General features: G+C 31.8%; 2 protein-coding genes across 6 annotated transcripts; one reads left to right on the forward strand and one right to left on the reverse strand.

The window, feature by feature from the left end:
* The first annotated feature begins 907 nt into the window (after positions 1-907).
* Rab3 lies at positions 908-9,688 on the forward strand. Of its 3 annotated transcripts, XM_964199.4 has the most exons (6): positions 2,027-2,107; positions 2,165-2,235; positions 2,316-2,537; positions 2,595-2,713; positions 7,962-8,133; positions 8,190-9,688. In XM_964199.4, the coding sequence occupies exons 1-6, from the start codon at positions 2,095-2,097 to the stop codon at positions 8,334-8,336; spliced, it is 744 nt and encodes a 247-aa protein (XP_969292.2). In that variant the 5' UTR covers positions 2,027-2,094; the 3' UTR covers positions 8,337-9,688. The 3 variants fall into 3 exon arrangements, with proteins under 3 accessions (XP_008199638.1, XP_008199639.3, XP_969292.2); XM_008201416.3 differs by lacking the exons at positions 2,027-2,107; positions 2,165-2,235 and adding an exon at positions 908-1,100; XM_008201417.3 differs by lacking the exons at positions 2,027-2,107; positions 2,165-2,235 and adding an exon at positions 1,838-1,967.
* Positions 9,689-11,629: 1,941 nt separating this feature from the next.
* On the reverse strand, positions 11,630-117,033 carry LOC657839 (uncharacterized). 3 transcript variants are annotated; one of them, XM_015983367.2, is made up of 14 exons: positions 116,654-117,032; positions 104,017-104,825; positions 78,886-79,112; positions 64,440-65,048; positions 34,398-34,564; positions 34,092-34,301; positions 29,408-30,288; positions 25,082-25,363; positions 21,535-21,828; positions 21,346-21,465; positions 17,290-17,357; positions 16,954-17,239; positions 13,080-13,723; positions 11,630-12,942 (listed from the first exon to the last, which is right to left on the reverse strand). In XM_015983367.2, the coding sequence occupies exons 2-14, from the start codon at positions 104,497-104,499 to the stop codon at positions 12,693-12,695; spliced, it is 4,521 nt and encodes a 1,506-aa protein (XP_015838853.2). In that variant the 5' UTR covers positions 104,500-104,825; positions 116,654-117,032; the 3' UTR covers positions 11,630-12,692. The 3 variants fall into 3 exon arrangements, with proteins under 3 accessions (XP_015838853.2, XP_008199644.2, XP_015838854.2); XM_008201422.3 differs by having other exon boundaries at positions 17,290-17,360; positions 116,654-117,031; XM_015983368.2 differs by having other exon boundaries at positions 12,884-13,018; positions 17,290-17,360; positions 116,654-117,033.
* Between the last annotated feature and the right edge of the window lie 27,146 nt (positions 117,034-144,179).

Raw genomic sequence — 144,179 nt, forward strand, 5'->3', positions numbered from 1 at the left:
GATCATGCAGAATAGAATTTAATACTTAATTATTAATTTATTTTTGATTATACAAGATAATAAAGAGATTGTTTATCTGCGAGTGAAATGTTAATTTCAACAGTGACGAAGTCACAAATGAACTTATTTCACGGGTAGATAAACAATCTTTATCGTCGTGTATAAATACAACTTTTTTTTATATAGCAGGACTTCAAATTTAAGAGGAAAAAAAACTTATTGTTAACCCTATCTCAGCTTACGGTGAAAGTGCTATTTTATGTACCCAGAAAAGTTGATAATAAAATAGTTTAAAATCTGCTACAGACAAGGACAGTTTTATTATAAGCAAAATACAGCATTATGAAGTATGTTTCAGTTTCTCTATTTTTTTCCATTATTCAGTACTTGCTTTTTCTCGTATCTTTATATACTGAAAGGAAAAAACCTTCACTTAATATCAATGATCTTGCTTGTTGTATCTATTATTTTAATTTTGGAGACGCCATAATTGGAAATAAATTATTTAAAACAATTTCCTGCACAGTTTCCTGCTTATGAAAGCCATCTCTTCCGCGAGATGTCCTCAACAGTGGCGTCTGCTTTTGACGCCCATTATCGACGCTGTTTGACGTCATGCGCTCTTTTCAATACAGTCCCTTTCAAAACAAAACCGCAAGCAAATCGTGACATACTGATAACAAACTGTCACAACCAATCGCCGCAGGAATCCAATTTGAACCCGGCAATTTACCCAGACCGTTCCCTTCGACCGGAATTTAATTACTGTCGCTCTTTTTAAAAGCCTTTTTCCGGTCGACTTAAAGCTCTCCTGAAAAATTACACCGATCATAGAGATGCCGCGTGCGGCGAGCTTCCACCAGATATCGATTTTGAAAATTTCAGGAGTGCTTTGTTGACTCCGGGGAGTGTACTTCCAGCTGATCGATTCCCGGTTGAGGCAGTCGAAAGCTCAACCACCACAGCCTACAGTAACACAAACACACTAAATTATTTTCGAATTAAAACGGGTTGTAAATTAGTGTGTGCACGTCTTCAATATAAACTACCAGTGTTGTAGTGGACTGAGCTTTTAGTGCTTTGATTGAAAGCTCATCGAGGTGAGTACGTTTTTGTCTTGATCGCTTCAATCGAGCTGTTTTGTTCAAAATCTTCACTTGTTTACTAAAATTTCCAGGACGATTTCTAGGATGTCCTTCGAAATGGGGTCGGAAAAAGAGATCAACTGCGTAATTGGTTTTTATTATGCAATTTTAATTTGTACACGAATTAAGAATATTTCGCGATCGATTTAACATTAATTGGCCACTTGTCGAAGCTTAATCAGCCTGGATAAACGAGTTTCAAAATAGATTGATGAGGGTTGGAACACTTTTGATAATTTGTTGTAACTTTACGACAGATGATCTCGATCCTACGTCATGATTGAGTTTTTTTGGAAGTTTCCACATAAACCTAATAAACGAGTTTGTTAATTTGTAGCTGGCACGTGAAAAAATCTCATTGCGGCGTGACCGTGTCATTCAATGCAACATTAAATTTTGCATAAAGGCTTTATAGAGCTTTTGTGAGCTTTTTACTGTTATGTATTATACAAATTACCATACAAATTTATTGCTCGTTGCTCCTTTATGGCTTTATTGAACTCGACTGACGATTCGAAGGTTTAATTTTTTACATTTTCAATGATTTGTGTTAGATTTATCACATTCCCCTGTTATAAGAACAAAGAGGCTGAAGTCAATCGATAAAAGCAAGCTTTTAAATTAAAAACCAGCTGAACTCGAAGCTGGCCTTCACATGTGTGATATTTACTGTTGTTTTATCACACCAGGTAACACGTATTATTTTTGTTTTCAAATTAATTGCCTGGAACAATCGACTTGCTGGTATCAAGTGTCTAGTAGTATAGCTTTTTCAGTTTTATTACGCCGTCAATGCACTCATCAGTGAATCGAAACTTTTCGGTTAGTATTTCGTTTTGTGAAAGGAAGTAGGTTAACAAAGTCCGATAACTTTATCAAGCGGTAACTTTATCGCAAAACGTTTTAATTTTGATGTCAGTGACTGAAGCCTCGTCGCCGAACCACCACAATGCCGAAAGCGGGTAAATAAAACTTCTTGTAAGATCTTGGACGCGTGAAGATTCCGAACTTTCTGTTAGGTGACCATTCTTTCGAGCTTCGCAAACGGCAGTCGAGGCTTCTTTCTTGGGTGGAAATACCCTTAGGTTATGTAAGTGGGGGCAACAGACAACTCTCATCGGATATTGCCATTTCATCATTTTCTTTTATTGTATTTTTTTTTCTCTTCAGATGGCTGGAGCCGACCCGAAATGGCAGAAGGACGCCGCCGATCAGAATTTCGATTACATGTTCAAACTGCTTATCATCGGCAACAGTTCTGTAGGGAAGACATCGTTCTTGTTTCGATACGCTGATGACAGCTTCACGTCGGCTTTCGTCAGTACTGTTGGAATTGATTTTAAGGTCAAAACGGTTTTTAGACATGACAAACGTGTCAAGCTACAGATATGGGTGAGTGTTCTCTTGATTGCTGGTCGTTTTTGGTCTAAATGAGTTTGTTTTTGGAAGGATACTGCCGGACAGGAGAGATACAGGACCATCACGACAGCTTATTACAGAGGCGCCATGGGTTTCATCCTCATGTATGATATCACGAACGAAGAGTCCTTTAACAGCGTGCAGGACTGGTAAGTAATTGTTCAGCACCTGTTAGATACTAAACTTCAAGTGATAAATATTTAAACTCGATTCTATTGTCATTGAAACAGTACGTTTTAATTTAATGTATTCGGAACATTAAAGACGCGATAAAATGAATACAAATGCGTCGTTTGCATTTAGGCATTACCTATTTGCAATGTACACACATACAATAGTATTTTGAATCATTTAGTGACTTTTGTTATTATACTCGTCGAAGGATTTTTGAATAAAAGCAGAAATCGCAAAAGCGAATTGCGATTCCCTTTTGTGTAGTTTCCTTTCTGTCTTTTGTAGAAGATCTTTACATTTAATTAATTATAATCTGTTTCTTTTTTTGTTCTTCGTAAGTCAATTTAAATGATGTTTGAGTTTAAGGCTATGCTGTTCATGCCGTTCTTGTGACTAATTGGCGAGTTTTCTTATAGCAACTACCTCAAATAACATTCTCTAATTGCTTGATGTCTTAAACAACCATTTTTTTCTCTACTACCCACACGCACAATTTCCTCATACAAAAGGTTTTATAAAGAAAAAAGGTTTTGATTGTTTTTTTTTCTGAGAGGAAATTGTATAAGAAGATTCTAAAATTAATACAGCCAATACTCCCACGAAACTGACATTTAAGTTTTGTTTTAGAGAAGTAATGAACGTAATTTATCTAATTAAATTAATTTTGATTTCTTGATTTTCCGGTTAGGAGATTAGTAAATTCCTGTTTTCATTATGTATTCAGGTTGATCTACGAGTTACTACTCACAAAACATCTTTATGGAATCATTATCATATACAGGGTGTCTCAGCTAAGACTGTCGAACTTAATATCTCAGACATTTGTCAACGGATTGTTAGGAAATTTAGAATGTACATATTTTAGGAGGTGGTTTTCCAATTAGGGGCAAAAAGTGACCTTAAGTTAAAAAATGTAAATTTTGAAACACATTTCTTTTATTTAAAGTTAAGCTAAATTACCATTGGGTCATTACTCATTAAACCCCGAAAAATAGATTACCAAACAAAAACCAAATTATTATTATTATTATTATATATTATTATTACCAAATTGCTTAGCTGATGCAAGGAAAAAATTAAATTTTGATGTTAAAAACTTAATCAAATTTTGAAAGTATTTGAAAGTGACCTTTTGAAACAATTGATGATAACCATTGCCAAGCAGCATTTTGGGATTTTCAGTACCACTAGGATGCCACTGATAAAAACTGTCAAAAGTGTGCACGGTGGCAGAAATGTCTGTGTTGTTGAAAAAGTAAACAATATTCTCCTAATGCAAAGTGTCGTTGGACTTCTTGTGAAATGTTATTCAAATAAAGCCTTCATAAAAGACAGAATCGTCAATAATTTGAAGGCACAGGAATCGTACGTAAACTAAATCGAGTGAGAACAAAACACGTCACTAGAAACCAAAAAATAGTTGGGGCTGTAATGCAAGCTTTTGAAAAGAATCCAATCAGCAGTTTACGTAACATTTCCAAACTCCTGAACGTTCAAGTGTCTAGAATTTTTCAGTTGTTGGTCAGTCCTTTAGAACTTTTTGAAAAAATTAAAGTATACAGTACAACAAGTAAGTCAAAACTATTGTTTTTTAACTTTGTAAGGGTGAGAGATAAACGTGAAATGTCACTTGCGTGACACGTTCGTGGGAGTAGGAGTATCCAAAATTCAGTGGTCGTGCGCATCTATTTCGTAGGGACCTACGCTTTTGCATCAGTATCCACGTTTAAGTTTGTTTCACATTTTTCTTGCAAAATAGACGTCTTTCACGAACGAGTTTTTTTACAGCATTTTTTATTGACGATTACTTTTTTAATATAAGTCTTAAAAGGCTCAACATTTTAAAAAGGCATGTAAAAATTACGTTTTTAAGAATTGAGTTGTTACATTAATTGGATTTTAATCTTTACCTTCTGAAATATCTGCATTTTATAATTCATAAAAATCCATTGACAAATATCTGAGATATTAGACTCGAAAGCCTTAGGTGAGACACCCTGTACAGTGTTTTATTTCGAACGAAGCCAGCGTCAATACTTTCCGATATTTTGTAAAAATCTTTTTTTGTCGATTCGTTTTTGAATTATGTTTTTTTAATTTTTGAATATTTCAGTCCTAGTAGCCTTTAATTTTAGGTGAATTTAGTTTAAACAATAGTATATTAAGTATCAACTACGGTAAGGACAGCTTACAGTAGCGACGACTCCAATTATTGTCTGAGATCGGCAATCCTTAACGTGATGGTTATGGCGTTTTTTGCACGATTCTTAGTTTTTTTTTTAATTTATTAAATAATGTAAAAATAATTATAAAAACAGCAGGTTATGGTTACTGGTTGCTACATCCAAGGCGTCGACAAAATTACTTACCGATGCCTAATTTACTTACTGAAGCCATTGGACGTAGCAACTAGTGAACATCACATACTGTCCTAGAAACAAGTGTAGTAAACAATCAAATAGAGCTGAATCGTGCAAAAAAATATGTCAATTTGGGTTGGTAAATGAGAGCTCAATCAAAACCAGTATTAAATACGTTTTAGATTTCATCCACGAGTCGTTAGTCACCTTTACCTAAAAATTTTATATTGCGTCCCTACTTCTTGCAATATTTTGGAAAGTTGAAAAAAACCTTATTTATTTGAGGTAAAATAATCTGTCAATTTATTTTCTAATTAGGGATTAAGATCCGAGTAGTCTTTGATTTTGGTCTAATTTAATTTAAACAAAGAAAAGGTTGATTGGGGTCATGAGGTGGAAACTCAAAACTAATATTACTTACATTTTAGATTTCTGATCTTTTTGCCAGATATTTTTAATCGATATGCTTTTTTGTTTTGAAATTGGCTTAAAACCATTTTTTTTTCGGTCAAAATCAAACCCATGCACCTATCGATATAATTTACTTATTTAACCACGGAGCGGTCAGGCTGAGGTGATCCTAATTTCAAAATAAATCCCAAAATTATAAGTAACTGTTTCCAGAATTTTTGTCTCTATGTCTGTAAGTTTGGCTCAACGAATACAATGAAACTTTTGGGGATTAAAACAGAAATCTTAGGTTTAAAATTTCGATATTTTTCATGATTGTTATAAATAAGTTACTTTAAATAAGTTTATTTAAAGAGCACGTATTTTTCATTCTTTTTTAATTTTTACGTTCTTATGACAATCGATTGTTTCCGACATAGTCTTATTTTAAAAGATTTGTCTATCCCCTCAAAACATTTATCATTCAAATCCTGGAGTACGTGCTATAGTAGACGCCTCATAAACACTCATATTTGGAACGCTTTCTTAGCATGTCTTAAAGCAGATCAAATTGTTCAAAACGAAAGCCAAAGATAATACACGTACAGCTTAGTTAAAATTTTCTTGAGATTACATACCATTTCTACTATGTATTTTAGAGCATTTCAAAATGCACTTAAGCTATGAGCTACCAGGAATACACTTTTGATACCTAAGTTTTGTAACAACTCAATAATTTGCATTTATGATAAATTTGGTAGAAGCTAGAAACAACAGATCGACCTTGGCTAAAATAATGACAACCTTTGTATTACATATTTATAATTAAAACATTTAGTAGTGTTTTAATTATAAAACGTTTATTAGCACTTTTTTACAATAAACGAAATCCATTTGTAATTTTAAATTTCAAGTTTTTTTTGAAGTTATAAGGAGCTATACCGGACATACAGTAGTTTTGCACAAGAATTAAAAATTATATAGAAAACATGTACCCGAAAAATGTTTATTTTTTAATTTTTAATTCTTGTGTAAAACGACCTTCTCCCTCGTATATCTCCGTTTAGAACTTGTTAACACTATTATTTATTACTTATTTATTATTTAAAAAATCATTCCTTAAGATTATGCATACAAGGTGATTTCAAATGTGCCGGATAATCTCTCGCGTATTGATAAAGGACATGAAACTGAATTAAAAGTTTCTATGAGAAGGACCTGTTTGTGCTTTAGATCATATTTTTTTGACTTTAGTTAGTGGAGACGACTACTTTTGCAACATTTAATAGATACCCGTTGAAAAAATCACTAATTAATGTCTTATCATGTACAAAGCATTTTAAAAAACTTGCAAATATTGAGACTTTTTTGTGCTCGGGTTGTAAAAAATTGGCCTATTTGGTCTAAATTAGTCTGCAGTGCCTCCACATTAACCTAATTGAAGAGTTGTTTTAATCATAGTTCTCTTATCAGTCTATGTAGTGTAAATGCAGTTTGAATAGTTCAGAATAGATGAACCTACCAGTTCTTAAAATACATCAGTTATAATATTTTTAGAGAACAGTGTATTATTTGACGTACAACTCCATAAGACTGTTAAACTGTTGTTAACTGGAAGCTTACTTCATTAGTATTCTTTAAAATTTACATCCATTGTTGCCAACAGACTCAGTATTTCTGGATCAGTCTGTTTAAAACTTTTAACACATCTTAATTGATTTAAAAAATAGTGAGCAATAGAAGCGAGGAAGTACCTACTACGTCGAAGATATTGATTGAACAATAAATAAGCTGTTCTTTAACCCTTTTAATAAAGCGCACATTAGAAGTATTATGAGTTATGATAATGATAATTTTCGGAAGATTTGTATAAAAGCATCAACATAATTCATAAAGTTTTGCCCAATGTAAATAGATTCAGTGTTTTGAAACTTCGTGTTATATCGGAAGTGAACATCAACTTCATTATTTTACCTTCCAAACTATATTTTTGCATGATTGAGCTCTATGTATTTGATTGTTACTACGCCTGTTTCCAAAATAGTACGTGGTGTTTACTATGTGGTTGCTACGTCCAAGCAGTAGTAAATAATTGTCAAGAAAAATCGAATTTGGTTGCAATGTTACAAATTACGAGCACAAATACTTTCAAATGTGTTGCCAACAGACTCAGTATTTCTGGATCAGTCTGTACTATTTCTATTGCGCTGTAATTATTTGAATTATTCTAAAAGATATGTTTTTACATGATTTAGAATTATATCAAAGTTTCTTTTCAAAAATCGATAACTTTTAATTTATTTAATTAAATTAATAATTTAATATTAATCATTAATAATTATTAGTTTTTAATTATTAATTAATTTAATAAAAAAATATGAATTTTGTTTCAAAAAATTTTCAGATAAATACTGTTGTAATGTGTCGTTTAGACGGAGATGACAGTAGTGTAACAAAATTTTTGCTTTTGCAGGGTGACTCAAATAAAAACATATTCTTGGGACAATGCCCAGGTGATTCTCGTGGGAAACAAATGCGACATGGAAGACGAAAGAGTAATAAGTTTTGAGCGAGGCAAGCAGTTAGCCGAACAACTTGGTGTTGAATTTTTCGAAACTAGTGCAAAAGAGAACATTAACGTTAAGGTAAGTTTTGGTGTAACTTACATTCCGCAGTCTCTTGACACCTGGTAATGTTTCAGGCTGTCTTCGAGCGACTGGTGGATATTATCTGCGACAAAATGTCGGATAGTTTAGATACAGATCCAACTTTAATGAGTGGAGGTGCGAAGGGACAACGTCTAACCGACGCGCCCCAAGGGCCTCAAGCTGCTAACTGCAACTGCTAATAATCTGAACGTTTCAGAATTAAAAATAACACAGGATAGCTTTATGGACAAAATCACTTACCTGTTGATACTAACTTCGACCAGGACGAAATTTACAACTTATTTAAATAGTAATTTAATTTAACTGAGACTGACAATACGCATGCGTATGTATACTGCAGAAATATGTTGCTATACTTGGGTGTTGCATGCGTGTGTATAACATTTACATTAACAGTTCGGGACAGAGACAGAATTTTTACGAAATTTTGCCCTTGTCCCAAGGTTTTGCATTTTTAACAATATTCGAAAACGTCTCTATGCATTTTATAATTTATAAAATTACTCAAAATAATGTCAATATTAGCAAAAACTAGATTAGATTATACAGGAAGGGTACGTTAGAAGGAATTATTAATAAGTTCCGTTTACAAAATTATTTTTCTCATTACATTAGCATTGAAAAAGGGTTTTTCAAAATTTGTTCTGGATATTTTAGGTGCAGAGTATCAAGATTTTAGAGTAGAACTTGACCACTCTGTAGTAAAAAACAGGGTTATGCGATTGTGCCATATGTGCAATGTGTAAGTAAATTACGCTTTATCACATGTTGCCAACTGTAACTGAAGGGCGTATTTTGCGATCAGACGCAACAACCCTGAGTGTGTTATATTTATGTAATTCTGTAAGAAACGTATCATATCTTTGGCCTAAAATGGCAATTTGTTTTAGACTATGTGTTGTGTTATTCTAGGACTGGGAGGTAGAGAAAGCTTAACAAATACAAAAATGCGTATGTAGTTACCTACGTTAATAAGTAATTAAAGACAACAGAATAAATGTGAATTTGTAAATATAGGAATTGTATGTTCGCTGTTACGTTTAGAGAATTGATTTTTTTATTTTATTAAATTGTTAAAACGAAGAGAATTTGTTAATAGTCGCTTTCATCTAGCATAAGTTTTTTTTGAAGGTCGTAATGAAAAAGTTTGACGGGACCTCCCCTCACAGGTCGCCGATTCCAGATCAGTGTTAAAAAATAATCACGTTGACTACATTTATAAATTATTTGTTTTGGTCAATGTTTCCATCTACTAAAATGCTTCAGCTGGAATTTCCTTCATTCAATCAGTGTAGATGTTATTAATGTTTTGCCATGACATCCAGCTGAAGTCGTCTCTATAAATCTGTGCCTCACTTAAAACATGACCGCCAGGAAGGAAGAGGATCGCACATTTTCTAGACCTCCTTCACACTTCTGGAGTTGCACTACTTCAGGAGAAGAAGACGGCCGCTCATTGTTATGTTAAATGGATTGTACAATATTAAATATTATTTTGTGAATTAGTGTATAATAAAATAGTGTATATGCCTGGGAGCGTTATTATTTCAGCGGTTTTGTTGCAGCCTCCATTAGCGGTCTAAACACTAATTCATGTGGGCGGAAACTTCAAACATAATTAAGCCCACATTAAGCCTTATCTATACAATACAGCCCGGGTTTGGCAGTCGGAAATTAAAATTATGCCCCGCTGCATTATATGAACTTGATTTGTACGGGTTTTGATGGAAAGATTAATTTTCAAACTATTCATTACTTATTTCTACTATACTATTCCATTTTTTAATTTTTCATGATAACTTTAATTTTGACGTCATGATCCAGGTATCTTTCGGTCTTTAACCATTTACTCGTAAATTAAAAGAAATAAATGTGTGAAATGCTCACAGCAATAGAAGATTTTTAAAATTTGGTTTCGCACCAACTCACAGACATGCTGTTGGTAAGATTTAAATATATACTTACTAATGATAAATAAAATATGAAATACCTACCATTGATATTTGTGATTAGCAAAAAAAATGTTTTAGATGAAATGCATAAAATAAGATACAAAGTCGTTTATTATCAATCGTTTCTGAGAAGAAAACATTTCTTATAAAATACTTTGGTAAATTAGTTTGTTCTACAAAAAAGAGCTTTCAAAATATAACATAAAATAACAAAAATAAATATTTTTTTACTTATATGGGTACAATTACCCCAACAGTTATTAACCCTTGAAAGTCCCGCTGTGGAATCCTAGAAAAGAAAAGAAAAGGGTGCAAATCTAAAGCATCCGTTGATAATACTAAATTTTTGGGTATTTACAAGTCTGAGAAACTCTCCTGTTTAAAGCACCAACGAGCGATAATGAGTGAGTGCCTTTAGTAGTCTATTAATCGTCCATTAACAAGCCAGTTTATTACAGCGTGTTCTTTTGACAAAATTTGGAATTAATACAAAATTAGAACCATTTGCATCTTTAACTTTAATTTCAATTTTGACACAATTATAGCATTAAAATTTGCTGTAATTTAAATGCAAAAAAAAATTGGAATTTATTCAGATGTAGGTCATTCAAAAGTCAAGTTTAATTTTTGCATTTTTTTAAGTGCCGGTTTGATGGTGTTTCCTGTAAATTGTGTCCAAAAACTTTCCGCCTGGAACCACCTCAAGGGACGGTTTAGAGTGCTTGGAGTCTTGGAAGAGGTAGATGATAAATTGTAAAATGTTGTCCAAGATTTAGAAGACCCATAACTCCGTAATTAAATTTTCAAACGTATCTTTCGTTAAGTAAAATAATGTATTACCAAACGGTCAAAGATAAGGTAATTTAATAGATACATGCCACATTACTGGGAAAAGTAATTGATCAAATGCTTTATTCGTTTTTCGTTTGAAAAGTTTTTATGAAAGCTGATTCAACTATTTGTCGAATGCGATGAAATTCTAAGTTTGATAAATTTGAAAAATGCATTAAGCGGAGAAGTTATTGAAACGCCAATCTCGAAAATAAATTACGACTCAAATTGCTGGATGCATCAAGGGAAAAACGTTGGAGAAGCGTCAACTCCCTTAGAGACCGTAAATGTTCTCGGCGGTTTTTATCTTCGTCGTTTTCTTTGTGTTTTGTATTCGCAAAGATTGTATCGTTTCGCTCAAGCAGCCGGAAAACTACCAAACAAAGAAATAATCATGGAAGCAAGCATGTAATAACTCGCGTTCTTCCTGTTTGCTTGTCGTCGACAATTTATTCATGTATTTATTCCACTGAATATAATTTTCTGTCAACTTCATAAAGATGAAATTTTTGCTTCGTTGTCTCGTACAAAAATTAAAGTAAATTGCCAGAGAGGTACCAAATTAAATTTTAAATCTTTTCTCGTGTTTATGCCAAAAAGTTTGTCTCGAGGTATCCGGCTCGAAGGATCAGGTTTCGACGTGTTAACTGAGTTATTCAAAAGGGGGAGGTTTAAGGAATAAAAGCCAGTTTTATTCTAAGTCATATATTTGTCAACAATAAAGTGTTTTTAAATTAGCTATAATTTACAAATTTGTGACCATAACTTAAGTAGCTATGTACAATATGTACAACAAAATTTTGTTTAAAATATTTTCTGGAATATGTCATTCAAGTTTAGATAAGATTTATATCATATAGACATTTAGAGAGCTCAACTACCGTCACATTTTAAAAGTGTGATTTAATGTTAATGTGTTTAAGATTTACGAAAATATTTCAAACAAATGGTATCTATAAACATCACAAGTCATATGGTTTGTTTTAATATACATATCTTTGAAATTATATTATTCAATTCCAATAAACTTTAAAATATCAACAATAGGATAGAGAAATACTTATACCTAATGAGTAGACGGAGAGAAATCTTTAAAATTGACTCAAAAACTTGGACAGCGTCACGTTAACCAAAGTTAAGATAAAATTTGAATTCCTTAAAGCTAGACGTTTCGACTCGATTTTATGATAAATGGTTTGAATGTGATGCTGCCCGCGTTTAAACAACAACACTATAATATGTTTTTGTATCTATGCTATCGCCAACGTTGGCTCTTATAACCTTTGTTTCATTTTGCATAAGACTTTAATATCACCAATCTACTTAAAAAATTCTAATATAATTGGCAGTATATATTATTCAAATTTATGAAACTCAGTTTGATTATACGTTAAATATATCTCCAATAATACATGACAGCAATCAAAGTGAAACCGAATCAGTGACGATAACCAATTGTTAAAATCCCTACAAAGAGAACCAGTCCTAGTTAAAAGGCGTTGAGGTCTGAGCGACCTCTAAAGATAAAGGCTTCTAATAACACTTAGTGGTCGTTTCTTATCACTCTACAAATCTAAGGCCGTTTCTTCATTTCATAGGCACAACTCCGATCCGATCGTGCCTAAACCTGAATCAACGACTTGCGCAAAAGTCTACGAAATAATCGAGATGAGATAATGGTCGATGATGATCATTTACTATAAATTTAAGTTTTAAATACCATCAGGTGCCCGGTACTCCACTGCCGCGTGTTCAAGGCGGCTCCACCGGTTCCTCTTTATCCCTGATGGCCTTCAACAGATGGCTTCGCAACTCCGACTCGGAGCTCCTCCACAGCAGCACCAGCTCATCCTTGGAGAGCCTCTCCAGCGGCGACCTTCCGTTGGAGTTCCGCGGCGAGCAGTTGGGGGGCGGCGGCGCCGGAGGCAGATCCCCCTCCCGTCTCTTCTTCGACTTGGTGGGGTTTCCGTCAAGCGACTTCGACTGCTCGGACAACTTGTTCCTTTATAAACAATAATAAAAATAATTATTATCATTATTTTCTCATTAGCACCCACATCACACTATTACGGCATTAACTGAAACCCAGAAAATAACAAAAATAATAAAAGCACATGAAAAGAGAAAATGTGCACCTACCTTTTGGCTGGTTCCGGTGCTTGCACCGAGTCCCCCAGGCTCTGGTGGCGTGTCTTCATCCGACGGGTCCTCACCGGTTCGGTCCTCGTCGTGTCCTCTACTTGTATCCTAATCTGTGGGTTGGTGTTTTGCGTTTTGGCGTTATTGTCTGGCGGTCGTTTCTTGCTCAATTGCGCTTGGAGCTGCTCTATGGTCAATTTATTCCGACGGGCTATCTCCTCGTCCGATAAATTGCCACTGACTTCTGACACGTTATTAAAACTTTTCGCTGAAGATACTTGGTTCAATTGTGTTTTGTCTGATTTCATGAGAGTTTCGTCGCTCTTGCCCAAGGTTAGGCTGTATTGGGGTTGCAAGCGATGGCGTTCAATCGGTTCGCGATATTTCGGAAGAGTTGCCAGCTTCCGCCCTATGCTCTCCGAATCCGACAGTTTTCGCAACGGTTCGTTGGATCGCGAGCTGGAGTCTGAAACGTTTTCTATGGAGAGAACCGGACTTTTGCCGGATAATTTATTCCCGGAGCTTATGATGTCCAAATAGCTGGATCTACGGCTGTTTATGTCGGGCGGACTGCTCGTCAGGAAACTCGAAGCGTCTTTGCTCAAACGCCGCCCCACTGCGGTGCTGTGGTCGATTTTCATGGTCTGCGACGTGAAAAGAGTTGTAATGAACTAACAATGTACCCGGTTTTTTAATTATGTGCGTGGGGATCAACAATAAAACGAAGTAAAAAACGTTAAATTAAAAAAAATCGACCCATGAAGGAATTACGAGAATTACATAAAAAGGTTTTTCAAAATTATTCAAAATTTTCGATTTTATTGATCTAAATGTTATTATTTGACTCTTTAGCTTGATAATCAGAATAAAAGACAGGAGGTCGTTTCTCGATTTGAAATTGCCTTCATTATGAAAAAGATGTTTTTGTGAAAAACTTTTAAATTCTAGTTAAATGATTACAAGGTTGTGGCACAAAAACGAATTATTTCGATACCCTTAACTCAGAAGCGAAGCTTACTAACTGCACACTTTTTATAAATTAGCTGCCCTAGCAATATAGCTGAAGGCCCTACATTCAAATAAATTAATCCGTTTTGATTGTGGGCCCATCGAAAAATCAAAAAGTATCGAAAAACCATGTTTGCCCAGTTTTTTCTAAGCGCAAAATTTATTAATACTCTCTAAGCTCGCCTTTCACTGTGGACATGATCTAATGGTAATAACTGCACCACTTGAAGGAACAAAGTATGGTAGTATCGGTTGGGATGCATTCTACCGGCAAATAGAACGCAAAGCAAAAAGCGGATCACATCAACTTTTTGGAATTAAGTACCGACTTTTACCATCATGTTCAATATTACATTATTAGAATAGGCGGTTATTGTGTAACAACACAAAGTTAGCAAACCTAGTAGGCAAATATGTGGAGTGGGCTAAAAAGCCCATGTTATGTTTTTCTTAGTATTGACTTTTAGTCAGTAATGTAAGGTGGCCAAATGGAAGGGTTATTGCTTATAAGAATCAGGATAATTTCATTCTGCGAATGGAGCTTGCTTGCAATGGTATTCCTGAGATACGATTTGCAATCGTATTCCAGTAAGTGTATTTTTCAGACTCCACATGGAGCAAATTATTTTTGTTATAAAACTTTATGGTTGTCATTATAACCAACCGGGAGATAAGACTAAAACTTGATCATCTTTTGGTGGTGAGAAATGTACGCTACGCGACTAAGCTGGGGGTAACAATGGCGCCTAATGGGTGATCACCTGACCTAACATATAAAAGGAGCCGCAGACACGAGATTCAGTAAGATTCAATAGTCAGTTGCTTTATTCGGTACTACCAAGTAGTACCTTCTTGCTGTGACAATAAAGCAATAATATCATGTTTATTTGGTCTCTAGCATGACATCCAGAACTCCTGCAAATGATTTTAATTTTGCTTTTACTATTGTGCTGTTTTAAATAATTTACTTAAAGTCTTAACTAGAGTGTTGTTTTAACCAAAATTTGTCGGAGGTTGATTAAATATTGTAAAACTTCTTGCCTAAATCTATTTAGGATTTTTGCGCAAAATGACGAATTATGTTCAAATTGATTCTTGTTATGAATTGTACAAAAACCCCTGCTATTTAAAAGCAGCTGAATTGTTTCGCTCTGTCTTTCGAGACCATTATTGTATTTCCACAGATTTCATTTTGTTTGTAAACCGTTGCATATTGTTGATAACAACTCAGTTTCCGACTATCATTTCATTTAATATATTAATTTTAAAGTTATTCGAGTATTATTTGGACAGCATGTGTCTCTCCCTAGAAATTGATTGATCCCACAAATTTTGGCTGAGTTTCCTACGCACAAACAAAGTTAATCGATCTGTTAGCGAACCACCGCTCGACCAAAAAGAACTTAAATCTAAATAACTTATAATGTGAAACTAAAAACTCAAAAACCCGCCACATATGGCAGTGATGCCAAAGCAGGAATCTTTATGTTCATGCCTGTTATATTCCTTCTAAAGACAACACACCCGTAGATAAGGAATCGCAAACTCTTTGAACGAAGTTGTCTACTACGGTTTTCTCCGTCACAAAAGCTGGGCGTTCCAGACACAGACTTGTTTGCTTTATACTTCAATAAGAAATGCAAGGAATACTATGTAGATATTTAGGAAACAAAAGTCCAATTCGGCCGCAAAGCACCGTTTCTCAATTACCTGGAAAAACCAAAATTTTTGTGCATTCCCGCTTTTCGCACTGATATACGAACTTTAAAAAACTAAAACACTTTTGTATTTCGTCAACCTGTCATCCATATGTGAAAATTCTTATTTTGTTGAAAACAGCTCATATTGATACTGACACAATGTGTGGTGGACTAAAAAGCCCATTCTCTTTACACAATTACACAATACTGACACTTCCAATATTCGGCGACAGACTAAACATTTTGGCGAACCTAACCTGACCTGCTTCCTTTCCGTGAGAATACAATTTATTTGTCTAAATTCTTAAAACGAGTGGCAGAAATGTGCAACAGAATGGAAAGCAAGGGATATAAATAGGAGCTTCAAAATCTACAGTTGCCAGTTAGTGAGAAGACAAATTCTTGAGCTCAGTTTTAACAGCACCTTGCTACCTGGCCATTTTATTTGTTATCGTTTATTGTTCCAGCTCATTATGACCACCCACCCAAAAGATACGGTAAAGTTCGAAAAAATTTGTCAATAAACGCATTATGCCGAATAACATTGCATGTTATTTTCACAAAGTCGTTTAACAAAAGAAAGAGTATCGAGACAATGAATGTATTTACGCTCCTCTGTCTCAACTATCTCCCTCTATCAAAATATTACTTTAAGTTTAAGCTTGTTGACACAGCGTAAGAGAAATTATTTGTTAAGGCATGCAGTGGTTTTGTTTTAGCTATCAACCATACTCCAAATTATTTGTGTTTCCTAAATTTATGTTTTCACTTTTATATTTAGTTTTGTTTTTATATTTACGTTTTCATATTGTAAATTACTTATTATTACAATAATCTAATTTAAGAATTATCGTTTATAAGGACTTCATCCATTCCCTAAATTGGATGACTTCACAACATAGTCGAGGATCCTACGTTCAAATAAATATTTTTTCGTTCTGTTGGTGGGCCCCGCTCGAGCCTTTTTATGGTTTTTGTCAAAAGTATTTAAACACACCCGCCACAATTTAATTGGGAAACTCGACTGTTCTTTTGCAGTACTCTTTGCAGGAAAAATGTGACTACATGTTCTTATTTATTCTAGCGAGATTCCTAATGAATAGTAATTATCGAACTTCAGGTAACTGCGTTTGATCAATCAATAAAATGATGTAAAAAAATCGTACCGAATTGAAAACACTGTCGGTGCTGAATCGGCGCACATTCAAGGCCGTTGAACTTCTCGCTTTGTTCTTGGATCTCGGACTGAACAACGGCTTGTTGAAGATCAGTGTCGGGGATTTAATTTTCTGACTCTCTGCCTTGGGACTGGAGCGCATGAACGTTCTCCGTAATATACTGGGACTTAACTTGGATTTTTTCTCGTCGGGAGACATCTGATATTCCGAGTCGACTTCCGTTACCGGTTCGAGAGGCGGCTCTCGCTCCTCCTGCTGCTGCCTGCGAATCGTGCTTTTTTTAAAGTTGATTTACGAACTGCATCCCATCACCTTAATACCTACCTCCTAATTTCCTGGATCATTTCGATAAACTGCGCTTTGCTTTTCCTTCTCCTACGCTGTTCGTCTTCCTTCTGAAACAATAATCATCAAGGAATCGCACATCCCAAATGACGACCATCTAACAACGGAACGGATGAATCTGACACCTAATACATACACGATATTTTCGGATAAGGTTGCACTGCTCTATAGAAATGCATAAGTAATTTGGTTAAAAATTCTTTCTGGCAACTTATACTCGATTCTCAAAAATATAACTTTAGCAACAGTGATAAAAAAACAATCACAATACTTGTACATTTGTTACCGAATGTTTTTCGGTGATCAAGCGATGTGTTTGCCTTGCCACCGCCGAAAAAAATTATTGCACACCAGTTGAAACCACCCGCCGCGGAATATAAATGTGGTTATGGAGGAAACAATAACCGTGAGAACAAAGGCCTAACGTACACACGGTAATGAAACTGAGTTAATTTGTATTAACAGAAACAGTATATTAGACACGTAAAGCAGAATACGCAAAGGGTGGAAAATTTACTAACTTGGAGAAAGAACCTGCACTGGATGGAGAGACTAATAACTGACGCAAAATTTACAAAGCTACAAAGGAAAATTAATGGATGACCTCATCTCTACTTGTAATTTTTGATACAACATAAAGTAAAATGTGGGACTGAAGTTGGAAAATTTTCTGCAAAACTGTTTAAGCACAAATTTTAGTTTAATATACCATAGTTACCTAATAATACAGTTGTTTTAAAAATGCTCATGTAATACAGCGTGTTCCGGCGTGTTGGTGAAGTAAATGAGTTATAAAGCACCCATTATTTTATTGCATTTTGTACACTATAAAGTTTTACAACAGTAAAACTGTTTATAATAATCAACCCTCACAATAAGATGTTTTGACAAGGGTGACCCAAAGATATTTACGAACCGATCGATTCGTCTGAAAGACTACAGAGTGTCTGCTATAAATCGCACAATAAGCTAGCTTGAAGGATCCTCGCGGCTTGGGGTAATCTCAATAAAATTTAATTTAATTGAAATGGTGTACAAGCAAACTGTTAAAACAATACGTAATGATTTTTTGTAAAGTTATGAACTTCTAGTTAAAGAATTGACAAAATATGAGGTACAAAGTTTTTCTAAACTGTTACTCCTACTAAGCAATGCATAATAATATACAGAGTGTTTCGTTTTTATTGTTACAATTTTAAACGGGTGATAGAACATTCAATTTTAAAACAAAAATTTCCTATAAACATGTATCGAAACATACTTCGTAAGGGAGCTACGCCCATTGAAAGGAGTGATTCTCAATATTTTTCTCAATATTTCAGAGACTATTCTAGATAAAATTACAAAATTGGGTACAGACAATAATCTTTATACGCCTAATCGAATTCGTGGAAAAAATGTAGAAATTTCTAATCAGAGGCGTTTCAAACTGGGGGGGGGTGTAGGGTAAAAACTACCTAAACTATTTTGGCTTTAGTTTTCTGACAATTTCAGCGACAAAATCATACATTCCATGTTTTTCTACACAAAAATGGTGTCTTGCGTTGTTTCGATACAACTTACTATTTTTGAGTAAAATTAATTTAAACGTTGTCTAACAGACCATAAACAGCATGAAAATCAGAGTTGAACAGAGACTTTCGCGGTCAGAACCTGTTCTCAAGATGACCTTTACAAAAACTGGCGAAGCATCGACATTTTCGTACAAATTGATGCGGTCTAACGCCAAAAGTCCCAGATTTCAATTTGGTTCTGGTCATATTTCCTGATTTTCATGCGGTTTATGGTCTGTAACATAAATTTTAAATCGATTTTACTCAAAAACGATGAGTTGTATGGAAACAACACAAGAGATCATTTTTTGTAAAAAACTATAAAATTTACGATTGTGTTGCCGAAAGTGTCAAAAAACTAAAGCCAAAATTGTTAAGGTATTTTTTATCCTACTCCTCTCCTGATTGAAAATTTCTACATTTAATCCTCGAATTCGATTAGGCGTATAAAAGTTATTAACTGTTCCAAATTTTGTAATTTTGTTTGTAATGGTTTCTGAAATATTCAGAAGAACTCACTAAAAAAGCACCCCTTTCAGGAGATGTAGCTCCCTTTAAGAGTATTTTTCGATAACTGTTTATAAGAAACTTTTGCCTTAAAATTGAATGTTCTATCAGCTGTTTAAATTTGTAACAATAAAAACGGAACAGCCTGTATATTTAAAGGAATGTTTTATACAGCGTGATTCTTAAATAGACCGACAAACTTTTACCCATGATAGTATCAATTGAGTATATGCTGGGAAAAAAAGTAGAAAAATTCTTAGAATCACCATTTTCGAAATAAAAATATTTAAATTTATGTTGGAGATCAAACGTACGCCACTGATATGCTTCTAAGTAGTATTAGCACAGTTAGTACAGCATGATATTCATTTGATGACAATGTTCTTGATGCAACAATGATCACTGTGTATTACCATTACATAACAAGCACATTTTGTTCTAATACAACTAATTTAAACTTATAAGCGTTGTAAGTGGCACGGATTAAGGAGATTTCTACTTCTTGAAATAAAAGCGTAAATGTGCTGCAGATCGTCTCCACTTATCCTTGGAAAGCTGTGATAAAATTGTGAAGGTCTATTTAAGAATCACTCTGTATAGAAATTTAATTGTTTTTTTTAATTCTGAAATCAGATTTGACATTTGAAACTTTTTTCGTGAAGATTCAAATACGAATTTTAGCAACTTCATCCATTTTTTTGTTATTATTTTGAATTAAAAAAAAATAGCCTAAAGTACTAGTACCTATAGGAGATACAGTCGTGAATGCAAAATTTCAGCTTGTTCGGATAACTCTGCTTTATATTTTGTCTCACAAAACATAAGGCAGAGAATAAAGCAAGTTTAATAATAAACAATTGACCTGATTCATTGTTTAATACTGTAGTCACCAACTTACAAATAATGAAGTGTTTCCTTTGATGTACACCATGTTGTTTAACTTGGTTCAAGTAAACAGGTCTTTTTGAGATCTGTTATAGTTCTAAAATGTAAAGGGTTTTTTACACAACTTTACTAGTCCTTCACTTACTGTACGCACCCAAATATACAAAAGTTGGAAAATACTAGATACAAAAAATATACACTTAATTATTTATGTTTTGAAAATCCATGACACTAGTTGTCAAACTAATCAGTGTCTCTTTAATAGTCATAAATTGCTGATTTTCAGAAACAATTTTTTGTGATCTATCACGAAGCGGAATGAATATGACTCTTATGAATCTAAATTAATCTCTAACTAACTAAGAATGTTGCATTTTTTAAAGGGGTGAATAAACTAGAGAAAACTGTCTAATTTTTAAAAATTTGTAATCGAGTTTGTTTTAGAACATATGTTGTTGATTGCATTTTACAGGCACGAGTTTTGTAAGATTCCGTGAAACACCCTGCATTTTAATTATTTTATTCACGTTTATAGCTCTCACTTGATAGTTTTCAAATGTAATTAAAAAAATTGAAACAAATAAGAAATAAAAAATTGCATACCCTTCCTTTGGCTTAATTAATTCTGAGTACTTACCTTTTCCTTATTCTATAACAGAAAAAATGTTATTCATAAACCCGTCCAATTATAAATTGAATTTCAAAAAAATATTTAATACATGAGTTTCCTTTACTTCAAGAAGACATGCGACCAAATTAGTAAATAAATCTTTAAAAATAAATTAAAATATGTCAGTTTTCGAGTTAAAGAATGTTTGAATTTTATAATGGTCTGCTTTATGGCGTCTTTGTGAGTAATTGAGTAATTTGCTCTTTGCAACTTTTAGACTTTTATCTATCACTATTGATATATTTTGAAAACAAAAAGCATAGTTTGTTTTGTCACGGATGGTCAACTAGGTCGCTCGCTTTTCTGTGCTGTTTATCCCGAAATCCGAAATATATTGAATTCGCTTCCGAATTCATCCGTTCGTTCAGACAACATAAATTAACATCCACTAGAGCACCACCCACTCAAACTTATACAAACCCTTTTGATGCTTTTTTGGAACAAACTGGTAATCTGTCCTTGTCGTAGAGTGTGAACTAGTTCTCGGGCCGCATGATGAGGCGACACCAATTCGACGCAATTGATAAACCGATAAAGTTTCTGCAAACAAACATAAAAGCGCGACATTATTGTATTGAGTTTCTCGAAAAAAAACCACTCGGCTCTGACCTGGCTGAAAAACATGATATTCCTGCTCCGCCAGATGGAGCCCTTGGGCTTATTTCGAAGGATGGGTAAAGTATAGCGGAAAAATAAATGTTCGACCAGCAAGATTAGGACGCCGAGTGCGATGCCAACTCCCAGGAGGATGAATACCCCGGTGACGGCAGCGACGCCGAGAGGTCTAGGTTGGGCAATATCTGTCGCGAGCTTGAAGCACGGCAGGCCTCCGTACCACTTCTCCTGCAGGATGTCCATGTAGCCGTTGCTGGAATACTTTGCTATCACGGCTGAAATGCTATCCTGGGGAAGAATTAATGATTTATAGGACGCGAAACGAGCAGCGCAGGAGCTTGTGAAGTTGTTTAATACTAATATTTCCAGTCAGCTAACGAGGATAGGATTGGTCAGTGAGTGATTTTAGGCAAAACCCGAAAAATATGTTCACATTATTCAAATGTTTGCTAAACTTAGGATTTGTTAGAAGTTGTTAAATGAGATAGGATTTTTGGAAGATAAAATCATTATTTAGATGTCCAACAAGTTGCAACACAGACATTAGATATTAAAATCTGGTAATGTAGGATATATCCGGTGCCTAAAAACCGGTGCACCAACTCAATGGTGCGTGATAGAAAATTGCTTACATATAAAGGTAAAAGTAATAAAAAAATCATCTGTTTTTAAGTTAGTGATATATAACGAATTTATGATAGATGATATGTGAAAACGTCTGACAATCATGTTCGCAAAACAATTTGATCAACAATAAAATTAAATTATTTTTGAAACGGTTTCCTAGGAAACAATATGTGTTGACACATCTATAAATTGTAATTGTTTTTTCCATTTTTTTAAACTGAAAAAACTGCTATAGTCTATTAGAAAATTTAAAAATAATTTTTTGTACTCATAGCTCTTAGACAACTATTTTAGACGGACTATCCCGCAATGCGGTGTTTTTTATTTTGCAACAATGGCTAAAGACATTTGATAGGTTAGTATCGCTACCGTTGAGATGGAAACGATATTTTTTTATGAAATGTGACAGTTCTGAGCAATTTCATGATTGTTTGACCTATTATCAACCCATTAGCAAAAAAAACTAAATTATCAAAAAAAATTTTTTTTGAGATATTAGTTACAAAAATTTTTGTACCTAACTTGTTTGTAGAGCAATGTCCCACATTCGCACTTCATGCACCACTCACTGCGCTCGTGCAGCAAACAAAGTGATCATGTGGGAAATTGCACTTTCCAAACTCGTTAGGTAAATAACTAATTTATCGTTTTGTTAGGAAAACATAACATAAAAACATTAAAAAGTAATGAAAACTGAAGTAGTTAACAAAACAAGTTTGTAGCTCTAGTTTTTTTAAAATATGACGAATTTTTTCAAGATTTTTCCTGTAATCTACACATGCTTCTTAACAACGTACCACTAAGTTGGTGTGCCAGTGTTTGAGCACTCTGTATTGTTTTTAATTACTACAACAGGAAAAACAAAACATGATTTTTTAATTTTATTACAAAAATAAACAAAACGAAATACGTGTACCTAAATATTTTTTAAAATTTGCTGTTGCAAAATTAGTTCATTTTTCTGTAGAAATTTTTCTAAATAAAAAATTTTAAAACGGACGTTTTAAGTAAGTAACATTTTTACACGATTGAGCTCTATTTGATTGTTTACCACGCCTGTTTCCAAGACAGTACTTGGTGTTTACTAGTAGCTACGTCGGTAACGCCTTGACCGTAGCAACCGGTAAAGATAACGTCTAGTCTTGACAATTATTTAGAAATTATTTAATAGATCTTTAAAAAAATGTTAGGATCGTGCAAAAAACGTCATAGCATCACGAATTACGAATTACCGATCTCAAACAATAATTTATTGAACAACTGTTTTCGATCGGTAAAATATCCTTAATATACTTAATATACGGACTCTTTATAAGAGATTTTAGGATCTCAGGTGGTTCTTGAATTTGAATCTAATTACATTATTTCGAAGAAATTTCTGAAAAGTACCAATTTTTATCCACTCAGGCATCCAACAAATCCAAATTTTTTATATACAAAAGTCATTCGTTTTTTCTGGAAAAAAGCGGCAATACCTACTAAGGTCCTACATTCATTATAGACAGATTATACTATAACGTTGAGAAATTAATGAGCTCTGAATCACAAAAAACTAAAAAATTGTGTAATAGTAATTTTGACGAACTAAGGCCCCGTTTTTGGAAACAATTAATGGAAAGATAAATTTAAATCTTAGTTAAAACATAGCAACGCCAATCAGATACAAACTACCATAGCAATTATAATTGATATAAAATTTAACTGAAGTTTAATCGTACCAGAAATCAGATCTAAGTGACTGAAAAACTTAAAAACCAAAAACATATTATTCAGATTAAACCAAAAGTAATGCACAAAATTCATATTTTTGTTATGAGTCATTTAAAAAAAATCGACTTTATGTTTTTTAATTCTATATTTTGAGACCCTAATGACATTTTTGACGTCATTCGTTTTAAGTATTGACTTCATTGTTATTTTTTTGAATCACGACTGCCATTTTTGATTAGTGTCTTAAATAAATTAAAGTTCCTAGTATAAAAAAAAACAAAATATAAAAGTGAGTGTTAAGATATTTACCTTTTCGTTGTTACTTTATTTTATAAGAGGTGATTGTTTTTTGTTTATTTTTTCTTTAAGCGACATATTAAGCGCTTTCATACTGGTGATCAAAAAATTATAACTAACAATTTTCACTTAAAAATAAGTCAAGAACAAAAATCTAAACAGCATTATGTTTAATTGTCAATATGTTTTCATTTTATGTTCTTTTATTTGCTTTTTAAGTTTTAAATTCATTTTTTTTGTTCTTTTCCAAAAAGATAGAGATGTGTGTTATCTAAAGCAGTGAACAAAAATGTAGGTTATCATTTAAAAAATTAATAACGTTATTAGAACTCAATAACGAATGACATAAATGTCACTATAGTGTAAAAAGGTAGCATTTAAAAAAATAAAATTAACCTGTTCGAAGTTTTAAATGACTTATAATAATATGAATTTTGTGCGTTACTTTTGGACACTGCTGAAATACAAAAAACTAAAAAACAGTGAGATTGAAATTCTGTTGAATCAAGTGACTCAAAGAGTGGAAAATTAAAATTATAAGATAGTAGAACCACGAAAAACTGAAAAACTTAGGAAATGAATGTAAAATATGGAAGAACTAATAAACTAAAAAGCCAAAATGCTGTGAAACTAAAAATCTCTCTGATTGAAACACTGAGGAACTATGAGAGTGAAAGACGGGAAGCCTAAGCAACAAAAAATTTCTAGACCTAAGATTAAACTGTGATGTATTGTATTTTTAAACTACATATTACTAAAAAAAATCCAATTTAAATTAGGATGGTTAAATACAATATTATGATGTAAATCAGTTTTCTAAGATTTGGTGTCTAGTTATTATTGGTATCATCAATTAAATAATAAAAAAATTCGCTAGCTCCTGCACTGGGGTGAATAAATGGCGAACCTTCAAAGGGAAACCTTTGGTCATTCCTATTGCGTAAGTGTCTTCGTTTAGCGTATCTCCGAATTTCTGGAGCTTGCAGCCGTGATCGGTGGCGCGATAATAGTCCAAAATTGGAGTGTCTGCGATGAGAATATCCAAAGAACCGTTACGCAATTTATCGATGCCTTCTTCGATGTTTTCCAGCGAATATTTTTTTATATGGTCGTAAAGTTCATAATCCGCTCTTTTGACGTAATATTCGGCTGCTGTATATCGGGGAGCGCCCACTCTTTGATCCAACAACTAGAGAAGCAAATTTATACTTTATCAAAAAGCATGCAAAAACGATATTTTTATGTTAGATTTTATTTTGTAAAAAAATACATTAAAATATTGTGAAAGTGGATGTGTGCAATTTTAAATGATAACATTTAATTAGATTTTTTTGTAAGTTGCTGCCCTTTTAATGCTTTACTAGACATATTAGCTGTTTCAAAACTATAAAAATGCCCACGTCCCATTTAAATAAATTATTTTTTTAAATAATATTGACAAAATTATTTTAAAATATTAGCTGTTTTAAAACGATAAAAACGCCAACGTCGCATTTTCTCTCAAAATTAGCTGTTAAATTATTCACGCACTTCAAGGAAATAATAGCCGATGTAATTTATAGTTTCAATGAAAGATCTAATTAGTAATAAATATTTTACAATTATATCAATCTTATTTAAGAAAATAATTTGGTAAAATGCGACGTTGGTGTTTTTATAGTTTTGAAACAGCTAGTATACTATTTTATTCACAATCACATTATTTTTAATCCGATATTTGAATAAAATACAATTCTAATAAGTTGAGGCACAAACATGATAGGCTATGCAAAATAATTTGAGTTTAACTTTTTAACAATTTAAAAAAAAATCTGATATTTTTGCAGTCTTGACGTTGGCCATCTCGCATATTTCACGCCGAAGGGTTGAACGATGGTTATTACTAACCTTGGGATTTAATGACCTGTTTCACAACCTTTGAAAGGTTAGTAACGGGTATATTACATTAGTGATTGTGAATAAAAATTGTTATTGTAAACTACTAATTTGTTTTACAATGAAATGGTTTTAACTTTTTTTACAAAATAATATACTAACTATTTTTTCCTAAAGTATAAATTTAAACGGGAAGCGTTGGTTTCGACTTTTTATCCACTATGCTTGTAGAAATTGATTTATTTTTATTATATTTATTATGAAAAATAATATAAAACTTTCGGGTTGATTATTGCGAGAAATAAATCGTTTCGTTGACAAAAACATAATTTTTTATTTACTAATTAAACACGTAGCCTTGTTTTTTTAAGCACTGTCCTCAGGTGCTTATCAATCAGCGATCCACATTAAAGAGCGACTAAAATTTTCATTTTATTTCTGTTAAATTCAATCTTGCGACAAAATCTTTATGAGTCACTTCTCAAAAGGTCGGACTTGGCAGATTTAGACGACTTTTGATCTGATTACTTTATTTCAGTGTTCTTTGAACTCTAATATGATTTACTTTATCTTCGACTCGACTTTTGTAAGTATCTCACTTAAAATAATAGCCGGCTCGCAATTGGAGGAGTAATATTTAACACAAAGTGTTAAGTAAATTCGCCTCATATTACAACTGTCAAAACAAACAGCGCCATCCGACATGAACTGTATGCAACTGTATATATCGTTGTAACAATATAACCATGTTGGATTTATTTTATTTTCGCACTGTTGTTCTGAATAATTTAAATGCTATTTCAAGGGAAAACATCTCATCTAAGTTGTTTGCAAGTAGATTTACTTGACTTGGTCTATTTTTAATGTCGCGGTTGGAACTGTACTCTTGAGATCGATTAAGTGAAATACTACCAACTGCAAATTTCATTAGATGATAGCATAAAACAAATTGTTTTTAATATTTATTTGCAATTTCTTGTTGCTTATTATGTGATTACAGCGAACATAAATTTAAAATTTAAAATAAAATTCAATTTGTTCTCGGTGATCATCAACTTTTTAAACTCAAATTATTTCAAACCGATTATCTATAAATTTATTTACAATTATGCACATTTATTGTTAAATGTTTTGAATTATTATATTTTATGCCCGATATTTTTTTTATAATTCGTCCACAGAGATGTATTTAGAATTGAGTAAGAAAGCCGTAATTTACATGTCCCAAATTAAAATAACCGCCAATCATTTGGCCTAAATTTCAATAACTGTCTAATAATAATTTATTTTAATGTAAAAATTAAAATAAAAATTTAGCAAGTGAACTGCTAATCTCCACTACACAAAAATGAGTTTTCCCGGCGCCTCCGCCATTATTACATGAAACTTAAGTCTAAGCCATTGGCTTTGTATTTTCTTCAGTTATTCTCCAAAACCTGCACTATATGAAATGTAGATTCATTAGTTCCGCCAGTTGTTCCTCTAAAGTCACTCAGGTGACATCAAAAACGTGACCAAGTAAAACTTAAAATTTTAAGGCTGCTACTGTGATACGTTATACCGACTGTCTTTTAAAGATTGAGGCAAAAAAATCTATTGGCAACAATGTGTTGTTGGCCTCCCTGCTAGCTTACGATTATGATGAGGCGTTTCACGTGACTGCCATGCGAGCCATCGTCAGTCGAAGCGAATGATAATTATTGAGTATAAAATGTTGACATTTAAATTTGATACTCAAAGTTGCCAAATTAAGATTTCAAATTTGTTGCCAACCTGATAAATAGAATCACAATCTTTAAAAGTCTCTCGGTACAATTATTTGTATCAAAAATATTACTGGGTGACACATAACACAGTTCCAAAGTTAGACAACATGGTATTAGCTGTTTCAAAACTATAAAAACTCCAACGTCGCATTTTCTTTCAAAATTAGCTGTACTTTCAATAAGAGATCTAATCACTAGTAACTATTTTACAATCTTATTAATCTTATTAAAAAAATAATTCGTTAAAATGGGATGTTGGCGTTTTTATAGTTTTGAAACAGCAATGCATTAGCTATTATTTAAAGTGCGTGAATAATTAATTTATAATACTTAACTTTAAGATAAATTGCAACGTTAGCATTTATATAAATATTTTAAACAGCCAATATGACAAAGAAATGAATTCTGTGGGTTATTCCACTCCGTATTGTAATATATTTCAGCGTGAGTCTTGACACTTCAACACTTTTATCGACCAGACCACTTTTTACATCTTTAATACCTGAGTGACTCGATTACAGAAATTAGAGCCTAAACTAATCAGTTTTCTTTTTATAACCAGGTCTGGGAGAATAATTTGAACAAAACATAAAACTTGATATGACAGCGTAAGTCTGCTGGCCACTGACTCTTAGACAGGGTGTCCTAGCGAGTTGGTAAACTAGGTACATTATACACATTTTACATTAAAAACATAACAATATTAGAAAACAGTGGAAAATATAAAAAATCGATTTTGCTTTGTTTTCAACAGTAAGTAATATTATTATCAGGACACTATTAGAACTTAAAATACTCTCGTATGAGTTTTCTTGAAATTTGCTTCGATTTTGAATGCTTTAGAAGATATATTAACGAACTAAAAAGGTGTAAGGTGTTTCTTTAAGAGAATCTTAAGTTTGTATTGTATTTCAGTTTTGAACAGTTTGTATACTTGACAATAATTTTAGGTCAAGCAAGGAATTTGTATCTATAAATTTTGTGTCAAAATGTTTAAATACTTCAACATTTAAGGCTCAATAATAGACTTATTAATTGATTGATCAATTAAAGTAAGTGTAGAGGCGGAAAAAATTAGGTATAAAGTTATGTTGACAAAGCAACGATTTAATTATTCCTATTAGCACGCTAGAATGTTAGCGTCAAAAATGAATTACAAAAGGAATTAATAATTACTTTACGGTTTTAATTAAATTCAAACAGTAATTACCGTTTTAATAGTAAATATTTTTCAAAAAAGTATTTTTAACAAAAATAATTTAAGTATACTAAATGAGTTTGAAAGTTTCCCGGCGCCTCCGCCATTATTTGATCAAACTGCATACTTTCCCCGTATTTGGTAAAACGATTGTCACTCACGTAACTGAAACTCCGTCAACATTTCACCGTGTCATTATATACAAAATACTAATATTACCATATCCCCACATTTGCTTGCTCGTTAGCGTCGCAATCACCTAATAGCAATTACTCTTTAACAAAGCGCTCTCAAGCTGGAACCGCTTTAAATTTCTCTCATTTGCAGATTTATTCCACAGCTTTAAGCCGCCGCCAAAACGTCTCACTTAAAACAATAAAAACGGAAAACTTACGATCCGGTCCCTGTAATTGCTGACGGTATTGTGGAAGAAGAGGCCGGCAATCAACGCCGCAATGTTGGCTGTGTAACTTGCGACAAAGATAACCGAAAATCCGCCCCAGACGTTGATGAGAAACTTATTAGGCCAACTTTTCGGAGCCTTGAAAGCCACCAGGTGCCCGCACAGCAGCCCCCACATGACCCAAAGCGCCGAACTCATGCTGAAGTTCTTGGAGCGCTGCCGCCCCCAGGGGTTGAGCCCGAACGGCGACAGCCATTCGTAGATCGCGACCGCGATTGCCGTGATATTGAGACTCGTAAAAATAGCAATCCACAACTCGGGCGAAAACGGTAACAGAAAGGCCATCAACGGTATTTCAGAGGTCTGTTGAGGGGCGGCGAGCAACGACACCCCGCTGAAGAAATACGGAACACTGAAGTCTATAACTTCACTGCGTGCACTGGAGACGCTCAAGGCCGCGAAGGACATGTGCGCCGCCCCCGACACCAGGTCCCCCACGACGCCGTTCCACTTGGCGTCAATTTCGGGGGGCCCCCGGTCGCTGTCTTTGTACCGGAATTTTTTGCCACCGTAATTAGGCAACTTAGAGCCGAAGAAACCGTCCGCGACAATGTACAAGCGAAAATCGAACTCGAGTTCTTGGGCGATGTTCTCGAGGAGGTCCATTGAAAGGCCGTAACAGCAATTTGTGCGATATTTGAATTTTTGGAACGGAAAAAATCGCTCATTTTCTTCGTAATCGTTGGCAAATTGTTTGTACTCTGGGTTTAGTTCTTCCTCCTCGTCTTCTTCCTCTTCAAGACGCTGCATCTCGTTAAAAACCAACGTCAAGTTGTCTTTGTCCGATGTCAGCACTCGATGACACGGAAGACCTGAAACGTGAGATTAATGAACAGTTGTGCCGGAAAATTATATTAGAACATTACGGTGACTATCGTTGTTAATTATCTGGCGCTAAAAGCATTTCTGCTCAAGATTAATTACCTTTTGTCTAGCGTGGCCTCAGTTCAAAGCGCAAAATTAATTTAAATGCATGATTTCTAATGTATGGCGTGCGTTAACAGATTGTCAACTAATTGGTTGTTTTTGCTGGTAAATTTATTCAACGTTGTCTTAATAAACCACTTGAGATAAACTAACGTGTTCTCTACACCTAATGAAACGGGCAAATTTTTACATATCGTCGAGTCTAAAATAACTGTGCTTGAAAAAGTTTTATTCGGTAGCACGTATATCTAAGAGTACATTATGTAACGGCATAAAAATTACAGTAGGTCAATGTCATCATATAAAAAATTGGAAAAAACCTTAGAAAATGTACACAAAACGAATAAGTTTCGTGAAATACAAAACCGTGCGACTTTCGATAAAATTTAAACTAGCGTCGTTACAAAATTCACAACATAGTAAAATATAAAGACTGTTTAAAAATGACTGTACTAGTCGATTATGGAAATCAAATTCAATGTGCCGCTACGTTCAAAAAATAACCTATTGTAGTTTCGAATCCTGTCACTTCTGTCAAATCTTTTAATTACAACGATTTCGTTTTTTTCTCACTTTTTGCACTGTTTGGCAGAGTATTTTTTTGTGTTGTTGTATGTTTAGTCATTTTACCACCTGAGAAGCCCTTTGCATTATTTAACGGAATTATCACTTATGACAGTACTCACAGTACTGTCACTTTTGTAATATTAAACAAAATCGCATCAACTTGAAAATGTTGGCATTGTAAGTTGCGTCTAGGGTTGCGTCATTTAGCACGAATTCAGGATTTCAAAAATACGTTACGTTATATGTCAGTGTCAAATTGTTCAATACTTTAAGTAGAAATCCTGCAAAATACCTTAAGTCACTTAAGTTTTCTGCATGTAAGTCACATTGCTTAGTCATTTTACCGATATCTGAGTACATTATTTGCACTTTCAGCCGCTAAAAAGGAACATTCAGACAATCACAAAACTGCTTCACTTAAGCTTATTTACAGTCAAAACGTTACCAAAACTTTCAAATATAACAAATTTTAATAAGAAACCTAAATAAATTAATGGACAACTAATCAAATAAATCAAATAAACTTGTAAACTGAAAATATGAACAGACAGAAAAGGAGACCCGTAAAACCTACCTTACACTTTCTTTTAGACAAATAATTAGTTATTTTTCGTCCGGAATTGGCAAAAACCTTTGCGAGAAGTAAGTAAAGAATACTTTTCGGCGTGTTTTATGTTGTTTTGTGGGGCGCTGATTGATTTAAACTCTCTCGTCATAATATTGAAAAGAACTTTTGTCAGTGATTGCTGAGTGTCTTGGCGGGCTCCCATGCCAATTCGATGGGGTTACACAAACAGCAGTAGGGGGCTAGTTCGTTGCTGCTCGCTTAATTATTTTAAATTCGTTAATTTCGACAATACCAAAAACAAACTTCAAATTTTCAAGAGCATTGCCAACTGTCAAATTTAGTAACAAAACTTGGTCCGAATATAACAGAATAAAAATCTCTAATATGCCAATATTACAAAAGTGATCCGACTTTATAAACTAAGCGGCACACCCTGTTTCAGTTTTATATTAGCTGTTTAAAAACTATGTAAACGCCAACTTCGCATTTTGTCTAAAGTTATTCATGCACTTCAAAAAAATAATAGCTAATGTAATTTATACTTTCAAATGAAAAATCTAATCATTAATAACTATTTTACAATTTTGTCAATCATATTAAAAAAATAATTCTGTAAAATGCGACGTTGGCGTTTTTATAGTTTTGAAACAGCTAATAGGTTGACATGAACAATGTATATTAGCTGTTTCAAAATTGTGTAAACGCCAACGTCACATTTTATCGCAAAATTAGTTGTTATAATTTATTTATACACTTCAAAATTTTACCCTAGAAAAAATATGTCAAAAACTAAAAAAAACACAAAATTGTTTTTTAATGTCTCACTGCAGCGGTAGCGTAAATAATTTCCTATCTTTTAGACTATTAATTATTTTTTTACTCGACAATAAATATTTATATTGGCCTCGGATATAAAACTAGCAACACCCTGTATATTAATAAAAAACAGCACTATATTTCTTTTATGATATTTTGCAAAAGTTTTCTATTTTTTGAATAACAAATAACTTTGATAAAGCTCGCTGCACAAACATTGATTAAATGTAACTTGCAGTTAAGCTAATTTAAAGGAATTAACAGCAAATTAAGTTCAAGTGGAATAGTGTAAACGATTTCAGCATTTCCGTATTACGGCAAAGTATAAACGACAGAAAAGTACAAACTAACAAGTTAAAATAAAATGTAATTTTTTACAAGATCTTCATAACTCACAAGCCATAATTTCAAAATCATAAAGCCATTATTAGTGTTAAATCAGCTTTTAAAATATTTCTCATTTTCCATTTCTTTGAGGACCAGTGTTGAAATTTATTCAAAAAAAGAAAACTTTCTCATAACGACAAACACTGGTTTCCCCTAGATCATGGATTTTAAAAGTTACGCTAGAAATGCGACATATCCCCTATTTCAAATTCAAGCACAGATAATACTTTTTATTCTTTAACACTGTAAAAATTTACGATTTTTCTCCTGTGTAAGGAAATTTTGACAACTGTTTGGCATTTTTCAATACGAAACGTTGAATATTTTTTCCATCAGGCAATTGTTTCAATTAATTCAGTTACCTTCCACTTACTTCTCTATGCATTTGTGGATGACTAGTTCATCAGTAAGATATTTTAAGCCTAATCAAAAACACGACTATTTTAAATGTAAAAATTAATGAGTGCAGAGGTTAAATTGAAAAAATCCAAACAATTATTATTCAAATTATTTATTTGAATACACAATGCGAGATTTTTTTGTTTTTCGTTTTGGTTTTATTTTTTGATTTCCAATTTTTTTAATTTATTATGGATGCAGATAGAACATCATTAACAAGAGGGCAATGTAATTTTTTTCTTGTATCTAACAAACCCAGTAAATTAAAACCAAAAACAAAGTGGATGTGAAAATATTGTTCAACAGCCCTTACTTCATTAAAGCTGTCTTGAAGTTTTTAATGTTCATATCCATTACTGACTTACACAAATTTTCACATTTTTCTACTTTTGTAAGAACAAACTGATTGTACTTCTAGTATTTTAAAATATTTTTTTAGGCAACTCATTCGCGCTACATTCCTTTGCACATTAGATTTGATAAAAACTTTCATCCGTTAAGCAGATGGGCAAAGGACTACCTTAATTCGTATCCTCTACTAATAGAAAATTAGGTGACTATTTGAATTATGAATTAAACTTATTCATTAATTTATTAATTAAACATTAAACTAAACTGACTCAAAAATGTTAATTTCTGTATACGTATATATAATTTTCACTGTGCATATGTAAATTTAACTTGCAATTAAAAATTTTAAATATTTTTGTTGTTGAATCCGCATTATCTATGTTGATTCCAAACTGAATATGAGAATTTATGTGCGTATAAAATACGTGCAAATTAATAAATGAAAAAATATGTATAGCAAAACTGAATTAGATAGGTGCGGTAACGTCCAAAGTATGCAGGCGTACACAAATTAAAATTTGTTACTCCTTGTTTACGTTTTGCGTTTTTTAAACAAAAGTAGGTGAACCGTTATTTTCACCTTGTTTTATTAGAAAATACCTCTCAGGCACTGTCCATCCTCGTCCAACTCGCTTTCCATGACGAAGGGTGGCGCCAAGGCCGTAACCACTCTGAAAACAGTTCTGGCCCTTGACGACACTGCCGCCACCGAGAGGTCACCTCCAGGCCAGATGATCGTGTCCAAACGAACCGATCTGCCGGAGACCAAGCCAACTCTTTTCCACTTGACGCTCGAAGTACTCGGCTCGACTATAGCAGTAATTTAAAAGTTTGTAATGAGATTCAGCAGAGTTAGTTGTCCAACCGAAATCATAATTAATTATCCGAAAACTTTAGAGCACTCACCGTTCTCGCTTCTATTGCTAAATAAGTCGCCGTCTTTGGTGCTACGTTCAGGAACTAAGTTTAATATTTCGAAATTTGCAACTAATGATTTGTCCACTTTGTCAACGCCAATTTCTTGTGAAAATTTTTTGCCGGCGAGGGCGTCCTTGCAGGCCGTCTTCAGTTCCCTGAAACAAACACAATGCCTGAATAATCAATCTAGTTGACGTGGTAGGTCATGATTATTATGGGGATTTACTGCCGGATATGAGCCATCAATCGGTGATCTGTCAGATTAGAGAGCGAATAATTTGATTTGAATTGAAATAAAAAATTAGTCGTTTTGCGAGATCTTCAATAATCAGGAAACGAACTGACTGCAGGAAATTGGCTTCACCGGGAAAAGTTTAATTGAATGCAAATGATTTTTTGCTAAATTTTCATACCAATGTTGTGAAAAATCTAAATTTGCTTCACATAACAACAATTTTCCAGCACAAAATAAATAATTTCTAAATATTTTATGAGTTTTTAGTTACTTTGTTACAATATATTTATTTCATGTTTTAAAAACATATTCGTTATGGTAGTAATTAAGACTGGACACCGACAAAATACTAACAGTAGTTTTTTTTGTTTTTCTTTTGTTATCAAGACCAGTACTCGAGACAAAACAGCTTAAGTATACTGTGGACTAAAGGTATGGAAATAAAGGATGGAAAGAACTTTTATTCAAATAAATGTACAGGTTTGTTAAAGTTTTTATTTCTTTTTATTATTCATGAAATTAATTTTTGGAAACTAGTGACGTAAGAAAAGTACTAAAGAGATTAAATTCTACTTCCTCCAATAGTTTTCAAGTTTAATTTATTTTATAGATTAAACATAAAAGTGTTAAAAAAATTGTAAATTTCTAATATTTTTCACGTATTGAACAATTCTTCAGTTTGTTGTTTTTCACACAACTAAATTAACATACTACACATTTCTAAATAATTGACACTACCAACTACAAAAATATTTATTTTGAAATGTATAAACATGCTTATACATGCTATGATTGCAATTAATTGAAACTGGTTGGAAATTCTAAACTGTGTTCACACTCACAGTAATTAGAATTTACATTTTGCTTTATATTTATATAGCAAGTTGTTTTCCATTTAATCTAGATTTTATAAACTAATTAACTAGGCGAGATTATTTGGCATTTGCAATAATAATGTTTTCACATGTTTATGATTAATAGAATGGTCCAAAGAGTGCCCAGTTTCAAACTAAAAAAACATTATAATTTATTTACAACCCAAGAAAAAACAATGAAACAAGAAAAAATTTGGTGAAAAATAAAAACCTAACACTGAACAACATTTTTTTTTAGATTTTTAGTATTTTAGATTACAGTTTAACCATTTGTTTAAAAAGGCAATCCATATTTTTTCGAAGACGATTACTTGTAATATTTAAATGAATGTGATTTTTGCAATGTCTAGATTGCAATAAAAAGTAACAAACTTCGCAGGAAGTCACAACAAAAACGTTTAAAATTTTTTATTTTGAAAACGATTACATTTTTGTAATAGCTTACTGGTTTCACAATTTTTCCTTACCTTGTGTGTTCTAGGTTGCGTGTTAACCAAGAAAAGCAAAAAATTCCAAAATTTTTAACAAAATCAAATTACAAATCAATAGAAAAAATATATACAGAGTGTATCAGAAATATGTATGTTAATTTTACCATGTAATAAAACTCATCAAGTACAACAACTTTTCTATATAATATTATTATCTTGACTGTTTTCCTCCTTTCTTTGTGCAAACGCACCGGTCAGTGTTTAAAATGAGTTTGTATTCAAAGCAACAATTTTCAAAGTTGTTTTAAATTGTTCAAATTGTCCGCTTTTATCACAATGAAAATAGTTCGGTAGTTTTATTTTTGTATCCACCTTTTGAATACACGTTTCAATATGTTAACTTTTTAAAATTTTAAATAAATTGGCAAAACTTTTATTAAAAAATTACAAATAAAAATATGTTGTATTGCTGAGCTCTGTTACCTGTTAATATTAACACACATATTTCTGATACACCTTGTATATTACAAAACAACTCCTTTCATTGGTGGTCGCTAAAATTTTTGTGTAAAATTTTGTTAAAAAATAAACAAAATGTGGAAGAGAGTTTTTTGTTTAAGTTATTCAATTTACGAAATACATATTTAGTACATCATCAAATCCGTTAAAAATGGGCTAATTTTTGGAGAATACAATTTTTTTAAATTATTTGCAAAATTTTATGTGTATTTTTTTTAAATAGCAACCTACTGTGACGATTTTTTTTAATATGTACCAGAGTTACGGTCCGGACTCACCATAAAGACCGAAGAGGTTATTTTATGCAGTGATAATGGCTGCTGTGACAGAACAAAATATGTTAAATGAAGTAATGGAAATAAATTCATGGTTTGGGAGTCAGTTTACAGAAAGCGAATTTAAATTAAGTTGCCACTTATTTTACATTGCAGAACAAACGATCAACTTCTTCGATCAGGTTCTGAATATCTTCGTACGTTTGAGGTCGAAAAGCAACTTTAATAATTAATTAAAAAAACACTGCTTTAAAAGCAATATTCTTGAATTAGAAGTCATTTTTAGATCATAATCTTTAATCAAGCATATTGTCATAGGAAGGTCCCATTTGAAAAAGAAAATAAAATTTTTCATAAATCGAAAACTAAAAGGAATTTCGGAAAGCATTTACAAAAACACTTTGTTCCATAGTATCCTAACATTATACAGGCTGTCACAGCTAAGACTTTCGAGCCTGATATCTCAAATATTTGTCAACGAATTTTTATGAAATTTAAAATGCAGATATTTTAGAAGATAAAGTTTAAAATCCAATTAATGCAAGAACTCAAGTCTTAAAAACGTAATTTTTACATGCCTTTTAAAAATATTAAGCCCTTTAAGACTTATATTAAAAAAATTATCGTCAGTAAAAAATGCTGTCAGAAAAAACTCGTTCGTGAAAGACGTCTGTTTCGCGAGAAAAATGAGAAACAAACTGTTAAACGTGGGTACAGATGCAAAAGCGTAAATTTCTATGAGACAAATGATCACTACCATTGAATTTTGGTCAATTCTACTCGCAGAAACGTAACTGTCACGCAAGGGATATTTCACAATTATCTCTCACCCATACAAAGTTAAAAAACAATATTTTTGACTTACTTTTGGTACTGGATGTTTTCATTCTTTCAAAAAGGACTAAAAGACTAAACAACTGAAAAATTGAAAATAGACACTTGAACATTCAGGACTTTGGAAATGTTTCGTACACTGCTGATTGGATTCTCTACAAAAGTTTGAATTACAGCCCCAACTATTGCTTCGTTTCCAGTGACATGTTTTGTCTTCACTCGATTTAGTTCAGGTACGCTTCCTGTGTCTTCAAATTATTGACGATTCTTTGAACTTTAAGTTTCATAAATAACATTTTACAAAAAGTCCAACGACACTTTCCATAGGCGAATATTGATTCCTTTTTCAACAACACAGAAATTTCAGCCACTGTTGTTGGCTTTTAAAGTAATTTCACCAAATTAAAACAATTTTACTTCTCTGACAGCGCGCACACTTTTGCCACTTTTTTCAGTGGTACACAATGCCGCTTAGAAGTGCTTCATCAATTGTTTCAAAAGGCAACTGCCCAAATTACTATCAAAATTTGAATAAAGTTTTTAACAACAAAATTTAATTTTTTTCTTGGATCAGCCGAGCGATTTGGTTAATTTTTTGTGTGACCATTTATTTTTCGAGGTTCAATGATTCAGTGGTAATTTGGCTTCATTTTAAATAAAAGAAATGTGTTTTAAAATTTCATTTTTTAACTTGAGGTCATTTTTGCCCCTAATTGAAAGACCACCTCCTAAAATTTGTGCAATCTAAATTTCATAACAATCCGTTAACAAGTAACTGGGATATTAAGCTCGAAAGCTGAGACACCCTGTATATTTAAGTTATTGTTGTATATTTCCAAATCTAACAGCAAACAAAAATGATATAGTACAAGTAAATTATTACAGTTAGTTGTTCAAATACACGAATTACGACAGAGGTAGTAGTTATTTGAAGACAAAATTTCCCTAAAAATAACACTCAAATTAGATTCGTTTGTCGCAATACTATAGTACTTTCATTATGTACAATACTTTTTATTAAAAATCTCTTGTTCATTCGCTTGAAAAAATTGACATGCCAATTCTTTAGTTTTTGTGGTATGATTTGTAACATAACGAATGTCATGTGCAGAAATGCAGTTGTATAAGTTTTCTTGTATTACCCACCAACATTATTTTATTTTTAAATCTCACATCAATCAATTTTGGCTGTTAACAAATAGAAACTACGTCGTTGCCACACCCGGCGCATCCACCGTTTATGCAAGGTGTCCGTTTTTCGAGCTCCACCTTTGAGATCTCAGTTATTATAAGAGACACAAGGTCGGTTAAATTAGAGCAAAATTAAACAATTATTTGAAAAATAATTAATGCATCAGTATTATTTTTTAATTGTTGGAAAAACAAATATTGTTATTTCTACTTTTTCAAGCGAAAACCAAAAAAACTAACTGTTTTTTAACTAGGACGTTCTTCAGGCACTTTTTTACAAGAAATCAAAATCTGACATTGTATTTTCCAAAACGTTCTTAATGTCAGAGTTACAACACCCAACTTTGGTTTTTTTAAAAATGTTTTTCTTCTTGGTTACAACAATATACATATTGCGTGGTATGATCCAATTTTATATGCTGATCAAAATAAAGAAAAAAGCATTTTTTAGTAGAATGCTTTGGGAAAAAGGCTAACAATTGTATTTTCAAACACACTAGATTTTATAAGGTGAATTGAATTTGGATCTGAAAGGTTTATATTTTCGCCAACTTTATTTATTTAAAAACTAAAGACATAATAAGCTAGAAGTTTATTCTTCGGAAAACAATACAAGAGGAAATAAAAAATCTGCTCGCATGTTTAATAGAACTGTCAAAATTTAGTGTGTTAAATAAAATTTTTGGTGTTTTCTTCCAAAGCACTCTTTGCAAAACTGATTTTTCCTAATTTTAATCTGCATGTAAGATTCGATCGTATCATGTGATACATTGTTGTAATCAAGAACAAAAATACAAGTATCAAATATGGCGTTCATAAGCAAAACCAAAGTTGAACGTTGCCGCTCTGACATCAAAAACGCCTTAGATAAGTCAATGACAAGTTTAGATTTCTTGTAAAAAAGTACCTGAAAAATGTGGTATTTAAAAATGATTAGTTTAATGGTTTTCACTTCAGAAAATTAAAAAAAAATACATTTTTTATATTTTCCTCAATAATTCAAAAAATAGAAATGACACATTAGGTTTTCTTTCAGATAATTGTTCAGCACAAAAAAATTAACCAACCCTGTATCTCTTATAATAACTGAGATCTCCATGGTGGAGCTTGAAAAACGAACATCCTGTATTTCGCTCGCTAAATAATATTTGTAAAATTTATTTCTGCTTTCGCACAAAATTATTCCGAGTTGCAAAGTTTGTTATTTAAATGGTTCTCTCGCTCCTTTTGATTAGTATTCCTTAGTATAAACTTTTTTCAAGTTTAATCAAAAGAATCGCCACTCTGAATTCCACTCGCACTCCATTCTGCAACAATCCGCCACTTTCATCGCTTAGCTGACGCAGATAAATGTTTCGTGGCACTTCTGGCTGCAGTGAGAAATTAACCATCGAATACGCTAATTGGTGGCAATTGGGGTCGAGATCGCGTCCTTGCCATGCTTTCAGGAGTTCCGTATCTGGTTAAAATCATAAATCATGGCGGATACTTAGTAACAGGATATTGATGAGGCAAGCCTTGTTAGAAGTTGTTTACTTGGCATCGCTCTTAACGAGAATGAAGAGAAACGAATCGGCATCGGAATGAGACCTGCACTAAAGTTGACGGTGACGACATTACACACGGCTCCGGGATATAACAAAGAGGAAATCATAGGAGATCCAGATAAGCACCTGGCTTTACGTCACTTTTCCTCGAGAGAGCAAAATCGAATATATCGCATAAGATTGGGTCGTTTCGTTGACGCCGACCTTAATCAATGCGTCCCGACAAAAACCTTGCGGTTTGATTGATGCGAACGAACAAAAACCAAAATTCTAACGAATTGGACCGTCTTTACGAGAGGAATCGCCTGTAATAGCCAATCGGAAGCCGTTTGAGGAATTCTATATGTCTGCAGTGCGGACTGATGGGCCAAAAGTTTTTCAATTTTGTAACTTTTGTAGGGTTATTTATTATTTTTTATGAAATAATGATATAAGAAATAAGGGTATACAATAATCGACAAAAAATTAAATACTTTTTGAGGAAGAAGATAAAAACAAAACAAATTTTCACAAACATAGAGAATGTTTTTATAATAAACGATTTAAAAATAACCTGAAGCCAGAAGAAAAATTAATATATGCAATGTTATACGTCTGTGGGAACTATACGAATGAATGAAATACATATAAGCTGTTTCAAAACTATAAAAACGCCAACGTCATTTTACCAAATTATTTTTTTAAATAAGATTGACGAAATTTTAAAATAATTATTAATGATTAAATCTCTTAATGAAAATATAAATTACAATAGCCACTATTTTTTTGAAATACATGAATAATTTATAACAGCTAATTTTGAGAGTAAATGCGACGTTAGCGTTTTTATAGTTAAAAAGCAAGTACCTATTCTTAAAACAGTGACAGATAGTATAGAAGTTATTTTTGCTGCATGAGATTGAAATGTACTCAATGGACTCGTTCCGCAAATTGTAGATTTTGTTAATTTTATATCTAACGAACCTTCGAAGAAAAGCAACACAATTTCTACGAGATCTATGCCCAAAAATTTGCAAGAATGCCTAAAAAATGAATTTAAGTCATCATGACGTCAAGGCAGTAGCTTTTTGATTGGTTCACTAACCTGACGTAACAAAATAACGCGTATCCTAGATGTAAGCGCAAAGACAAGCGTTTTTAATAGTATGTGTAAGCAATTATCTGATGACAATAAGCAAACACAGCATAAACAAAATAAGAAATACAAATACGGGCCCATTACAGCAAACCTTGAAACGTTATTTAAGCTACATTTTATGCTGTGTCAAACCAGCATAAGACAACACAACTTCAAAAAAATTTCGATTTCATGGTATTACTTTAAATAAAAGAAAATACGTTCTACGTTCTCATTGGTGAAATTTACTTCATAAGGCTAGCGAAATAGGAAACTCTTTAGCTCGTCACACTTTGAGATGGCGTCTTTAGATTAAACAATAAATTGGCAATAATTATTTTTGCCAAAATACAAACAACTTTTTTAAAACAAAAAAGTATGACAAATTTTCACTTAACTAGGAAACATTCATTTTTATATAGAGTATAGAGTAGAGAGTCTTACAAGGTTTAATTAATTAACATGTATGCAATACAACATTTCATCCACAACGTGACCTGACGGTACACAGAATGATACAAAAGTCTCAAACTATCTCTTGCGCACAGTTAGAAGACATCCAATCGAGTTAAATGTAAAATTGTTTGAGCCTTGTTTCATCAGATAGACCTCTCCAAAATTAGATTTCTAGACTAAATGTTTAGCTTTTTAGATTATGGATTCTTGAATTCTTGAAATAGCAGACTTTGCAACATTAAACAAATACCTATTGAAAGCTATACCAAAATTTCTAAAAATTGTCAAAACTACCATACACAGGAGAAAAACTGAAAATTTAGAGAGTCGATGAATAAATTACATTTTATTTCGATTTCTGCATTCTCGCGTCCTCTAATGAAATAAGAGATAATTAGTTATTGCCATGGCAACTAATTAGTTCCAGTTATGGCAACCTGAGTCGCCCCCTTAAGAGCTTATAATACTTTCTTTTAACTTCTTGCAACATCTTTGCCCTTTTATAGATAGTAAAAGCTTAGGATCGGTCGTTGGGTTCTTTCCCTTGAAGCAGTTGTAATGACCAATATTTTATGATGTAATCAGTAATTAGCGCTGCTGAGCACCGGATAATGCGCGAGTAAATCTGGGATTATCCTTTTTCCTTTTCCACTCTTAGAAGTTTCATAAGTTTTGTAATGGGACGCCGCTGGCCATCGTGGCAGAGTGTCACGTCCGTTTTGCAATCAATGAGCTGAAAGGGCTAATTTGCGAAGCCGCTTCTGGAAAATTGCTAGAGAAGCGAGAAACGCCACCGTCTCTTATTAGTGCAAGCCGCATTGGCGGTATGCCATTGTGATTATTGCGATCGAAGAGAAGAGGGTCAATTTATGACGTCAGTGAGTTCAGTGGCGCGCCTGAATGTAGCTTAATTACTGAAGGATCTGACGAACATCGGCTTACGTAAATTTACCAACACAATTGAGGGAAGTCTCTCTGGATAGTTTAGCGTGGATAAATATTTGGAAGACGCAATTATCATTCGGTTCCATTCTTACGAAGAGAATTAAGGTAATTGTTTACGGGATTTCATTTACACAAACGCTGTCTTAGCGAACAAAGCGATTCCGACAAGGAAATTTATACTTCAAAAGACTTCCAAGTGAAGTGCATTTTAGACGTGGATAGATACAGCTGCAAGTTCGCATGTAGAGATTTCGCACCAAGGATAAATATTTTATTTCATTTATGCGATGTTTAAATCCTCGGTGCGTGCTAATGCTGACAACTAATTTAATGAATACAAAGAGATTTAATTAAATTATAATTAAAACTAGCTTATTCACGGTGATATTCATTTTAACAAAAGAAGAAGATATTATGTGAAGTTTGTAAACAGTGGAATGCATTCTTTGCAGCGTAAGTCCCTTCAATTAATAAAAATGTAAAGTAAAAGAGACAAAGTAATCCTCTTTAAAAAATTACAAAAGGTGTATTCTTTGTGGGTTGAGTAAAAGCGTTTTTAACACACATTTATCAATCTTGAATAGCTTTAAGGGATAATAAACGTCTCGTACATTCCACGAAACATAAATTACGCAAAATTGTTGAATCTGTGTGACAAATTATTTATTTTTTTATCTAGCAATTTATTGAAATTGCGCTAGATACTGAAAAGTTAAACACTTTAAATATGTACAAAAGAGTACTTACAAACTACTTTTTATGGAATCAAATAGTAGGATTAATGTTATTGTCATTAACCATTTGCGGGAAGACTATTTATAAACCTAACAGGGTAAGCCTGGGACAGTTCAGTTCCTCCAATGGAAGAGTCCGTCTAGGGTGAATATTTTAACTTACAGCCATTAGAGTCTTGCGTATAAAATAAACGACAACCATTATGGTTGGCTAGTAATGGCACTTACTGCATATAAGATTCAAACAAACTTTTATCCAGTATATAACTAAAGCTGAACTGAAAAGTGTTTTGGTAATCCTCAAACTACAACCTCTTGTTGGATTTTCTTGGCGTAGAAAATAACTAAAACAAAGTTTAAAAACCCGACACACCAAACGTTTATTTAAAACACCACGCGTTTCAACCACGAAGTGGTCATCCTCAGGTGAGAATATAAACTGCGCACGCTAAACCTGTTTTTTCAATGGCAATCACAAGAACATCATTCTGTATGCAGACTTTTATTAACATCTTCTATATGTATCTCTTACTATTTTTGAAATAATCGTAAAAACTGAATTTTATCTCATTATTTTTATTTTCATTCAAGTAGGTAAGCTTTCGAAAAATACGTTAAAATTATGCTATTAATTAAAAGAAATATTTGAAATGTTCATTATCTTTATTCAAGAAGTTTAAAATTCGATGCCAGACTGAATGAGTCATTTTACATAAAATACTAACTATAATTCAGTAAATAAGAAACCATAAAAAAATATTATTGTTTTAATGCTTATTCGATAATGAACCAGCTAAAAACTAAAAAAGGTGTTGAAATTTGACAACACTGTTTACCATTTTGCAAGGTCTACGTGATTAACTATGAAAATTACGAAGTAAAATCAGTTTTTTGTGATTAAAAAAATCTGTAAGACATTGGTGTGGAACGTATTGATAAAATCACTGTAAATGTCGAAGTTCTTTCGCTTGCTGTTAAGAAAATAGAGTCGTTCTATTTAAAAAACTGAATTATAGCAGTTTTGATAACCCTTTTGAAAGAATCATACGAACTATGAATTTTGACAGTTGACAATTTTGAAAATTCTAAAAGATTCTTAGAACCTCCGGTTATCAAAGACAAGAAAAATATTCACTTATCGCAAAGAGTTCGAGGGCTGTAAAATCTTAGATAAACCCTTGCAAATAGAAAATTTTAACTAAAACATTGACATATGTCAAAAATATGATAGATAAGTACCAACAACTTAAGTAAATTTTTTTCAACTTGTTGAATTCAAATATGCAATAAGAATGTGAGGTAACTACTTCAAAATTCAAACTTGGCGCCCATTTTTTGTAGTTCCGGAAGCTCAGCCATTTTGGAAATAATTTAGTTGAACTCAGAATGGTCGATTGGATCGTATACAAATTTTTTAAGGCTTTGACTATATTATACATTTAAAAGTTTTTAATTTAGGTCTTAAAGGAATTGCCTCGTACACAAGGTGAGTCTCGTAAAAGTATGTACAGTAATGTCCGGACAATCCAAATCCCTATAATCCGGACGCCCCAACTGTGTAAAATGCTATCCAAACCTGAACGTCTAAATTCCGTAATCCAAACTACCTACCACATAGTTATTTAATTCTTGAACATTTTGTAGAAAGAAGCTAAAGCAGTAGCTGTCTGAAATATATTCTTTTAATTCTGTGTTTTTTATTTTGAAATACATAATAGTATAATATGATACGAGTTTTATAATACGCATTTTGTCGCACGCACGAATTTAGGGCACACCGAGCGCAGAGAGGAGTGCCATAATAGAGTAAGTGCGACAAAATGCCTTATAAACGAGATATCATACAGTATTTTTTCTACTTTGTAAAATTAATTTCGAAAAGGGAATTTTGTGGTAGTTGACAGCGTTTGCGCGCAAGTCGTGATATGAAATTAATAACTTGGACCGTCATTAGTTTATTCAATTTCAATGTATCCCTTAACAAATACTGGGTTTTGTGGAAAATACGTAGAATTTGAAATTTGACCGAAGGATAATGAGATCTCAAATTACTTACTTGCACTGGCTTTTGAAATTATGTTTGGACATTACTCGAAAGGTGTTCGAAGAGGCTACATGTAAGGGATGGTACAAGACCCTCTAAAGTTTCGTATTTGATTAATTTGATTAAATTATATACTTGAAAGAGGTGCCGATTTACACTGACAGTTTTCTCGGATAACTGTCAAAAACTAGGTTGTCAACATTATCCAACTAAATTACCTTGGTTTTTAGTGTGATTATAATAGCACTCTGTTGGATATTACGATACGCTATTTGCTATCGTAATGACCCCAGTACGAAACCGAAGTAGAAAAAGGTTTTTATAGCCACTCAGCATATTTTTTGTGGTGAGAATATGTATTTGCATGATTAAGGATTGATGTAAGGTATCTACGAACCGAACGTGTATTGAAGTCTATAATCCGAACTTTTTCATAATCCGAACGGGGTCAGCAAACTTTCTGTACGGATTATCCAAACATTACTGTATGTAAGTATATTTTTGTGTATCTTGAAAACTAATAATCAGACAGAAAATCAAAAATCGTTTTGACGCAGGTTCATGTGCAGATTAAGGAGTTGACCTGACCTGACCATGTCAGTTGTAATTGCACCTTTTTTATCTCAAAAAACATAAACATTTAAAAAAGATGTGTTGAAATAAATTATGTTGACTTCTTTACTCTCACCTCTTCCTGTTCAACTATTTAAATAGGTATGCATTTTGTATTCTAAAAATATTTTGAGAAAACAAAAAAATTCGGTCCCAACTAGTGACTGTGAATTTAATTTGTTTTATTGTCGAACGTTTTTCAACCAATTTTTTTTGCTAAAATGAAGTAAATCCTTCACGAAATGGCCGGGATGACACATGAGAAAAAAAATAAATCTGTATTATTGTGAAGATATTTTGAGAAAACAAAAATCGTGGTGGCCGTAAGTAGTAACTGTCGCTTTGTCATTTTGTTATTGTCGTAGATCATATCTAACAAACAAATTTTTACTTATAGCATTCTCAATAAGTTATATTTGTTGGTTGACATTTACATAACAATTTTGACCACTTGCAGCAGTATCGTCAAACCAGAAACAGATCTGTTTCAAAAGATCCTTTGAGTTGTTTACGCTTTGTGTTTTTGAAAAGTAAAACTAATTATGCGTAAAAAATAGACACCCGGAGGTGGTTAAAGTAAACATGCAGCACAAAATTCATGGTTTTATACATAATATATTTTTATTGAAAATTTAATATGAATATTTGCTGATTCTCGGATATCAACCAAAAAATTAAGCAACTAATAAAAAGTCTAAAAATCCAAAATTGTTTCACGAAATCAGGCAAGAACCTTAAGAACTGGGAAAAAATCCCGTTTCAGTTTTTTAGATATACTAAAAACCTAGAGAATCACTTTAAAAAGTAAGAGTTATCTTGTGGTTTTCTTACATAATTAGACCCAAATAACCTGCCATATAAAACACATCATGTTCGTATTTTTAAACAGATGCTGTTTTTGCATTTTAAATATTACAAGATAAAATGTATTATCTACCGTTGTTTTCACATGCATATTTATAACAGCAAGGTTGAAAATGTACGTGATTTCGCTTCCATTTTGAAAACAAAAATACAAACAAGAAACATTAAATTCACAAATTGTACGTTTGTTTGGAATATTTTTAGTTTCGAAGCCCTTCGACAAACAAAGAGTGCAAATACAAACTTCCGTTAAGAAATCTTTTCCTTTAATGAAACGGTAAATAACACAAATCTTATCTGTACACTTTTCTTCCGTACTTCCGGTTCCGGAAGACTAAAACCGCGAAAAATCCGGTCGAAACCAAACTGATTTTCGCGTGTTGGCACTTTATTCCGGTGTCTTCTCATGTGTAACTTTTTAATCAAATTCCGGGAGAGTGAAAACAGCGGTCAGCAAGGTAAAATTGTCTCGTCCGGAATCTTTTCAGTCCGTTTTCGTTGTGTTCGCGACACCGCCATTTATTACATGGAACAAGGGGAACACGTATTTCAGCAGCTTTATAAGAATTTATTAGACAGTCGCTAAAATATGAAATCGAGGATGTTGCCATGTTCTAGCACCATTTTTTCTGCACTCTACTTTGTGTGGTTAAAAATTAATGAAGTGAGCTAAGTGATGTGTAATATTTTCCGGAAGTAAGCCTCTTAAAGTAATTTGTGTCGACGAAACAAACTAAGCACTTTAATATTTATCAGTGAATTTTACGAACCGGAGAGGTTTAAGATTTTAACTCGTAAAGTTGGATTTTACGTCTTCCGAGACAACAAAATAATAAAACTCTTCTAATACAATGTATTATCAAGGAGGTTGCAGACTGACGGATGAGAAGTGTTCAGCTGATGTCTCAACTGTGTTTTTCTTTCACAAAAAATTCAATTTCAGCTAGAAAAGTTTCTTTCACCGTCACGCGGAGCTTTAATAAAGCGGGTAATTAAGAAACCGAATTTCAAGTTAACTGAACACTGAATCTTTCACTGCTCTTTGGTGAATTATTTAAAGGCGACAGATAAATATGTATAACTGGAATCTTGACTTGTTCATTTAAAAAATATACATAAATAAAACAACGCTTTAAAACTTTTAAACTTTCCCTGATTTACCAAAAACAGAGCTGAAAAAAATATAGTTTTTTGGCACTAGTTTGTTTTGATTAAAATAGGTTTAGGTGAATCATCCATAAAAGTTTCCAGATTTTGGCTTTGATAAATTTTGTGGTTTTCTCAAAATATTTTGGCATTGGCTCGCTGATAGAGGAATCACTTTTAGGCGAGTCATCCGTAAAATAATTCTAATTATTGCTGAAAACAAACCAACAAACTTTATCGAAAAAGCCGTCGACTTAAGGCGATATTTTGACAAAGACTGGTTTTTGAGTGAAATATTTTTGGGCGAAAGATTCGTAAAATTTTCGTGATTTTTGCTGTATTTTATTCAAAGCGTTTTCGCTTTGTATAAGTATAATGATAAAGTTTTTGATTCTGAACCGAGAACTACGGCTCGTTTTTGGACGAATGATTTTTAGGCGAATCATCCCTAAAATTTTTACCAAAAACAAAGTTTATTTAAATTGTGTTCGAATTCAAGAAAATAGTAAACCGAAAATGCTCGCTTAGGACTTTTTTTGATTTTCTCAAAATATTTTGGTATTGGTTAGTTTTTAAGCAAGTTACTAATAGAATTTGCTTTAATTTTACTAAAAGTAAAAGGGTGTTCAGTTGTAAAAAATATTTAACCAAGAATAAAAATAAAAAAATAAAAATGCACCGAAATCGAGGAATCTCCTGAAAAATTCTAATGAGACGCATTAATAGCTGCTACAGATAGTTTTCAAGAGTTATTAAACTATTTAAAATAAAGTTTGTTTAGTGCTCGTATTTTGGAAATAAAGAATCGGCTTTTAATATTCCTAGAATCGCCCGGAACACTCCGGAATTAGCAAAATTCTGAGTAGAATAAATCGTTTGAGAAATCCAAATATCTAAAGAGTGTTTATCTAAAACTGATAAATGTTTTGGGTAATATTTTTTTTAATAGAAAAAAATTTTGAATCTACAGACGAATCTGTAACTCCAGCTATTTACTTGGATTTTTCCACTAGACTTTAAATGCAGATTTGGTATTTCTAGTTTAGTTTTGGACGTCATAGTTCCAAAAAATTTCTCCCAAACTCATTCGTTTGGTTATGGTGAGCTCGGAGGCAGACAAAACGCACTGAAATCGACGAAAAATCATCTTGATTGAAAATTTCTAATCTACTATACTGTTACTTACAGCTGACAGTTTTCAGCCTATTAACCTAATACAAAAAATGGTTTATCTATTTCAATAAAAAAATTTAAAATGATGAATCAGCTTTTGTGAGCCCACCGGATCACTATCATTTGCTTTCTTTATTAGGAAATGTTACATTAACCATTGCACACGTTCTGCCCAAAACCGCTAATTTATATGAAATTATAATCGGCCAAATTTTCTCGCCTACCTTTAAAGTTCTTTTTGGTAGTAACACTTAACTATTTGTGAATATCGTCATAAGTAGAAACTTATTTCTTTATGATTTTTAAGCATAATGCTAATACTACATAAGTATTACAAAAGTATAAGTATTACATAAGTAATACCAACTGTTTATAAAAGAGTGTAGGATCTCAGGTGATCCTGAAATTTGAATTTGCCGCATTTAATTGTTTTATTTCTATGAAATTTCTGAAAAGTACCAATTTTTATCTACTCGGGTCGGGTAACCAGTACAACTAAATTTTTCATATATGTATTAACATTGTGCATTTTTTCTTGAAAGAACGGCAAACTTTTAATACCTACTACAATCCTACATTTATTTATAGACAGATTGTACATGAGTATTAGCATCTGCTTATTACTACGAAAGTATATACTTAAAAAATTAAGCATGTTCTATTTTTTATAAATGCCATCCACTGTCTATTACGTATGTGCTGCTTGAAATTACGTAACACGATAAAATTATTCGAATAAAAATGCCATTACTTAAAAATTCGCGCTCAACCAATAAATGACTTACGACAGCGATGACATCCCGTAACTACAATATGTTGGAATGCGGGAACCGGAGCTTGATTATGTTAGAAGACTTTCGAAAAACCAGAACTTTATTTAAACAAGTATTAATACAATAAACACAAATCATTGTTTCCCAAAATTATAATTAATTGTGCAGTTGTGGCAAGTCATAAAGAATGTTGCACCCGATGTGTTAGTTAGAGCTGTAGTTGGTAAATTGATAATTGTGTTATGAGAATACTAGTTTCATTGGTTAGGTGGAACTCTCAGTGCTGAAGATAAGGTGCCACAAAAGATGAAGATATAGGAGACGCAATAATTGGCAACTTCATAGCTAGTCGTAGAAAAAATAGTATATACACCACGATGGCGAAGAGATTTATAGACCTCGCACCTTGCGGCTCGGTCATTAAAAATAGTCTTCATCACCGTGGTGTACAATATACTATTTTGATTTCTACAAAACAATTTGGTTTTAGCTTTTTCTTCTTTAGACGGATCACACATAAAATTTTCCTTAATTTTGCTGAAAGCAAAACTTACCGAAAAGGCATGTGACTCTAAAAAAGTAAAACAACAACCACTTATTCTTACACTTTTATAGAAAATATATTAGACATTACCGAAATATATTCTATTTGTGTATTAAGAGCGCAAAGTAGTACATTGTCGATTGAGAGAATGTTGACGCGCTCTCAACACACAGAAGACTTTTTCTCAATCGCAAGTATTAGGAATATACCATAACATTCAAGACAAAACCATGAAATAATTTATGAAAATCAGAAATTATTATTTATTTTTTGCACGATTATTTGATTGTTATTACGCCTGTTTCCAAGACAGTATGTGATGTTTACAAGTTGCAACGTCCAAAGGCGTCAGTAAGTAAATTAGGCGTTGATAAGTAATTTTGTCGACGCCTTGGACGTAGCAACCGGTAATCATAACTTGCTGTTTTGACAACTTTGCGTTGCTAACTCGAAGCGCAAATATTTATTTTGGATAGCGATTGTAGAGAAAAATTATTAAATTGCTGTAATGTTAGTAACTAGCGTTTAATTCATTCCCGTTTAAAAATCAATACTCAATTATTAATAGCCTTACTTTAACACATAATAAATTAGGTTTTCGTTTAATAATTTAAAACGCATCATTTTATAGTCTCGGGTAGTAATCGAGTCATTTTAAGCTTTTTGTGAAATAAGATTGTCAGAGTGAACTTAATGTAAATCCCTGTTAAATTATTTATAGGCCTTGAGTTGTTTTAAACTTCGAAACTTTCCAAAGAACTAAAATAATAAAATAAGTAATTCCAATCGCAAGTGACTCTTTCTGTCGTTACAACGCACGGCTGTTATTAAATCACGTCTTCCAATGACAATAACATAAAAACAACCCTTCGCTCACGATAAAACGTCGCATCCGGGGATGAATCATTTGAAAAGATCAGATGTCTAGTTACATATCAACGTGATTACGGGATATAATTTGGGCGAAGCAGCAAAAACCACCTTTGATAAGGGTCGCCGAAAACAAACCTTTACATGTGTCATCTCAAGCTGGGGACTTTTCACATATAATCTTTCGAAATCTGGGTTAAGAGCTTAGACGATCGCAATCCAGATGGACGAAAGTTTAGGGTCGTTCAGAGGGATTTAGAAAAACTCCAAGTTAGTTGATTAAGATGAATTACGAAGTTGATGGTCGAAATGCAAGTTGTTTCATGAAAACCCAAATTGTATGAGAAAATGGCTCAGTTCAAACAAACAAAATCGAAGCTTTTTCTACGTAAACAACAACTTGAGATAATACATCTTGTTTCAGATCGAACTGTTTTGAACCAAAGTTTCGCCGAAAGTTTGCTGGCAGTTTTCTATAATTGTGTTTTAAATTTTTTGAGCTAATTACCAAAAAGAGCAACTCTTTGACCAAGTTTTAGAAGTCTCGTGTTTATTTCCTTAATTTATAGCGCACTCCCTTGTTAATGAAATTTTGAGAACCGCAAACCGGAAAAAGCATGATGAAATATGAGCTTGGCTGAAGTTTCTACGAGGTTTGTTTTACCGCCATTTTGGGTGAAAAAAGCAGATGTGACGTTTTTCAAGTGTTGCTTACGACAAAATAATTTAGACTGGCGCTCCAGAACTCATACATCAGCTGCCAAACTTAAAAAACTCTTAATTAACGTAGAGCTTAAAGTTAAATAGAGAGAAATAAATGATGACAGAGGATGCTACAGCCCAATGGACCGGTTGCCAAGCCAGAGGTGTACGAAACGTGAAAGGGGAAACCTCAAGAGACATTTATGTGAATGTGAATAAATAACACTGACACTTGAGATTCCGCAGATCGAAGAGATGACAACTACATTCATCAAGGGCCTTGTCAATATTCTTGGAGCCATTTTCGACGACAATGAAATACGAAGGAAACAATAATCTTACTGCTCGAATCTGTCTCGTGCCTTATTGAACAGTACCTAATAGAATAACAATAGTCTGCCAAAACAGAATGTGAGTATTTAATATGCCCTACAATAATAAAACGAGCATATATTGAACAAATCCTACCTTCTATTCCATCTGTAATAATTTAAAAGAAGTAATTTTGTATGTGTAAATTGATTACCAATAAAAACTTAGTTTAACTTAAAATCTAAATTTAAATATAATTTAGCTTATTTTAAAGAAATGTAGCTAACAGTGTTTCTGGTTGAAAAAACGATCGAGAACCCTCAAAAAAGGCAAAAATAATCGAATTACCAACCCAATATCGTGTTTTTTTGTGATTTAGTAATTCAGTTCAAATAAAACTTGCTTAAAAATTTGAAAAACCTTAAAGGAGAAACTTTTTTTTGACATATTTTTAACAAAATTTCGACCAATAATCAGCCGAAGTGAAACGAAGGAACTAGTTCTGGCGTATTTTGACGAATTCTCACAAAATTAATGAATCATCGGTTCCAACACGAACTAAATGGAGTGAAACATGCTACAATGACATCAAAGTCGATATACTAATTCGTAATTTGGTAATTTTTCCATTGCTGCTTATCAAAAATTTTCAAAATTTTTTAAAAACGTGCTTAAACCCTAGAAAATTAAAAATTACAATAATTTCGGATTTATATTATAGTAAGTTACAGTAATAGCAACTGTAGGTGAAAAAAAACTATAACTCTAAAAAAATTCGTGAATCACGCTAAATAACATCACACTGCATATAATTTAGTGACTTTTTAGTCAATTATTTTTCAAAATTTTGGAAAAAAACTTAAACACTAAAAGGCAAATTAACTTTTATCTCTGTTCCAAAATAAATGTCCAATTTTAGTTTAAAAATATATCCAAATCGAAGACTTATTTTAGAAAGAAGGTAGTAAAATATTTGTCCCATTTGTGGCAATCCACTACTTATTTAAAAAAAAATGCAAAATAATAATTTCTGGTTGACATACAGGATGTATCAGAAATACGTGTCCTAATTTTAACAGGTAATAGAGCACAACTAATAAAACATCTTTTCTATTTGCAATTTTTCAATAAAAAATTCGCAAATTTACTTAAAATTTAGAAAAAGATAACATACTGAAACGTGTACCCGCTTATGGCTAGAAAAATAAGAGAGCCCAACTATTTTCGTTGTGATGGAAACGGACAATTTAAACAATTTAAAACAACAATAAAAATTGTTGCTATGAATACAAACTAATTATTAAACACTGACCGACTCGTTTCCACAAAAGAAGGGAGGAAAACAGTGAAAATTATAAATAAGAATTTTGCAAAATATTACACAGAAAACTTGTTGTATTTGATAAGTTTTATTACGTGCTAAAAATAACACACCTAGTTCTGATTTCCCTGTATGCTAAAACATTCGAAAAAAGACAAAAACAATGTTCTCGTAATTATCGACTTCATTTGGTGATTTTTTATCTACTTCCTGACTACATAGACAACATAAACTTTGGTATTTTTTAATTTAATGTACAGGATCACAACTAAAGTCGTTCTGGACCGCTCTGCTTATCAGATAAAACTTATTTTTCTCAAACATAATATCCAAGGGAATGTATTGCGAATGGGTTGCCTAAGAAATATGTTCTAACTATGACTAAGAGGACTAAAAAGAGTCGAATTTTGACATTTTCCGCAGTATTTTACAATCGTTTTAAGTAACATTTTTGAAACTTATTACTGAAAAAAAAAGTTCTCCATGAAATATATTTCCCATCAACAGTAAGTGTAAAAGGGAAAATAAAATACTTTTGGCTTAAATACTTATTTTTTTACTTAAAATTCAATTATGCCAAAAAATATAGGGTGTTTCATTTAAAAAAACATAATTTGGTTCTCCACCCTGAAGACCTTACGTATAATAACAGTGTTTAATGTACCAAGGGCGCAAGGGCATAATAGAGATGTCTATATTCGAGGCCAACAGTTAAAGTCGAGAGCCTCCGGTCCGAGATTTTAAGTTACCCGGGATTTGTAAAATCAAGTTATGCCCGTGGTGCATATAACGTTTTATTTTCCACTTGGAATTTAATTTATTTTTGTCAGCATTAGGCGTAATCATTATGCCCGCTTATTATGGCCTTGTTTAGTACGAATTATCGGGCGTAATCATTATGCCCGCCTATCATGGCCTTAGGGCATAATAAACAGATTTATATAACGCGTATCATCGACGAAAAAATCAATAATATACAAATGAAAAATAAAAATATTTTTAGTTTGTGGACTTTAAGTCGATCTATCGGATAATGAAAACGACATGGCAATGTTTCAAATAGCAAAAAGTTATGGACCGATTACGCCACCCCTGGCTCACGCTGAAATACGACTATTTGGTGTGTAAACCAGTGCTTATTTTAATTTAATTTAGTAATCTAAAGGTTTAAAGAAGTGTCATTAATCTAACGCTAGATTAACTGATAATGTGATGAAATTAATTCAATTAATTTTTGTCTCAAAAAGTCTGATATTAGTATGAAAAAATTTAATTATAAACACGAATGGTAAATGTCAGTAATTAGTGTAAAAAATCGCAGATTGTAACTAATTCTCTCCCTTCAGACTAACGGAAAATTTTATGGACTAATAAGTAATAAAGAAATTATAGCTAATGGGAAAATGGAGATAACAAGCTTCGAGTAAAGTAATTTAGAGAAGCTTGGAGCTATCAAGTTTGACGTAATTCGTTACCCGTTGAAAACGGACCACAAAATTGTGATAATTTCTTTTGTTTTTTATCATCACTACCACCACAACCTATCCTTTCACCTTATTCATGTAAAAACTTACAACTTTATTGATCCCATAAACATAAATTCAATTAATTAAATTAAATTTAATATCACCATTTAAGTGGCCTATGATTTTGAAATTAAGTTGGCAACACGCAGTAATGTAAAAATTTAATTTTGCCTTTGTTTTTACAAGCCAATCAGATGTCACGAAGAGTATCAGGCAATTTGAGGGACTATTTTTTTATTAAGAAACATTTCAATCACTTGCTTGGCATTTCTCAAGCCGAGATTTTTAAAAGTTTATTTTTAATTAAATCATTGGTGATATGATGAAACAGTTTGAAACGTAACTCAAAAAAGGCTGTAAGGTTGTACTTTTCAAGACTTACATGATTGTCATTAATTAAAATGTGTTGTACCTATGTGTTTGTAATAGAAAAATGCAACTCCCAATGCCTTCGTTTGGCAGAAAAATGTTCTTCGCAGTAAAATAAGGTAAACAATCTCATTTTTGCTGGCATGTAATTATTTGGCTCGTATAGCTAATAGAATCGTTATTATATTGTTTGTTTTCTGTTTAATTTATATTTTCCGCCGCTGTGAATATTGTACAAATAGCAGAATCTTTGTAGAAAATGAATTGTAGCATTCAGAAGAGCGTATTTTGCAGCTGATACAATGTTTATAATGGTTTAAACCTAATTTCTCTCAGAGTCTAATTGTTATCCAAACAAGTGGCTGCGGCCTTATTTCGAATTGCCTAAAGGCGGATTCCGACCGCAAGTTCCATCCAAAGCTTCGTCTCGCTCTCTAATTTTGCAAATTTATAGCACCAGTAAAATTCTGCGCTTCGCTCGTAAATCTTAAATAAAAAAAAAATATTACGAATTTATAACGCACCTTTCGCAAAAATGTATTCCGGCGCGTCGTCGTTACTCAATGCAAATGAATTTTTTTCTTTCGTCCGGTGTTAATATTCCTGCCGCGATTTCCAAACAAATACACTCTGCGCCAAAATTGTCACATAAGAATACAAAGTTGAGCAAGGATTCAAGTGTCTTTTACCCTAATTACTCACGTTACGAAAACAAACAATTAGTACCTTACTAAATTTGTTAAAAATGTAATCATTTCCTATTTATGAAATTTTTGTTCCTTATGGCAACCTACTATACAGCGTGCTCAAAAACTGGCGCACCAACTCAATGGTGTGTGGTAGAGAAGTGGTTACATATAATGGTAAAAATAGTAAAAAAATTCTTTGTATTAAAGTTATTGATAAATAACTAATTTTAGGTAAATGATATGTGGCAACGTTGTCTAACAGTCATGATCGCAATAGAATTTGAGCAACAATAAAAATAAGTTATTTTTGAAACGGTTTCCTAGGAAATAATTCCCAGTGTTGGCACATCTACACATTGTGATTTTTTAGATAAATTTTAATTTTTTTAAATTAAAAAAACTGCTAAAATCTGATAGTAAATTTAAAAATAATTATTCATCGTTTTGTTACGGAACGATTAGCAGGAATGAAACATAAAAACATAAAAAAATAATGAAAACTAAAGAAGTTAACACAATAAGTTTGTAGCTCCAGGTTTTTTAAAATATAACTTTAGGAATTTTTTCAACATTTTTTCCGTAATCTGCACTTGCTTCTCAATAACGTACCACTGAGTGGGTGCGCCAGTTTTTGAGCACCCTGTATATTTTTTTAAGTACAACCCTCTCCTTAAATTAGCTATTTTCGCAACATATCCGAGGATTCCACGTTCAAATAAATATTTTTTTTCTTCTATTGTTATGCCCCGCTCAGACCATTTTATGTTTATTAAAAAAAATCTCGAAACACTCGCCATACACCACACCATATTCTTCAAAATATTCCAAATGTGGAAAAAATACAAGAAAAATGTAGAAGAGAAAGTTCTAGAAAATATTTTTTACGAAAGTCATATTTCCAACTTTACCGGTTTAAGACCGAAAGACGTTCATATCTGCTCAAGCGACGGATTAGTTTCATTTTCGCCAGTGGTTAGGAGCCAGAGTAAATTAAAGAAAAATGCGTTGAGGGTAGAGAAATCTTTTAGAAAAAAATTCACTAAAACTTTGTCTTTTACACTTTTTTTGAATCTGCAACAATATAAAATAGGTTTTTAAATGATTCTCATTTAGTCGTCTGTAAATTTCCCATGTAAAATCAGAAATGCCGTTTTATAGAATTAATGACAAGCATTTAGACACCGAACATTACCATTCTCTATTTATTAAGACTCCAATTCGGAAATAAGCTTCGGCAGTAAAAGTTTTTCTTGCACAGTGTAACAATTTAGTTGCATTTTAACGAAATTTTTAAAATTAATTCATTGACAATTTGTGAACTGACAGTTTTGACATTTATTGACAGAGAATTCAATTGAGCAGAGCGGCAAAAATTTTTTACATGTAAACCTATTTAAAAGTTAACTAGATGAGAATCACTTAAAAACACATTGTATAGAGCAAATTGGTAAGAGATTTGAATTTTGTTAATATGGTTCTTGTACTCATAGCTTTTAGATAGTTATTCACTTAACGAGTTTGGAAAGTGCAATTTTCCACATGAGCAACTTATTTGCTACACGAGCGCAGCGAGTGTTGCATGAAGTGGGAATGTAGGAAATTCTTTACAAACATGTAGGGTACTATTTTTCTTGTAACGAATATCTCAAAAAAAATTAAAAATATTTTTTTGCTAATTTAGTTTTCTTTGCTGATGGGTTGGTAACAGGTCAAACAATTATCATATTGACATGAACTGTCACTTATCATAAAAAAACTATCGTTTCCATCTCAACGGTAGCGATCCCAACCTATTAAATGTCCCTAGCTATTGTTGCAAAGCAAAAAACACCGCAATGCGGCAAAGTCCGTTTCCCTCCATACTTTTTTTATGATAAGTAACCGTTCCTGTCAATTTGATAATTGTTTAACCTGTTAGTAACCCATCAGCAAAAAAAACTAAGTTATCAAAAAAAAGTTATTCGTTACAAAAAATATTGTACCTAACTTGTTTGTAAAGCAATTTCCCACATTCGCACTTCATTCAGCCCTCGCTGCGCTGCGTAATTTTGTCCACGCCTTAGACGTAAAAACCGGTAAACATAACCTGCTCTGTTGACAATTATTTTGACATTATTTAATAAATCTTTAAAAACATTTTAAGGATCGTGCAGAAAACGCCATAAGCATCACGAACGTTAAGGATTATCGATCTCAAACAATGAGAAAGTTTCCATTTTTTTGAAATTAATACTATTAATAGTCTTCATAATTGTAAAACTAATGGTACTTTTCAAGTTATGAGACCTTAAAGTTCGAAATTTGACAGATCGCGCGCTTTACTGGTCTCGCTAGATGTGACGTCACGCGGCACAACTGACTCAGCTGCCCACTGCCGCGTGTGGAAAATTCGATTCTTTGAGGGGCTGTATCTGGTTAAAATTAACATGTTTCCAAAATTACTTCGCTGTTCCTCAAATTTTTTCCATTTAGCTATTGCACTCCTATATCTTTTATGAATGTTTAGTGAACCATTACCCTAAAGAAAATAAATAAAATTTAAATATGTCACGTTATAAAACCGTTTGATATCAAAAAATGAAAACATTCCAACTTTAAAAAACAAGAAAATCGTAATTTCATATCTTTGTAAACTCTAGGTTTATAATTATAATCTTCATCTACTTATTCATCGAACGTGTCTTCAAAAGCATTGTCAAAATAAAGAAAAATTGTATTTCTGTTTATGCAAGAGTCGATATCTTTACTAAATAAGAAGTCGTTTGTAGAACACTTATTTTTTTACATATTTTTCGTAAAAAACATTTTGAAAGCATTGCTTGTTCTAGATATCATAAAAATTTCCATTAGTCAATTTTTTTAAATTTTATTTTAATTATATTTTTTAATATTTTATTAATATAAATATTTCTTATTAATTAATATTTATTATTTATAAGAAATTGAAGAAAAAATCTAAAAAAATTCGAGGGCCTACAGAAAGAAATAAAGCAATAAAAAAATTGCAAACACTGATTTTTGTGTGATTATTAATATGAATTATTATTAGTTATTACTGTTATTAGTGATTTATTACAGTATCTACTTAAACAAATTACTGCAATCATCACAAATAACACTTTCTTTTACTATTTATTTCTTTTAAGTCAAAAAAATATCCAGAGATCTCAATATAATGCCGACGTGTGTAAATCGCCGCTACCTTGTGAACACTTTATGCCGCGTGACGTCATCAGGCTCAAAGCGGGACCGCTGTCAAACCGGCAGACAAAAAAGCTTATATTTTTATTATTTATAAAACTATCGAATTATTTTTTTTCCATTCAATTTCTTGATTTGAGTACTATTATGTTGATAATAAATAATAACATTTGAAAATTGAAAACTTCCTCATTGACTTCGATCGGTAAAATTTCCTTACCGTTCTTGATACCTACTATTCTATTTCGTTATTTTTTTCTTACTTTCTTGTTCTACTATTGAGAATTTGGAGGAACGTAGATTTTCACATTTAGGTCTGAAATCTGGATCTTTTAAGTTATACCTCGGTAATTTCTAGACTTTGCGAAAGCGCCTTTTCTCAAAAATTTACGCAAATGCGAGAATTCTGGAGCGGTGTGTATAACAATAATTCCGTAACATCAGTGCGAGATTCCCATGAAATAAACTCCTCACGTTTCGGGAAACTTGTAGGAGATACAGTGTGTAAATCATGCGGACACACGCACCACTGACACCCTCCTTGTGCATTCCGGGCAGTACCGACGTCGTTAGTTAAGACGATAACGGAGGTTCAGCTGACGTTTAACTAAACGCCATGCTCCGGAGTTCTTTGTTTGGAATGCCACGCTTCGACGCGTGTTTATAATGAAATTTCCAAAAAACCATCCAAGGCTTTAAAATTCTTCGTCTCATCGCAGCACGTCGACTTACAAGATAAATTATTTCTTGTTGTTGGAACGCGAAGAGAGATTTGAATAAATCGCTAGGTAGTTTGACGACGTACATTTTAATTTTGAAGCTGATCGCTGAAATTCGATGAGTCCGCGGAATGGAATTAATTGTAAGTGAGGCGCATTACCGGAAATACGCTCCAGATTCCGGGCGCACGTTTCTGAGACTAATTTTCGATTACTAACTTTAAAGCTAAATGCTAAAATATCCATCAAAGTAATTTGGCCATTAAACCAATAACTTCCCAGCGTTCTCTTTTTTAAGCTAATATAATATACGAAGGATGTAATTTAATAAGAAACACATTAAAAATACTAAACAAAGATAATTGGTGCTTGAACACGTGTTCTAAATTGGATATTTTTTATTAAAACATATTGTGAAAGTTTGCTGTTGCTATTTTAATATAAAAACACACATTGCGTTGATGCGATGAGATACAATCTCATCTAATGGTTGTGATGCTGACACATTTTCGTCTCTCGTAACAAAATTTCCACATAATCGTGGCTCAATTCCTCCCGTGTTGAGTTGAATTGAGCTCTTAAGCTCAGAAAAGCTTGTAGATACGGATACGAAACACTTTGAATCCACAGAGAAAGAACTGTTCCTCAATTACCAATGAAAATCATGAAGAAATAACATTAATTTAACCCAAATCGTACATTCTACATATCATGTGTAAATCAGAATTTAACCACTAACTAGAGAAACTCCCTCCTTGTTAATGAGAAGTTTTTTAATGAGAAAAAAATCATAATGAGAGACTAGTTACGTTTTTACGCTTCATAACAGTAGAAAAAAACGACATTCATTATTTCTTGGCAAATACGAACATACAACTTTTCTTACTCTGCACATATTTTTTTCTTTTGGAAACATTTTGGGAGTTGAAAAAGGAAAGGGATGAATAATCATGAATAATAATCAAATAGGCAGTTATTAGCACATTAAATTAATTGATTTAAATTAAATTAAATTAATTCGTTTAAAATTGATTATGTTGTATTCTGGGTTTGATTCGCAAAGTTTTGAATTTTTCGACATTTTTGAAAAAACTGAACTCTTGATCCAATAAATAATTCAATAATTAAGCACTTCAAATAAACTAAAATGATGTAAGAACGAGTAGACAAACGAATAACTAAATAAAAAATATTTATACACTGAAGATTTTATTTTACTGTACATCACATAATACACATTATGCTATTAATCTCCTGTTCAATGTTGAAAAAAGTCATATCAGTGCATTACTAGAATTCATAGACCTGTTCTATGGTGAAGAGTTTATTTCGCTAATATTACATTACACATATAAGCATATAACACAATTATTTATTGTGGTATCCTGTGTTCAGTTTTACAAAATCCATGTCAGCATTTTCTGCAAAATTAAATCTTCACTGTATATTTTTTCGCTTTATTAGAAGACCACAAGTAGATCAGCTTTTATTTTTTTTTTGTACTAATAATTGCTTTTCTGCCTGTGACATATACTGAGGTAAATAAATTCACTTGTTTGGAAATCTAAAACTCTCGTGACACATTAAACACAACTGCAGTACGGGAATTGTTACTGGTCCTAATCACCAATTTGGTTGTACAAATCGATTTCTGCATATATGTAGAGATATAAAGTGATATAAACCTTTTTCTAAACGTGCCATCAAATTGATTAAAAAATGTTTTTCTGTCTAACTTACATCTTTCTCTGGCAATTCTTAAAGCTTCTTTTTGATGTTTTCTTATTAAAATATATGATATCCTATACCAAACGTACTGTCGAGGATTTGTTTTATTACATCTACCAAAAGGTTCTAAATTTAGACAAATTTAGTTTTGTTTTTGAAAATTCAAGTCTTCAAAATATTTTGTGCAGATTTAGTATTTAGATTATTTAGACTGAGTTGTCATTGTTTGGAACAATGTCCATCTGTTTGTCATTGATTCTAGCTTCTGGGCTAAGAATGCTAATATGCTCAATAATGTGTTTATTCTTTTTGTTTTGCAGGCTGTACTCCTAAATGTACTTCTAATCAATGTTTTTTATTTTGTATTTATGCTTTCCAAGTGTTTGCTGTTGCATTCTGAAATTTCAACGTTTAAAAGTTTTTATGTTGACTTGACAGAAATGTTCCATAAATGGAACGAACCGGAATAATATCTTCAAATTCCATTAGTTATTTGATCTATAAACATCGTATTTTATGTCCGAAGAGTATATTATTGCATTTACAAAGAACATCAATACAAAATAAAATCACGACTCATGCGTTACTTAGTTCTAACATTGAGAATTTTTATACAGAGTGAGTTTTAAAGTAAAGCCTAAAATTCGTAATTCTTGTATTTTCCAAAAATAAAAAAATGCAAAAACAGGTAACTTAGGATTTTATCTGAGCTCAAATTTGATGTAACTATATCAATCATGGCGGCCAATATGGCGGCGCCATGACATCATCGTACAAGTGTGCTACTTATTTTGAATTTGGGTGAACCGAACGCAGAATTTTTTTATTTTTCATAATTCAATATTTTTGTTATTTTTCTAATATAAATAAAAAATGCACTAACAAGTATAACTTAGCATTTTAAGGGAGCTCAATTCTGACATAACTGGATCAGTCGTAGCGGCTAATTCGTATTAATTTTACACCTTACTTATAATAATTTAGTATAGATATTTAGTTTTCAAGAGTTTCATTGATAATGCGTGGAATATACGTACGATCGATTTAATCATAATTTGTTCTTTATTTATTATTTTTGTTACCGTTACTAACTGACACAAATATCCCTAGACAACAACAAAAACTTTTTAATTAAAATAAGAAAAAAGTATAAAAAATAGCATAACATACTCGTTTTATAAGGGTTTTGGCAAACTCAACCCATAGAAAACTCGCCATGACTGATCCAGTTACGTCATATTTGAGCTCAATTAAAAAGCTAAGTTGCTTTTGAATTTTTTTATTTTTGAAAAATTAAAGAAATATAAATTTGTAACGTTACATTATAATGATGATTTGAAAAAAAATTACGTGTTTGGTTCATCCATATTCAAAATAAGTAGCACGGTTGTAAAGGCCTATTAGTAGGGCTTCTAGTTATACAAGAGAAATGATATCGTTCCATTTACAAAAATCTGTGATGACGTCGTGGCGCCGTCATATTGGCCGCTATGACTAATCCGGTCAGGAAAAAGCTCATCCCACACGTAAACCGTCCTGAACTGACCCATACATATTACTAGCAAATTTTTAACATATTCTTAAATTACTATCTATTTAAAATAAAATGTTATTTAAGCTCTAAGGTATATTAAATACAAAATAAAATTAAATGACTTGTTTATATAGGGTTTTGGCGCACCAACTCGGTAGTACGTTGTTGAGAAGCATGTGTAGATTACGGGAAGAATCTTAAAAAAAAATCCTAAAATCACTTTAAAAAATCTGAAGCTACAAAGTTACTTTGTTAAGTTCTTCAATTGTTTTTTAATGTTTTTATGTTTCGGTGTAAGTAATCGTTCCCTAACAAAGCGATGAATAACTATTTTCACATTTACTATAAGACTTTATAAATTTTATAAATTCAAGAAAATTAAATTCATCAGTAAAATCTCAATTTGTAAACACTGAGAATTATTTATGTTGTGTAAACAGTTCTCTACAAACATACACCACAGAGTTGGTGTTCCGGTTTTTGAGCACCGATAAAGTACATATGAAACTTTTTTCATTTTTGTTTTATAGTTATTAAAAAATCTTTGTCTAAGTTACACTTTTGGTGAAGCAGTTTTAGTTGGTCCGTCAGATTTTATGCTCAGATACTAAACGTTACCAAAAAATCACTATTTTTATGTTCTTCTGCACATTAGAGAAGGATCTGGCAGTTATGAATATAGTTCAAAGAGTAAATACTTATTTAAATAGGGAATATGTAATTGAGATAAATTTGAAAGTTTACCTTCCAAAGTTGTCGGAGAACTTGAATTCCCTGGCACCTAGCGTTTTCCAACAGCTGGTGGTGAGCTGTCCTTTGGCGATGCTTTGCAACATCCACAAAGGCGACCTTTGGAGGACCAATTTGAGAGTGGCGAGGAGCAACCGCACGGTGCCCTTGACCAGGTGTCTGTCCACCCTGACCGGAAGGGGTTTCAGACGCAACAGACCGGCCGGAAGTTCTCCTTTAAACTCACCATCCACAACACTAAATAAACGTTGAGATCTATCGTTACGATCTTTGAATTTAGAACTTTCAACGCCATAATTACGATTGAACAAAAGGAACTGATCGTTTTTTAATAAATAATTCACATGCATATCACTGATATCACTTTTAACTACACTACGTTTGTATCGATCCTCGCTCGCTGCTGCTGGTGGTGGTTTATCTTTATCGGCGCCACCGTCGTCGCTGATGCTGATGTTCGCAGCCGTGTCGACCCATAACCAGACGAAATGGCCGTCCATCATGTTCAGCCGCTTGGCGTCCTCCAGGATACGCACCGCTGCAGGACGATCGCTCAGCAGCACCACCACGCCCCGCGTCGACCTCGAAATGTCCGCCAGCTTCCTGCGGAACGCAACGGGTTTATACAGTGTACAAGAGCATTTTTTTTGAACGAACACCGTGCACATCTTAGAAAATAAGTTGGCAAAATGGGTCCCAATATCAATAAAAAAGACATGTATAAAATCAATGTTTTCTTTAAGTAGTAGATTATATAACTGAGAGTAAAAGAGAGTCTTTTTGTAGTAAGCTCAGAGATTGAAGGCCGAGGCTTGCCAAAATAATTTTGTTCTTTTGCTTCTTTTAACGTTTTTTTTTTAATGGGAATCTTTTAATAATCAACTAATTCGTTTAACTATTTATAAATTGGTTGTGATTTACCGTGTGAAACGCCAATGGACACTTCAAGTCCTAGGACATAATGTCACAGTTTGACGTCATCCTGCTCCTGTTACAAACACAAGTCCTTCAACCGTTGCTATAGATGTAAAAAAGCTTTTTTCTATCAGGAAAAATATTGTTGCTTTCACTTAAGGTTTTGAAAAAGTGTTGGAAGCAGTTAACTAAGCTAATTGTGTAATACTCGTGGTATTATGACTACTCTCAACGCTTTTATTTTCTAAAATCTTTAGCTGAAAGCAGAAATCTTTTTAGCCTTCTAACATGTAAATTGCAAAGCATCGCCAAATTAACGTTCTATTGTCAACTATCGAAACAATGAGTGATTTGTATTTATAAAAATAGAATACACTTGTATAAGTATGTACTTTAGTACTTCGTATAGTACTTATAGTACAATTTTTTAAGTACATATGTTTCCACCGGTATTCATAAATTTTGAATACAGTTGAACCTCGATAAATCGAACCTTTAGTTCTTAAAATTTACTAATAGAAATTTGTGTAGTTTTCGCTCGATATTCGAACCTCTTTAAGACGATCTGATTTCAGGTTTCCCTCAGCTGTAAACCTTCATAAATCATTTGTTTGTATAGTCCATGTGTAATTTTTGCAGTATGCATGTCTGTTTCCGTTATAAGCTCATAGTATGTGCAATAAAAGTTTGGCGATGATAAATATTTAGACATGCGTGTGTTAATTTTAACAAGTAACAGAGCTCAACAAATGAATCAAATATTTTTTTATTTGTAATTTTTTAATAAAAGTTTCGACATTTAGTTTAAAATTTGAAAAAGATACAAAACATATCAAAACGTGTACCCGACTAGGGGTAAAAAAGTACTTAACTCTTTTCGTTGTGACAGAAATGGACAACTTGAACACTTTAAAACAACAATGAAAATTGTCTCTGTGAATACAAACTAATTATTAAACACTGACCGGCTCATTTATACAAAAGAAAGGAGAAAAACAGTGAAAATAATATATAAAAATTTTGCAAAATGTGATATAGAAAAGTTGTTATACTTGATGAGTTTTCTTACGTGCTAAAATTAACGCACGCACGTATTTCTGATACACCCGGTATAGTAAACGACACCTTTGACCAAAAAAATTGGAAATTCTAAAAGCTGCAATTAACTAGTCCTGAGAAATATAGAGAGTTTTAATATAAAAACGTATGGGATAATGTTTTTAATAAAAGATTGTTTTCTGTCACAAGTCAAAATCTATGTCAACAATTTAAAATTTCTGTTGTACTGAATGAGTAGGTACAGGGTATTCGCGAAATTCAGGTATTCCTTTTAAGAGGTACTAGCATTGTTCTTAAGAGTTTTAGCCTAAAACACCTTAGTAAAATGTTGAAGATAACGGAGATACAATAACTTCTCTTTTTTGAAATCTTGGAAGCCAACCCTGTACAAATCAAAAAATCAAAGGACCATTGGCGTAATCAACAAAAACTGTTACAATTTTCATCTAATTAGTCGGACAGGTTTACTATTTTTAACTAATATCAATCTTACAGATTTCATGCAATGCTATCAGGATACAGCTGTGGTAGTTAAAGTGTACTTAGAGTACACTAAGTAGGACTCAAGCGCCGATGATGTGCTGTTTGCATCATTTTACATTTTTGCATTTTATTCGAAAACCGTTAATTTTAAGAAAAAAAGTTTTTGAAAAGTTTTTGAATTGAATGATAATAATGATAATAACGTCTTTCTTGGGGTCTATTTTTAAAGAGCAAGAATTCGAAAACATTTTTTTTAAACCTATTAATTGATTTTCAATTGTTAACAATTTATGGTTAAAATATTTGCACTTGTTTTTGGAACATCCAGTATTGATGTTGTTTATAACATTTGTTAATTGTATATAAATGATTAGTGATTAATGTTCAGGAGTTTTCGTGGGCATCAAAATTTCAGCTTATTTGAAGAGCCCTCTCAAATTTAACTCGCAAAACTTGAAACGCATAACAAGGCAAGTTAAATAACAGTTTGTAAAAAGTAATCTAATTGTTCCTTAATTTTCTGAGATATCCAAGGTGACGCATTTCGAAAAAATCACCTTGTATATCTGTCAACGTCAGCAAGCGTAACCCTTTCGCCAGATAAATTACCAACGACGCGATTTCTGACAGGATAATTTCACTCCCGTTTCTATTTAAAATCAAACCGGAGCTCAAACCAAATTAAGAGACTCATCGATTCCAAATTGAACGTGTGTTCAAATAAGAGCACTGAAAAATCCGACAACTAAAATGCCGCCTAATAGGGATATGGGCCAATTTATTGAAAGATAAGTGGATTCTGCTTTTTTTCGGTAGCGGGATTCATGACTGACTTTCCCTATTATACGACCTAACACAGAAACGTAATTGAAATTTTCATTTCTTGTTACGAAAAAACGTAATTCAAGTCGGTATGCTCACGACTTTGTTTCATAAAATAAACAAATCCTAATTAAAACTTCGGTCATTATACACAGCTAATTAAATACAATGTTGTCAACTCATTATAAGTTCACAGTTTGTACATGATTATAGATAGATAGTTTTAATAAATAACACAGAATCATCGATTTAATTGTAAAATTATGAAAAGCAAACAAAATATTTGACCATGAATGCCGTTATTTTCTAGTTTAAAACAATAGCAGTATATAGGTTTTAGGTGAACACTAAAAAACTGTAATTTTTTATTATACAGTTTGTTCCGTCTTAACCCCACATTAGAAGTATTGAAAGTTCTAACAAAGACATTTTTTTGAAAGTTTGTACTCAGCCATAATCCGTTGAGTTCTGCTCAATGAAAATATTTTTAAAATGGCGGCACTTTCGGTTACACCGGAAGTCGCTATCAACTTTCTTATTTTAAATAAAAAGCTATGTTTTTCACAGCATTTTTGGATTAATTGAGTTATTAGTTTGAGTTAGAAGGGTAATTTAAGGCCGTTTTATCAGCATTTCCTATACCTGAATTTAACCGTTTTCAAGATATTTAAGATTTTTTGGTTTAATAAATTTTAATTTTTCACATTTTTTCTCTCGTCTCCATGGCAACCTATGAGAAATGGCCCATTGCTAATGTATTTCTTCAATCCCAACAAAACGTTATTGTAACATAAGTATAGGGAACATTAATACAGATCGATGCAGAATTAAATTCTCTACGATTTATTGATATAAAACTTTTGGCATTTCATTTAAAAAATATGGGTTATGGGTGCTTAAAGTTCTGCAAACTTAACTTTAAAAATTTAGAGTTAGTTATTCTTTTTTAGAAACTTGAAAACTCCAAACGAAAGATCTATGCTTTCTCTTCCAAATGAGCTAAAAAATTATTGAAACGTTTTAAAAAATTACAGAGTTATTCATTTTTGAACTGGAAGGTGCAAATTCAAGAAATTGAAAAACGATAAAAATATTTCGTAAACGGCTAAATTTAGGTATAGGAAAAACTTATGAAAAATTATCTTAAAATAACTCTAGTAATTCAAAAACGTATTAAAAAATATAGCTTTCGATTTAAAATTAAAAAGTGTCACCATCTTCAAAATATTTTCATTGTGCAGGAGATTATAGTTGTACACAAAATGATTACCATTATTATAACCACCAAATCTTTTAATGTAGGGTTTAGATGAAACACCCTATTAAAATAGCCAACACATTAGCCGTAACATATCGGGTAATTTTGAACTGGTGTCCGTAACTCGAACACGTCTCATAGGGGCGTCAAATGCTATTAATTAAGCCAAAAATGTCTTGTCCAAAAATGCACAGTTTTTGAGATAAATAAAGTTGAAATTTTAGTTAAAACCGTTTTAGAACCCCAGGATTGGCGATTGCACACTAAGCGCACAAGCTGAGATAAGTTTTTGCAACATAAATTGCTTTTTTGCCCCATTAGATAACGACGTGCAGCGCTCAGTTGCTACGACTTTTTACGATTGTTTACAACTTTTTACCGTTCATTATTTCAGAGACAATCAACACGGTTGTCAAATTTTATCGATGTTTGAAATTGCTTATCAAAATAGCCCTACAGTGTGTTCTATACTCTCGAAAATTAAGGTTTAAGTTACGGACACCAGTTCAAAATCACTCTGTATATATTATACAGTGTATTTCAAAAGCATCGGACAATCTCGCGGGTGCTCATAAAGGACATCAAACTAAATTAAAAGTTCCTAAGACAAAAAATTGTTTGAGCCTTTCGTCACGAGCTCTTCAAATTTAAGTTTGTAAGTTAAGTTTTTAGTGCTTCAGATCATATTTTTTTGGTCGTGGTCGAATTGGTTCCCGATAATCTCAATAAGTATAATTCTGTAAAAGGTGATGGTCGAATAGGTTGCCGGGTGATGGTTTAAAGGATTAAGCCACATATATGTTAATATTTTAGATTTAAAGCTGGTAGAAATGTTCAAATAATTATTTTCTTGGCACAAAATCCAACAATAAATTTCATTTATTCATGGCTAACTGGACATTTAAAAAAAAAGAATGTTATTTTTTAAACCCAATTTCGTAAAATGTTTCGTCAAACAATGACTACTAAGACATCACACATGATGACGTTGCGTTCGTTAATATGTCTATTAATACTATTAAAACATCAAAATGAAGACAAATTACAAATAACATTTTAACATTTTTCGACATAGTACCCATTAAGTTCTATGCGCCTTCTCCACCGTTTTGGAAGTGCTTGAAGACTCGAAGAAATATTTATCCACAGCCTTTAAACGTTAAAATACGATTTGTTTTTGAACGTTTTGGAATTTGTGAATTTATTCATACACTTACAAATGCCATTACTGTTATCATAGTACTTTAATCTGGTTATCTGAACTATATGACTGACGAAAACCAATTCGACCATCCCCGGGAACCAATTCGACTATAATTAGAGAGGATTACTGAATTTGGGAACCAATTCGACTCGTCTCATTTTTTTGACTTTAGCGGAAACGACAGCTTTTGAAACATTAAACAAATATCTTTAGAAAAATATCAATAATTGTCTTGTGGTCTATAAAACAATAAAAAAAGTTGCAAATTCGACAATAAATTAAATTCGATGTCATAGGAAACAAAAGAGCAAAAATCGATACCGTTGCTAAGAAAAACAATTTAAAAAATATGTAAAAGCTAAGTTGTTTGAAAAAAATCTGACTTCATTTTTGTACTTAACTGAACGTGTTTTATCACCATACGAAAGTTTGTCCGTCACTTTTGAATCACCCTGTATATTATTATATTATATAATACGCATTTCTTAATTATCTCTCATTCCCTCTCAGAACTCAGATAACTAAGTTAAGTTTAAAACCTTAAGAACAATAATTGCATTTGAGAAAATTTATTTCATAAGGAAGTTTGACTTTGAGGAGAGCAATCGGCTTTTAGAGCAAAAAAATTTAGTTATATTTTAACAGATAGTTGTAAAATTGTGGAGGACGGCTAATAAAGCTAATAAAGCGGCTAATAAAGCAGAATCTGTGAGTGTCCCGATTTTACTACACATACGTTAAAACAAACACTTTCATGGCAAATCTGTTAATTGCGCAAAGTGTTATCAAATTTATTAGTTGAAATTCCGATAATTCAAATACTGTTCGAAATATTATTAACATTAGTTTATGTTTATTATACAGGGTGACTCGCATAGCACGACAAAAAATATTGATAAATCATTATACTATTGTAAAAGAAGTTACTAAATATAATTAACAGTTTGCTATCGGAAATCCTTCGAGTTGAACTTGCGTCACACTACAAAACTTCGACAACTTGATGACACCTAATAATAAGTTGTCCTGTTTGTTTGGTTGTATAGTTTGTTTCTGAACGCTTGACAGATGTACACAAGCGTTAATGGACATAGACTTAAATTTATTTCTCTTACCACAAGTTTGAAAATACTTTTTTGCCGAAAAGACAATTTTCTGTAGACATTTAATTAATTTGTTGTCGTGCTTATTTAATTCTAATTAAAAATAAAACTTACATAAACTTTTTAAATAAATAATATGTTCAATAAATATTTCTTATGTCTGCATAACTTTAAACTTGAAAATTGCACCTATAGCCGCAAATATGGCTGAAACTGATGCCAGCGGTATCGAAAATATAATTAATATCAAATATAGTAAACTAGAGGTAAAAAAATTTTCAAAGATCATTCATATAAAGCAGCAATAGCTAGATACTCGTATGTCCATTTTTTGCAAATGCCACTTTTGTGAAACGTTATAGTGGATTGCAAACAAGTGAGGAGAATAATAAGAAACTTGTGATACTTGTACTCATTTTTTATTAAAACTGTAAGGTACACCTACACGACAATTTGAATTTACAAACTTGTAAAGTATTGTCTTGTTTCAAAACAATGTTCGGAATAATTCAGACCCAGTTTCTACGTTTATACTCCTGCTAGAATATCTATCAAGTTGATCAATTCGCTTCGTACAAATACCAATTTTATTCTACTAAAGTACCAAGGGCTTATGGTAAGTTATATCAAAGCAAAATGGAAAATGTACTAAAAACAAAATATTTCCTGCAAACCATTAAAAAAACTTGAGAATAAACAACAAACTGAATGATTAATATATAATAATACGGAATAAAATTAGATAAATAAACTTTTTCAAAGTTTAAGACCTAGACCCATTCGAAATTGATTTCATAAAGTAACCATGTTCTTTTCCCATAAGTAATAGAACCATAATGAGTTTTTCTTATTCAAAAAATATCGAACTATAAATACATAGGTAAGTATGTGTAACCAAAAAAGCGACAAAATTTGCATTTCAGTTAAAATAGTTTTATTTTTTAACACATTTAGAGCTGGTTTACAGAACATTTTAACTGAAAGCAAATTTTAGTCGCGATTAACTTGACATTTATCAAGTCAAATTTTAGATGGTAACTTAATTCGAATTAGTTTAATTCGGAATTAAATCTTAATTTGGCTTTCAGTAAACTAGCCCTTAAGTTTACTATTTCCCTTTAATATGACATTAAACCTAATTAAATACCACCAAACAAAAATTGAATTTAAGCAAATCTTTTTCAGAAACAAACTCAATTTAACAATGAACAATCATAAATTGAAACACAAAACTCAAGTTAATGTTAATGTTAGTTTGACAGTTGCAAAATGTTTGAAAACAAACACTAAAGTTAAATTAGTTTAATAAAATTATTTCATTCAGCGCAGAGCTTATAATTGCCCCAAGTTTTATTTATTTTTGGAAATTCCAGCAATTATTCAAATAGTGATGGAGTATTATTAATTTTGGATTTTATTAAATATAATAGGGCGACTCGCCTAACACCACAACCTGTTCCAACGTGATCTTATGTGAACTGGGTATTTTTTTGATTCCTCTACAGGATGTCTTAAAATTGACGAATTCTAAGTTCAGAGCATTGTAGGGATTTACTTCAGCAGTCCAAACATTGAAAAAACTAATGAATCGGAGCTTCCCCACAAAGCAATGTACATTAATTTGAAGATCTCTTTTTGAACTGCGTTTTCTTCAAATAAATGCTTCAGTGTTTATTCTTCTTTACAGTGAGGATGATTGTGGAGAATAATAATTAAAACAATTTAATAAAAAAGCTTTATTTTGGGGTAAAAATATCTAACTACAATTCTTGTAATTTGCCGTTTCGGTTTTACGAAAAATAAAAAAAAAATAAGATTTTTTTACTACAAAATAAAGCTTATCTTTTAAGAAATCATTTTACATTGTTATTTTACGACAATCATCTACATCATAAATAACAATAAACACTGAAATTTTTAAGCTGCATGTGAAGAAAACGCAATTCAAAGAGCACTTTCAAACCAATGTACCTTTGTGGGAAAGCCTTAAATCTTCATTTTGTTTCTACTTTTGGACTAATGAAATGATTCGCTGCAACGCTCTGAACTCGAAATTCGCCAGTTTTGGGACAGCCTGCATACTATCAGCGACAAAATGTTAAACTCTGTTTCAATTGGAATATTGTGTAGTAACCAAAAAACTGTTCACTCAAAAGTTCAATATTTTTATTGAGTCGTGTCGTAGAAGCACCATATCTTTGGTTCACTGCATTTAACACTGTAGTCGACAGGAAAAATTCGCTTCCACTTTAAAGCAATGATATTATTTCAATTCAGACAAATGTGGGGTTAAATCATAATTCTGAAACGTTTCTCTCGCTACAAAGTCTTTCAAATATAATTCAAAAGTCCATAGAGTAGCTTTAAAAGTTCTTTTATGAATTAAGTTTACAACAATGTCGATTTGCATTTGCATAATTACCTCCAATATCGATCTGCACTTGCATTTTAGTTGCAACGTGCTAATTTACATTTTCATAAACTCTGACAAATCATTGCAAAATTAAAAGCAAAATTAATGGAAGATAACAGGACAAACTTAATTGGATGGAGTGTCGATTTATTAAGTACACGCCCTTAGGTAAATATTAATTTTAATTAATTTTATAAACAACTTCATTGCTCATTAAAGGCAGCATCACAAAAATAAATATACAAATTTAAAGATATTTCATTGATTGCTTTTCTTTTTTAAATTTTGTAAAGATTTCTTACATTTTATAATTTAGCTTTTATTAATCCGCTTACAACCAGTAATTGTATCTATTGAATTTGCGTGGTGTACATAGTGCAAAATTAATTTGCAATTGCGGAGCCTAATGAAAAGTGCAAATTTTTATCGTATTTCACGCAGTCTGATAAATTAAAATTTTCCAATGTAACTCGGTGTAATTGAGAGAAAACTGAAATAAACAATATTGATAAAAATACCCCCGCCCAAATCCAATACTCTCTCTATGAAAAACCACCAAAAACCGTTTATGTTTTCATCAAATAACGAGCAATGGAAACCTACATTAACATTTTGTGCGCAAATTTGCATTTTCGTTCAACGCCTCCATTGACAGAACAAAATTCTGCTCGCCAATTACACGATTACCTCGGATAGAGTCAATGGCGAATAGCCTGATTGTGGAATTTCAAAGGATAAACATCGACAATGTATGTTATGTACACCTCGTGGTCATAAGCGGAGAATGCAATTATTTCGACGCTGGCTCTTTTACAGTTTGCGCAAAGTGTGACAGAGAGACCGCAAAAAATTGCAACGTTAACCACACAACAGAGGAACTTTTTTACTGCTCGGCTTTAGGACAAGGATAATAAGAGGTCCGTCACTGATCCTTCCCGGCCAAGATCGGGCCCTCAATGTCCTTGGTGATGCCATAGCAACGCCCGCGAAAACATCCTGTAAAAGATGTTTATGGAGACGAAGTTACGTTGTTTTATCGACATGGGCGCAGGTTCTAGGAGGTCAGCAAATCAGAACTTGAACGAAATTGCTTGCGTACTTTCGGCGTAAACAAGAAATAATGAAAAATACTTGATAAAAATTGTATTCTTAATTTTTTCCATACATACGTCAGTCTAATAACCACAAAACAACTGGTTAAAGAAACAAGCTTTCCTAACTAATAAGTGCAAAAATGGTGGATGCGCCGGAATTAAAATTTTTAAAACATATACAGTTTTTGATGAACACGTTATTAGAATAAAATTTTTAAATTCTACTTCTACAATGTGTTAAAAAATGGTTGTTCAAGCCATTCATTAAATTTAGTCGTAATGTGCTGCTTAATTTAAATTCTGAATCCCGAAGTGACAGATCCGTCAAAATATTGCAAAAAGGCTTCGAATCCAGAAACAAAAGAAAAATCCAAAATACTACAAAAATCACGAAAATATATATAAAAAAGACAGATCAAGACAAACCCTACAAATAAAACAACTTTGCCGAAAAATGCAAAAAATCCTTGGAAAAAGCGATGGCAGATTTAAATTTCTTGTAAAAAATTGTCTGAAAAATGTTTTTCTTAAAAATGACTGGTTCTTTTGATTTTGACTTAAAAATACAACGAAAAATTACAAATTTTTGATTTTTCTCAATAATTCAATTACTAAAAATAATACATCAATGTTTCTTTCAGATAATTGTTCAACATAAAAATGCGCAAATTTGCCCTAATTTAACCGACCTCGTATCTAACATCTAATATCTAATAACTAAGATCTCGATAATGGAGCTCAAAAACTGACACCCTGTACGTATTTGTAACAAAAAATAATAAAAATTATCAAAAAACTGTAAAAAATCTGTTTTCAAGATACGAATACATATGCATCTATACACCAACTTTTTGTCTTCATATTAATTATGAAGACAAAAGTAATTTCGTTAATAACGTTGCAAAATATAAAAAAAATAATTTACATACTTTATTGGATTTTTATAAGCGTTGACTGAATCTGTGTGATTAGGCGGCAATTTAAAGAATTAAACCTCTTTAATTATTCAATTTAATTTAATTAGATCTTCTTGTTTTAGACTTGTATAGATCATAGGGGTACACTTACCTGGATACTGTTAACTAACAATGGTGTAAAAATTGCATATTAAACTAGTGTAAATACTTTTCTCAATAAAAAAAATAAGTAAAAAAATTTGTCATCACAAATGTATATATGGGTGTGTAAAGCTTGTGTGGCACAAGAAGAAAAGTCGTAAATTTCCTATAAATTTTCAATCAATTCCGGACAACACTTGATTTACGACTTTTGAACTTTTATATCTTTTCACATCTTTTAAGTGTCAAGGCCTAATACACTCAAATTCGCTTACAACAATATCCAAGAGACAAAGAAATTAACAATACTGACAACGCTTAAGGCAACTTTAAACAAAAGTTTTGTAATTAAAGATTTACACACCATGTTAATACGACATTATACGTGTGGTAGTTATATTTGTACAGCGTAAAGTTTTTATATTGAAGCTCACAGTAAAGTTGAGAACTTTAATACAACTGAACGCTGTAAACTTTTTGACCAAAAACCGTTCTCCAATTAATCTAAATTTTGATTTGTCAACACATGATGGATCTATGCATTTACATTTTGCACCACTAGATGGCGCTGAGATAATTGCTTGTGAAAGACTGCACCAATATCTTGTAAAAATCCAGATACAGTTCAAAATGTTTAAAAATGTCAATTACTGTTGTCGTATTTAGCACTTAGCTTGACATTTTCGTCTGAATTTGTTCTTAATGTAAATACAGATCCAGAAATGCTGTGTCTGTTGGTAATACTGAATTTAAATTTTAAAGGATACCAATGGAGTACTCTTCCAGTTAATTTTGTGAAGTACGACAAATAAATATCAAAGAAAACCGAATCCGGTTGCAGTGTTGGAAATTATAAACAAACATACTCAAATCTGTTTCCAACAGACTCAGTATTTTTGGATCAGTCTGTATTTATTTGAGCTCCAAGTGGAAGTAAGTGATTTTTTTTATCCAAGGTGGCAGTTTGTAATCCGACCACCGAGGATAAAAAAGAAACTTACTTGTTAGTTTGTTGTCACTACCACAAAAAGAGATTAACTAATAATGCTAATAATAATTAAGCAAAATTTTAATATTGTTTTTAATAATAGTGTTGTTACTCAATAGTGCTTGAAAGACGAACCGCAACGGACGCCTATTTTTTTAATTTTTGCAATGAGTGATCACAAAAAATGTAAGATGTTTCTGAAATTGAAGGCAGAGCCTATACAGCTCAAGCATCCCTTCCTGCAACATAAAAATCGAGAATTTGGTATGAGCAAACTTATGGTAGTTTCAAAGAGTGGCGTAGTACCACACACGGAAAGTGACCTGCCGCGGAATAGTATATACAAGTTTTATAAGATGTTTTATTGAGGCAGGAATGGTTTTGAAACACCACAAAGAAGTATTCCAATAGAATGAGTGCCACAATTAAGTCTTATAAAACGAGTATAATGTACTATTTTTTTTACTTTCTAACTTTGTTGTTTGTTTTTGTCTAGTTTAAGTTTTCAAAATCTGTTCAAATTATTTCCTCTTCATTTTGTTAATTATTCGAGCTCTGTATAGATTTATCAACCTAAAAAGATTGACTAAAATAATGAATCATTGAATAATGCTGTTGCGGACAAATGATTAGCCTGCAGTAAAATGCAAAACAGGGTTTTGTCTTACTTTTCAAAACAGATGTTGTTGGAATACGCCGGTACTAAATAAAACCCTAATCTACATTTTACTGCAGATTGATTATCTTCTATCCTAAGCTGCATTGTTGTACGAGTATATGATAAATTACTTTAGTCAATCTTCACTATTTAGCTTGGAAGACTATACCATTAGAATTAGAATCAGTTATATCATGAGATCGAAAATGTACACAATTAGAGCAAGCCTCGAAAGTGAAGTGTAACATTAGCCACATCATATGTTGTGTAAAATCAATATAAGTCAACTCAAAAGTGCAACCGTAAGTAACACTAATAAATTGTTGCTTAAGTTTCGCAGGCACAGCTTGCTCTAATTCAGAACAATTTAATGGTAGAAACTAATTTGAAAATACTGAAATTACTCAAATTTCTGTTGATTAATTTAGAATTATTATAACTTGTTGAAGTTCTTAATATTGTGAAATACTTTGGTTTGAAAGTCAGCAAAAAACAATTTACACTATCTGAAAAACAATTACTGGTATCCCTAAAACCATCGTACAAAACAAAAAATTACATTTTGTACATATTCTTTAATTAGCTATCCCGACGCCCCCACCAGTTTTCCACAGTTATTAATATACTTTTTTTTCTAATTTCTCAATTTTACCTTTTTATTTTTTATTTAATTTAGAGTTTAGATTTATATGTATAAGGTCAAGCAAAAATAATGTGATAATGTGATTGAGTCATAATTTTTGCAGATGTTGTTAAGTATCATTGTGCCTTGAAACTTATGTGGTTAACAGAATTGGAAACCTCTTGTTTGACCAATTTCATGTCCCGTTTTAACGATATGATCTAGATGATCAGATCGTTATATCTGACAACACCAGTCTTCTTTCGTTGGTCTTTTTATAATCTACCGTTTATGACAACAAAATACAAAACTTGCAAGTCTTGAAAGGCAACATTGAATAAGAAATCCTCAATTTTGAGCCATATATTTTACCAGCAAAATTCCAAAATTCCGTAAAACGAGCATAAATGTGCATGAACTCACTGATGTCAGTTTTTTAACTTAAAATCATCAATTTTACAACTTCAAATATTATTCAGAAAAAACAGAGCACTTTTTTTCATTTCTGACAAAATGGCAAACAGTTCACACTATGACATTACATTTGCCGAACCCTGTATATAGAAGAATAGTCCGTTAGTCATTGATTAAATATCTTTACTTGAAAATAAATGAGAAGGAAGTAATCCTTAGAACATCGTTTAAGCGAACAGAAAGACTGTTTTCGTTTCAAAATTACGTCGCTACAACCGATGTTTTCGTGTTATTGTATTGAACTAAATTACTGCACAATGGATAGGAAACCCTGTGTTTATTTACTTACCTAAAGAGTGACTGGGCCCTCAATGGCGACGACAGAGTGATCAGAGTTGGATGTAGCGGCTGTGCAGTCAGTGTTGTCCATAGCTCCGGTCGCCTCAAGGCCGTCGACGAAGCAGGATCGACCAGCAGGGTGAAAGTATGCCAGTGGGCTTGCAGCAGGAGCCCTCTCAAGGCCTGCACTAATTCACGACCGGTCGGCGCCAGCTGGACCTCCAAAGGACTAGACTCCTGCAACACAATAAAGCGAGGAATGAGAAATCGCATTCTCGGGCCTGGAGCCTGGATATTTCCTCCACTTTACGAACATTGATCAAGAATGTCCTAAATTTTTCACTGAGTTGCTCAACAAGTTCGATAATGATATGGGTGCTCATCAATTAAATGAGATAATTGTACAGTCGTTAAAACTTCCATATTTCATACAAGAGCCATTAAGGCTTTATTGATGGTTCTTACACTTGCTCAATCATTAAAATTTTATAATATGAGCCGGTCATGAAAGTTTATGGCTCGGACAAGTGCCCAAACATATAAACGATGTGACAGAAATAACTTGCTTCTTTTTAATTAAAAAAAGCTTTGTTTTAACCTCATACAAAAAGCTTAAGCGATAGGAAGCGCTGAAACGCTGAAAGAAATCCATTTAGAGAGTATAAAAAAAACAATAAGATTACAGAAATATAAGAACGAAGTAAAAGAAAGGGTCAGTAAGTAAGAGAATTTAATTAATATGACGAAGCTAATGTCTAGCTTGTCACAAAAATAAATTCGCTTCAATAACGATTTTCTTTTATCATAGTGTATAAAAACTACCGAAAAAATATGTGGTTTATTGGCATTTGAGTATTTATGTTATGTATGCCGGAGTTCGAATTTAAACATATTAAGACTCTTAGGAGCTTATAACTAATAATAATAATAATAAAACAGTGTGATTAATGTAGTAATGTTTCCATAGCCTGTCAGCAAGTACGTAGGTAAGCTTGTTAGTCACACGCTATAACACAATTATTAAAATTTTAATAAAGATTTGTGCAGTTACATTTTTTTATTAAGTTAGCTTATAGCATACCTTACATCTAAAAAAGTCTCCGAGAAAACCGTATTTTAAATTACTGAAAAAAAAACGATTTTGCTATACAGAATGTTCACAAATTGGCGCACCAATTCAGTAGAATGTGGTAGAGAAATAATACACTAACTTTTTTTCATGTTACAACATACGTTTTGCAGTAAAATAAAAATAAGAATATTGATGAAAATGTAAAGAAAATTTAGGAAATATATCTAATTCAGTGTGAGTGATGGAAATTTATGTAGAAAATCCTTATGTTAAGTTAGATTGCTGGAAATAAAGTGCATTTTGTAAAAAATGGTCTAACTTAGATATAGATAAAGAGAAACAAAAAAAATATCAGACCAGTAAATAAACATAAAAAATGTAACTTATGGATGTTTTTTTTGCAACTACGGGTATATCTGTGACACCTTTTCTATTCAACATTCAATGAACTCCGTTACAATAAATATTTGTTAAATTTATTTTAACATTTCGTTTTCTTCATTATAATATAGAATTAAATGTGTTAAGTAAGATATTTCAAATAAAATTGTTCTAGTTAGTATTTCGTTACTTTAGAGAATTTTAAACTACATTGTAAACTATTAGACGTTTAAAACAGAAAGATAAGTAAAAGAAAGTAGTTTTGTGAAAAAAGATCTGTCAGTTTTTTAGTGGTTAAGAGGGTTCAGTCATAAAAGGATTCTGTGATGAAAGATGGTTGTGACGTAACGATTTCTTTATGATTTCTTTACGATTGTTTACCTAATTTTTCATAGCAGAAAATTTTGAAAAGAATTACTGGTATGAAACAAATGATATTTTCAATTTCCGCTAAAACCTGAAATAGGTAAAATAAGTTGGTTATGCCTTTAAGAATCTTTGACACAAATTATACTGAGTTTTCAATTAAATTTTTGATCCAATTAACATGTAGTTTTCTAATTATATTTGCAATACTGAATATAATACGAGTAGGTATAATAGAGACAATATCTGCATTGTTCTGAAGCAGTTTTAAACATTTTTGTGAGTACCTACAATAGTTCAGAAACCGTCTTTTCTTTCAATTATTGTTTGCAATTCACTTAAGAAAAATTATCAAAAAAATGTGTGCGTTATTTTTGGTTTGGTACACAGGGTGACTTTCGAGCTTAATATCTTATTCATTTGTCAACGGATTGTTATGAAATTTAGAATGCACATATTTTAGGAGGTGATCTTTCAATTAGGGACAACAAATCACCCCAAGCTAAAAATGTAATTTTAAAACACATTTCTTTTAACTAAAATAAAACTAAATTACCATTGGATTATTAAACCCCGAAAAATAGATGGCCACACAAAAATTAACCAAATCGCTTGGCTGATCCAAGGAAAAAAATTGTATTTGTTATTAAAAACTTAAACCAAATTTTGAAAGTATTTGAGCAGTCACCTTGAGATACAATTGATAAAGCATTGCTATGAGGCATTTTGTGAACCACTGAAGAAACTGTCAAAAATGTACGCGCTGTCAAAAAATAAAATTGTTTTAATTTGGTGAAATTACTTTAAAACAAACAACAGTGGCAGACATTTCTAGGTTGTTGAAAAAGGAAACAATATGCGTCTATGGAAAGTGTCGTTGGACTTCTGGTGAAATGTTATTCAAATGAAGTCCTCATGAAATTTGAAGTTCAATCGTCAATAATTTGAAGACACAGGAAGAGTACGTGAACTAAATCGAGTGAGGACAAAACACGTTATTGGAAACGAAGAAATAGTTGGGGCTGTTCAAACTTTTTCAATATTTTGAAGAGAATTCAATTAGCAGTGTACGATAAACAGTTCCAAACTCATGAACGTTCAAGTGTCTAGAATTTTTCAGTTGTTGTTTAGTCTTTTAGTCCTTTTTAAAAGAATTAGAGCATCCAGTACAAGTAAGTCAAAAATATTGTTTTTTAACTTTGTAAGGGTGAGAGATAAATATGCAATGACCCTTGCACTTACTTTTGTGCGAGTAGGAGTAACCAAAATTCAGTGGTAGTGCGCATCTGTTTCATAGAGACCTACGCTTTTGCATCTGTATTCACATTTAACACTTTGTTTCTCATTTTTCTTAAAAAACAGACGTCTTTCACGAACGAGTTTTTTCTTACAGCATTTTTTGTTGACGATTATTTTTTTAAAAAGACTTAACATTTCAAAGAGGCATGTAAAAATTACGTTTTCAAGACATGAGTTTTTGCATTAATTGGATTAAAATCTTTAACTTCTAAAATATCTGCATTTTAAATTTCATAAAAATTCGTTGACAAATGTCTGAGATGTCAGGCTCGAAATTCTTAACTGAGACACCCTGTATAATACTATATCACCGCAGCATTTTTGTGACAACACTTACTTTTTATCACTGTTAAAATCAAATACAGATAAAGTATTTTATAAAAAACTGGTTGAAACAAAAAATGATTATTAAAAAAATGATATTTTTTCGGATTTTGCTAGAACGAATCTTTCTCTGCCTCTTTCACAATATCTAATTAATGGTTTGGAAATATAGAAATACATCTTGTTACCCCAATGTTTTATTCTTAAACCCTTAGTGGCTTGTGACAAATAATAACCGAAATCCTCCGTGGCTGAAATATAAAATATAAGCCATAAGGTCACAACGTTATCTCGTAATCGCCCAAAAGACAATCCGGACCATTACGTATTATTTTAAGCCCGTTATTTTTATTGTGGTGACAGTAACGATCTTCTGCAACGTTTATATTTCACGAAGTTGTGCATGCTTAGTTGAACTTGAGCAATCAGCTAATTGTCTCCCAAGATGCATCCGCTGCGAGGAATTAAGACTAACGACTTATTTTGTTCAAGATTTATACGCGAGGACGAAGTTAGCAACGTCGTTTGAAGTGTTCATTCAAACAATAAAGTAATTAGCCCCTTTTAACAAGGACTTTGCCCCAAATAAGACAATTTATCATCCCTGCCGTGTCAAAACAGCGGCCGTTCCTCTTTTTTTGCAGTTTGTGCCGAGATACAAGAAGCCACTTTTTGCAAGAAAAATAATTAGCACACCGTAGACAAAGACATATTTTTCAAGTTTTTGGGGTAAATTGCTTGGAACTGGAACTTTAAAATTTTTTTCAAATTATTGCCGAATTGAATAGAAAAATAAGCTATTGAAGCTCTAAAGTTTAATTGTAATTCGTGGCGTGAAAACCATTAAGACCAAAGTAATCTGAGATGCGTCAGGAAACGAAGATATAATTTCGTTCGGTTAAATTCGGACAAAGTTTCATTTAAGAGGACAGCCAATTCGGCGCATTTCCCAAGAGTAAAAATGAGAAACGAACACAAACATAAAAGGCGAAGAACGTCGCGATGTGAAAATAAACGACAATTTGGCTCTAGTCAACCAGCATAAATGCTTTAGTAGGCTTCAAGTGGAAACAGAAGGTGGAATATTGCGCTAAAACCTCGCTGAATAACTGCTGAACACTTCATAATCCCTCTATTTATGTTTCTTGTTTAATTTAAAGCTTCCTTCACTAAATAATCTCGCAGTCACTAAGTCAGGTACCAACTGTCGAAGCAAAAATCTATCAGAAAAACGGATAAACTGGCAGCACTCAAGCTTTGAATAATGAAAAAGCACTTAGTCCATTTGAATTTAAAATTTCTAATGGTCTGAGCCCTCTATTACCAAGTTCAGTGCATTACAATGACGAACTGTACACTAACAGCAATAAAACTTTGAGATGGAAGGCCAGATAACATCCGGTTGGAGATGTAGGCCCTAAGGCCGTGACCACAAATTACCTCGAGGCTATAAAGTGTAAAAAGTCCTTTGAAATACCACCAAATAAATGACAAGACATAAATTGCGAGCCGCCAGATAAATGATATTACAACAATAATTTAGAAATGATGACTCAAATATTTTTTAAGCTTTTATAAATCTTAAACTTTGTAAATAAAATTATGCCATTTTTACATTATTCAAACCAGTTTTAAAAACTAAAAAAAGATGTAGACAATACAAGAGTTTTCAAAAATCTGATATTGTTTTATTTTAAAGAATTTTTAACTTTTAATTCGCTTTTTTATATAAGTTAAAACAAAGTTTTTATTAAAATATAAAAAAATACATTTTATTTGTTAAATATCTAACAAAATATAAACAATATTCGTGGTAAATTGAACGGAACAAGCCAAGAATAACGTTACGATTTCTGTTCTTAATTGTAAAAATTAAGAACAATTTAAGAAATTCAAAGAAAAATCTTTATTCTCCACTGTTGATGATAATAATAAGTAACAACATTTTTGGTTTCTTCAAAGATAGATCAGAGACATTAACAGGCTTATTTTGTAACTCATAACGATATCGCTATTTAACGAGAATCGAAATAATAACGATTTTTGTTATAAAAGCTATTTTGTATCTGATTATCGATCGAATAATAACGAGAACGTTATTACTTCAATCATTAAAATAACGTTAGGCTGTCAACGAGTAGATATCATAACGATCTGTGACCATCTGTCGTAGAACTTTAAAATTTGCCATCAAATTCAACACTCTGTTACTCCTGGAGCTATATCACAATAAAAAATATTAGCACAAAGAGTTTTACTTCAAGAAAAAGGCTCGGTTGTTTAATCGTATCTCGAAACACATTGTTTATTAAAAATTAAATGATAAATATAATAATAGCACACACTTTTACTGGGAGGTATGTACATCTATTCACGTAAATTCACGTTCTTCCTCTAAACATACCACTCCCAATTTACGAACACCAGATAGCCTTAAGACAACTATACGTTCCTAGTAAGTTGTAGAAGTTTTTCTTCTAAAATGTTAAGGGGTTTCCCAGCTTCGCCATCTCCTATTTGGTTCATATTGTGTTGAATTTGATACTTAACCTTTCTTTTGCATCAAACATTTCCAATCTGTGAAATCTGTTCGGGTAGGACCACCAGAAATATTTAACTTTTGACATAATTATTTGGGTCGCATTTGTTTGTGCGAGGTATTTCATGTTGGTCCATTAATAAAAAAAGATAAATACCAAACTGTGCTCTCGTGGTTTTTCCGTCGCGTTTCTTTGACGAATTGAGCATTTTGACGGCACATTGGCGAGTTTGTAATTTTTGTAAAAAATAAATATTGTTACTAGGGAAATTATTTAAAAATGTACTATCCATTTTAAATTTTTTTGACTGTGTGGTTATTTTTTAGATCGTTATGGAAAAATATCGATAACAGTTACTAAATTACCTTTTTCTCAAAAATCGTTATCTGATCGATATTCTCACATAACGGTTCTCGTTAAATAACGATCTCGATAGAATAACGATAAAGTAACAAAATAAGCCCGTAAATGTTATTAAATATTAGAATTAACAAGAATAAAAAGAATAAATAGCTTTGCGTAATTTTATGTTAGAGCCAATTCCTACAAGTGACACTAACATATCAAAAATTGTATATTTGAGGTATTTATATAGAACGCAAATTAATATGTAATAAAATGAAAATAAACTAACTGAATTTGTTAATGCCAATAACGATCTTTGAAATTGAATTGAAAATTTTATAAGTCGGCGCCCAGACCGTATATACTCGAGGCTTTTTATTTTTACGACAAGCATTCTTACTTCCATACTCACCAGAATGGGTTTTTATACAGTGTCTAACCACTGCATTGAAATCCTGTATTGATCTGAGCTTTGTAATAAAAGTTTTAGTTTTATCCTTCCTAGAGCTTACCCAAATTAAAAAAAAAAACAGAAAACGTTATCCTCTCTCAGGAGTTACCCATTTTATGCATAAATAAATTTAAAAATAATTGTTAAAAGTACATTTACTTCCTTTTATCAAAATCAAAGAAATTGATCGAAAAAATCTCAATTTGGACAACTTATATTAACGTTTGGAAGCCAGATTTCCTCATCGGGTTAGGTAAGATTTAATATTTTTGATGGCAAGACAAATCGAAATCTATTTACACTCAAAGTTGCTTACACCAAGACAAATGAGTCTGCTTGAAACCGACTGATACAAATTAAGCGTCTGCCTAAACCGACGTGAAAAATTTCCAGGTCTGACCTCAATGATCGGATATTTATCGACCACTGTAAGACAAAAAAAAACTTATTATCGTCGCCGAGACGCGTAATGTGACAAAACCAACATATCACTTCTTGTCTCTTGAGAATGCGAGTGACGAGCCAAAGTTGTCGAACTGTCACAGTCATAACCGCCAAATTAGTTTAAATTAGGGCAACAATGCAACGGAAGCCTCATTTACAAGATAAAGCATCACCTCCTCACCCTGAGATTCCGGAACAATTCTACAAATCCAGATTAATTCCGGGACTTTCGGAATTGATAGCAATCTAGGAGGATTAGGCGCGAGCCGCAGCATATTTCAGATCGTTATAGCGATAAGAATTTATCGTGATTATAAAAACTCGTGGAAATATTGGACCACCAACACTGGTCCCCAGAGAAATCTATAACTTTATTCCCGTTACATACAAAAGGATTAAAGAGAACAAATGAACAAATATTGCAAAGTTCTGTTCGTGGAGAGTTATTGCTGGCGAGATATTAGAATAAAGGAAGTTTTCCTTTTAGGTAGCAGATAAAGCGTTGAAAATAAATATTCAAAAGGATATAAGTGTTAAAATACTAGCTACTTAAAATACCTTACACTTTAGGGTGTTTAGTAAAATTGTCAAGAGAGGAGCGGAGTGCATTAAATTATTTCTTGTCTCGTAACCTCGCGTGGGGTACCCCTGAGAGATCATAAATGCGCAAAGCTGTATATTATAAAGTATTTATTACAGTGTGCACTGTGTAAAACCGTTGCGGATTTTTACACAAGAATTAGAAGCAACGTTGATGAAAATTCAGACAATTCCATGTGAATCTGATTAAAGTCTTCCAGACTCATCCAATTAGTTTGTACAGTCTCATCAAGTTTTATAATAAAACCGCGTCAAAGTCTTCATCAGCACACACATCGTTTCACCTAACAGTACACATTTTTTCTTTAAATTTTTTAAATCATTTCGATAGACACAAACCAATTTCCTGTTCCGATATTATTGTTATTTTGTTGACACTTCATGACGAATATATGTAAATTAATGTGAATATTTATGATAACCAGATGATTTATATTACTATTCAGTTTCAAATGCATATAAAGAAAATAATTGTGTTTCATCTACAACAATTTACACATTACAACAATTGTAGGTATGTTGATTATTTAATTTTGTAAATAGATCACAACAAAACATTTACCTCTGCATTATGCAAAACTTTGGTTAGTTCCAGTTCCGGGAGTAGCTGAGACTCCATTTCGAAGGCAAACAGCGAAATAGCTCTTTCAGCACCTTTGACGCCTCTTCTGGTTGCAGAAGTTGCAAGCCAAATTGCTTTTAGACTAAGGGTTACTTACTAGCTTTCCTAAATAAATAGAAATCTGGTTAATCCATAGATAAGAGTCCCTCTGAACCTAAACCTTTTCTTGAAGTAACTAGTCTGTCTGATGTTTCAATTTCAATTTCAATTTAATCTTTTTACCAGTAAAGCAGGCGTCTGCAGAAATCTGTCAACGTAGTTTTACTTCATCCAGTTCATTAACAAACACGTTATTGCGAGTAGATAGTTACAGCACTTATTTTTATGAAAATTGTGAAATACTTGAGCAGGGTAGGATATACTGTGATTTTTGTAATAAAATGAAAACCAAAGCGAGAAGCAACACAAAAAAGCTTCACAAATGCTGGGTTAATTACTTATTATTTCAGAAGACTGATGACGATGTTATGAAAAAACGTATAATGTACTCACCTAATGTTTGGTTTTATAAAATACACGTATTTAGTGGCATAACGTAAACGTACAAGAGCAATTACTAATGTCGTAGAATGTGAACACTGGTGAAGTAACGCAGGTGATTTTAAACGTAGAATTATTTGATATTCTAATCTCGTTGATCGTATAAATTGTTAATAAAAATGTAAAATTTCGTGTGTTGTTTTGTGGTGTTAATTCACAATTGTTTCATTGCGATGACTTCGTACAAGTTTTTGTTATTTTAAAGTTTGAAGCTGTTGTGGACGTTGTGGACACAAAGTAAGCCAAACAGCATACTACAACGAGTATATTCAAATTTTATGTTATGCAGATTTAATCTAGAGGCATTTATAAACACTTTGTGTTTTACAATAACACCCTATCCAGTAGATACTACCTACTGTACTACCAATCCTAGATTTAATCAATGCGACAAAATAAACTTTTAATTGCACAATATACTCGTAAAGTAATTACGTTTTAAATTAATTTTACGTGTAAACAAATAATATAAAATCCACTACCTAACAGTTCTGCAATACATATTGATTCGTTGATTATTGTTTAATGGCTGAATTATTATTTCATTTTAGATTGTATTATGAATTACTTGCTTTTTTTCATGATATAAAAGTAACATAATTAAATAATACACATACATAACACACTTAATACATCATATTTATTAGATTTAAAAACAAATAAAATTAAGGACATACCTATACCACACGTATTCTATTCGATTTTGGCAGCTGCTAAAGATTTGATACAGAGAAAGGTAATAGAAAATAAAAAATTATTGTAATGAAGGATATGAAACAATGTACAAATAAAACGTTCTCCTGTCTTCGTTAGTTTTGTTAATGTCGCCAGAGAACGCAGTTGTTCCATTACCGTCTAAGTTTTCAGATCAACGAACTTAAAAAATGGTTGTATGTTATACCAGTTAGCACACAAGGCAAACAAAAAAAATAGGTAAACACAAATAGATACCGCATTAAATTCTCAATAAAAAGAAGTAAAGGTCTGTTCGTGGAAAGTTATTGATGCAAAGTATTAGAATAAAGGAAGTTTTCCTTTTAGGTAGCAGATAAAGCGTTGAAAATAAATATTCAGAAAGATATAAGTGTTAAAATACTAGCTACTTAAAATACCTTATACTTTAGGGTGTTTAGTAAAATTGTCTAGAGAGAAGCGGAGTGCATTAAATTATTTCTATATGTTATACCAGTTAGCACACAAGCCAAACAAAAAAATAGGTAAACACAGGTAGATACATCATTAAATTCTCAATAGGAAGAAGTAAACATGATGCCAAAAATTTATCTTAAAGTATGTTTCAAAAAAGTTTAAACGTTTCTTAATTTACAAGAAAAATGTTAAGAGAAGTGTTCTAGAAAATTAAATTTCCTACAAAAGAGTCCAGGAAACCATATTCCAATCTTCAACCACTTAGTTCAACTGTATTCGCTCCGTTTGCAAAAATATCAGGTGGAACGCAAATTAATAATTATTCATAGCGATATATTTTTTTTTGTACCGTCACATTTTTATCAATTATATTCATTAGTGAAGTATAGTACATTAAAGGCCGGTTTATAGAAAGCTTTGTTATAATTTAATGCCTTGTTAAATATTAACAACGCGAATAGACCAATAAAATTTGTTTAATTTGGTCACGTGATCAGTTAATCTCGCATTTAATTGCGAATTAAATTAATGATGCTTCTGTAAACCAGTTCTTAACGTTAGAACAATTAATAAAATCTCTACTAATAATATCCTTAATTTTAAAAGATACCACAAGTGGGGTCATGTCACAAAAAAAATTAATAAGTTGTTTATAATATTTCAAAAAGGGTTGATGCTACAATTTTTAAAAGTCCACCAAAAAGTATTTTCTTATCAATAAAAATTGACCTCGGTCGGTGATTTTTATTTTATTTGAGATTTCTGAACGAAATGTGCTTTTTTAAGTTTTTTTTAAATAGGTCAGACGCATTACCAGTAATAACAAGGTGATGTAGAAATCTAGTATATTAAAAAAAATCTGACATGCAAAAATCTTATTACAACAAAAAAAAAGTTGATATACAGGGTGAGTCGTTGAAATGGGCGTGCTCGATTGCACCTACACTGTGAAAATTATCGAAATGAATCAAATGGTAGTGCAAATGAGAAGTCAAAGTGCATGTTCTAAAATTATTTTGTCATGTAGGTATACACTGAATCGCTAGTGAGTTATTTCTAAATTTCTATAAATATGCAACCAATAATACAGATTCCACGTGACCAGATCGGTAATCGTTAAAAAAATAAATTTAATCCAAGATTACAAGTTTTTCTTTACAGTTTTGCTAAAATTTCATTATGGATTACTATTATTTAAAAAATAAAAAACTAGTGATGATTTAATTAATGTTTTTAAAAATCAAACAAAGTTCTAAGAGGTAAGCGAAATTAGTATTTTTGGTTGCATCTTAGGACTTGTGTAACCCACTATTGACTCACCCTGTACAGGGTGTTTCATTTTTATAGTGCAGCTCTTAACATGGTTAATTTTTTAAATAGCACCCCTGTATATCTGTACATATATAATCAGAGTTTTTGCAATTTACTTTAACCGTTCAGAAGAAGCGCAGAGCACTTTGTTTTTGGAATATCAAGTTAGGACTTTGTCTGTGGGTAAACAAAGGTTTGAGGTATCTTTTGGTGACAAGACCATACATGTGGATTGTAGCATCACCTTGCTGTGACAGACACATTTATTTTGGTAAACATTAGAAGACTATAACTTGATTTTTTTAAATAGTTTCCCCTGTATTATTCAGCGTCCCAATTTACGTCTTTTTTACCTCTTAAGTTTTTTTCCAAAAGGTGATAGTTAAAGAGATAATTAGGTTTTTCTAAAAAATGCACATAAAATCTCTTGAATAAACACCCAGTATAGGGCAATTTGGAACGTGCACTTTGACTTCCCATTTGCAGTGCCCTTTGTTTTATTTAGATATCTTTGACAGTGTATGTGCAACCAAGCACGCCTCTATCAATGACTTACTCTGTATAACTTATAATAATTTAATTACGAGTCGCCACTGTTTAAAATATTTTTCAGAAATATTCAAAAGAAAAAATAACTAAGTAGTTTCTCTGTTGCTACTGCTTTGGAATACTTATCTGTTTTCGTTTTAATCGAAAATCCTTTTTTTTATAAGTTTCAAAATTTTTAAAAGTTTTTTGAAATACAAACTGTTCTACACAATTTTACAAGTCCCGAATCAAACACTGGATACATCCAACCACATTTAATTTAATTTATCATCGCACTTGAATATTTATTCTTGATTGCAATTATAGTCACCGTAAAATCATGTGAAACACCCTACTGCATGTCACAATACTTAATTATAAAACTAAAAATGTTAGTACATAAAACCTAAAGACTCTATAGAACCAGGAAATAACACCATCTTGAACCTCACGGACCACAAAACGATGCATCCTTCCAAAATTATTGTGTACGAAAATGTGAATCAACAAGCAAGCGAAACGTATGTTAATTTAATTTAGGTAAATGTACACAGTAATGCATTGGAATATCATAATTGTGTTTGATATAAACCAACTACGTAAATATACCTATTAATAGCTAGTCTCCTTCTCCACTACCGCTTTCAACTTCTCCTTTGTGTGGCCACTGCTCATTTTCCCACTCAAATAGCTTCTCGAACACGATTTCTGCCATAAATTTTAACAAAATTTTCTGTTTTAACCTTCGGCATGATACACGTTAACAAATACATAGTAATATTGCCATCCATTTGGTTTATTGATATCAAAATGGAACATAAATGCCTAGTTCTGAATTCAGCTTAATTACTTGTGTAACATATCGCATATCAGCTCTGTGACCCATTTGATAATTTCAAACACTCTCATTAGCATTAGACCTACTCTAATGTGTGTTAACGTAAAACCAAGAAAGCTTCTCACTGCTATCGCATAACAGATGGCAATAAATTTAACACAATCGTGGCCCAACGTCTAGATTGTAATTTATTTGCAGAACAAAGACAATCTCTATTCCGTTTGAAACTAATTCGGACAAGACCCCATCTTTAACCTGGATGGAAATTCGAGGTTATGTTTATCGACCACAGCAAATGTTGAACAGATAGAGATTAGATTAAATGAATTGTCCTACGCCAATTAACATTGTAATTGCGGGAATACCCACTTTGCATTAAAAAATTTATTTCCTCATAACAAAGCTTTAGCTTCCAAAGTGATACGTTATGCTTGTGTTGAATTTACAAGCTTCTCTGTGGAAACTTTAATGGCCTGAAACGTCCCCTAATTATGTTCATGACAATAATGTAAACCATTTGATACCTAGGGATCTAACCCGGCCTAACCTTTGTACCGTTAAATTTTTAATGCTGGGAATGTTTCATGAGGAAATGTTCATCCTAGTCATGTCAAGATTTTCTTGGGCAAACCGTCGACTGTAAACACTCGTTGAATAAAATACAACGTCGGAGGGTCACAGTGGAGTTTTTCACGTTGCGTGCAGAGGCAACGAATTATTTAACATCCAACAAAGCCCTTTTATTTATCAAAGAATAATTGTAAAAGTGACAAAAACGGCCAAACGCTTATTTTTAAATACTGCCAAAACTTTAATAATTGGATTATGGAATTGTTTTTTTTTTTTTGGAAAGATTTGGCTGCATTTGCACTTTGCATTGGATAGGTGTCTCTACTTGAAACCAGGTGTGCCATTCTCGCCTTTTATGCTAATCGCTTTTGAACGTGAAGTTGTTCATTCCGGCCATGATTTCACTTTAGCAATTCGAGGGGTTAATTAAACGATCCCCCGTGCAGCTACCAACATAAAAGACAGGAACGCTAGGGTTTCAATTTCGCGACAATTACATCTGCTGCAATGAGAATCAAAGAAATTTGAAACGATAGATTACGAGCTGGTTCAAAAAAAAAAGATGTGATTTGTCCAGTACTTGTAAACTGCCTGACTTTAAAGGCCTTATTAAGTACTATTATTTATTTAAATTGTATTATAAGCATCACGCTACAGCCAAAAAATGCTTTTTAAAACAATTTATTTTCTTTCGGTAATTTAAAGTTTTGTAAAACGTTCTCAATAAAAATTTAAATTAAGCTACCTAATATGCTTGATAAATAAATTTCTTGGCTCTAAATTCGTAAAGAAGTTTCACTTTTATTAAGAAAGCAGCAATATTCCCTAATTTTTAAAAGCTTTTATCTAACTTGCTTTGACGTCTGTCTGCTTTGTTTTGCGAGTCAAATTTAAGACAGTTTCTGATAGCCAACCACGCTGAAATATTGTAAACGAGTACACACATAACCTCCGTGACATCATAGTAATATTTTTGTAATTTGCCGCCATTTTGATGCTTTAATAAATGAAGATTACTTCATTATCAGCCATACTCGTGATTTTTAACAGAATTTGGATAAAACAGAAATTTCAAATAAATTTTTCACTTTCAAAATTGAGGCCTTACCAATCGTCACAAAAGTTCCTAAATCGATTAAAATAAGAATTTTTGATTAAAAGTTACAAAAAGGGGGCACATTACGAAAAATAGTATAAAAAACTCGTTTCATAAGAACTTGAAGCACTTATTCTTTCAAAGTGAATTCGGACTTCAAGACAGGTTTTATGAAACTAGTTTTTTAACATACTATTACTTTATTTAATAGGCTATAAACAATTAATAAATAATTGTTGTCAAAAAAGTTAGCAATTTCTCAACTCCTAATTGAAACACCGAGTTCGAATGTTTGGTTATCTCGTATTAATTTGTATTTACAGCAGTATGAAAAATGAATTCCAAAGGTCGCATTCATATTTGAAAAGGCAAATAAACGCCACATTGTGTAGAAAGTTAAAATCAACAAATACTGAGAGTGTTTAAGAAAAACTTTAAAAAAGTACTAGAAAATTAAGAATAAAATATTGCGTTTTTGTATTAGAGAATAAGTTGTCAAAACTTCCTTACATAGGAGAAAAATCGTAAACGTTGACAGTGTAAAAAATAATAGTATATTATGATACGAGTTTTATAAGACGCATTTTGTCGCACGCACGAATTTAAATGCGACAAAATGCCTTATAAACGAGATATCATCAAGTATTTTACAGAGGTAATTGACTAGTTAATTACATAACTAGAAAAAAAAACCGAAAATGAAAACATTATTAAATGTTGATTAATTGGATATTAGATCTTACAGATACTTTCCTTCAATATAAGTTAATTTCTCTGAAACGTTAAAACGTTGAATTTCTTTAAAACATGATACAATTTAGTAAAAAAGTTACTTTGTATAAGCCTGGAGGAACATAATACATTTCACAATATACTAAAATATTTTTCCAGTAGATTCAATAGTTATTTCCAGACAAATAAAAGCTTCCACTATACTCGCACAAAGCAATCATCGATTAAATAAAAATACCACACCACCAAATGGGAATTTGAAAAATTTGTCCGCGGTTGTTTTAAAGTTCAATGTTCATTATTGTTCAATACTCAGTCGCTTTAATACTTAGACAATTAATTTCTGGGAAATGAGTCTTACATTTTTTGTTCCATACTTTTTAATTCAATTGAGTTGAATCAATCATCAAATTATATTTTTTATGTTTTAAGATTATCTTAACAATAGGGAGATTTCTTTTAAATAATTACCAATCATAAAATGTCCTTGCAACGATAGGTAGACAGTTTTGAATGTATGATCTATATTAAAAAAGAAATTGTTTTACTTATTCAGTCTTACAAGTGCTTATAAATAGCATCCGATTATTCTGTCTATTGTATATAAACTATGCATTTTATATAAAATATAAAACACAAATGAAGACAAACCCTACACTCGAAACAACTCTGCCGAAAAATGCAAAAAAGTTAGTAAAAGCTCATCAAAGATTTGACAGAGATGACAGTACTCAGACTACAATAGTCATTTTATTTATAGTCAACTTGATGAACAACCATTTTTGAACACATTGTATTATATTTCACTAAAGAATACCTAATTGAATGGCTAAGTCTGAGAAAAGCATAACTATGTTAATCAAGTATAAATTTTAGTAAAAAATAGTGAAGTTGCAATTTCACTTGAATTTACAATGCCATGAAATTGAATACAGGGCGACCCAGGGCTGTATAATCGGTTAATAACTTTTTTGCTGTTTGAAATATTGCCATGCTGTTTTTATTATCCGATAGATCGATTTAATGTCCACAAACTGAAAATATTTTTATTATACATAAAATGTTGTATACAGGGTAGTAAATCAAAATTATATCTTTTTAAATGGAACACCCTATATGTTCTTGCATAATTGGATTCTACGCAAACACATAATGTAACTTTATAGTTTATATATACTTTTATGGGCCTACTTTTTTCGTTTTGAAATTATTCAACTTTTTGTTATAAAAATTACCAATTTTTTAAAAATCACTGCGAAGTCGCCTATGAATATCTTCCAGCAAATTTGCAATAAAAAAATTCAGAATACCTTGTAATTTTAGCATAAAGACGACTTTCAGTTGAAAAACGCAGAAGAACCAAAACTCAAAATGTTGAATAACACATTTTTTCAATTAAAACACCATGAATTTTATTTTATGTATCGATAGCATTTTTGATAAACTTTTTAACGGTATAGAGTTTGCATAGCAAATTTGAAATATTTTGCTAGATTTTTCAAAAAAATATTTTATTACAAGAAAATTTGTTATCCTAGAATCTGACAAGTCAAATGGTAATTTATTTTTTGATATAAACTAATGTGACTAATTACATTGGTAATCTAATTATTACTTGATACATAAATGCATTTAACTCGTCAAGAATTAATAATAAAATAAATAAAAATAGGTACACACCTCTGGGTCACCCTGTGTATTATTTGTAAATTCTCTAATAAAGTAATTTGTTTAATTGACGACATTTATGAGAGTTAAACAAAAAAAATTTCAAAATTTAATTTTAAGAAATGAGAGAAAAAAACACAAAAACATAGGTAACAAATTTGAATAATAGTTATTTATTGTATAAGAGACTTACAATGTGTTTTATCCGCGTAAATATTTAAACACGAGAACGAAGTTAGAGCGTTTAATTAAGCGGATAAAACACATGGAAGAACCGTATGCAATACAACGTTTTATCCTCAGCTAGACAATATATAGACTAAATCTGAGACTATATTTTCAAATTATTTTTCAAAATTTTCATTTGACGTTTTGAAGTGACGTTTGGCAAATTAATTTTTAAAATAGAAATACTGCATTAGTTACAGTTTCGTTTGCAGTAAATTTGTTCACTACGTCAAATAAAGAAGAAGCCAACCATATTTTCTCTTTTAATATAAAGGTAAATGTAAGAATTGCAGTTTAATTTCGTTACGGGTCTTATGATGTTTTCATAAAAACTATTGGTTTTATTGATATCATAAGATGTCTCCTAGTAGCAATATTATGACAAATAGTAATTAATTAGGCAGAAGTCACTAATTCAAAAATGTTTTCCTTATGAAGTGAAAGCTGTATTGTAACTGCAATAACCTTATTCTAACTCGATATTTATTTGTTGTTTTTTTGTAAGAGTCTACTAGTCGAGTGTTAAGTCAAGGGCTTTGTACTTGATGTTTATAAAACAAATTTCAAGAGAGCTATTTTTCTTGGTAATTTATTATTGTGTTCTACATATTTGCAAATGTGATGGATACGTATTTGCACTGTATTACAGATAACTGATGACATGTTTACGCATATAAATTTAAAAGATCGTTGTTCATTCATTGCTTGTTTGACATAATTGTGAAACAAATGCAAAACACCAAGTGACTATAAACTTGCATTTCAAAGATCACAAAAATAATGTCACATTTAATGCACTTAAATCTCATATTGTAAATAAACATTGTAAAAATCGGCAAAAGAAAACGCTTAACACAGTTATGAACTAATTAACGCTGACGGCTTGTAAGCGCGTTTACTGCAAATTTACTTTTGTGATTAACTGAAGAAAACAGACAACTCTTTCATTAATTTATTATAACACCACCGGTCAGTAATAAAAGTCTGTTCTAGTCAATTACGTACAATGTAATTTTTTTTTCAAATAAAGTCTGCAATTTATTAAATTGTTTTTAAAATTACATTTTTATCTACAAAAATTCCTGTGTCACAAAATTAGAAAGACGACTAGGTATATGCAAACTTTTTTAATAAAACATTGTAACACAACAATAATTTTGCTTTAAAACATAATAACATTATCAATAAAGTATCACACTACGGCTTCTCAAAAAAAAAAGTTTCAACTTTTAAATCAGCCTCAGAAACAATATTTGCTTCAATAAACTTCATGTCAAAAAGACTCTTTCTCATCCACGCGTTTACTCTACTTGTCTTTCACGAAATCGAATTTCTACTCGCGAATCTAAAAACATTGCAGTGTCATAATCAAAAATACAATTTTCGATTCTTTCAGATTTCAGGTGATTGCATCGCACGCAAAAATTAGTGATGTGGATTATTTGGCAAAAATCAACTAGAAAAAGAAATTTTAATTAGTTTGCAGTGTATGTTTTATCCGCAATGACAGTGCGGTGGCTAATTTCAAGTTTACAGCAAAGTCGCAACTTTAATAATAATAATAATAATAATAGAAAGTATACAGGATGTTCCGTTTTTATTGTTACAATTTTAATCGGGTCAAAAACGTTCAATTTTAAGACAAAAGTTTCATATAAATATGTATCGAAAAATACTTCGTAAGGGAGCTACACCCCCTGAAAGGGGTGTTTCTTTTAGTGAGTTTTTATTAATGTTTCAGAAACCTTTACAGATAAGATTACAAAATTTAGTATAATCAGTAACCTCTATACGCCTAATCGAATTCGAGGATTAAATGTAGTAATTTTTAATCAGGGGCGTCCCAAACTGAAGGGGAGTTGGGTAAACAACACCCTAACAATTTTGGTTTAAGTTTTTTGAGATTTTCGGCAACACAATAGTAAATTCCATAGTTTTTTACACAAAAAAGATCTCTTGTGTTGTTTCGATACAACTCACCGTTTTTGTTTTTTTATGTTACAGACCATAAACCGCATGAAAATCAGGAAGGATGACCAGACCCAAATTGAAATCTGGGTCTTTTGGGGTTAGACCGCATCGGTTTTTAAGAAAATGTCGACGTTTTGGCAGTTCTTGTAAGGGGCATCTTCAGGACAGATTCTGACCGCGAAAGCCTCAGTTGATCTCTGATTTTCATATTGTTTATGATCTGTTAGACAACGTTTAAATTAATTTTACTCAAAAACAGTGAGTTGTATCGAAACAACACAAGAAACCATTTTTGTGTAAAAAAACATGGAATTTATAATTTTATCGCTGAAGGTGTCAAAAAACTAAAGCCAAAGTAGTTTGGGTAGTTTTTACCCTACACCCCCCAGTTTAAGATGCCCCTGATTAAAAATTTCTACATTTGATCCTCGAATTCGATTAGGCGTATAAAGATTATTGTCTGTACTAAATTTTGTATTAACTAAAATAGTTCCTGAAATATTGAGAAAAATTCACTAAAAGAAGCATCCCTTTCAAGGGGTGTAGCTCCCTTACGAAGTATTTTCCGACACTTGTTCATAAAAAAAAATTGTCTTAAAATTGAATGTTCTATTACTAGTTTAAATTTGTAATAATAAAAACGGAACACGCTGTATGTTAATCTATTAATTTAAACATATGTGCAAATTTTATTTGTTATATTGTACATATTATTCATATTTGTGCGACAAAAAATGAACCTCAAAAAGGACCTATAAAATGATGTTAATTGAGATTATAAGTCGTGTCCTATCGAAACTGATAAGAATGTTACAGCCCTGGGAAGTAGGGGTATGGAAAGACGTTTTTGCACCATAACTTTGGAATCATTTGACCAAATATTACAAAACTTGGTAGACTTACTAAAGAGAACATGCTTTTTAATCTGTTAATTATGAAAACCGGATACATCCACCCAGTTTCCGGTTGCAGCATTTCCGGGTCACATTTTTTGTGTTTTTCTAATTTTTTGCCCTCTTAACACTACTTTTTTATTGCCTAAATCGATAGAGTAATCAATTGCGAATAAAAAAGGTATAACCTTTTACACCGCTAAAATGCACCATTAAATAATTACTTTAATTTAAACAGAGGCATGCACTTGACCAAAATCAAAAAAGTATAAATTTTGAGCAGACGATATCCGTAGCAACGAAAGTGCATCTGCACTCAAAGCGCTGTCAAGTCCTGTCAGACACTTGTCAACTTTAACTTTGGACAATTTGGGGCTCTAAATTGAAAATATTTAATAAAAGGGTTTAGTTCAGTCTCTTAATCTAACCTACAAAAAATTTAAACCAATCTGATAGCATTTTTCATTGATTAATTCACCGAAAATTCATAAAAAAAGTCTTAGTCGGTACCTGATTATTTGTTCTATTCGGTACGTTTATTACACCAAATTCCGAATAAAGACATTAAGATTCTTAAAAGTGCACCCCTACTACGTGGGTGCATCTACTCGCTCGTCTTTCAGACACTACAATATCGCTAAATGAACCACTCAGTTCACATTATTTTGTAAAAAAGCACCGTTATTTTCGACTGGATTGTTTGCATTTTGTATTGTTTTTTTCCAAAATTTCGGTGTTGTCTTCAAACACCTGCGATGGTCGTACGTACATACAAAATAACCTGTAAAAATGATCAAGATCAAGCTTGAGTTTTTACAGGTTATGTCGTCCGTAAGACCGGCGCAGGCGTCCGTAGACATCGTTAGCTGAATTTCTAGAAGAAAACAATACAAATTCAGTCGAAAATACCGCTGCTTTTATTACAAAATAATGCAAATTAGTAGTGAACTGAGTGTTGTTCATTTAGTGTCTGGAAGACAAGCGAGTAGATGCACCCACTTAGTAGGGGTACGCTTTTAAGAGTTTTAATGTCTTTATTCGGAATTTGGTGTATTAAACGTACAGAATGGAACAAATAATCAGGTACCGACTAAGACTTTTTTTGAGAATTTTCGGTGAATTAATCAATGAAAAATGCTACCAGATTGGTTTAAATTTTTAGTAGGTTAGATTAAGAGACTGAACTAAACCCTTTTATTAAATATTTTCAATTTAGAGCCCCAAATTGTCCAAAGTTAAAGTTGACAAGTGTCTGACAGGACTTGACAGCGCTTTGAGTGCAGATGCACTTTCGTTGCTACGGATATCGTCTGCTCAAAATTTATACTTTTTTGATTTTGGTCAAGTGCATGCCTCTGTTTAAATTAAAATAACTATTAAATGGTGCATTTTAGCGGTGTAAAAAGTTATACCTTTTTTATTCGCAATTGATTACTCTATCGATTTAGGCAATAAAAAAGTAGTGTTAAGAGGGCAAAAAATTAGAAAAACACAAAAAATGTGACCCGGAAATGCTGCATCCGGAAACTGGGTGGATGTATCCGGTTTTCATAATTAACAGATTAAAAGGCATGTTCTCTTTAGTAAGTCTACCAAGTTTTGTAATATTTGGTCAAATAATTCCAAAGTTATGGTGCAAAAACGTCTTTCCATACCCCTACTTCCCAGGGCTGTAAAATTCTTATCAGTTTCGATAGGACACGACTTATAATCTCAATTAGCATCATTTTATAGGTCCTTTTTGAGGTTCATTTTTTGTCTCACAAATATGAATAACCATGTAGTTATTAATGTCATAAGGACGATAGGAAACAAATAAGAGACTTACAACTCGAGTCGAGTCGAGTACTATACTTTTTCTACGACCATCCAATGTTGAGGTTATGTCTCGCTACTAATACACTTCGCAGCATCGAGTACATGACCCAAAGAGATGAAGTTTTGAATAGCTTGCTCATTTTCCCAAAATAAGCTAACAATACATTTTCCGAAAAAGACTAAACACTATTTTTTAAACGCCAATTTACAGTAAAAAACTTCGTAACGCACTTTGAATTTTTCCGGGTGAAGATTCACTGTGGTATTTTCTACTAATTGCCTAATTTCTGGCGGAGTTTCAACAATTTCTTCTGTGGCAACACTTTCACTCTTTTAACAATAAATAACTTAATTATTAATAGTAATTAAAGCAAAATAACGCCAATGTAACACCTTGTGCATTCAACAATAATAACAGATAAATGTCAAATTAATTTGTCTAAGCTACTTGATTGATGCTTTGTCATAATAATTGATACGTAATATATTACGTGCTAGTTTTTTCTTCATTAGGTGGATGTTTCATAATGCCATGGTTGCTAGTCAACAAACCATTGCGATGTTGCCTACTTTCTACAATGGGAGTAAATAAATTATATTAAAATAATTAAAAATAAATGTTTTTTGACACTGTCGTAACAGTAAAGAACTAAGCAAAATCTATCAAAAACAGTTTACCTTGAAATCATTAGTATTAATAGTAACATTAAAAAATGGTGTTCTTTAATAATAAATAACTAAGAAAAATGTCGAATCAATAAAAAAACATACCTTTGTAAATCATTGAAAGTACTTTTTCTTATTTAAATTAAATCTGTGTCTATAATAGAACCGCAGATTAGATAATCACCCGGCGCCTCCACCATAAACGCTTCCTTGGATTATTTTCATTGAGATCAAACATTCGACACTTAAGATACAAATTTACAAAATACCTCTTCTGCATTCTTATTGAATTAAATTTTTATTATCGTACAAGTAGAAAATCTTTTTACGAAAAATTAAATTATGTGGTATAAAAAGTGAGTAAAAACTATGAAACCAGGCGTTTTTAGGTTAAACTTTTTGCTTCAAAAAAAGTAATTCAGAAAAAAGTACAACTAAAATCAACATCGTTTTTTAACTTTCTGGAAAAGTTTCTTATGTTTTTGGGTTAGTAACAAAAATGTCTATTTGTGATTTTTAGATTGTAACCCAAGTAAAAAATTATTTCATCTATTCGTGTTAACTCTCTTATTATACTGTAATATAAATCGTGTCAACCGTCTACTGTCACTCTTTTTTCAAATAATTCTGTTATGCGCATAATAATGTTACTTGTAACCTATTGTAACTTATAAAACATTACCTTTAAAACTTTTATAGATCGTTCATCACGAAATATCTCGCTAACTAGTGTTTACTAGAATTGTTTGTCACTATAAGAAGTCCATAGAGTCTAAGAAGATAAATGATCTGTCCACTTTAAATTGTGAACAACTAGCATCGACTTGTATTAGCATTCTTTATGCCTATGTGTAGTAATTTTTAAATTATGTTTTTTTGGACATTGTATAGTTTGCCAACGAAATAGTTTTCACTGGGTACAGAGAAAGCAGGAGGAAAGAAAAAAGTTTCGTTAAAAATTGTGTTATACTTTTTCCTCCCTTTCATCCGCAAAGAACTATAGCTTATAAATTTCCCATTTAAAATTTTTAAAATTTCAAACTTACAAGGTGGCCCAGGGGTGTGTAATCTATAACTTTTTTGCTATTCAAAATATTGCCATGTCGGTTTCATTTTACGATAAAGCACACAAACTAAAAATATTTTTATTATACACATGCTGTTGTACACAGGGTGGTGAACCAAAGTTATGTTTTTTAAATATAACACCCTACATATTTTTGCTTAATTATATTTCACGCAAATAATGTAACTTTGCAGGATGTATTATAGGTCAATCTCTTTTTTCAGAATTATTCAACATTTCGTTATAAAAAAGACCAATTTTTTAAAAATCACTACGAAGACGCCAATAAATATTTTCCAAAAAATTTTCAACAGAAAAACAGAATATCTTGCAATTTTAGTAATGTAAAAGTAATGCCAAAACGCAAAAAGTTGAGTGACTTATTTTTTTCAAATAAAATCTGAATTTTTTACACGTATTGATAGCATTTTGCATAAGCTTTCTAATGGTATATGGTATAAGGCATAGGTTAGAAAACACCGTTTCTATTTTTTATTATTTTTTTAAAATTAAAGGTAAAAAACAAATATTTTTTATTTTTTTACTAGCAATCTCTAAACCGATTTAAAAAAACTTTAGGGGCATGTAAGAAGCACGAAAGGCATTCTAATGAGCACTAAAAAATAATAACAAGCCATTAAAAAAATGCTTATTACGAAGTCATACTTTTTGTGTAACACTCTGTGTATTAAAAAATATAAATTTATATTTATAAATATAAAAATATAAAAAAAATATAAAAAAGTATAAATTTTAGGTGAACAATAATCCTAGCAACGAAAGCGCCTCTGCACTTGTAATGCTGTCAACATTAACATTGGACAATTTAAAGCTCTTGTATGGAAATCTATATATGGCCATTCACGGCGGCTCGCTAGTTTAAATAATTTTTTAAAAGCTATGGTAGATGGATTTCAGAATATTATCTCCTTATAGACCCTAATACTAATTGTTTACACACCTATATCTGAATTTTTGGGACCTATTTTTAGAAGCGCCATTAATTTAATTCGCAATTAAATACATGTTTAACTGATCACGTGACCAAATTGAACAAATGTGATTGGTCCACTCGCGTTGTTAACTTTGTTAAATTTTAACAAAGCTTTCTATAAGCTGGCCCTTAGTCAATATAGCAATAACAAAGGACAGAAGCTCATCTTTACCCTCACATCGTGGAAACAGTGATAACTGATTAAACATTTTATAATACGCCTAAAATTTTCAGTCACGTTATAAAAAACCGACATTTATTCATTCATTTACAATTTGCCCAGTCGTTTACAATATGACTAGGCTTTATATAATACGCCTAATTTTACAATTAGCCTACGACATATACATATATTGTCAAAGATGGTCATTTAATAGTGCAAATTGTAAAAACGATTCTGATAATAAAAAGAAGGCTTAACATGTTACTAACAAAAAAATATTTATTTTAGCAGCTCAAAGACTTAGAATGCCTTGTCCTACTAGGGTAGATAGAGCAAGAGATAACCGGCGCATTAGCATCGTGACATTCCGGAGGTCACCAGTGACCCACCCGACCGTAAATAAGCATTAAGCAGTATAACATGTAGCCCTTCGGCTTCCGATCAAGGCTGCTAGTAAATCACTCACCAAACTCCTGAGTCCTGGCAGAAATCCGCTATGTCCTCTCGCCCACAACACCGGAATGCCGGCGTGTTTGGCCGTCAGCGAGACGGTGAAGGCCGCAGGGGAATCACCGACAATCAGTACAGCAACGACGTGTTTCCCTTCGAATTGGTTGCACAAATTCCGGAGAAGGGCTGCACTGAAACTTCCGTTTTCCGGCAGTTCGATAACGAGCGTCTCCAGCGTAAAATTGAAGGTGTCTTTGTGCACTTTGGTGGTCAAGTATGACTGCGTAATGTTGAGAAGGGTCTTATTGAAAGCCCTGCTGTACGTCTGGCCGCTGGGGGAGGCGGCGATGGCGAAGTACAGCCGCCCTGGTCGAAAATTGGCGAAGTCGTTGACCATCTTCTTGTCATCTCCGTAACCGCTGACATGAACCAGGAGCAGAGCGAATTGGAAAAGGATAACCTTGCAGAAAGCGTCGTCGAAGCGTGGATTCAAGACCATCTTTCTAGGTTTGGGGGTGAGGAGTTGAAAGGGGGGCGCTTTACACGGTCATGCTTTCGGTGAGGTCGACTGGGAGATATTGCAATTCTTGAAGATATTACGGCGCATTATCGTGTCCAAATCGATGATCAGAATCAGAGTTTTCGACATGATTGGAATAAATTTTTAATTTTGTCCTGGTTTTTATTGCTTTGGTTACTTGGGTAAGGCGGAATATTTGATATTTGACTGATTTTACTTGAATTTCACTTTATTGAATTTGGGTTTGCTCCATTTGAATGGAATCATGTTTTCAGGCGGTGTCTCCTTTGCTTCAGCCCCATCGTCTGAAATCGAAACCAAAATATTATTAACAACTCACCTACAAAGGAAATGCATTTTATCAAACACTTATTCGCTCCAGTAGACCTGTAAACACACTTCACGTTTTCCAATTTCTTTCTCATCTTATTTAGAGTAAGTATTCAATCAGCAATATTAAAGGTAATTAAAAATAAAATTCGAGCACAACAAAAACATCACAGGCTTTACACGGACGATTTCAGAAGAATTAATAAGCAAGGAAATTTAAAATTTGTATCATAACCTTTATTACATTATTACAATTTCTATCTATTTATTCTTGCTAATTTTAAAATTTTCACCTAAGTCGTAACCTAACAAGTTATAATGGAAAACAAAAATTTTAACTTTAGGGTTAGGAGATGTAAGTGTCCCGGGATCCATCAAAAAGGTATACCGTTTTATGTTTTTTTGATACACGCTCTTTAAAATGGTTTCTTTGTGAACTGCTTTGAGTCCGCAAAATATTATTTTATAGACAAGTACTTAAAGCCGTCACTTTGCGAACTCTAATTTGTTTATTATTTGACAAAATAATTAATATTGTTTCAAAAAATCAGTCCTTACTATGACTGCACTTATAATGAGGGTGGATTGGAAATGTAAAGAATTTTATAATTTTGTTGTTTTATAGAGTTATTAGCTATTTCAAAATAAAAGAATAATAGCTAATAAATGTATACCTTCAATGAGAGATCTAATCATTAATCATTAATCATTTTACAGTTTTATCAATCTTATTAAAGATAATTTGGTAAAATACGACGTTGGCGTTTTTTTAGTTTTGAAACGGCTAATAGTATCAAAAAAGTTTGTATGCAACACTTCCGCAAAATAGTTTTAGAGGACTCATCTCACTTAGAAAATTTAGAACTCGGCTTCTTCGTCGCCTCATCCTTATTTCGATTCGTCCGCTAAAACTGTATTTTGCGGACTTGTTAAATAAATAACTATTTTGGTTAACGTAACAAGAAAATAGAGGCAAAAGGAAACCAGAGGCCCCAGGTTAAAATAAAGCAATTTATTATCTCAATTACTTCAGTTGCATGTTTGAAAGCGACAGAGTGCCAAAGTTCAAAAATTATTCACTTTTGCTTAGGTATTTTTTTGTTTCTAAAACAGTTTTTGAGATATCCGCTAAAAAATATTGTTATTTAAATGTAATTACTATTTAAATTATTTAAAATGTAATTATTTAAATAACTTTAAATGTCATGCGATAAATCATAACTTCGAAAAGAAAAAAGTCTTAAACTATATTTCTTGTTTATTTTGTTCTCAAATCACTTAGGGTTAAGAACGTAATTTCAGTGACGATTGATATTTTATGTTCGCAAATTTGAGGCATTTCTTTTAACAAGAGGTACAGAGGTACAGTATCCTTAAGAGTTTTAGCCTAAATTATCTTAATAAAATGTTTTTAATAACGGAGATAATTTTTAAGTTTTCTAAAATTTCTATTTATCACTTTGTTAAGATGAGCGCTTCAAAATAATCTTCCCCATTATTATGTTATACAGGTTTCAAACATTTTTTTAATATACATTTTTTAATTTGTTTTCCTTAGCAACGGTATCGTTTGTTGCTCTTTGGTTCCTAGGATATCGACAAGTTTTTTAATTGTTTTGCACCCCATTAGATATTAATTTTATTTATTTTAGTATAGTATTTTTTAACATATATTTGTTTAATGATGTAAGATTTATCATTTCCGCTAAAAAAAGTCAAAAAAAATGACCTAAAGCGCCAAAAACATGAACTAAAATTCTAATTTTGAAGAGCTATATCTCGTGAAAAAAGCTCAAACAATTTTCTGTCATATGAACCTTTAATTCAGTTTGATGTCCTTGCTCAGCAACCGAGAGATAATACGGTATTTTTGAATCACCCTGTATTAGATTTTCGAAAATGTTACTTTTATTATTATTTATTAATACTCTTCGTATTTTCTGAATGCCACAGCTGGATTCTGATATTATTGCCCACACAACTGCATCAAACATGAAACATTGTTATCACTGTAATAGTAAGCCTAAACCGACTATTGAGATCACAACTGTAACAATTTTGTTGATTAAAGCCAATCGACCTTTGATTTTTTTTATCTGAACAAAGTCAGTTTCCAACATTTCAAAAAAGATGTTATTGTATTTTCGTTATCAACAATATTTTACAAAAGTGATTTAAGCTAATACATTGCACGATAGCACCTGTTAAAAAAACGCCTCAACTTCGCGAATATTGTGGAAGTTGACTTAAAATTTTTTTTTCAATTTCTTTTAATAAATATAATTAACGTTTTTGACGGACAAATTTTCGTATGGTGATTATTAAACACGTTCAGTTAAGGCGGCCCCCGAGAACTGTCAAAATGATGTATTCATACTTTTATACATATCTCAAAAAAGAGCAGTACCGAACAAAAAGCAAAATGATTAGAAATTAATTCCCCACAAAACTACACATTTTTTATTTAGTATTCAATCCATTTTTATGGTCTGCTGAAGTTGTGTGCCAAACGCAAGATACTGCACAGATCGGAAAAAACTACACCATTCATCCACAACATCATTGTAAATATGCATGCAAAAATTGAACCCAATACTAGCAATAGCAAGGAAAAAATAACCTTTATAAAAATTTCTTTGAGAATGAGATTTTTTAAAACTTACCGCTTTCAAAATTTATTTGCCAGTTGGACGCGCCACAATGGTTTCCGGTTGAAAATTGTTGTCGATTTTGAGATATGTATAAAAGTAAAAAAGGGTAAAAACACGTATTTCTTTGATTTGACAGTTTGATTTTGACAGCTCTCGGGGGCGGCCTTAAGCACGAAAATAAAGTCAAATTTTTTCAAGCAACTTAATTATGACATATTTTTAATTTGTTTTTCTTAGCATCGATTTTTGCTCTTTTGTTTCCTCTGATGTCGAAATTAATTTATTGACATATTTGCAGATTTTTAAATTGTATTATACATCGTAAGACATTAATTGTTGTTTTTTTTTTCAACCGGTATATGTTTAATGTTTAACGTTTCCACTAACTAAAGTCAAAAAAAATATATCATCTGCAGTACAAAAAATTTAACTTAAAAGTTTAGCTTTGAAGAGCTATATCTTGTAAAAAAAGACTCAAACAATTTTTTGTCATAGGAACTTTTAATTCAGTTCGATGTCTTTTACCAGCACCCAAGAGACTGCCCGGTACTCTTAAATCAGTCTGTATATCAATATCTTAGAAGTCAATATTTCCATTATCGTTATCATTTCAATTATTTATTCAATTTCAAAATTCCATGCCCGATATGTGTCTGAAACCGAAAAACTATTAAAAAATTGTTTCGTGTATCAGATTGGTTGCTAAAAGCAATTTTTCCTACTTTGGTTTCACAAAATGTTCATTGTGAAACTAAAAGTAGTTTCACAAAGCGATCTTTTTTTAGTAATTTTTTAGTAGTTGTATTGGCAGAGCTGAACTGGAAGTCATCAGTCGTCTCTGTAATTTAGTGTGTGATCTGTCAACAGCGTCAAGTCGTTTATTAATAAAACCCGAATAAGTATCAATATAAAGAAAAAACAGTTTTTGATAAGTTGAATTAAACAAAAACGAACAACAAAAATAGAAAACAGAAAAAAAAAGTATATTACACTCGTTTTATATGACTTAATTGTGGCACTCATTCTATTGGAACACTCCTTCGTCGTGCTCCAAAATCATGCGTGCTACAATAGAACGACTTATAAAACGCGTATAATAATATACTATTGTCTATTTATTTGCGAAAAAAGTTTTTATATTTCACCGCTATCATCTCTTTTTAGGTCTTTGTTTAGCGATTAGATATCAACAATCAGGAAATTGGTAAAACGCAGTGGGGAGATACAGTGCTATTACTCGTACAATAATAATATTTCCAAGAGAACTCATTTTAGATAGGCCGTTAATAGCTCTGACAATTTCCTAGTGTTCACACAAGCCAACAATCTGAGAAGAAACGGGATCAGTATCGGAAAACTTTCCCCCGATAAAAATAAATTCTCTCCTCTTTAACGTCTAACGAGTATTCCACGTGCCATATTTACGTTATTTTCACACTCTCTTAGACAACTTGGCGGCCATACCTGAAAATTGGCAGCTCCAACCAAGCCTTATAAAATAATCATGTTGATGAAACGGCTGTGGAAAGCCCAACTTGGGTCTCTTTGTCAAGTTTTTCTCCAAAATTAGCAACAAAAATGGGTCCGGAAGGACAGCTCTATCGCTCGGACTGTCACCAGACTCTTAATTTATTTAATCAACTGCTTATCTGCAACGACTCTTTTAAAGCAGATAGTCTGATTCTGTACTCAATTGGGTGAAAATTGCGAAGCGATAAAGAATCTGAAATCTGCGTATTTTATGATCGCACAAATAAAGTCGGCTCGAAGAAATTTTAATTCTTTTATCTACTCGGTTTTAGAGGGAATATATAAAAAGCAAACTGGGGGGAAGTCTTTCGTTGGCAAATATTTGAGAATCCGTCATCTAATAAGGCGGGTGCATTCGTAAGCCGAAAATCTCATCACAAATTCGTTTCTTCCATCCACAATCGCTTCTTGCATTATTATCGATTTAGTGGAGCTGCTGGTGACAATCTTTTTTTTGCGAAGGGAGAAGCAATTTCAAATTGTGACGCAGAGTGCAAACCTTTGTGATTCCGCATAATTTTAAAAACACTAGATAAATATCAGCTTCTGTAAAGCAAATTTTATGAGGCGCTCGTTTCTTTTTGTTGAGATCGATGGCAAGGATCAGTTTTAAGGAAGTGATCTATGTAACTGTTTGTGCAATTTCTTTAAGTAATTGCGTTTTAATGACTTAAGTCTTAAAATGTTTGTTTTTGATCTGGCATTGGTCCAAACACGGGAAAAACACTTTATACACTTTATATTTTCTTCATTACAACGATTGAGTTGTATCAATATAAAATGAAAATTGGAAAGAGGAATATTGCAATATAAAACAGGGACATTATGCTTTATTATGGATGAGGGATACAGTTATTAACTTTTACATTTATAGACAGCTATTACATTTTTTGCAAAAAAATAATAATAAATGTGGCTATCTAATGCACTAAATGATTTCATCAAATAATAACTTCAATAAATATCAGAATTTCCAGTTGTAGCTCTCTGGATTAAAAAAATTACTTCTTGGCAATTTAACAATCAATGAATAAATATTTGTATAGTAATATTAAATTTTCGGCAGATATTTTAATCGCTGTATTGTATGAGATACAAGTGCCTAGAAATCTCATTTATGACAGTTTCGGGAACCTATGTTAGCTGGCCATTTATTTCATGTCAACTTTTCTACAGGATGTTACCAAAGATAATTTTATTTCTTAAGAACTTTTCTACAGGATGTTACCAAAAATAATTTTATTTCTTAAAAAATTACTAACACTATCTAACACTATTGGTCTAGTAAAAGTAAACAAGACGAAAACATTTTCATAAATTTTCAAAGAGTAAATATACAGAGTGTTCCTCGTAATGTTACGAAGCCTGCGCCTGTAGAATTCAATCAGCAATACACATTTCAAATTAAACTTGAAAAAAATTTTAAAAAATTGGAAAGTCTTTTCTAGCTTGTTCACCCCTTCAAAATAAAATCATATTCCTTTGAATCATATTCATTCCGTCCCTTGTCAGAACACAAGAAAATGGATTCTGAAAAACAGCAATTAATGACTATTAATGAAACAGTGATTAGTTTGACAACTACAGACTACTGTCATAGATTTCCAAAAATAAAATTATAAAATGTGTATTCTTTGTATTTAGTAATTTGTGACTTTTGTATATTTGGGTGCGTACATTTAGCGTAAGACTCGTAAAGTTGTGTGAAACACCCAGTAAATAGTTGTGTTGATCCAAAACTAAAAATTGTAGTAGTACAATGAATAAATAGTTGAACTTAAATATACAGGGGTCTGAAAAGTCGCGCACCACCGTGACACTACATCATCGGCCGATGCCCTGGATAACCAAAACAATGTTACAAAAAATTTAAGTCTTTTATTGTACTCTCCCTCAACGATACATAATGTTAATGTTTTGCAAACGCGGCGTCTTATTTTTATCGTAAATAATGGTTAAGAAATTAAACAGAAATCAAAAATAGTCATAAAATAAAATTAAATATAATATAATTTTATAATGAAAAATAATAATAATAGTTTAACTTGATAAATTTAGTATAGGTAAGAAAATTCAAAAATTATTTTAAATTTTATTTTGATTGGCTTGATTATTTTTTTGTTTGCTCGTAGATAGGTAGATTTAATCGTATTAATTAATTATTTGTGAAATTAAAAAAATACAATAAATTTAAACATCAAAAATCGGTTTCATTCCTCTAATCGGAAGATTAAAATTGTCATCTCACAAATTTTCACTCATTTATTTTTGTGCAATGTGTAAAGAAGTGCTCCCTTGATATAAATCAACTGCAATTCACTTATTTCATTTGTATTGTTATGAGGAACAAAATTCGACTTCAAGTCTTGTGATGCGTCATAATTTGAGTTCCTATGAGTTCCACCGTACGCTACAGAACCAAGCCAGACGGATTGTTATCGGTATCGGTAACAATTTCATTTTACATTCAACGCAACTTGCGTTGGAACACGAACAGGTATTTGGAAAAGATATCAGTCGGTAACAGGAACAGTTCGGAACTGTTCCGCAAAAACGTTGTTCCGTACTACTTTGACCAATGTTGAATTTTTCCAGAATTTGTTGAGGCTTTGATGTAAAAACAGAGCATGTGGATTTTTTTAACATTTTTTCGGTACCCTGGAGGACTACCCAATTAATCCCCTTTAATAAGGTGCGCGACTTTCCGGACAGCCTGTACAAGACGAATTTAAGTGCTGTGCAAATATTTGAAGAGAGAGTAGTGGTAAGAGAAAAAACAATTCAATATGGTGCAATAAAATGTCTAAGATTTATGATTTCTACGATATTGGAGGTATCTCATTGTCAAAAAAACAGAAAAATCGGAGTTTACATTTTCGGAAAACTTTAATTTAAAATCCGCAAATTCATTTTTTACTTTTTCCGATTCCTATTCCTTCATTTGACTGTTTTTAATAATTTTAACTTGAATTTAAAAAACATTAATAATACTGGATAAATCACGACGATTATCAACATTCGAGTAAGTTAAGACGATTTATTTTGACTTTTTGTGTTCAGTTCTTTTCTTTTAAAATTTTAGAGTACTTCTGTTAAATTTGTCATTATGAATACATAGTCATTTGGGGTAACCAAACGAGTGTGAGTGTTTAAAACAGAGGTACTCTGCTATTTAATTAAATCCTGCTATTAAACGATTTTGCAAATTCATTTTAATCTATTCCTAAAAAATCAATCCGCATTTTAAAATAATATATTTTCTTATAAGCTGTTATGACAATAATTTCTATTAAATTAGTCCACGTGGTTTACTGTCTATGTTATTACTACCTGATCGTTGTAGCTAAAGCAGGTATGTACCTGCTAATTCTAAAATTCAATTTGACCATGCATTTTTTTAAGAAAGCTTGTTTCCTTACAAATTTCTTAATGTTTTCTGTTAAGTGAAAGACAGTGCCTTTTCTGCCGATAATGGTGTCCACACCAGCTGCCGGCGACGGTGTCCGAAGTCCAAACAAGCTGCCGACCGAGAATTTTTAGATTTTATTGTTAATTTCAAATTAATTTCATATTTATCTAAACCAACGCTGAATTTTCCTAGCTTAAAATAGTTATTTACCAACTAAGACCTAATTTCTGATATTTTCTGATAGTTTCTTAGATAAATTCTGGTACGATTAAAATAAACTTCAATTAAATATTGGCTATCTTTACTTTTTACTTCTTCTGGTTGTTATCATTTCTTAAATCTACCCTGCGTGTGTTAGCTGATTTAAAACTATAAAAACGACAACGTCGCATTTTACCGATTTTTTTTTTAAATAAAATTGATAAAATTGTAAAATAGTAATTAATGGCTAGATCTCTCATTAAAAGTATAAATTACATTAGCTATAATTTTTTCGAAGTGTATGAACAATCTATAACAGCCTATTTTAAGAGAAAATGCGACCTTGGTGTTTTTATACTTTTGAAACACCTAATACATATTGTATTCTAAGTTTTCTGCCATAAAATTGAGGCGTTTATCTGTCAACAAATATTTCGCTTTTTAAAAAAAACATTTCAGTCAGCATCGTATTGGGTCAAAATATGTACTTCGTTAACAAATTGTATGTTGGATCTAAATTTGCTTCAATTTCTTCACCACGATTTTTTTTGTTTATAAATTTCATGAACAATCAAATCCCACATACTCGTTTAATAACATACTTTGTTATATTAATATTACAAACGTTTTGTCCAGCATTCAATTAATTCTGCAGAATTATTTGCCTCATTGCATAAGTCAAAGTAAACATTCAGCTTCCCCACATAAACTATCTCTTGTAACATAATCTGCTATTATATTTACGGTTATGCAGTTGGACAGTTGGTTCTGCACAAGCAACCGACGTCGGTGACCATCCCTAATTTTTTTGGGCACCGTTGCGGGCAGCAGAGGCACTGCCTAAGTGAAATAATGTGTTGCTTAAGTATGGTGGAGGCGCCGGGTCAGAGAAACATTGTGAACAATTTTCTTATTACTGCACAATTACGATCAATAAAAAAAGTAAATTGCTTTTCTACTATCCTAAATGCAACGTGCTTTATTTATCACAAAATACCAAAAGTAACGAAATTTTCCCTCACCAAAATGGATTCTGCAAAAACACATAGTTCAACCTATGTAGTTTCTTTCTAGCTCTAGCGATTTTTTAGATACTTAGGCTCTTCTAAAATAATAAAATTTTTGTTCGACGTGACTTTTTATATTTTACAAATAAAATAGAAAAAGTGCCTGAAGGCCTATGTTGGTAATATGTTGGATGTGGCCACTATTGGAAGTGTAATTTAAAGATTTCTGCTATCTATATTGCAGAAATTATTTTTTGGACCATATGTGAGTATTTTTTCCTATTTCTTCATTCAACCTGTTCAATAAATGCATGCCTCCACATCCATCACGTTTGCGATTAACTTCTATGTATTTGTTTTCTTCGAAGCCGGTTTGACTGTTCCTTAGTCTCTGGAGTGTAGTTGTGGATCCATGTTTCGTCAACAGTTATGTATCGACTCAGAAGCTCTCCAGAATTACAACGGGAAAGCTCCAAAGCAGCCAACGAATCGACCACAAGATTGCGTTTATTCTTGGCTGTAGGAATAAGCAAACACCAAAATCCTTAACCACTATGGTCTGAACAAATCCGCGCACTTAATTTTGTTAATCTTTCTAAACCATAGATCCCTTTTGACCTGGTTATTTTAATCAGACGTTCCAAACGATGATCATTTTCACGTCAAACACTTTACCCAGTTCTAAACGCTCTTAGACGATGGTACAGATACATCATAAAATTCATCCAACTCGGCTTTAATTTCTTTCGGTGGTTTGCCTTCTACATGAACGGTTTTAAAGCAGCATTAATTTTTTTTTCATTTTTCAAAAATAACAAAAGCTGGCAATTGACATGGTGGAAAATTAAAACTGTCTATTAAAAGATATTGTATTCTAAAAAAAATTGGTTCATAGACTTTCCTACATTTTGTAAGGACTTATCAGCCTACTCCCGACTGAACCAATTACGAACGATTTTATTGTCACCTATGAATTCGGAAAAACACAACTTTACGATCTTTACTAGGTTATTCTACGGTTTATTTCGCTCACTTTTAAAACAAATTTAGAAAAAAAAGTTATTTACCTAACGAGTTTTGAAAGTGCAATTTCCTACATGGGCACTTTGTGTGCTGCATGAAGTGCGAATGTAGAAAACTGCTTTACAAACAATATTTTTGATAATTTAGTTCTTTTTGCTGATGGGTTGGTAACAGGTCAAACAATCATCAAATTGACTTGAACTGTCACTTATTATAAAAAAGTATCGTTTCTATCTCAACGGTAGCGATATCAACCTATTAAATGTTTCTAGCCATTGTTGCAAAGTAAAAAACACTGCAGTGCGGGAAAGCCCGTTTCTTTCTAAAAGCTATGAGTACAAATAGTTATTTACCTAACGAGTTTGGAAATTGCTTTCCAATCAAGTTGGGTACAATATTTTTTTAAACGAATCTCTCAAAAAAAATATTTTTTATAATTTATTGTTTTTTGCTAATGGGTTGATACCCTAATTGGGTTGTCACTTATCCTAAAGAAAATAACCGCTTCTATCTCACCGATAGCGATACCAACCTATTAAATGTCCCTAGCCATTGTTGCAAAGTAAAAAACACCGCAGTACGGAAAAGTCCGTTTTCCCTGTGTGAAATCTATCTAAACGCTGTGAGACAAAAAAGTGTTTTTAAATCTTTTTCCAAACCTCCTTTTTGACAAATAGAGAGTAAACGTGAATAAAATGGCAATATTTTACAAATAATCTTATACAAAACATGTAAATACAGTTCAGAATCTATGTGTTATTCGTACATGGGATGAATACAAACTATTGAAAAATGGTTGTTCATTATCGTCATGTCACCTATAAAATTTAAACGTGTTGTAGCGCTTAGGCTACTTTCTGAAAAATAATGCAGAAAAACTTCGAATCTAAAAACCACAAAGAACCCAACAACAAAAGACATTAAAACATACTAATCAAGACGAATCCCAGATTTGAAACAACTATATCGAAACATGCAAAAAAGAAAATTAAAAGATAATAACAAAATTTGACAGTGATAAAAGTATTCACCAACTACAATAGGCATTTAGGTAAAGAAGCACAAATAATTTGAATTTCATAGTCGAGTTGATGAACAAACATTTTTAAACAGTCTGTATTTATACTACAAAAAACACTTCATTTTAAATAAAATATGATTTCACTGTTTCTTTTCCTCAAGCTCACTAATTCATTTTTCAGAGTAAAATTTTCCTAGCTCTGCAAAATAACTTTGTTTTTACGTTAAAAATTGAACTCTGATATTTGAAAATTTCCTTTCAGAAAAAGTATTTTATGCAGAATAAATTTAACATGAGCTCCCAATTCCATAAAAATTCTAGTAAATGCACGGTATCCAATACTTTTCTTCTAAAATATTTATCAGTTTTCATAATTTTTTTCTAATGAAAAATGAAATGAAAAATTGAAGATTCGCTCTAATACAAAAAGTTTGCAAACTTTTCTATAATTTTCCTACACTACTAGCTGTTGACATCTGAGCACTTACAAGTTTTAGTACTTTAAAGAGCGATATGTACTAATTACAAATGTCGGAGTGTATTCAAATGAATTACAACACAATGGTTAGCTCTTAAGGCTTTCATATAGTCTGCAATATCGATTAGCAAATGGTGGATTTTCGGGGCAATCGTAGCGCTTTTTCAAAAAGGGCGGGCCGAAGTTTTATCTAAAAAATATAAAAAAGCAAAAATCAAATAGTTTCAGTTGCTTTTATTTAAAAACTGTGGAACTTTGTCACATTAGTTAATTTTGTCACATTTTTCATTTTGTTTTATTTTTTATTGTAAACGTTTGTTATTTAAAGTGTTTTAATAAATCTTTTCGAATCCGGGAAAAGTTTGTAGTCGAGCGTCAATTGAATTAAAGCCCGGCAATTGTTTGTAGCATACCACACCCACAAAACTTCCAATAATGCCCCGGTGCGAATTCCACGCAAATTTTATGAACTTCCCCTCTTACCTTAAAAACCTCCGGAAATCGCCGCTTCATATCCCGTTCCGCATCTCAATAATCCGGGTCCTCACCAGCGCACCATCCCCAAGACGTCCAAAGCCTTCCGGAAAAATCGCCCGGAAAAAGCGTCGAAAACTCGTCCCGTTTTAGCGATTTGTTCGATTTTGCGGCGCGTTTACTACGGTCCGTCACGGCCGACTTCGATGATCGGGTTGCAGAATTCGGGCCACGGCACACTTGATTCTCGCGGCACGGAATAAGCGACGGGCCCCCGTCGGACGGAGGCTGTGCGCATGCGCTTGGGCCGAATCGATGGGACCCATCCCTTAACACGAGACGTGATTTTTCTTTTGTTTTCGCGTTTTGCATCATCACGACCATGACTCCGCCACTGTTGGGGCACAAGTGCGCTGCTGAGTCTGAAGACGCGATGGGGCCTCCGAGAGGCGACGCCCTTCGGGGCGCTGGCGCGCCAAGACCCCCAAGGTTAGGCTTGATTTTTCCCGTAACGAAGTTTCGAGATGACGGGATTTGCTATCCGCCCGGAATTACCGGAGTCGACTTGGACATCGATGTTTCCGAATTCTTTTAAAACATGATCACGAATTCGATGAAAAGTTGAACGCTTTTAAAAGTTACCAACGAGATATGTGAAAAACTTTCTAACAAATATACTGACAAAACCTATACAATAAGGAGAAACTTAACGTCTTTTCATGCGAGTCACCATCCAAAATAATTCGGAAACTTGACGGTTTTTGACACAAAAGAAAATCTTACAGTACCCTTCCCTGAAATAAGCACGGCTTTTTGCCAATAAAATCAAGTGTTTAGAATCTTGTCACTAGATAGTAAATGGGCTAGCAGTATTATAAAATATTTTTTATACAAAATGATGTATAAATAGAAGCAGCATAAATGAATTGTTTCAGCGAACAAGAATTGATAAGAGTAGCCTTGCAATTAAAAATGTACTACTCTTTAACATCTACCACGAAAAACAATTTTTATAATTCCTTAACGTTAGGGCTTTTGTTGTGAAAGTACAAAGTGTGTTAAAATGATTGTCATCTAGTTAACTTTGAATAGGTTTACATGTAGAAAAATTTGTATCGCTTTACTCACATGAATCCGCTGTCAATAAATGTCAAAAATGTTAGTTGTGAAATTCACAATTTGTTAGTTAATTACATTCGTTAAAAAGCAACCGAGAAACCAACTAAAATATTACACTGTGCAAGAAAACATTCTTATTATTGAAGCTTATTTCCTAATTGGAGACTTAATAAATGGAAAATGACAACATTCGATGTCTTAATAATCCTATCATTATAGTTCTATAAAGTGACAATTAAGATTATACAAGAGAAATTCACAGGTGACTAGATGAAAATTATTATAACATTTTTTGCTTGCTTATCAGCTTGTCGTCTAATGTTGATTATTTTAATATGCAGAGGACAAATATAGTGTATAGAATGATATTGGACGAATAGATCCAAAAATATTTCAAGAAATATTTTGCCCTTGCTCTTTCGCCTCAGTTTTCTTGTTTACTAATATACCTTTGTAGCTATTGGTAACAAATTATATTAGATACAAATAGAAGGTATTATTATGCTAAAGTACCTTAGACCTACTACAAAACATATTTTTTTAAATTGTCAGCCACACGTATTTTAGGTCATAGATTTTATTTTATTTCATTTCATATCATAATAGACCGGCAGCTCGCAACAGAAAAAGCCTGATAATCGTATACAGTATGCCCTTTAGAGTCTTGTACGTTAGGTATGTGCTGATTGATGTAAGATAAAAATTAAAATGTGCCGTCGGAGCCTTTCAGTAGTAAATTAAGACTTAAGTTCCATGAAAAATACACTTTTTTTAATGATCGTATACATATTGTCCCTCAACTTTGTAAAGAAAGTGTCAATCTTTTTATAATCGTATACATTATGCCCTTTTGGAATTGTGAAATTTACGTTATAAAATACATAAAAATCAAAGGGCATACCGATCCCATGGGGACAAGGTCTTCTTCTCCTCACCAACTAATGTAAATTTTTAATGAATAGTATGAAGGCCCCAACCGATTCGAATGCCGTTTGAGAAATCACTTAATTAAATGCTTATTTAATGAAAACCAAAACGACATACTGTTTTCGATCATTATCAAGTTATGTATTTTATTCCAGCTAAAGATTTCATACTGGCTTTAATTTTTTCATCATGTAGGCTTTGAAAGTATTCAAAAAACAAATAGTGTGTTGTATTGCCTGCGAAGTGCTTTTTCACATGAGGTGTCAGTCGACATACCATTACATTTGAAAAAAAAGTTAAAGGTGGCTGTGGTTTTCTGACAACAGCTAAACAAAAACCATATGCATCAAATGGTAGTCAAGAAAAAACAAAAATTGCCCTGTTTCAGAATTTTTTTCATACGTCACCATTTTACAAAATAATGAACTAAAATAATGATTCCTTTCATTGGCACCATACTGTATAGTAGACGGCATACTGTAATACGATCATTAAAAAATGACTTAAAAATTTACGCTAGTTGGTGAGGAGAAGAAGACCTTGCCCTCATGAAATCGGCATGCCCTTTGGTTTTTATGTATTTTATACAGTAAATTTCACATTTCCAAAAGGGCATACGATTATAAAAAGATTGCCAATTTTTTTTTACAAAGTGGGGGTCAATAAAAGCCCTTCGGACCTGTGCTGCACATATGCCATTGGCATTTGGCTGCATTTTTTCCATCAATTTTCATCTATTCTCATGGCATATTTTATACGATTATTCAAAAAAGCGTATTTATCATGGAACTTACTCGTAAGACTTAATTTACTACCAATTGATCAATTGAGACCAGTATGCAGGGTTATTTACATAAAACTTTGAGTTTAACTAGGTAAAATGAAAATCAGATCAGAAATTCAAATAAATATTATTTAATTATGAAATCATACCAGGATGTTTTATTACCTGTATCTTGTGGTTTCATTTTTTACTTGGCCGGTTTGAAGTCGTATGTATGTAAATACCGCTGTAGCATTTTTTAAACTTGTTTAAGCCGTACTTAGTGACTATTGCATGAAAAAATATACTTTTGTTATGAGTAGGTTTTAAAAAATATTCTCTGATAATCAAATGACACCTAGGTAAGTATAAAGATTGAACAGTTGAACAGATTCAAGATTCAAATGCTGCCTATTTTGTAAAAGTAGCACTAAAAACAAAAAAATTGATTATGTTTCTCTATGCGACGATCAAAACCGTTGCTAGTAGTAAATAACAAAAGAAACTTCTACTTTTGTGCAATAGCTATGATGTCGTGAATAGTTGCAAAAGCTCTTTGACTGTCTAACACTCCATTACAACACAAGCTCTTTATCAAAAAGCGGATGCGATACTAACTTGTAGAAAAAGGTAGTGAGAATTAAATAAATTGAATTGCAGAAACTGAGCTGAAACTAGACGAATTACCAATATGTTCGTAGTGTTAACAATTATACAAAACGTTGTAGTTAAAGTGCAAAATTTTAATACACATTCACATAAAAATTCTACTTTTCGGATGATTGATGTTGTATTGAAAAAAAATATTATTATTCCGATCTTACTCCTACGTATACTTAACTCTACTTTTTATAATTTAATTTATGAACTTTATAATACATTGTAAAGACCACACTAAACCTAAATAAAATAAAATACGGATACAAGGTTTCGGTTTAATAAAACTATCTGTCAATAATGTATAAGTAGAAATAATGATACCACCTATAAAAGCTATAAAGAATTTATGTAATGTGCTTCTGAAAGGATTTTCCGTTATGCGGGCATGTCCTTCTACGTACAGCAGACTATTATAATGGTCACGTGGCTTAGTGTGCTGTGTCAAACCAAAGTTGTAGTTACAGATAATTAGAGGCAGATAGTTAAACTAAAGGTTTTTAGACTGGAAATATATGTGAAAAATGTAATAATACTAATAATTGATTCATGAAACACTAGCCTGTACTTTAATGAAACTTATTAAGAAACAAATATTTAATTTTAAGAGGGCCAGTATCTTATCCTCCATATCTCAGATAATAAACAAAAAAATGTAAAGCAACAACTTCATTTGTAAAACAAATAACCTCTCTAAATTTTTAAATGACATCACTCTTTTTGTGATACCTCAAATGAAAGGTATTTTATTTATGACACAATAAATAACAAATGAAAAGTAGACTGGTTGAAACAATTAACGAACGGATATTTTATATTTTTAATGAAAACATTGCGAAATGTAGTAATACGAGTATAAACGTGTTAGTTTTTACACAAGCATGTTCAACATCACAAAGCATGTGTATTTGGAGTTAAAAATTTTCCATTTACTTAAAATACAAAAATTATTTCTAGTTTTATGTTAATATCCTTTGCAAACAATATCCGTTAATTGTTTTGAACATTATATTTTCAAATATAATCTACTTTTAAATAATTAATGACTTCGAAAATTATTGTAATTATTTATGCTTTTACGAGTAATATTTGAATTTTATACAAAATGTTTGACCTTCGCTTCATAAAATTCACCATTAATAAATGAAATACAAACTATCATGCAATATACATTAGATACGAGTAAAACAATAAAATAAACGTTATGGATGATTTACTTTTCGCATACGATGTCACGCAGATGTCTTCTATAACGTATATTCAACACTCCTCGAATCGCGTAAGCAAATTCACAAATATATGCGAACAACAGATCACGCAATATAAGGAAAATTCGTTTCTCGATGTTCAGCTTAAAATTTACCAAATCGTCTCTTGAATTTTTATACATTTGTAGAAATCATCGCATATTTGAAAACTACTACTGAGCAACAAATTTTCCATGTAAAGCTTGTCTCAAAACCGTCGAACCGACTGTACTCAAACTTGTAATTGATAGTTATTCCAATAACTTTTCCAATAATTATTTCTTCTGACGTAATCGAAGAATGTCCTGAAAACATCACCAAAATGTTTTCAGAAATCCCCTCGGAAATCCCCAGCTTTTAAACAAATTACGTAAGTTTTCAAAATTATTTTCGTCTACAATAAATCTGTTTATGAGCCATAAGTTATTATTAGGTACCTACTATATAACATTTCTTCAGGAAATGCAGGAATAGTAATGCTGTTGTGAACTTTCCACTCGTTATCACGTTGCCGTTATCCTTCGGCAATCCCTCTCAAACATTTTTTCAGCTATAATATAAGCTCTGATCATTTACATGTTTACCGTATCGTTTCATATTTTCCAATTCTTGAGCAAGCATCGATGTTTGGTTAAACCTCCTTGATGTTATTCAAATATTTACCACACAAAGGCCAGATCTCAAAATATCACTTTACATCATCCTTTGACAGTCCTGCTTACAACACAATTAAATTTAAAATAGCCCCTCTCCGATTAATATGTCAATTAATAATTAATTGTCTCTTAAGAACTGTCATTATAAGTTTTAAACTTAATTTGAAGCAATTACCGAAATTATTCGAGAGCTACGTTCGAGCTGAAGCTCTTTTCAGCTTATTACGACCAGTAAAGTTGCTAAAATAATAATGGAAGACGTTCAACCATGAACACAAAAGGTTCGACGTGAAAAAAATTCACAAACAAAACTGCAAAGAAGGGATAAAGCGTGATATTCATTTTTTTTAAACGAGTTTAATTTTTATACAAAGGTTTCCAAAGAAGTTTGTTTTGAACGTTTTGTTGCTTGACATTATCTAATTAAAAAAACTTTTATATTTTATGTTTAGAGTGTCATAAACAATCTTGTTGGATTAATCGTTATTGTTAAATTAAACCATATCAGGTTGCCAGAATATCTTCAAATCTGTTACCAACCGAAAAAGTCTTTCTGGATCACTTCGTAGATAATTAGTGAAGCCACCCTCCTTCTTAAGTACCTTGTTTTGCTAAGTATGGAATTTCACCTAATAATGTATCATACAATACTCTTCCAAGCGAACAAAATTCCATTGGCTCCACCTTAAATCGATAAAATTTCATAACTACTTTATAATACAACATTGTTTAACAAAATTTTATTGCAAATATCCGTTATTTCGGAAACGTATAAATTCTACTTTCGAACGGGTTAAATGTAGAGTGCAGATGAATATCGACATTGGCAATATGGCGTGTATTAATAAAAATGGCGCACTTTGAAACAATTTCTCCTAATGCTGAAAAATGAAATTGCGAATGCATAACATAAATCAATTTGTACAGAAAAAGAACACATTCATTGCTTCAGGATAAAACCCATAAACATTGTAAAAAAATTAGAGTCAACAAAAACAAGGAGGGTTCAAGTAAAGGTCGTTGCCCTTTATCAATTAAATAATATAATCAATAGAAACATTAATAAATTACTGTAGTTAGAACAGGTCATCTCACGCTAATCACCGGGGAATTAATTTTACATTATTTTTGAAATGGCAAAGCAACTAAACATTCTGCATAACAAGCACACTACTAATGCTTGAACTTATAAACATAAAACTAGTTTACTGTCAACTGTTCTATCCATCACTGGCTATGAAGCTTTGATTATTCCCGTTTGAAGCATTTTACGAGACATCCACATCTTTTTTAACGTTTTTCGCTTAATTCTACGACCCATAAACGTTAGCACTCAGTTGCAAAATGACGATCCCTTGTTTAACTGAAGCGTTTGAAGAATTACAAAGAAAAGCAAACATGTATCTGTTGCTGACGTAAAAAAATTGTATTATGATGATGTCATTCTCGTGTCTTCAGGCGACATCCAAAATTTAATTTACTTTGGCTTTTAAATCCTTATTTGGAAAATAAATTTTATAGTCTTGATATGTTCATTGTTCTTTGGTATGCTTTGTATAAAATTCTGTCATACATCTGGAAATTGTTATGTAGTGAAAATTTAGTGAAAAATGGCTTAAATTATTATCCAGACAACGAAAGCGGATGCACTCATAAATTCGTGAATCCCCGAGGAGCGCATTTGTGCGGATTTTTACCTTTTTTAAGCTCCAAGTTTTATTTTCCTTTGAAATATAACAGAAAATCAATTTTTGAACGTAATAAAAGAATTGATCTTTTCCACCCGGAAGCCCGGAAGGATATAAAGAAAATTGTTATTCCTGAAGGAACCGCTTGGAATTGCTGCAGTATTGTTATGGTTGAGTAGTTATCTACTTCTGCACTTAAATAATTTAGTTAGCATTGTCGTAGTTGTGATAAATTTATCAGCTGTGGTAGGCTTCAGGGTGTTGTCAAAACTTGTCGCAACCTTTATAATTTTCAGGAAGATAAGTAATGGCAGAGAAGACTCGCGGGAGCAATACTGGAATCTCCGGATCAATACTAGAAACTTTGTTCGTTATTTTAATCTGTATAATTTTCATATAAAACCATCATAAAGTAATTTTGTACAAGATGATTTCGATTTTATGGCAAATACAAGGGACGATTTTCGATGAATTTAGAGATAACATAACAGCTTTTGTAAAGTCTGAAATGATTGAAAATGCCGCTCTGCATTATCAATTCGAGTTTCCCTTTCGTAAGCTCAATGAAAGTCCAATTTTCAGGAAGAATATTTTCAAGCTCTATAAAAGTTTTGTTACCCAGTTTTACATTTTTTAATACGTAACATTATTAAAATAAATATTATATTATTATATTCGATTTAGTTGAACAAAATAAAAACATTATTGGTATCATGAAATTTTAATGAGATTGCATAACTAATACCGGAAACAATAATTATTTTTGCAAATAATTTAAATCACTATATTAATCCGTGTTTCACTTTTTATATATACTGACAAAACGCCACCTAACAATGTGCCGCTTCGTTCAAATGACTATTGTAGTCTGAATATTGTCTTTTTTCTTACTTTTTTCGGCAAAGTTTAGGGTTTGTCTTCATTTGTATTTTATGTTTCCGTGATTTGTGTTGTATATACTTTTTATAGTTTTTAGATTCGAAGCCTTTTTGCATCATTTTGACGGATCTGTCACTTTGACGGCATTCACAGTTTAAATTAAGCGGCACATTACGTTCAAATTTCATAGGTGACTTGATGAACAACTATTTTTAAACAATTGTATAATGTGTTCAAAAATGGCTGTTCATCATGTCACCTATAAAATTTAAACGTAGTATGCCGCTTAGTTTAAATTGTGAATGCCGTCAAAGTGGCAGATCCGTCAAAATAATGCAAAAAGGCTTTGAATCTAAAAATGAAAGAATACCTAACAACAAAAATCACGAAAATATAAAACACAAATTAATACAAACCCTACACTTGAAACAAGTTTGCCGAAAAATGTAAAAAAATAAGTAAAATGTTAATTCCAAAATTTTACAGGGGACAGTACTCAAAAAGTATCTACAGACTGATCCAGAAATACTGAGTCTGTTGGCAACACATTTGAAAGTATTTGTGCTCGTAATTTGCAACACTGTAACCGAATTCGATTTCTCTTGACAATTATTTGACGTACAACCCCACAAGAATGTTAAATTGTTGTTAACTGGAAGAGTACTCCATTGGTATCCTTAAAAATTTAAGTCCAGTGTTGCCAACAGACTCAGTATTTCTGGATCAGTCTGTACAATTAGTATTCGATATATTTGGACGAAGCGGCACATTGGATTTGTATTCCATAGTCGACTTGATGAACAACCATTTTTGAACACAATGTACCTTTATCAGCATTTAATTGTTATTTATTATACAAGACCATATGAATTTTATCGTCGTGTACAATATAGTTGTTTCAAAATTATAAAAACGCCAACGTCGCTTTTTCTCTCAAAACTAACTGTTATAAATTAGTCATAAACCTGAAAAAAATAATAGCTCATGTAATTTATACTCTCAATAAGAGGTCATTAATACAATGTGTTCAAAAATGGCTGTTGGTAAATTGCGACGTTGGCGTTTTTAAAGTTTTGAAATAGCTAATAAAATTGTATTCCATCCTCCATTATTTCGACTGAATTACTGAAAAATTTTGATAGACAATTATAAACTTTAAAAAATTCAACAATGAAAAAACCTGAAAAACAACATAAAATAATGGTTGTAAACCATATTTTTCTAGATGTTAAAATTTTGTTTTACCATGAAGCAATCAGTGGATAAAATGTCAATTAACCGTTTACGATAGAATAAGAAGTACTTAAAAAGTAAGTTAAAATTTTGTCTCTTAATTATTACATGAATTTTTTGTTTCACCAGAAAAACAATAGATACACCAACTAGGATATAACTTCTTGAGTTGTTATGCTGTTTTGAATGTGTGATCAAAACACTTTATTTATGATTAGCAATAGGTACTCGTACAATTAATCATTATTATAATTACTGCAATTGCTACGCGTATCTTAAAACAAACAAACTTAAAATTGACCTTAAAGCTCCAAAAAACTTTTTCCTCTCCTCAGGTCTACATTACTTGATTAATGTCTTAAAAAACAATTTGGGTATTTCTAACAACAGAAAGAATTACTCTCCTTGTTTCCTCCCTTTTCAAAAAACATTCCGTTCAATGCAGAATCGCTTCGTTCCAATATTGAGCACAGGTGAAAATTATCATCTTTTTTATACAGTCCCCTTCCGGACTAATTTGCCTTGCATCTTCTCCATCCCTGCACTATCTCCATTTCGGCGACATCTTATACGCATTTAGCCCATTTTCCAGCATCTGCATATTTTCTATCCGGCTTTTATGCCTCCACGTGCCTAATTGCGGTCGCGAAGATGCGGAAGACTGAAATAAATTCATCGAACCCATCCGAAAATTCAACAATGGAGCGTTAGAAAGTGTTGTTTTCTTCTCGTCGATTTGCGATGGTGTCTTCGTCGCCCTCTATCGATTTGTGCGTCCCGAAATGTTCGGCTACTGCTCTCCCATCCCCCGGAGCAAAACGGGGAAAAGCCCTCGGAAGCCGACTCGAGGATTAAACAGAAAAATAAAGAGCGGTCATGCAGAGTATTACGTTTGCATTTCAGATTTCGCGGCCAAGATGCACTCAAACAGGCTGCACTTTTCAGACGTCGAACTTTAATTAAATCGTGGAAAGTTTTCGATCTGACGTGTGTAATGTACATATCTTCCAAGTTTATCGTGGTTTCAAATTGGTTTCGAGAAGTACAACATAGAACCCGGTAAGACGCCAAATTTGCCAACTTGTACAGAAGGATTACATTCATAATTAAATTTCCTTTACACGTGTAGCTTACAGGTAGTTCTTATCAAAGCGAAATTTGACTAAGTTTCAGCGTGTGGCGATCAATCAATTCCTATTTACTGTTTCCCTATTACCTAATCAATCTTACTCTCAACTGAGTCATTACGCTTCTGGAAGGCGCTGGAAAGAAAACTGGACAACTGGAAGAAGTGATTCGAGCTGATCGTCTGTTTCTTGAGTTTGGTGAATGGTTATAGTTGGAGAGAACCGTTTCACACTGCCCAATACGTCAATATTTGACAGATAAACAATAATATCGCTCTCTTTTATAGCATTCTGAAATTGAGTCCAACAAATTTATCAAAAAAAAGGTCAAGCTTTCCATAGAGACGAAATCGGATTGTCTGACTAGAAAAAATAACTTGAGGTCTGGCGGGATATTTGACCTCAAATTCCTTTTTGCACGAAACCATTAATAATTCCGTATTTTATAAAGAACTATTTCTCTATCAGATGTCAGAAAAATTGATCCATAGACAAGACGCCCTACTGTAATATTAACAATTTTAGATACGAGAATTTTTAAACTAAAGAAATAACATAAATCATTTAAAAATACAGCACTATAACTTTGTACCAAATTCTAGCAAAGATTTAATGGCGTGCATGTGATATAAACTGTTATTTATAGCATTATTATATAGTTCAACAGTTATTATTAAGTTAACCTAATGTTTGCATATGATTTTAAATACCTAGTGCACGTAAACTAATCAGCAAAACTTTATTAAACCATAAATCACTTATTACACTTCTGTATTAGAAGTTTATAGGTTATTATATTATCCTTTATAGTGCTTTTAAGTACTCTCGTTATGACTTCATTAGTTCTCGTCTTGATTGAACACATAATGCTTGCTTCACTATTATAATTAGTTTTTGCAATGCTTGGTGTAAAGAGACTTTAGGAGAGGAATTAAACACCCAGTTTAATTTTTATGTTTACTTTGTTTACCCTTGCTAATTTGGCGGGATCTTAGTTTAGACGAACTCTAAAAATATTATTAATAAGAATACAACTTAGAATATTAATTGAGGTATTTACTGTTGTTTGAAAGTAACTCACTCTCTGTTTGTTAGTTCTTTTATAATAAAAGGGTTTAAAACGCCAGGATATAATATACTGACCCTCTTAAATTCCACACCAAAAAGAAATAAATTATAGGCGTTTTTATAATTTTAGGTAGGTATTCAATATAATTAGTAGTAAAACTATTATACTCAATTTTAGTGTCAACTGAGATTTTTTGAAGAACTAGTTTTGTTAGAGTCTCAGGGCATCTCTTATAGTTGTCTCCATGATAATCTTAATTTTGGCGGAGGCGCCGGGACAAAAAGATATTTTTAGCGATTAATTGTGGTCAAGCATTATACAAATACCAATAATAAAAAATGAGATTGCCTTCTACACCTCTACATGTAATTGTAGTATTTACTTGTAAAAAATACTAATTTCAACGTTTACTTATTCAACGTGCAATTGGAAATAGTAATCTAACTAAAATTATTTTCTACAATTAGAATATATTGTATCATCCTATGTAACATTATACACTTTTACGATAACAATTTATTTAGAAATGGATAGGTATACGAAATACCTGCTTCAAATCGTTTAGGAACTTGAGCGAAATTAGTATCTAAGAAGTAGATGGAAAAACATTGACTAACCTAACATTATAAAGTCAAAACGTCAACATATTTCTAAACACGTTATGTGTATTTGTCATAATCTTTTTTTATAACTTACACAATATAAAAAAATCATAAAGTATAAATCTGTTTTTTTTACAAAAATTCTTAGTCTCTAGGTCCGTAAACAATCATCACTTGCCAAAAAATTTTTACCTTTCTTTGAAGTTGTAGAGCCAATTCATAGTCTATGCATGTTAAATCCAAAATCCATTTCTGTTCATTTTTGTGAACGGGACAAAAAACCTTTGACAAGTATTACAAGTCATTTTTCAACAACTTTATTATGTAATTTAGTTAAAAACCTAGTAGTCCGAGGGAGCAAGCTACCCAAATTCAACATAGCCGTCCGGACTCGACTGCACACGATTACAGAAAACTGATTCTTGTATAAAATTTCCTGCTGAATTGGAATCTGTAGGTAGCTTTTTGATTTGTAATTGCCTTCATTATGAAAAAGACGTTTTTCTAAAAAATTTTGAAAATCTAAAATTGCGCAAATTTTGTGTTAACATTGTCGTATTTTCCTTCTGAATAAAGCTGGAAACTTCACTTTTTTTGCATTATATTTTCCAATAAATGTAGATTCCAACGTATATAAACAACCTTCAGATTTTTCAAAGAAAAGTAAGAAAATCTACAGTTTTCTTGTAACGTGACTCGTGTGCAATCGAGTCCGGACCAACTTCTTAAATAAGCGACTTTTGAGATGCCTGCTCCCGGACTAGTAAAATATGTTCCACTCTTCTTACAATAATTTATTATAAATATCTCATCATTGTTCCAAAAAATATGAAGCAAAATTTTGTGACTTTCGGTTTTCGAATAAGAAAACTTTGCCTTGTAAAGAATATGAATTAACTACACCACAAAGAATGAAAATGTTTCCATTCTTTGTATTGCTTTTTATAATCTAAGTCATAGCAAAAATTATATGGACCTAATAGTTCGCAGATCAAAAATACTTGCAGAATCTATAATCTTTTTGAAAATGGTGGTAGATTTCTGCAAACTTGTCAAAGTTTAACGACTTTATAGTAATATAAATGTACAAAATACTGCGATATAATCGATGCTGAGTTTCGTACTATCCACCTAGCAAAGTCAAAGTTGTTTTATAGTAACTTACATCAATCGTGCAATGACAATTTTCCTAACTTTTAAGTAAGCAATCTAGAAGAAGTCTTGCAGTTTTTGTTATGAAGTAGTAGTTCAATCGTTTTTGTACAGTGGCGGACACGGAATTTTAGACGCCTATGACAATTCGTTGACATATTTAATCGTATGGAATACTCCATACATTTTGACAACGAAATAACAGAAGTGTCCAAAATTCCGTGTCCGCAATTCTAAGAGGTTTCAATATAAATTTTAAATAACCTTCAACTACTCTTAGTAACTAACTGCTAAGCAAATTATTAAATCAAAACTTAGATTCTCTTCACAAAGTTGTGAAGATGTTGACACTGTTAAAACTGCTTTAAAAAATTATTATCTTCCATTAAACAAAATAAGAAAATAACTACAATTTTAATATTTATATAAGTATTACGTCAACGCCTAAACTCTAACAAGCTATCCTTTATCTAGTTAGTATCCGCCTTTAATTAGTCTACAATTAATTTTATTCTTCGACACTGTCAAATTTTCCGGTTTTTTTTCTGTGTAAGGCAGTTTTGACAACTGTTTGGCATTTTTCAATACGAAATGTCACATTATTTTTAACAGATTTAGGACCGGTTTCACCAACCTCAGTTAAATTTATTTGTAGAATAAATCCACATAATGATTGTTATTTATAATCATAGTAATGATTGTTTTTAACTGTTTTTTAAATTTAACCAACGTTGGCGAAACCGACTTTCAAAGCAATTTTAAGCTTTGTTGAGTCTTTTTCAAAGAATAAAATCTTGTATTCAACTCGTTTTCGTGTAAATCGGTTCATTTATTTCACCTCTTGAATGATAAACCATTTTCACTTGTGGTTCGATTATCCACTTGTGAAATCAAACGTCCGATTTAAACTTAAACTCGTTAAATAAATAACTATTATTAAATTGATCGAATATTTATATTAACTTGTAATTACTCGTATGTATCAATAATTAGAAAACGAGAATTTAAGAATAAGCCATTATTACAATATAATTTAGTGTTAGAGTTGTGTATTTTTAATCATTCCACAAAGAAATCATATTGAACTCGTACATGAATTATACACCAAGAATTACAAATTGCGCTTTATTTTAATAAAAACATTCAACATTAAATCAGAAATACTCCAGATTTGTGCAGAGAAACAAACCATAAAGGGAACTTAAAGTAGTTAAAGAACTTAAAGCAAGTGCTTTAAATGCCTTGTTCATTTAAAAAATAAAATTGTTTTTCTATTTAACAGTACCTAAAAAATACACTATTTTACGTTTTCCGTTTGATATATGAAATAAAAGAGAACAAGTAATATACTTTCACAGACGCCCAAAATTCGGCAAATAAAATATGTTGAACTTGATAACCCGTATTCAGTAGATATCGACTTTAACGCCTCCAAAACCGCAAGCTTCGTTGGATCCGCATGCCGTTAGAGGATAACATGTGTCGTATTTTACACCTAGAATATTATGTATAATGTATAAGATTTTAGTTATCTAAATTTATGCTACTATTCTACAATTAAGGGTAGTTTTAGATCAACAAAAAGGATCTGCAAGAAATAAATAAAAAAGTAGTTTTTCAAAAAACTTGATATTTTTATATCCGATTACTGATATGACAACACCACGAATGGTTTAACTAATTATTCATTGTACTCGTTAACGTGACTCCCCTGAAGAATAGATTCTAAACTGCAGAATATTTTACCCTTGAGGCCAACTTTATAAAAGTGCTTTCATTTCACGTTTGTAATTAAAGAAACAGCTATTGCACTACTAAGTACAAATATGAGATTTTTACAACCTGTAATAGCGCTCCGTAAACCGTCTGCACCAACAGACAACAAAAGCCACTATTTGCAGAATGCAAGTGTTTCTTTTTAAGTTAATCCAGAATATCCTAAAACGTCAATAACTTCAAACATGCATAACAAGTTACAAAATCTCCATTCACTTTGGATGTGAGCCAAAAATTTTCAGGGGTTTTGACCCATACGTTCATTTAACCTAACCATGTTTTTTTACGTCTAGACAGAAAGCAGAGTGTTTGATTTCAGGAAATGAACAACCGGATTAACTCTTTGTAAATCTCACCATTAACTGCGTCTAACACACCATCAAATGTTAAGAGACTGTAAACAATTTTATTAAAACACCAAGCTTTCAAAGCATTGTTCTCGTCCTTCAGTATAAAGATAAGGAAATTGTGAAATTGCACCACTTCGTTTTAAATTACAACGCGTGGAAACGACCAAAAATTATTTCAGCACAAATTGCCACCAATTTCTATATCTCTCTCTTGTATGAGACAGTCAAAAACACCATTAGCTGGTTTGTTTGTGTTTGAACCTGGATTTGAACTTTTCCCCGACTTTCTGCACACAATATAATTTACAATCATTTTTCGTAATTCACAAGAACCAAACCGTGCTGTTTGCACATAATTAAAAACTGAAATAATTAGGTTTCTGTCCGTCGTTTTACAGCAACAAAGGACAAAATAGACCGAACCAGATTTAGTGCTCCAACAAAGTGTAAAGACGAATTCTTACAATTCCACAATCAAAGAGATTTTGGATTCAATTTACAGTTAAAATGCTTTATATCTCTCTAAAATTTCAAAACTCGGCGACACAATAATGTAATGTTTTGTCGGTAATGTTAATAATTTGCAGCATATGTATTGATTTGGTAGTGTTTAATCTATTACGACAGCTCACCGTTCTAATTAAAGTCACATTAATGAGAATTTGGGAGGATTTATAACAATTGCCAATTCAACTTCTAATTCCTATTCTTATCGCACCGAGCCAATAAAATTTATCGGGAAAGAAATTTATGATTGCAGACACAATAGTTTTCACAATTATTGGATATGATTTATATTTTCGCTTCTTTCAACTTTTAAGCCAATCTTTATTTTAACGGCTATTGCGAATGAAACACAAATAAAAGTTCGCCGGAAGTTTACTTGTGCTCGAGTACATTTTATAAAATTCATAAAGCGTCCACTTTAGTCAACAATGTAACATTTACACAACAGAGCATTCATCACACTGTTTCATAGCTCGTAATTCAAGATTGTTCAGTTTATTAGACCTCATGAGCTCCTATTATGGCTATTATTTATTCCTTGTTCTCCGTCTCCATTACTTCTTTCCTAAACCAGCGTTAATAACATTTCTCTTCATTCTCTCCGTGTTTAGTAACATTAACCACAATTGCAGCCGTTGAATTGATGTTTAAAAGAATCAGATTAGTGTCTGAGGATAAAAAAAATTCAACTCGTACCCGAAACAAGCGGTATGTATTGTTGGTTGCACAGCTTCTTCCACGAAATATTTATTCCAATGGACACCAAACCCTTATGATGAGCTATCTTCATGGGACAGTTTCGACTTCTATTTTTACAAAATAATCCTCTAAACTTTTATTACTTCACCTACAAAATTACTACCATACTCACTAATTTTATGTAGTCCATATTTCTTTAAGTCAATGACATAATATTGTAATATACATTTTACTTTAATTCCCAAAAACAAATTAAAATAAATATACTGCCAGAGGCAAATTGAGGGTGAGTAAAAAAAAGCCAAATGTATAAAGAAACTAAATTATACGTATAATAATTAAAAAGAAAAAAGAAAAGAAAATCAGAACTTTAACAATTAGAGGTGTGTTGTTAGAGAAAAGCAATGAAATTCACGTTGAAAAAAACGAAACACTTATCATTTTACAAATAACGGAATAACAAAAATAACAATCTTTAATTCAATTTATGACTTTTCACTGGTCAGACAATCATTAACGAAATTCCTCAAAATAATTGCACTTCTGCTTGAACAACTTAAAAGAAAAGAAAAATAGTCAAAGTTTTTTAACCAATTCAGACAAAATATTTAAACTCCAAGAAGGTAAAAAACAACATTTGTCCTAACTCGGGAATTTTGTTATTTTTTAGATCTTTTTTTACAAAATTTGTCAAAATGTTTGACTGTTTGGTAATACAACGTGTTTAAAGGGTTGAAATAATCGAAACTAACACTATTTTTGACCTGTTAATTTGGTAATGCTTATTTTTGACAAAATTTTGATCAGCAGGTGCAATTTTGATAGAAAAATGTTCTAAAATGAAAGGTTAAAATAAAAAAAAACTGTAAGGCTAAACTAATATTATTTCTATTTGGAGATCTGACAAAATTTGAACTAAAAATGAATTTTTAGTCTAAAACATATTTATGACCTTTGTAATGGACTTTTTATGTTTGACTTAGGTAAAACTATTATTGAATCTGGAAATTCCCTAAATTATTGGTTATAATAATAAACTACAATTTCTACTAAATTTGCCGTTACCTTTATAGCTAGGTATACAGAGTGTATCAGAAATACGTGTGTTAATTTGACCACGTAATAACAACTTTTATGTATAATATTTTGCAAAGTACGTAATTATTATTTTCACTGTTTTCGTCTTTTCTTTTGTCCAAACGAGCCGTTCAGTGTTTATTAATTAGTATGTATTTATAGCAACAAATTTCATTGTATTTTTCTAAATTGTTTAAATTGTCCGTTTCTAATACAACAAAAATGCTTCGGCTTTTTTATTTTTGTTGTACCTATAGGCGGATACACGTTACAATCTTCCAAATTTTAAGTAAATTTGCAAAACTCTTATTGAAAAATTACAAATACAAAAATGTTTCATTTGTTGAGCTCTGTTACCTGTTAAAATTAACACACGTATTTCTGATACACCCTGTATACATTAACTAAAGATTTTGGATAATTTAATTAAAAGACAAAATGGCTGGATTGGTTATAATTTACTTGAAATATGAAATAGCTGGGTAGCTTATAAACCGAATAAACTACCCAAGGCAATCTGACTAACATGAAAGCCATAATTTCTAGTAACACACTAGTTTCTAAAATTAAACAACACGTTTTGGAATGTATGGTCTGTTGTTAAACTTTAGTAACAATTGGCGGTTTTTAAAATTATTTTTCACTTGAAATGATGGGTTATTGTATTGTATTAATATTGTCTTTAAAAAATCTAGGACTAACTTCAGTCTGTGACTAAAACACGCAAAATCACAGTGTATCAAACAAACTCCAAAAAATGCAAATGCGGTGTTGCAAAATTCTACAATGACCTGAAATGGGGTGTATACCATAAATGGCATTTTAAAGACAGAAGTAGAAAACACCTACAAATTAGTATTTTTTATTAAAAACTGCTTATACTTACTGCCGTCTTTTCGTTAATTTTGTTTAAGTTTTTAGAATTAAAAGATCTTTGGTGTTTTTGGACTAAGTGTTACCCAAAAAATACAATTTTATGGCAACGTTTTGATTGTATTTTTTAATCAACTTCAGGCCGTGAGTTGGTTTTATAAACGGGTTGCGAGAAGTTTTTTTCAAAAAACTTTTAAACAAAATGAATGAAAAGACAGACAGTCGCAGAAATTAATATTCAACTATGGTATTTTTCCTTTAAATACTATTTATATTGTTCATTATTATTACTAGACAGTTTGTTTCTCGTTTTTAAGATTCCAAGATGACTGACAGATGATTTGATGAAGCTATTACTTTAAGACCGAGATGACAAAATTTTCACATTTGTCGCTACGTTTCGATACCTTTTAACTTTTTCAGGCGAGAAATTTATACTCGTATCGAAACGTCGCCGTCGCTACGAATTTAAGAATTATTACTATACTTAAACTATTTGCATAACTAGACTAAATTCGACAATTTGTGAACTGACCAGTCATTAATTTAGTTGATATTGCTTTTTGTATTAAAATGGTCAGGCAATGGTTCGGCTAATTTACAAACTATCCAGCTTAACTTAACTATAGGCTTAACTCAACCAAGTTTACACATAAGTAAATTTGTCTCCAATTAAAAAATTAAGAATTTTGATTTTGCACGTCGGAAACATAAATTTATGTAACGAAGTGATGAAATCTGGGTCGAAAATAATTAAGAATTTAGGAATGGGGAGCGCATGGCGTGGGAAACAAAAAATTTAATATTCCTTGAATCTCTTCCCTTTCTTTCTAAAACTTCCACAGGCGTGCTTTTAGTGTTCCACATTTTTTGCTGTCGGCGATGATTTTTTGCAGGTGAAACTAAAGGGGTAATAAAAGAAAAATCACGAGATTTAACACAGCTTGTCTGTTTCCGACAAGTTTGCGTTTGGATAAAATCGATTGTCCTTGGATGTTTAGAATCTTTTATTTTTTCACATAAAGCCTCACCGGTTTTATTAGTATTAATACAGACTTTTGGGGATTTTATTGTGCCTTTTTCCAGCCAAAGTTGTTATCACAAAACCGTTAAATTTCCTGAAGAAGACGTATTTTTTTACGTGGCCTAATTTATCGTCCACTTACACGTAAGAAATTTGGATAAAAACACAGTGAAAATGTTAACCGGAAAATCCGAGAATTAAAATTTTCCTTTTATGTCGGGAGCCTTATTCGACACGGCTTGCCAGCGGCCCCCATTCACGTCGAATCCTTGTCAGCGCCGTGTATAAATAATTCCATTTGCACACAAGGCATTTATTTACGGTCCTCTTGGCAGTGGTTGAATGACGATCAAGACACTACCTAACCGCAACAGAATCATCGGACCAGAAGAACGGATGAAAAGATTCCTCGTCCTTTTATTATTTATGATCAGATGGAGTCCAGCTGGACTGCAGGCGCGCGACAATAAGAAACGATCGCGTGGCTTGTGATTGTCTTTGTCCAAATGGTTCACCACATTACAGTTAGGTTAGTAAAAGTATTTATTTGTATATGAATGAAATACAACCACCACAATGATAAAACACGAGTACCTACTTAAAATCATAAAAATTAAATTTCATTTTAGGACAACCGATTATAACAGTTGATAAAAATTTCATTTAATCAGTGTCTACAAGTTAAATTTGTAACAATTTAACTTGAAATTCAATTTTCTTAAGTCTATAGCTTTCAATCTTTCTAGTTATGTAAGTCTTTTGGTTTATGTTTCACTTTTTATTATTTTTAAGTATAGTTTTTGTAAGGTGATGGAAATATTAATATGTCTTTTTATTAATATAAATTTTATTAATATAAATATGTGTTTTTAAATGACTTTCATCTATTAGCTGTTTCAAAACTATAAATATGCCAATGCCGCATTTCACCATTTTTTTTAAATAAGACTGATAAAATTGTAAAATAGTTATTAATGAATTTCGATCTCACATTGAAAGTATAAATTACATTAGCTAGTATTTTTTTGAAGTGCATGAATAATTTATATTTGATAATTTCGAGAGAAAATGCAACATTGGCGTTTTTATAGTTTCGATACAGCTAATAGTTAACTATAAAATTGGTTCATATGCAAAAAAAATTGTGCCGCTTTGCTCAATTAAATTCTCTGTTAATAAATGTCAAAACTGACAATTGTGAAATTCCCAAATTGTCAATTAATTATAATTTAATTTAATTGTTACACTGTGCAAGAAAACACTTTTATTGCCAAAGCTCATTTCCGAATTAAAATGCCTGTCATTAATTCTATAAAGCGGCATTATTGACTTTACATGAGAACTTCACAGACGACTAGATGAGAATCATTTAAAAACACATTGTGCTAATATGTTGTCAGTTTATGTTTAATTTTTTGAATGTATATCTTTAATACACTAGTTTAATTATGGAAAATATCATTTATGTTAATTTTTTGGTTTTGGCACTTAGCGCACAATTTAATTTAAGTCTTTAAATGTCTACAGGTTGATTCAAAAGTCTCGGACCATCTCTTACAACTGTGACTAAAAATCGCTTGAGCCGTTTTTCACAAAATATGGTTCTTGAGAAGTTCAAGTTTTTAGCACTTCCATTTATTTTTTCCTAAAATTAGTTAGCAGAGTTGTAGAGCTTTCAACATTGATCAGATGTTGTCTTGAAAAAAAAATCAACAATTTGTACAAAACTCTTAAGAAATTTGCTAATAAATTAAGTTCGGGAACATTGAAAACAAAAAAGCAATTAAGAAAAACTAAGAAAAACACAAAACATTAACAAATAAACATTAATAGCTTGAAAAAAATTTTATTAATTTTTATGCTTAGCTGAACGAATGGCTGAACCCATTAAAACAAATGTCTTACCGTGTACCCTGTAATACAATGACTACAACATAAAAACATAGCAAATTAATAAAAAACACCTTAATTATTGTATACCTTTATTTTGAAAACCAGAATAATTATAAAAAATCAATATTCAAACCAGAACAATATTAACGTACTATCAGAATTGTTTGTGGATTATTTTTTTAATTAATGGAACACTTTTGCAATAATTTTGATTAAGCGTTGAACATACAAAAAAACTATTTGTAACTTGCCGCCATTTTGATGCTTTAATAGGAATCTTAAAGCACTCAACGTTATCAAGTGCGATGTCGTAATAGTCATTATTTGATGGAACATTTTACGAAAATTTTTAGGTTGGCAAGAAGCAAATTCGAGACCGTACTTTTGCTAATTTCACAAATTCCAGGAAGCGTTCATACAAGATTACCTTTATTATCTTGTTTTTTGACAAAATTTTAATAATAACAAATTTTAAATCAATTTTTCACTTTCAAAATTGAGACATTACCAACTGCCACAAAAATTCCTAAATCCACTAAATAACAATTTTTGTTTAAAAATAGCAAAGAGAAGGCAAATTTACAAAAAAAAATGTATAAAAAAACTCGTTTCATAAGACCTTGGAGCACTCATTCTTTCGAAAAACTCGTGGCTAACGCCACTCGTTTGTGAAAATGAATTCGTGCTTTAAGACTGGTCTTATGAAACTTGTTTTTTAACATACTATAAAACGACTCAAATATTTAAAATAAATATCGTGCTTAAACTGACTTATGAGGTAATGGCTTAGCAACAACAATAATTTTGTGTACATATTTTTTTATTTTTTTTCTTCATTTGAACATTTATTATAGCCTCTTTTGTCCGAAATCGACGATTTTGTGGCTTGTTTATGACCTTAAAAGAGCCATATCACTAGAAAATAGCTTAAAATACCGTATTTTGGACTAGAACAACAAATATCGAACTTATTTTAATAAAATAGGATGTAATAATTAATGAATGAGTGCAGCTAAAATAAAAACAGTACCTGATTCTTAAACTAATACAAAAAAACTAAAGTAGATATTTTTTCTGTTTTGTCCGAAGTTAGAACATGTGGAGATAAAGGTTGGATGTGCCTTCCAAAAATGTTTGTAAACATTCTAAAATTGATGACACAATACCTAGAGACAGCTTGACTTCCAACAGTTGGAAACAATTCACTTAATCTAAAACAATTTTAAATACAAAATTCTGAGTTAATTTTTTTAGGATTTAAGTCAAATGAAGAAAAATATGGTATTAAAATAAAAACTGAGCAGCTTGACTTACCGGTAGTTTAACTTGTCTCAAATATACAACACGTCTTTCAGAAAAAGTTAACTGTAATTCAGTGTAGTAAATTTGTTTTCTAAAAACATCAATTATAATTAAGATCAGTTCATAGTAGTACATATTTCCGAACATACAAATTTAATATACTTTCATATAAGTTACTTTTATTTGAGTAAATATTACTTGAAATTCTTGCTGATGAGTTGTAAATTGTCCTTTAGAAAGCATAAGTTGTAATTCACGTTTTACTTTTTCTGTAAGTGTATTTCACAAAAGAACAGCAATAATTTAAGAAAACATCAATTATTATTTATTGTAGAAAGTAGAATGCTTTGTTTTGATAAACATTGTAGTATCTTATGCAACTTTCCATGGTACCTTGTAATTTTTTTTAATATTTTAACTGAGACATTTCGAACTATAATTAACTCTTTCTGAAATAGAATTTACTAATTGAAATTGAAAAATTACAATTGCCACTATCTAAAATATGCTTTAACTTTTGTGAATTATAGTTGAGAGAAGTAGGTACAGCAGGTTTTGTTTTCAAAATTGTCCTGAATTATTACTACGAATTATCGGAATTAATTTGGAATTACCTGAAATAATATCGAATTGATTTCTAAACAACGAGAAAACGATGTGTAAGTTTGTTTTTGCTCTATCTCAGAAACTAATAATAAGTAATCAGCGTTTGCTAATTTTTTTCTCTATGCATGTGAATTTTTTCAGTTTTTTCTTCAATTCTTGATAGTACATAGTAATTATTTAATTCACAATACTAAAATGAACAAAATTAAAACTGTCAAGGCTGAAAAAATACAGTTACATAGCGAAAAAATTGAAACTGTATTAAATAGCAAACGCGAGTGTGTGTGACTGTTTTTAAGATATGTATAAAGCAAAAGTATATATTTCGCAGACTCATTTGTATGTAGTTGTACAATTTTTTCAATATATTAGCCCTTTGTCTCCCACCCGTAACCTTCGAGGTTGGGCCGGTCAAAGTGGCACATATACGAGTTTTTTTATTGCAAACTTTGAATGCGACCACCCAGATCCGCATAGGGTATTGATACGGAAAATATTTATAAATTCTTTTGTTGAGAATCGGACGAATTTCGCACGGTTTTGATCGCATTCAGAAGCCGGTGTAATTCATTCACTCCCAACAAAAGGTAATTGAACGTGGAGGTTGGTCAGCGACTGGAACACATTTTCAAACTCTTATTAAAAACTCGACTTAGAAAAATTCAATCATTTTTCCTTGTTTGTTTACATTTTCTCTAAATATTTATACGAAAATAAATTTTAAATTTATCTGGAAGCATATAAATGTCACACATTGAAAATAAATAACTCGAATCGATACTACGTTTCAGCTTTCAGTTTCACATTTTAAAGCGAGTAAACGTGGAGAATCAAAGCTGCAACAACGTTTTTAATGTGTCAAAGCTAATTTACTTCGTTCATTCACTGAATTAGCTTGTCTTTTAGGGTTTAAAAATGTACGAGTGCTAACGTTTTTAATTGGATATAAAGCATAGGTACGTAATTTACACGGGGATCAAAGAAGTGTTGAAAGTTGGTAAAGGTTTCTAAACCAGCTCCTCGAAGAAATGGTAAAATAAATATTTACCAAACTAGAACACAATTTTAACTATGTTGTTAATTTGGGTAAAACACATAAAATCGAAAGCTATAAAATAACAAAGCTGTTCTGAAGAAAACTTATCTTTATTTTTCCTCAAACTGACACTTTAAATTTTAATTTTAAAGTTTGTTTCACTTTTGGACTTAGTTCTTGACTAAGAGAATTTTATTTTTTTAATTAAGATGTTTTCGTCGCGTAGATTTTTATGAGAACGGCATTATTAGTAATTCTTAAGAAATAAAATTCTGTTTGGTAGAACTCTGGAGAAAAGTTGATCCGAAGTAGGTGATTCATCATTTATCACGAAAATTCCCCATTTTCTTGATGCCATGTGTTTCATGTAAACAGCTTTCAACCTGTCCTCATCTCCTTTCCTCCTTACATTTACATCAACAGAATTATTAATGATACATCGTGTTATCGAAAATAATTCTGCTAGCACAAAAGGAAATTTACCATGAAATAATTACAATGTCTCTATATAATTAATGGAAAGTGCTTTCTGACTTCAAATGTATACGCAACTCCATGGTTGTCTCTAGTTGAATTGGATGGAAGTTCATTACCGCTCACGTGAAGTAACACAAATTTAAAAAGTGTTTACATATTTGTCACAATTGAATAATCACCAACGAAGATAATTTAATAAATATAGTGCAATATTTTATTTTAAAAGGGTTTCAAGAAAAATTTTGTTATAAAGACCATACAGTTTCAGAAAAATCGAAGAAATGTTACGCAGTTGACACCAAAAAAAAGTGAGGTTGATGACACGCGTAAATCAAAGCAATGTACGTATTTCTCTCAGTAGTAATATAAAGCAAAATATTCAGAATCGTAAAATTTAAGCACAGCTTGCAGTAGGTGATATTAAAAAAGTAAAGCGAAATATATTGCAGTTTCTCTAAGCGCATAAAAGCACTGAATTTAGACAAACAGAATACTGAATAAAGCATATGAACATTTACAATTTGTTAATTATTTAGCATAGCTCTATAGGTAATTTCGCTTAAACAAAACAACTTTAATATACATTCAAAATGAACAAAAATTGTGTTGGTATATTCAAGTAGTCATGAATTAAAACTGCAGTGTTTTCTAAAATAAAGCAACCCATTTTTTTATTAATTTGTGAGTAACTGAGAAGAAATTTGTAAAATTCATTGAAATGAGTAAAAAACCTGAATAAGTGCATATATTTGAATGTATTTAAATTCAAGTTACCTATTAAATTTAAATTCTATTAATTTCTTTATGGGAATTTCGGTTTTTAAGTTTTTTGCACAAATTTATTTGACATTTTCAAAATTTTAAGTATTTTAGGTTTTTTAATTTAGGGTTTTGAAATGAACTGTGTTTGAATTGATCAATTTCCTTGGTTTTAGGTATTCATTTTTCAGAATTTTAAGTAGATACGTGTTTCAAGTTTATTTCAAAATTAATGCTCGACTTTTGTGCTCGTTGAATTTCGGATCGCATACCAAAAAAACGAAGGTACCTATAACAATGTTGTCTGTTTATTACTAAACGTACGTTAAGAAGGAAAAATTTTTGTTGTAAAAATAAACTCAACATAAAATTCAAATGAGGTAGACTGAAACTGAAAAACACGAGAAATTCAAACAATACATTGCGAAGCGATAATACATCACAAACGAAAACAGTCTTGAGAACAATCTTTCTACTTAATTAAAAATATTAAAATCCGACTATCACCAGAAATTGCAAAAACAAAAATTTATAGTGAAGTAGAGGTGGCAAAACCAAATTTAAAAAGCAAATTTTTAACTAGTTTTATCTTAATAACTTTTCTAAATTTTTAATTTTGTGAATATGTTAATTACATATAAAGATCTATTTATATTTTTTATCTATTTTTTTGAGATATTCGATGACTGTTTTTTGTTAGTTTAATCTATTTACTATTTAGATTTTTTAAAGTCAGATAAATTTGTTTCTTTGTTTGATTTTTAAGCTTAGTTTGAGTTCTTGTTTTTTTGTATCATTAAGTTTTGTCGCAACTTCGCGGATCACTATATCTGATGGAATCATCCGGATCAAGACAGAATCGCTTTGAGTGATCCTCAGATGCCAATCAAGTTACAGTCTAAAGCAATAAAACGGCTTGTCATACCATGTTATCTAAAATTTAATTCCTTTTTTTTTCTTTAATAAATTCTTTATACCAAAGCTTCATTGTAATTTTCAGGATTCTAATTAGACATTCATTTAAACAACATATAATTTGAGCCTGTAACTAAAATAATTTAGGTCTGTAGGGGAAGCCGTTCAGATAATTTTTGTATCTGAATCAATTCATATACCCATACAAAATCAACAAAATTATAATCTCCATAACAAAACAAAAAACAAAAAACCTACTTTTCAATAATATGTAGCTTAAAAAGAGTTGAATAAATTGTATACGCAAAATCACAAAATCATTTACAATTTTAATAAAATTATGGTAAAAATTATTCCTCAACATACAGTAAAAAATACAAAAAGAAAAACTACAATACAACAAAAAAATCTTAATCACCTTTATCCTACTCAAATAAACTGTCTCATGAATTTGATTATTATTAAATTATAACTAAATTAAAGTTCCTCCAGTTACCAATTTGTTGTATTCATATCTTAAAACATGTCATCAAGATATTGGCCACAACTTATTTAAACAATTCCTTAAACATCATTTATTTAAAAAGATTTTTTCTGTGCAATATTTTGACACATTTTTCAAATAAGATTTACCTTTTCCAATTAGGCCTCACCTTTGCATCGAAATAACAAAATTTTATGTAGAAAATAAAAAAACATGTCACAAAACTTCTGGATTTGTAATGGATCTTGTGAGTCATTCATTAATCCCGAAGAAGGGTTAAAACAACCAATCCGTCCCTGTCTCCGCTATACGCACTCCATTCCGTAAACTAACAAGATCGAAGTGACGATTAATTTTTCCCTCCCCAATGACAGGGCTAGAAGGGGACACTTTCCCTCACTGAATTGGCTGCGGTCTGTCACTGAACATGCCGTGATATTTATTACCCCGCAAAATCATATCCCGGACAACCCCCGGACTTATTGAATTTGTACCATCCGACTTAATGGTTTTATGCTAAAACTAGCGACCCGTTTTACTTTTGCAGAGCGAGAGGGAAAAGCGAATATAATGCCCGCATGAATAATGCAACCGCCCCAAAGGAGGCGCTTTCTCCAGTTTCCTTTTTTTTCTTATTC

This window comes from Tribolium castaneum, chromosome 2 (assembly GCF_031307605.1).
Source record: "Tribolium castaneum strain GA2 chromosome 2, icTriCast1.1, whole genome shotgun sequence".
Lineage (NCBI taxonomy): Eukaryota > Metazoa > Arthropoda > Insecta > Coleoptera > Tenebrionidae > Tribolium > Tribolium castaneum.

What these genes read in the sequence shown, in the direction of transcription:
- Rab3 (XM_964199.4), top strand. An exon ending in TGGAAATACCCTTAGGTTAT is followed by an intron (nt 2,236 to 2,315) that starts GTAAGTGGGGGC and finishes TTTTCTCTTCAG; the next exon opens with ATGGCTGGAGCCGACCCGAA. An exon ending in TTTAACAGCGTGCAGGACTG is followed by an intron (nt 2,714 to 7,961) that starts GTAAGTAATTGT and finishes TTGCTTTTGCAG; the next exon opens with GGTGACTCAAATAAAAACAT.
- LOC657839 (XM_008201422.3), bottom strand. Translation starts at nt 104,499, where the DNA reads ATGGTCTTGAATCCACGCTTCGACGACGCTTTCTGCAAGGTTATCCTT. An exon ending in AGGGCCCAGTCACTCTTTAG is followed by an intron (nt 65,049 to 78,885) that starts GTAAGTAAATAA and finishes TGCGTTCCGCAG; the next exon opens with GAAGCTGGCGGACATTTCGA. An exon ending in GCAATTACAGGGACCGGATC is followed by an intron (nt 25,364 to 29,407) that starts GTAAGTTTTCCG and finishes TTGCTTCTCTAG; the next exon opens with TTGTTGGATCAAAGAGTGGG.